General features: G+C 43.0%; 4 protein-coding genes across 4 annotated transcripts; 3 read left to right on the top strand and 1 right to left on the bottom strand.

Moving 5' to 3' along the window:
- Positions 1-235: 235 nt before the first annotated feature.
- On the top strand, positions 236-31,990 carry RFX8 (regulatory factor X8; the record flags this gene model as incomplete). The annotated part of the gene is made up of 13 exons (XM_082492966.1): positions 236-285; positions 4,157-4,280; positions 7,021-7,082; positions 8,593-8,671; positions 15,391-15,483; positions 15,569-15,646; positions 16,165-16,278; positions 16,927-17,077; positions 20,920-20,978; positions 25,179-25,335; positions 26,917-27,011; positions 28,161-28,275; positions 31,728-31,990. 13 exons carry the CDS (start codon positions 236-238, stop codon positions 31,988-31,990), a joined length of 1,440 nt encoding a protein of 479 aa, XP_082349092.1.
- A 7,642-nt stretch (positions 31,991-39,632) lies between these two features.
- CREG2 (cellular repressor of E1A stimulated genes 2) lies at positions 39,633-56,455 on the top strand (the record flags this gene model as incomplete). The annotated part of the gene is made up of 4 exons (XM_082492849.1): positions 39,633-40,076; positions 42,504-42,673; positions 53,982-54,095; positions 56,308-56,455. 4 exons carry the CDS (start codon positions 39,633-39,635, stop codon positions 56,453-56,455), a joined length of 876 nt encoding a protein of 291 aa, XP_082348975.1.
- A 6,254-nt stretch (positions 56,456-62,709) lies between these two features.
- RNF149 (ring finger protein 149) lies at positions 62,710-81,955 on the top strand (the record flags this gene model as incomplete). Its single annotated transcript, XM_082490211.1, has 8 exons — positions 62,710-63,169; positions 70,880-71,130; positions 74,584-74,652; positions 77,542-77,624; positions 78,087-78,183; positions 78,709-78,738; positions 80,908-81,103; positions 81,481-81,955. 8 exons carry the CDS (start codon positions 62,710-62,712, stop codon positions 81,537-81,539), a joined length of 1,245 nt encoding a protein of 414 aa, XP_082346337.1. The 3' UTR covers positions 81,540-81,955.
- A 7,432-nt stretch (positions 81,956-89,387) lies between these two features.
- CNOT11 (CCR4-NOT transcription complex subunit 11) lies at positions 89,388-102,832 on the bottom strand (the record flags this gene model as incomplete). The annotated part of the gene is made up of 7 exons (XM_082496274.1): positions 89,388-89,731; positions 92,478-92,574; positions 95,382-95,584; positions 96,334-96,536; positions 97,115-97,267; positions 101,516-101,680; positions 102,406-102,832. The coding sequence occupies 7 exons, from the start codon at positions 102,830-102,832 to the stop codon at positions 89,534-89,536; spliced, it is 1,446 nt and encodes a 481-aa protein (XP_082352400.1). The 3' UTR covers positions 89,388-89,533.
- Between the last annotated feature and the right edge of the window lie 19,064 nt (positions 102,833-121,896).

Here is a 121,896-nt window from a genome sequence, read left to right as displayed (position 1 = left end):
TTTTCTTCCTCACCTGCAGTTCCTCTAAAATTCGTGTTTGGCCACAGAGGGCTCGGTGCCGGGGAGGGCACCGGGCAGGGCTGTGCGGCGGGGGCGGGGACCGGGATGGGGATGGGGACGGGGACGGGGTCCCGCCGCCGGGAACCGGCTCCGTCCGCGGCGGCGCGCGGCCACCCGCCGCCCCCACCGGCCGGTACCCAACGGCCCCGAACGGCCCCGAACGGCCCCGCCCGGGATGGCCGAGGGCAGCCCCACCTCCCTCCTGCACCTCTCCATCATCCGCTGGTGGGTGCTGGGGACCGAGCCGGCGGGGCGGCGGGGGGGGGCTCCGGCTGAGGATGGAGGGGGGAGCGCGGGGGAGGGGGGAGTATGGGGGTATGGGAAGGGGGGGTGGGGGGTACGGCTGTGGTCTTCTCTCGCCTCTCCCCCCCCCCTTGTCGGGGGGCTTACAGGACCTACCGGGTGGGCTTGCCACAGGGAGGGCAGGAATCTGACTTTTATGGCAATTTTGTAGGACAAGACTCTGGTTTGCTGTAAAGGCCCCACCACAGAGTGAAAGAATCACAGACTGGTTTGGGTTGGAAGGGACCTTGAAGATCATCGGGTTCCAACCCCACTGCCACAGACAGGGACACCTCCCACTAGACCAGGCTGCTCAAAGCCCCATCCAGCCTGGCCTTAAACACCTCCAGGGATGGGGCATCCACAGCTACCCTGGGCAACCTGTTCCACTGTCTCACCACCCTCACAGTAAAGAATTTCTTCCTACTATCTAACCTAAATCTACCCTCTTCCAGGTTAAAGCCATTCCCTCTCGTCCTATCACTACATGCCCTTGTAAAAAGTCCTTCCCCAGCTCTCCTGTAGGCCCCCTTTAGGTACTGGAAGGCTGCAATAAGGTCACCCTGGAGCCTTCTCTTCTCCAGGCTAAGCAACCCCAACTCTCTCAGCCTGTCTTCATAGGAGAGGTGCTCCAGCCCTCTGAACATTGTAGCAGTGCATAAATGATGCCATGAAAGCAGGGACATTTCCATGAAAGTCCATCTCCTGACACAAGTCTTACTGATGTGGAGGTGGTTTTACATGGGGGAAAAGGGGCTTTGTCTCAGCCTTCCCACTCATTGGGATCTGGCCCCTGGGCTGCCATCCACTTGACATGATGCTGCAGTGCAGATTGCGAGGACCATCCCTGGCTGGGCCACTCATGCCTGGTGTGCTTTTACAGCGGCCGGTGGCACACTGGCATTCAGAGCGATGCTGAGTGATTGGCATTCTCCGAGGTTATGTTTCCCTGAGGCAAAGGTAATGGTTGAACTCCCCAGTGAGATACTTTCTGTGGTGGAGTAAGGTTGTCACCATCATTTCCTCGTGCTTTGAGAAGAGCGTCATCTGTGGTGTGACAGCCAAAGAGAAACCAGGGCTGCTTTCCTTCTTTCCCTGAGCACAGCTGAGCCCAGCTAGTATGCAGTGTTGAAGCTTTGTGTGAAACAGCAACAACACATCCAAGAAAACTTTTAACTTGACAGCCAGTAATCTTCAATCTTTCTATTTCCCCCCTCAGTAATACCTGAGCAGCAGGAGTTATTCTGTGCTTTTGCTGTGATATAGACACCACTACTCCCATTTTAAAAGCACTGAAGGAAGAGATTCACCCAAGGTCATCCAACAAGTTTGCGACACTGCATAAAACTGAATCATAAACAGTCCTTGAAAGGATAAACCGATGATTTTTTCATCACAACAACTTTCTGAATCACCTTTTCATGTTTTGAAGATTTTAAAATATTTGGCTTCATTTTACGGTTGGTGCATTGATGATAGCAAACCAGATTTTGGTCCAGGAATGGTTTAAGAGCAGACTTGCAAACCTGTATAATGGCCTGGCTGCCAAAGGTTCACACATAACAGGTGGCAAACCCCAAAACCCTGGAGTCCATGTGAGGTCCTAGAACTGATCAGGTAACAATCCCTAAGGAAACTGTGGGTAGAAGGTCGTAGATAAATGGAGGAGATCTTTCCTCATGTGCTTTTTATTTAACCCCCATCTTCCTCCCTTCCCACTCTTTCCTTTTGCTTTTGTTGTCCTTATTAACAGTTTTGTCTTGATGCGTGCCATAAATGCTCAGCTTTTGAGAACCTCGGGGCTAATAGGCAAGAAGATGAGCACTGTGCTCTTTTCTGTGTGGATTTTTTTTCCTGACAGACAGTATTTTTGTGTTATGTGTCAGCGCTAAGAATGTGTTTGACTTGTTATTTGAAAAAGGCTGGCAGTTTAATAGATGCTAAATTCACAGAATGAAATTCCCAAATATTTTGTCACTAAATAGTTAAATGCTGAGGCGAAACTACTGGCAGAACCCAGCTACTGAAGCATGAATTAATTTCTGCTGCACTTCCAATGACTCTTGTGGTGTTATATTAAGGATGGATTTGGACTTGGGTTTAATCTCCTCTGGGACTGCTCAATTACGAAGGGTTTTGAGATGGTTGCTCTAGAAGAAACAAGCATTTCTGCCTGCTGGGAGGCAGAGCTCAGGCAGGACTCTTATCTAGAGTAAATTTCACTTACCTTTCAGCCCCATGACGGGAAATACCCCATTAGCGCAGCAGATCCCGACCTTAGGTGCGGATCCCTGCTCACGTCTCGCCGTGAAGTCTTTGCCGTTGGGTGGTGGGGCTGGAGGTGGTGAGGAGCTGGCAGGGAGCCCACCACAGCTCAGCCCCAGCGCTTGGCAGCTCCAGCCTCTTGGGTTGGTGGGTGAGAAGATGGGCTCCCAGGAGGTAAAAGTGAAGCATTTCGGGGCCTTTTGCTAGGGAGAGGGAAACCTGGGGGAGGCAGTCAGCCTTCTTCCCTGGAGAAAGGGGAGGAGGCATGAATAAAAGATGAGGTAGACACCACCAGACTGTACAGCCATCACGGTCTTGCCCAGTCTGTTCTAGCCAGCCAGTTTGCGGAAGACCTTATCCACTATCTAATGCCAATACAGGTAATAAAGAAAAATAAACACTGGGTCGCCTGAAATCAGGCTACTAACAAAAGAGAGGATGCTGATTTTAAATCCAACTGGCTTATCTCACCTGGTGATTATGAAAAGTCTGCTTTCCCAACCAGCTCGATTATCAGTAAAGACACAGTAACTGGTACTGCGCTGCACTAGCATTCATCTGATAAATCAATTAAATATGCATAAATCATTTGGTATAACAGAAGCAGAGTCACAGTAAGAAAACACTGTCATACGATCAGTGTGTCATGCTTTGAAAATTAATCTCTCTGCTTCTTTGCTCCAGCTTTGCTCCTGTATTTGTACTGCAGGAGGCTATTATCTTTTGACATTGAAACCATTGGCATTATCTCATAATTAAAGGTCTTTATTTTTCTGGTGAAGGTAATACCTTAGGCTAATAAGTAACTAAGTTTATGTCTTCCTCACCTTATTCATACAATTAGTTGCATTTACTTGACTATGACCGTTCTGAGAAGTAGGATGAGTAAGGGATTTGGCCAAAGCACAAGTATTTAAACGCCTAAACCAGTTTAAGTCCTGGCAGTTCTGTTACATAGTAATGGTAAATTAAAATTCCGTTCTCTTATTAAACTTGTGCTAAAATCAGTGACATTGTATGAGAACAGAATTTGGTCATTCATAGTTTGTGCACTCTCTGTCCCAAAACATCATATTGGACATTTTAGATGGAAAAATGCTCGTCATGCTCATCATCTTTGGTATAGTGGAGACCGCTATAATTAGAAGATTGAAGTTACATCCTATTAGAGAGATACTAATATTTTGTGTATTGGCGTTAATGTTATAATGATAATACTAAGTTGTATTTTTTATATTAAAAACTATGAGATCTAATTAATTTATTAACAGAGTCTTCACATGGCTTCTCTTACACTCTGGAAATGAAGAAAGTGGATTTTTTTTTAATATATGTAATATAAAAAAAAATATATATAAAAGAGGTATCTTTTTTCCCCAGAGTACAGATTAACATAAAAGTAGTAGCTTTTTTTTTTGATTCTACACTTCTATAAAATCAGAGTAACTATTGCAGAGTTCACTGTAAACCCGATGAGCTATTACAATCACAAACTAACAATTCTTTCTTCGAATTCTGACCTAAACCAATTGATGTTTTTGTTTTAAAGGATAGCTGATAATTTCTATTTGTGTGAAGGATGCACTGTGCCCCGTTGGCTGCTATATGAATTGTATATGGAAGGCTGCAGTCCAAATTCCAAGTATCAAGTAAATTCAGCCACCTTTGGAAAGGTACAGAATAGATAGGCTATATAAGATAATAAGCAGAGATACCTAAATGGAAAAGCTGATGATCTGATAAATAACAGAGATGAGTGAACATGTAATGTGTTACGGTTGTGTCTTTTCTAATGTCTTTCTGGTAAGCCCTCATGTAGACACTGTTATACTAGAGAGAAGATGGTGGTGGAGTTTAATTTCTTCAGGGAACTGGTGTATGTTATACTAGCAAAGATTTGTTTTGCCAATAAATTTTAGAAATTTTTGCCAGGGTAAACAGCACAAGGTTAACAAGCTCATCCTGAGGAGCTGATTCTTCTGTCCTTAAAAGACCCCCTTGATTGTTACATAATTTTATACTTTCCTTCTTAAATATACTTACAGAGATTTTGCCCCAAACACAGACTAAAAAAAATGTTATAGAATCATCCAAGCAAAACAAATGCAGATGTAAAACCCAACCTCCTTCAAACAGTTCCACTTTTCTAATACATGGAGGTTGATGCAATCCACAGGGCAGTTATCACGTAGAAATCCCAGTTGCGACAAACACTCATAGCTATTCAACGTTATTTAACAAATTAAGAAAGATAGAATTCCTTGTGATCATTCGTTGCTCAAGACTGTTTGTTCAGAATTTCCTATTTTTACCGCTAATATTATTCTATTAGTGCCCATGGTAGCAACTACTAAGCATTTTTTAACACAAAACCAAAATAATTTAAGTAGAAGTTGTACCTGAAATCAATTTCATTTGTGCAGATAACCTCATTTTATGAATCATTTATCTCAATTCAGTTGAATCTCATTTTTTTACTGGGTAAGTTAAATCACTCTTACTTACAATTAAGATTTGAGTGAGTGATCCAGCATGATTTATTACCGTAGCTTAATGGATCACCACCCATCAGCCAAGCCCATGGGTAGAAGCTGCCTGGCTCAGCGTAGAAGTCTGTTGTGAAGCTAGTCACCTTAAAATATCTTGGTAGTCAATGGAGAGAAATAAGTAGTTATATATGATTCCTCTCACCCTAAATGAGTCATCTCAGGCAGCTCAGAGGAAATGTGCCTCGGATGAAAACTGCCTGTTTTTCTCCATTGACTACAGAGTTTGCAGCAACTAGCTTAGACATCTCTACCTTGTAACCACGTAGGTAAGATTAATCCCATCCTGTCTGTACGCTTTCAGGTGCTCCAGCATGATGGAGTTACCACCTGTAAGCTAAGCCTCCTTGTGGTTTAAGTTAATGCATTTTACTTATAAGTTGGGACAGGCATGGATGAAGCATGAGTCTGGTCACGCAGAAGAGCTTAGCTGATGAGCCATAGCTGCCATCGGTCGGTGCTTGCAACTGTTTGCCCATGACCTTAACCTACCCAGTGCATTGCGGTGCAAGTTAACATCTCCCAAGTGAGCAAGCTGGGGTGCAGCTCCCCAGCGGCTTGACACGGTCTGTCCTTCTGCAGCAGGAGGTAGGACCATGCAGCAAGAGGCTGAGGAGGACAGGAACTGCAGCAACGCTGGTTTAAACTAAAGGTGCAGGTGTCAATGGTGACCACGGCCTAGCTAATAATCCATCGAGCTGCAGTAACCTATAGTAACCTGGCTGCATTACATGCGTGTGGACTGTAAGGACTTCTGCAGTCAAGTCCCATGTGAATCAAACTGTGATGATTTAAGACACCACTCATCTCATCTGCCCTATCCCTCTGCCCAAACCCACCGTTGTCGCTCTAGAAGGGGCAGTGGTATTCTTCCTGTGTCTCGTGCCACAGAATCCCCAGTTTCACAGCCTGTCCTTGTAGGAAAATGAGATTATGCTAAAATACCAGTGTGAGATAGGGAGCAGCTGGGGTGGGCGCACACAGAAACGTGCAAAGAATAGAACCACTCCAACACCGTTACAACTGGAGGCGCATGTCCATGTGAGTTGGGGCAATTTGTCCTTTAGCAGGCCTTTGGACCAGCAAAGTGCACTTTGCACAAAGTCCAAGTTTTGCACTGCTAAGTGGAGGCTGCCCTCACTCCTCGCTGACGTTGAGTACTTGATCCTCTGTTCCTGCTATATCGGGAACGTTAGCTCCAGCTGTCCTGGGTTAGTCTCTGTCTTCACAGAACAGCTCATGCAGAATAATCATAGTGAAGTGGATTACAACCCTGACAGTATCTTATTACTCTGGAGGGCCTAACCTTGACAGATGCTGCGTGACCTCAGTTCACACTTACCGCCGCGGTGGTCAAAAGGTTGCTTTGCAGCTTGATGATTCAGATCCTTTTAAAACAGTTAAGTCAGGCCTTATCCTGTGAGTACTCGTTACAAGAGTGAGTGAGCGGGTGAAGTCCCTCGTCCTGCTTGAATGAGTAAGGCTGGTGGGTCCAGCAGACTGCTGGAGAATCACGGCAGCTTCGAGTTCCTTTAGCTGATGTACCCCACCTGACTGTGGGTGGTCCCCTGGTGCGCGCGCTGACTGCACTTCAGTGCAAGGTGAACCAGACTAGTCTAAAATTTCCTACCTGAGGGAGGTAATCCCTTAAATTACTTAGATTTCAATCCACAAAAGCCCAATTGTGTTCCGTTACCATTTGAGAAGCGTGTAAGAACAGGTATTAGCCTGCAAATGATGGAAGGCAAAATAAGTGAATAAGGAGAAAAAAAATGTAGCAGATATGTTTTTGCATTTTAGAATGAATCTCTACCATCTCTAATTTTCTGTTTTGGTGGTTTTTTGTGTTGTTTTTTTTTTTTCTTAGCTTATTCGGTTAGTTTTCCCAGGTCTGGGGACAAGAAGGCTGGGCACAAGAGGGAGTACCAGGTATCGGTTTTGCTACCTTTGTTTAAAAACGTTATTTATAACTGTTCTAATAAAATTTAAAAATGGCTGGATTTTCAGCTCCAGCACTCTAATACAGCAGCTGAATTGTTGGTTGCAAGTCTGTAACACATTGCAAGATCCAGAGTGATTCGTGATGTCACCAAATACATTGAAATAGAGTTCATTCCATGAAAATCGCCACATCAGAGCTGCTTTGGTAGGGCACGAATTCCAGACCAGACTGTTTTTTAAAAAATCAGCGCTTTGAGTTGTAATAGCTTTTACAACATGGCTCGCATGGAGCATCTGCCAGACATCACAGCCTTACTCAGAGCTCTTGAGACACAGGGTCGGGAAAGCCTGGCTTCGGGATGCACGGGGGTGGCAGCTGTGATTAATGTCTGTGTTGTGCTTTTCATCCTTGCACATATCTGTGAAGTGACCCAGCATGTACTGGCGGTCAATGGAAATGTTGTAAACAGTTTAAAACCATTTAAATCAGAACACGTCAGATCCTCCTCCTACATTTCTTTCCTTTCCCTTCCCTCTCTTCTTCTACAGCACCGAGAGTTTGATGCTCTTTCATTGATCCAATGTCCAAACTTATAATCACACTCTGAACATCCAGAGTGGAAAAAGGGATGTTTTAAGGGCATTGAGACACGGTAATTTTACAAGCATTTTGAGTAGCTGTCACGTACTGGCTTTGAGGCAGACATGCCCTTACTTGATCTGCGACTTTTCTCCACAAGTCTGGACTTGCTATCAGCTTGATCCAGCCAGATCCTTTATTTTGGGAGTGCCTCACCGCAGACACTCCCAGGCTTCTCCTCATAGCTGGCAGGATTTGGGATGGTGCGTGATAGCCCTCAGCCTCCGTGCTCTCTCTTCCCATCAGCAGAAGGTTACCCTCTGCTGGCTGCTGGTGGCCCAAATCTACGGTGCTGCTCCCCTGGCTTCCCAGTGACCCAGCCAGGGAAGAACCAGCTGGGAGCACCTGGGTAGCAGGGATGGCAACTCCACTGTTCATTGAGGGCAGGATAAACCTTAGAGAAGGTCTGTCAGGTTTCTTGGGTTTTAGCTTGCCACGACCACTGATGGGCCATTCAGTTGCTAAGCTACTGTGAGTGGCCGCGGAACAACGACACCAAATCCTCAACTTCCATGGGGATATGGAGACCTCTGTCAGCTGAAACTCTGGTTCCTGACTTCTCTAGCTCTCTTGTACAAACCTGTTGCACCCCCATTCACTGGATTAAATTTTTTTTTGTTTAGAAGAAAGTATCATTGCACGGCAAAAACTGTTAAAAAGAGTTTGTAAAGAGTTTGCATAATTACCTTCTGTTGGGGAAAATAAATTTTCAACAGAATTTAAAAAAAACAAATGTAGCTTTTTTACTTGTTCTTTTCTTTTTTAAATAGGGTGATCATCTGGTTTCAATGGAGGGATACGAATTATTTGCTGACGTTGAAAATCATATGCTTGTCAGTTCGTATTTTTATTTTCTAGGTATCATTACGATGGAATAGCTATCAAGAAGGACTCTTCCTTTTATGCACGTTATTGCTCTCTTCTGTCTGAAAAAAATTATCACAGGTTTGTTTTTTAAATGTTTTAATCATAAAATGTCACATGACAGTCTCTATATTGTCTGTATATAAAAGCCTGTAAATCATCTGTTGAACATTGACAACAGTATTCTATTTTTCTTTTCACTATAAAAGTGCTTTGCCTTAATAGAGATGCTCCATTTTGAAAACATGTCCTGCCTAATTGAACTTCCTTGAATTGGACATTTTAGCCATGTAGATCTTAAGAGCAGGAACTCGTGCCAAACCTAAAAGAGGAGCTTAATATAGTCAGACTGTAAATGGGAGCTCAAATAAACCTATTGGCAATTGCTTCGTGACATTGCAGCACCTTCCTTATTAAACAGTAGGTTGAAGAGACATGTATTAAAGTATAAATGACTGCACTGTTTTGAAGAGTGCTACGCGCAGTCATGTTATCTGGGTTTTTTACTTCTTGAAACAATGAGGCACATTACTTTGAAAGTACTTCCTTCACTTTGTTTTAAAATTTCCGATTTGAAAATCACCTTTTGTAAGGGAACACCAATGAGACAATGTATAAGACAAGTAGAAATTTATTGCAAAAATTAAAAGTCTGAAAATAATTGATGAATGTAAGATACTTTTGCAGAATAAACTGTAGACACGAGCAAGTTGCTGTTGTAGGCAGGCAAAGGAAGAGTTCTCTTGGTTAAGCTCGTGGTTGAGATAAACAAACCTCAGGCTTGCCTTCTCACCAGAAAAAAAAAAAAGAAGGGAAATGCTGCCACCGCTTAGCAGTTTTACACTGCTTTTAAATGCACAGAAGAAAAATATGTGCAGCCAATGGCTTGGACTTTGTACGCCAGGCTCATATCCTCACTCTCTTACTCGCTTGTACGTGACTTTTATGTCTATGCGGATAAATCCTGTATTTTGTTTTCCATTCTTTAATATGGACACACAGCATTTTTCTATAGCATGAATGTTAGAAGGATACAAGTCAGCCTATTAAGTGCCCAGACATTCTGGTGGTGATGAAAGCCATTTCAGTGTCTGTGATATTTTACATGATAGTTACATAATTGAATACATGCTCTGCGAGGAAAAGGAAAAATTATACCTATACGTCTGTTGCTTTCCTCTGTAGGTTTTATGGCAGAGTAATGTTGCAGAAGTCCATAGAGTGACAACGGTAAAGAATGGGATAGGGCAGAGGATCAGGTTCCGCAGATGATCAAGTGGCAATTGGTTGTTGTGAGACCAAACAAATTATTCATTGGCAACTCGAGGCTCATTTCCGATGCGACCCTTACTGAAGCGATATCCCTCGCTACTCATGCACCCAGGATAACCAGAACAGGCCTAAGATTTGATGTCCGAAACAGGCAAGGGTCTTGGCCACTGTTCAAGGAACATTGCAGGTCTGTGACTGGCTCTCTGCTGGTCTGTCTTCTTCATGGAAAGAAAGGTGTTCCCCTGAAGTTTCACTTGAAAACAGTGACCTTGCCCGGGTGTATTAGCGGAGCTGATAGTTCTGGTCATAGAAGAAACGAGAGAGAGAACAGAACAATTTGAATTGTTACTCTTTTTCTTCCCAGCATAGAAACATGCAGAAAAATTACAAAACATAGGAGGAACCAAAGAAGCGATGTTGGCTAAATCCGGGCCAGGTGCAGAAACAAGGCCTTTAGCCACTGCTGGGAGCCAGAAGCACCATGTATGCCAGCACAGCTTCTGTCCTTGGCCCCCTCACAGAAAGAAGCCACGTTCCCTGACCGACTGGGGAACATCATGCTCTAGGCCATTCTGAACCATAGAGGAGCCACTGCACTGGCTGCAGTCCTCCCTCTCCTTCTCCACCAGCTGCCAGAAGTGCCTGCCCAGACATCTCCTAAACAACCATATTTCATTTGGTCAAACCAAGGAAAAGAAGGTCCATTCCAGGGAGAGAGCTGACATGACCAGCCATCTGGTGATCTTGATATAGTTTCTTGGGATAATTTTTTTTTTTTTAGAACAAGAGGTAACGGGCACAAACTTGAGCATAGGATGTTCCATCTTAACATGAGGAGGAACTTCTTTACTTGGAGGGTGGCAGAGCACTGGAACAGGCTGCCCAGAGAGGTGGTGGAGTCTCCCACTCTGGAGACATTCAAAACCCGCCTGGACGCTGTCCTGTGCAACCTGCTGTAGGTGACCCTGCTCTGGCAGGGGGGTTGGACTAGATGATCTCCAGAGGTGCCTTCCAACCCTGACCGTTCTGTGATTCTGTAACTTTTCAGATCTAAAAAAGAAATCAAAATATAAAGGTCATCTTTCGAGTTGCAAGTCTCTTAACTACCAAATTATCTTGTCTGATGCTTCCTTCATTGAAGACAGTCATAAGAAGTCACTAAGTTGATGTGTGAAGCCAGACAGCTGAAATTAGAACAGCTTCCGCTCTAAATGCAGCCAGACATCCCTGTCCTGAGCCAACATGCACACCTGCAACTCAGCTAGGTGTCACAATTACTTCTTGTGTCTGTTAAAGGACAGCAGGAATAAAAAAGAGAGAAAGTAGTAAAAAAGCACAGAACACAACCAGAGATGCATGAATAGCATGATTAAAAAAAAAAAAATTAGGCCACATACAAAATAAGCAGCAGCTTCAACCAAATAAGTGAGTTTGTTTCCATCTGTATTTAGGATTTTGTACATTCTTTGCAAATAAATAGGAACACATCATCTTTACTGTCTTCTCAGTAGAGTTCAGTACTTTTTGAAATCAGAATTTTTCATGATCTAATGAAGTTGATAAAAGCAGGAACAGCAAATTCTGGATTTTGTTTTTAATTAGAAAATTAGAAATTTAGAAAAGGAGTAATGAAAACTTGAAGACTTTTCTACTTGCAACAACTATTGTTCCCTCCCATGCCTGAATAGAGTCCAACATGCAGGTGATTTTTCTGTTGCATCTACCTGAGGGGAAGGTGGAGCCCAGAGCCCAGTTGAAAGACCAAGGCATCCACCCAACTTGCTGGTTGGTGAAGAAAGGGGTGGTTTCAAAACTATGTTCCACTGTCTCTAATTACTGAAAACAATATTTCTTGACCTTATTGAGATGGTCGGCAATTGCCGTGGTGCTGGTAATGAGGAACTAGGTCCCTGAGGGATCTGGCGGTTTGTGACCTTTGCTTGTTGGTATAATAGAAATGGCACTATGATTATAATGGTTTGCCTTTGACTACAAAGAAGGCATTTGCCTTTTGATAGTCAGTGGGGCCTAGGATGTGGCGGCTGGCTGAGTTGGAGTGATGAGGATGTTCTTATATAGCACCTGTGAGTTGGTTCACTTAGAAATCTTGGATTTTTTGAAGATATGTGTACCATGATGCTGCTGATCATGTTATGAAGGAAAGTGTAAATAAGCACAACTGTACCCAATGAGGTCTCCAAATGTATTAAGGAGATTTAAGGGAATATGGTATTTACTGATTTACCGTATCTACTGTTACAGTAGAGTGCCCTCTAGGAATGGGAGCTTTGAGGACGAGCTCTCCCCAAAACGGTACTTGGTCTGGCAGATCAAGGAGGCTTGGAGTATGGCAGTGTTAGAAAATGCCAGCAAATTTTGGCTTCATAAGACTCACTGTAAGATTCTAGTAATAGGGAAGTTTGGGGCTTCTGACTTTCTAGTGAAGCAAACCCACGATTTTTTAATAAAAAAAAATCTGATATCATTCTAGCAAATTAGCTTTTCTAATCTCAGTGTAATCTGACAATCAACAGCACACACATTCACCACCCTCCCTTCTTTCATTTTTCCTTTGTCCCTCCCGTTCACCTCGTCTTTTAGTCTTTTCATCATCCCCACCGTCGTATTTCCCATTTTAGCTCTAGATCCCACCCCATAGCATCATCCAAACCCTGCAAGATACATGCTGAAACTCCTCGTGATTTTGCTGTCACCCCTTCTCCCCTTCTCCCACCCACCTCTTGTTTTGTGTGTCCCGTCTTTACCCAGGCACCGCTCTCCAGGGGAGGCGAGCAGCTCTGCCTGGCAGCCGAGCACCTCCGCGGGCACCGGGTGAGTCTCAACCACCTTTGCTAACAGCGGGAGCACGTAGATGTTAGCTTTCTGTAGCTATTTGCACTTAATGGTCACCGAGCTGCCGGCTGGCTGCTGGGGCGCGGGAGGACCCATGCAGCAGCACCCCTTCCCGCACCTCGCTGTCCCCACAGGGGGGGGGAGCGGGGAGCCAGCCCAGCTAGGGAGCCAGCTCGCTGGAGGAGAGCGATGCTGATATGTGTTGCCATAGCAGCAGCAGCAGAAGATACAGCTGGCCGCCTTCTCCGGGAGAGCAGGAGCTGGAAAACATTCATTAATTTTGTTTCACAGGCTTTAGAAATGGGCAGGAAGGACCTATTTGGAAAAAGCGTTATGAAACATCCTTTCTTAGACATTCTTCCCTCTGTCCAGCCACCAACTCTGAAATGTCTGGGAGAAAGAGTTGATAACGTTACCAAACACACCCAACATGAATGCCGTGCCCTGTCTTGGGCAGCCAGTTTGGTTGTTTCACTGGAGCACTGCCTTCATGGCAGAGGGAAAGGTAATTTTTCAGGTGGCAAGGGGCAGTTCTGGGAACAGCCAAGAAGTGAGAGGAAGCATTTTCAGTGGCTTGAGTTTCCAAGCAGATGAGTTGTTACAGTTTGTCCTCTGTTCCTTCAGGACGTATGGTGGTACCCTGGTTTATAATACATCAGAGCAGTGAAACCCAGCGGCCGGGATCGGATTAGATAGCCTGAGTGTTAGGTCACCAGTGGAAGCACGTTTTCTACAAAGCCCCTGCCTGTCACCCTTCAAAACAGCCGAGTCCAAAAGGACCTTGGAGTTTGAAATGCCTTCACAGACAGCGAGCAGGTGGCAGCAGCAGATGGGGGCTTGACTGGAGGAATCCAACTCTCACAGCATGTCCCTTTTACTAGCAACGTTGCTTCTCCCTCCTGTAGCATCAGCCTCAGCAAAACAGGCAGGGAGAGTGGTAGGAGAGGGAAAAGCAGGAAAGCAGCCTATTCTGCCCGCATCCCTGGCTTTTCAGCCAAAAACCAGCGGTCAAGCCTTTGCAGGTCCAGGTGAATTCTGACCATGTGGAACGTCACGGCGGGCTTGCAAAGTAAATGGGGGACGACTGGAAAAAAAAACAAACAACCCACATTTACACTGATATAGGCTGCAGGAAATGGAAATACTGTGAAATCAAAGCACAAGGATGCTTCTGCTTTCATTATTTGCGTGTTTATAATTATTAGCATTCCAAACGAACTGCAACTGCAAATACAAACCCACAACTTTGCAAGAAGTTGGAAGACTTTGCACTGTAAAAAGTCTAATACCTTGCCATCATTATAATGAATGAATGGTTCGGTTTTACCTTAAAATTAAGAAACTGGTCTTCAGACTTGTTAGAAAATCATAAGGTTGCTGAATGGCAGGAAAGAGAGCAGGGTTTCTTTCCCAACCACAATGCTCCAATCTAGTGCACTCTATCCAGTTTGAGCTCATTTTCTTACTAAATACAGAATTAATTGGTGAGGTTTTTAAAGTTGGTTTGTTTGTTTGTTTTTTCTGTCGTATATTTTACCACAGGGGAAATGCCTGCAGTTATGGACATGCAGCTGGTTACAAGACCAATAGCGAAAAAAAAAGAACGGTGAGTTTCAGATACATCAGACTTATAACAAAATATCGATCTGCGTGTTTAATTAGAATGGCTATATAGTATGTTCTGATGAAACAGTTAACCCACCATCTTCTTCAAAATAATCTTTGCCTGCGTAATCTCAGTAAATGCTTACTTCCCGCACTCCTATTTCACCTGGTAGCTAAATATTTTTCTTTTCTTAATGTCATCTCAAATCATTTTATCTCTGCCGAGAGTGGAAATTGTGGCTGACAGCCCAGGTTTTGAATATCAGGGGAGTTAGTGGGGCACAACCTTCCTTGCCTGAGGCCGGCGGTAACAGATCCTCATGCCGCCGAGCCGGTGTCTTTTCGATGCGCTCAGAGATTATTGGCATGAGAAGCATTTAAATACTAGGAAACGGTTAAGAAAAAAGAGCGCATCCCCCACTCGCCCAAAAGGGCAGAAGCGAGGTAACCCGTGGCACTTCTCCCGCAAGCGTGCTGCCACGGGGTGGCTTGCCACCAGGGTTGCTGGTAGCCAGCCGGCAGAGCGTGAGCAACCAACTTAGGCGGACCAAAGTGAGGGAAAAAAAGGAGAGACTGCATGTCTGTCTTATTTTTACAGAGCACTCGGGTGTGGTAATGAGCGCTCTGAAGTGAATGTAATGACAGCTGATGAGAAGTGCACTGTCACCCTGACAGCAGAGCCGACTATCTGCAGCCTTATTTAGAAGGTTACACCCGTGACATGAGGGCTATAGAAAATATACGTGGAAGATATGTATAGCATTAAATATTCACTGGTTTTGAAAAGAAATTCATGTAATGTTTGGGACTTAAACGTTTAGTTCAGCCATGCTTGTTTCTTTCATCCGCCCCTACTTTCTAAAAAAAAAAGGACAAGTATTCCTCTGAAGAAATACATCTTATTAAAAAATCACGTTACACAATTTCAGGAAAGTACTTAATACCTTTAGCAGAGCTGACAAGATAATTGTGAACTTTTTTATTTTTTTTATTGTTCAAAACAAATTCTGATGCATCGAGAGCAAGGATTTGCACTGTTCTCCACCTGTCATTTATCTGAAGACTGAACAGGAGAGGTTTCACTACCCTTGGCCTGAATTCAGCAGATTCCATCCTTGGGAGCAAGAGTTAGGGAAGAAATATTCCTATGAAATGGTACGTTCAAGTATTCGGTCATCAAGCTAATTAGCTCTTTGCCTCCGTGATCTTTTTGTACCCTCTTTCTGGTCACCTTCTCCAGGTTGGACTGCTTGCCAATGACTACTACAGCTATTGTCAAGATATTTTACATATGGTGAGAGAGAAAGAGCTTGGCAAGGTACGCTTTTGCTTTAATAACACTCATTCTGACAACGGCAAACAACTCCAAGGATAAAATTGTTTCTGTGTAGCTTATCTACTTGATGGTTTGATCTAAGGTAGATGATCTTTTATAGACAAAAGGAGCACTCAGTCAAATTATTCGGGAATTCGTAATTAACACAACATGCTCCGAGAACCTGAGTTTATAGGGCATATCCTGAGCACTCCTGGCACATCAACAGGTCTGAGCCCAGCACAAAACACAAGGCCACAGACACATATCTTTCATTATATCCCCATATCCATGGCACAATCCTTTCTCTCCTCTTTCTTACGCTGCTCTGCGAGGTTCAGCTTGTTGCCCCAGGATGCTTCCACTTACGCTGGAGCCCGGCCAGGATGGGGCCAGGCGAAGAGCCCAGCTCCACGCTCGTTCTTTTGCTTCTGTGCCCATGTGTGTTGTTTTACTGACTTACACTTCGCGTTTCACAAGTGTAGAGTCAGTGAAAATTCATAAAGGATTTTGTGCGACAGGTGGAAGCCTGTATCGTGTCATTCTGGAGGTCTCTGCAGCCTGAAAGAATAGCACTGATGTCCTTGCCAGATGTATGCCAGCTGTTCAAAAGCTATGATAGGCAGCTATTCAAGGTACTGTTTGTTTGTTTGTTGTAATTATGTTATTATATGTTTGTGTCTTTTTGGTAGTTCTACCCGAGGAGAAGGGCTAGCTGCTTCTTATGGGCTGTACAATGGGATTTTCATTGGTACCTCAAGTCTGTTCTCTGGCTTTTTGGGGATTTTTTAAGGAGCCAGTGGAATTTGAGATTACATCCCTTTTGCTGGTATATATTCCTTTGAAAGTCCCTAATATCAATGGATTACACTGTTGTAAATGCAGTCTGTGGTTCTGGCATGAGGTTATGTGACTGAAATTTTGACTGATAACTGTTTTCCAAATTATGAGAGTTATTTTTCCCTTGAGAACACCACCACATTTCTCAGTGACATTCCATGTAGAAATATGCCGTTTTCTGATCAAAATAATTTGCTTCTTATTTACAGCAGGTCATTAAGTATTGTCTAGTACTTAATTCAGGAAACGATGTTTATTGTTAGGATCTTTTTCCTTCTGCTAACAAATGTAGCTTAGCTATTTCTTAATTGGAAGGGGAAAAAATGGGCTTCTTTACGTTTAAACTATCAATAAACTATCAATAAAATTTTCTTTCATGTCGCTGTAAATATCTGTAGTACACCAATCATGTACAGCTATGATTACATGAATTTGTATTCTAGGTAATGGAGAACATCCTACTTCATGATTTCCTGGAGGAGGTGCCCGTGCAACACATGCAATCAATCAGATTGTTCAGTAAAAATGTTGAATTTTGGCTGCTTAATGCTTTGAAAGAGTTTCCATTACCACTCCAAACATCCAAATTTAAAGGTATGTTTGAGTAATAGAGAGATTTTCATAAAAGAATCTTTGCTTAAACTGCAGAGATAATTATGTTACAAGACTCCTAGAGAAATTATTTTTAAAACTTTTTTAGCTGATATAACTGATAGTAATGAGAACTAGAGTCAGTTGGAATACAGTTAAAAATAAATAGTCTCAGATAATGTGTGAGAAAAAATTTAAGCCAAAAATATTCCCAATTCATGGTAAATTAAAGTGTACTCGAATCTTTTAAAAAAATCTATCTCTTGCCATAATTGCTTTGGCTATGTAGATGACTGAATAATATGTAGTCTGCCCTCTGAAATTTAGGTATTGTTCTGCCTCTTCATCTTGCAAGTAGTTTTATGTGGATAAATTAATTAATGGCTATAGTGCAATTCAATATAAAGGGGAATATAAAGGGGAAAAAAACTATAGTCCCATAGGGAAACTATGACTCTGTCATTAGAGGAGGATTTGAAAAAATCTATTATACAAAGGTGTGTGTATCTAAGTGTGTTTGTAAATATGTACGTACATATATACATACAGTTGCATATGATGCTGAAGATTCTGTCTAAAACATAATGTTCCTCAGTTGCTCATTGAGTGAAGACCAGCTCCTCAGTGGCAAAGCAGGGCTCCTGTGTTGACAAAAGATTGTATTATCATTCATATGTTCAAGGAAGACTTGCAGACAGTCTTAATTGTGGCGTTATCATAGAATCACAGAATGATTTGGGTTAGAAGGGACCTTATGAGATTATGTAACTGAAATTTTGACTGATAACTGTTTTCCAAATTATGAGAGTTATTTTTCCCTTGAGATCACCACCGGTCAGTGAGTTCCAACCCCCCTGCCATGGGCAAGGACACCTCCCACTAAACCAGGTTGCTCAAAGCCCCATCCAACCTGGCCTTGAACACTTCCAGGGATGGGGCATCTACAACTTCTCTGGACAATCTGTGCCTCACCACCCTCACAGTAAAGAATTTCTTCATAAGATCTAATCTAAATCTACCTTCTTCCAGTTTAAAACTGTTACCCCTCGTCCTATCACTACACTCTCTGATAAAGAGTCCTCCCCATCTTTCCCGTAGGTCCCCTTTAGGTACTGGAAGGCTGCTATAAGGTCTCCCCGGAGTCTTGTCTTCTCCAGGCTGAACAGCCCCAACTCTCTCAGCCTGTTTTCATAGGAGAGGTGCTCCAGCCCTCTGATCATCTTCGTGGCCCTCCTCTGGACTTGCTCCAACAGGTCCATGTCCTTCTTATGTTGGGGGCTCCAGAGCTGCAGACAGAACTCCAGATGGGGTCTCACCAGAGCAGAGGGGCAGAATCACCTCCCTTGACCTGCTGGCCAAGCTCCTTTTGATGCAGCCCAGGATACGGCTGGCCTTATGGGCTGTGAGCACACATTGCTGGCTCATGTTGAGCTTCTCATCAACCAACACCCCAAGTCCTCCTCAGGGTGGTTCTCAATCCATTCTCTGCCCAGCCTGTATTTGTGCTTGGGATTGTCCCAACCCAAGTGCAGGACCTTGCACTTGGCCTTGTTGAACTTCATGAGGTTGACTTGGGCCCACCTCTCCAGCCTGTCCAGGTCCCTCTGGATGGCATCCCTCCCCTCCAACGCGTTGACATCACCACACAGCTTGGTATCATCAGCAAACTTGCTGAGTGTACACTCAGTCTCACTGTCCATGTCTCCAACAAAGATGTTGAACAGCAGTGGTCCCAATACTGACCCCTGAGGAACACCACTCATCACTGGTTTCCACTTGGACATGGAGCTGTTGACTCTTTGAGTGCAGCTATCCAGCCAATTCCTTATCCACCAAGTGGTCCATCTGTCAAAGCCACATCTCTCCAATTTAGAGACAAGGATGTCGTTCGGGACAGTGTCAAATGCTTTGCACAAATCCAGGTAGATTATGTCAGTTGGTCTTTCCTTATCCAGGAATCCTGGATGTATGTAACCCTGTCACAGAACGCCACCAAATTTTTCAGCCATGACTGGCCTTCAATGAAGACGTTTACTGTTACCGATCACCTCCTTATTTTCCATGTGCCTTAGTCTAGTTTCCAGGAGGATCTGCTCCATGATCTTGTCGAGCACAGAGGTAAGACTGACTGGCCTGTATTTCCCTGGGTCTTCCTTTCTTCCCTTTTTAAAAATGGGGGCTATGTTTCCCCTTTTCCAGTCAGCAGGAACTTCATTGAGTACCTCAGTCTTCTCCATATCCAGGGTGACCAGCTTTTCCATTTCCTTCCAGAGAGGTCCCACATTTTCCCTAGTCTTTCTTTTATCACTGACGTACCTGCAGAAGCTTTTCTTGTTTCCCTTGACATCCCTGGCCAGATTTAATTCCATCTGGGCTTCAGTTTTCCTAACTTGATCCCTGGCTGCTCAGAGGCCAAAGTCAGCTCCAAGGTAGTGAGCTTGCTGTGTGCCCTCCTCACTGCCCTAAGGATCTTGAACTCCACCATCTCATGGTCACTGCAGCCAAGGCTGCCCTTGAGCTCTACATTCCTTACCAGCTCCTCCTTGCTGGTGAGAACAAGGTGCAGCATAGCACCTCTCCTCGTTGGTTCCTCTGTCTCTTGGAGAAAGAAGTTATCATCGACACATTCCAGGAGCCTCCTGGACTGCTTAGGCCCTGCTGTGTTGTCTCTCCAACAGATATCAGGGTGGTTGAAGTCCCCTGTGAGGACCAGGGTTTGTGAATGTGAGGCTGCTCCTATCTGTCTATAGAGACCCTCATCTGCTTGGTCTTCCTGGTCGGGTGGCCTGTAGCAGACCCCCACTGTAATATTACCTGTCCCTGCCCTCCCTTTAATCCTGACCCATAAGCTCTCAGTTGGCTCCTCATCCATCCCCAGGCAGAGCTCCATGTACTCCAGCTGGTACTTGATATAGAGGGTGACACCGCCTCCATGTCTCCCCTGCCTGTCCTTCCTGAAGAGCCTGTGTCCTTCCATTCCAACACTCCAGTCACAGGAGCCATCCCACCATGTCTCCATGATTGCCAATAAGATCGTAGCCCTGGGGGTGTGCGCACGTCGAACTCCTCTTGTTTATTCCCCATGCTACATGCGTTTGCATAGAGGCATTTAATTTTCCTCCACTTGAATACTTGACAGAGCAAACTTAGCAATGTGTTTTTAACACGTGTGTGCATGGAAGTATATGTAATTAATCAGCTGCGACCCTGGTCTTTCTGGTTTGTACAAACTTCAGGGAAACAGAGATTTTCACTTTAAAATCATTGCCTGTCTGCAGAGGTTTGTAAGTTGCTTTATACTTGATTTTCCTGTAACTAAGAATCAGTTATTTTATATGTTATTCTTAAAAAGGATATTATTGGACCATGCTTGTCATAATTACAACTTAATATAAACAGGAGAAAATAGAACCAAATAAACCAGCTCCTGTTAACAGTGCTGTAGAATTATAGATGCATAAAGGTGGAAATGTAAACCCTCTGAACAAAATACAGGAGGTTTAGAATTGATGTTGCTTTCATCCACCTTAAACCATACGTGTAAAAGAGTATGTCTTGATTGAGAAGTATTTAATGTAAAAAAATGTTGGAAGTATTTTTCCGGTGTGTCATGGGTTAACATTTACAGTGAAGGAAGAGTGGCGACAGCTTCTGCTTGCCAGCTTTAAACTGGGAGGGTCCCCAGCCCAGCCCATAATGCTGGCTCAGTGCCCCCACCGTGCCCTTCGTTAGCCTGTTGCTCCCCTAGGGATCTACTTTCTAACTTAAAAGATCTGTCTTCATTAACCTCTTTTAGACTGTAAAATATTAATGATGTGAAACATCTGCCTCTTCTTCTTTAACAGAAGTTACAGTGTTTGTAAAAAGACTAAGGAGAAAGACAGACCTTTCTAACATGGCCAAGGTATGTTCCAGAATCCACGAAACAAAAAAATGGGCATCTCATTCACTCAAGCAGTTTGGACTATTTCTGGGATGTCCCATTGTATGACAACAGCAGCAGCACAGGTGTTCTTATCTGTATACTGACCATGGTCCAAATAATTTTCAGCCTCCTACATATCTCTTCCCACACTGTAAGTATGCTGAGGGGGCCTTTTCCTCCCTCTGGATTCTGTGAAAGCCTCTGAGATATGGCCAATTGTCCCCCAAGAAAAGAACACAGGAGATGGAAGGGTGAGATGACAGTTTCTAGTATCTTCACCCAGCCATGCAAAAGCTGGTCAGATGGCACTTGCGGGAGTTATTCTAAAATTGGTTTTATGTAGCATCCTGACCACTCTCTCTGACGAGTGCTACAGCAGCCTGCACAAGGAAAACCACTAATATGCCAGCTACAGAGAAGCTGTGTGGTCAGGGAGCAGGGTGTGAGGTCTATAAGGGCACAAGACCCTCACCTTCTTCATGGATCCCAGGGATCAGCTGGCAAAATCTTCTCCACCCTCTGACCAAACAGTGTTGGAATGAGTGCTGCAGGGAAGCATTCTCTGAACTTTCCTCCTCAGGGACATCACTCAGACTGGCTTTTCTCCTTGGGAAGAAAGACAAAAATCTCTCAGTTAATATCTCTGCCTGCTTTTTGCTCTACAGTATCATTCTTCTCAGCTACATTGACAAAGAAGATGCACCCAGGAGCTGCGTGTTTACCTCTTTGACCTCTGCAAAGTAAATTGTTTCATTAGCCTGTACTTATTCAGTGCTGCATTATTACAAGGAGCTGTACCCCCTCTGCAGCCTTCCTTCCATTGGTGTCCAAAATCTTGGCTGTTGAGGCGATCTGGGCCACGACAGAACAGATAAGTCACGAATGGGGAAGGAAGCAGAAGAGAACAGGTGGTATATTTTCTCCTCTTCTTCAAAGAGCAAGTACAAGATTTTCCCAACATGCCGCCCGGCTTAAATCACTACACTGTGTCCCCATAATAAAGAGGAGGAAGGAAGGGAACTGTGGCCTCATGAACTGCACAGCAGTATCACATTCTTCCTTAATAACCGTAGCTTCCCTTTATAGGAAAAGTCATCACCAGCAACACACGAGAGGCACCTCACTATAAAAAGTTTTAGAAAATCATAATAATGTACAAACATGCACAGGTGCACTCACACAGGCAAAAGGTTGACTTCTGTGAGGTGCCGAGCACTCGCAGTTCCCATTTACTGCAGCAGCCCTTGGAGATACTAAATACTTGAAAAGCTCAGCTTCACGTGCCTCTAAAACATTGCTTCTTATGCGTCGAAGGACATGATCCAGCCAGAGCGCAAGTGCCAGCTATTCCCAGTCATTTGCTTTTGATTCGTGTACTCAGGCGTTACATCATCCTCCTTGCGCTCGAGCCATGATGCCAAGGGGCTGGCTGCAGCTTTTTGCTTCTTCCCTGCCTGTTCCTAACGTGCGGAAAAGCTGCAGAGAGTCAACACTGAATTTACACCCTCGAGATTTAGGGCAAGAGAAGTTAAGACCAGTCGGGGGGAATTCTCTAGTGGCAGCCTCTGGCTGCTCTGTGTCCCCTTTACACCATTTAACTGGCACAAAGTGAAGCTCATAGACCTGAGAATCGGGTTCAGATCTACGTTTACACTCTGAGCCTGGTTCTCGTTCAGGCTAACGAGCTCTTGGCACTGTTCTTACAAGTAAATGATGTTTGCACCTTCTCTAGAGCCTCTTTAAAATACAAGGGAAAGGCAAAGGAGTTCCAGTGTACCTGATGATTAGTCCCATCAGCAATTTTAAAACAATAGTTCTGATAAGTGAAATTATGTAAGTCTTGTAAATGAGCATCCCTGTAGTCTTTGAGTGGTCACATAGCCTCTATTACACCTTCTGTTAGAGATCTTGCCAAAGCCATGGATACTGGCCTGCAGCAAAACAAGGTAGGAAACAAATACCAGCTAAAAATTCTCCTGCAAATGAGCCCCCTGTCCAACACACACCAGAAAATGGTTACCAGAACACCACAGCTGTTTAAAATTTTCATCTTGTGACAAACATGCAGATGCTTCATGGGGAGGTAGACGTCCCTCAGAAAGGACCGCTGAGTGTTTTAGTCAGACCCAATCCCTTGCTTGCATGGACCCTTATCCCGTTTCCCCTGGTGGCCCTCATCAGATGCTCACGTGAAGTGGGTATGCGTAGAGCAAGTGATAACTCGCTCCTCCTCCATTGTACTCTCCTGGCATCCAGCAACATGAGATGAAGGTTATACCCACATCTTGGTATTTAACAGCTTGATTTTCACATCCACATCTTGAAGTAGCGAGTTCCAAGGTTTGATTGTTTGCTGTATGAAAAAATACTTTCTTTTCTTATTTTAAAATTTCTACCTTTCTTCATGCAATTCTCCCTGCAAGTCTCCATCGCATCCTTCCTCAGTTATTTCTGTCCGAAGCTGGAGTTTATCTTATCTTCTCACGTAGGAGTTATTTGATATTTCTAATCATTCTTCTCGGTTTTCTCTGTCTAAAATGCACCTGGAATTTCAACTAGAGACTGATGGCCAAAGCAGGTGAGAGAGCTCCTAATGAGAAGAACTACGGAGGAGCTGTGCAGCTGCAGCCTGTGAACGGTGTAACCATACTGACCCTTGTACAGTACTTTGCAATAATTTAGCCACCTGGTGAGAAAATAGGAACAATTTTGGCAGGGTCAGCATTGAAAAGAAAAAAAAAAAAAAAAAAAAGTAACTTTCCCATCATGTGTAGATAAAGCAGTCTGACAGCTGCTACTACCTGGACATACAGAAGTAATTAGAGCATAAAAAGGTGCAAATTCCCTGCGAGAAAGGAATGTGAATATGCTGCTTGTCATGTCTTGGGGCTGATTCCTGCCTCTGGCAAGCTGTATTTAAGTGTTGTCAGAGCTGGGTGTCAGTCATTTAGAGAATTATTTTTAGTACAGTGAAGGGCAATGGCTAAAGGGACTAGTCTGAGCATGGAGTTGGGTGCCGGCAGCACGCTGAAGGTGGGCACAATTTGGGTTTTACGTTCTTGTTGGAAGCGGCAGCTCTTCTTCTGACACTGGAAACTCCAAGTAAAATAAAATTTTAAAAAAAAGGCTTTCTTTAAGTTAGCTGAAGGGGACAACTGAGTGAGAACCAGAGCGCTTTTTGTATTTCAGTAAAGCTAGCAGAATGATGAAAAAGCAGAATGGCAGATTGGGAATTATGCTTGCAAAAGGGTAGTTGCATTCACTGCTGTTTGTGGGGTCATGGTAAGCACCTGCTGAATGGGATTTGTTAAAGTGTTTGCAAATCCTGAAGGTTTTTTTAGAAAAAAATATTTTTCCTCTGGAAGGCAACACTGGACATGGATTATTAATATAAAAGCCCAAAATTCAATAAAGGCTTTAGGATCTTACTGATTTCAGCATGGAAGTGAGAGACTAAATGTATGGATTAACAACTTTTAACGGATTCAGGTTTAATTATTTCCTTCACCGTTTTCATCATTTCATCAAGAATCTGAAGCAATACTGTTTGATATTGGCAATTAAATTAAAAAAAGGTGAAGAGATGAGGATCAAATGTTAGGCTGAAAATTGTTTGCAATATCTATGACTAATTCTTTTGGGGACAAATATGAAGCCGTATTCATTCACAAATGATTCATAAGCAAATGAATGGGATGAAATCCCAACCAATATTTTTTTTAACTAACACCGTATTTTTTTATGTTATTTTTACCTTCTTAAAGGTTTGGGCAACTTGAGAAAACTCGCCTTTGAATTTAATTGAAACATGTACTAAGGGCAGGTAACGGCTGCCCTGATACACCATTCCGTGTTTTAGACTGAATACTGTTATTTGGTGTAACTGTAATAACTCCAGGCAAAAGCAATTACCCAGGCAATTGCCCAGATACTTCAAGCATGTTAGCCTTGTCTGCTCTGCCACAGACAGCGACACAGAGTGTCATTGAAAAGAATATCTCCCAGAACAAAAAACTCTTGAAGACAACTTAAGATTTGTCTCCTTTGATTTTTTTTTTTTTTTTTTTTCCAATTTGGAGACTGGTTATATAAAGCCTCGTATCAAATAAGGGAAGCTTTTTGACTAAGTTAAGGACTTGAGAAAATGAAAGGCATTAACTGTTTTCTTATTCTCTATAGACAATGAGAACGGTCTTGAACAGCAACAGCAAAGTCACTGTTCTGCGATCAGACTTGCATGCTGTCATCGATCAGGGATTTCTGGATGTGCCTGGAAACCTCTTTCAAACAAAGTTTAGGAATCTGGACGAGCTGCAGAACGACATAGAACTCAAATGTAATTTTTTTTTTTTTTGCTATATTTTGTCTATCCACTTAAGCCCTTGCTTGCCATTGTTAAAGCTCCAGCATTTCCTCTTGTTTATTCATGGCATCTGCCCTAATGGGAATTACAGTCTTACCATAACCCGAAGTACTGGAAAAGAGCCAATAAAATTGAGAACGGAGCATGTCATATTATCCCTTTAACTCTAAAGGTTAAGAATGAAAGGCTTTCCATTCTGACTCTCTCTTAAAGCTTTCTATGGCAGCAGGAGTGGGGTTTGTGTTACTAAATGCTGTATCTTCTAGCAGAAGGCTGACAAACGGGGATATTAATTTTTTACCTTTTTCTCTGACAAAAAAAGAAGTTTCCATGAGTTGCATTTTGCATTTTCCTCTCTTATTAATCGAAGAACAAAAAATCATTTCTTGTGGCCAGATTTTAAAATATTGTACACTAAACTGGACGAGGACTATTGGCCTTTCAGGTTTCGTGTCCTTTCGCTGTATTGCAGCCTGTGGAATCGATGTGCTGTTGTAAACAATAAAATACGCAGTTTGTATGCAGCCATGACATAATGCATTTGCCAGCTTAATGAAAAGGGATGGCAACATAATGGCAAGCTAATTTTTAGATTAATGGGCTGCTATTTAAATTATTAGCAAGAGACGGGCAAGTTGGACGAGGCTGTGCACGGAACTGTCGGGGGGAAACCTCAGTTCTTTGTTCCTGGCCCGCCATCGCCTCGCTCTCTGACAAGGGATGTGCCACAGCCTTTCCGTGACGGCTTTCAGTGGGAGTAATAATTTGCCTGTTTCACAGAACCAACAGGAGTACCATTTAAATAATATTTATATATGGCTTAAAATCAAAAACACTGCACAGAATGCTTTTATTACTTTTGTTTGTCATATTAACAATGATCTTATTCTTTCCAAGATGCATTCTCTGATTGTATTCTCTGTTTTCATTGCTTTTCCAAATTGCTACTTATAATAAGCAAGGTTTCACAGACACTATCCATATGCCTTCTTGAAGGAAGACGTCTCAGTGAGAAGGTTATAAACTCAGAGAAGTGCCATAGTGATGTAGCTTTTGGCACCGGGTGGTAGGTTCCAATCTTTTGGGTGAGCAGCTGTGCTGATATCTGGCAATATTCTGTATAATTCCGTTGGTCTGCAGAACATTCTGCATTTTCTGTTATTGTTTTAAAACTGTTTTCTCCCCTCAACAGATAAACCAAGATTTTTTTTTTTCCTCAGCCACATAAAATCTCAGATAAGTAAGTTGGTATTGCATATAACCAAACTCCAGCTTTCACGTTGGAAGTGTTTATTCTTGCCACCTTTGCCATGATGACTAGGTCAGCGCAGATACGGTGGAAATGGGCATAAACATGAATTCTGACTGATTTCAAAGTAGGGTACTATTCCTCACTAAAGGAATACTATAATTATATTAATCAAAATGCTATAAACAGATGTCTCAATATATTTTAAACTATAGATAAAAGAAAAAAAGCCCTGAAAACAGCATACACAAACCAAAAGGCAAGCCAATCACTTCAAGTAATGATCTCTCTTCTATATTTCATAGGTTTGAACGACTTAATGTCTTTGCTGGCACCTTCCATAGATATTCGGGTTCTTCTGAACTGTGTGTCTTCAAATCTTCAGGCTTTTGTCATTCAGGTATAAAATCAATTTAATAATTTCAGAAAAGAAAGACTGATCACATAATTTATCCTGCTACATTCTGACTGTCGCTAGTTTGCAGGAGCTCCATTGCACACTAGCAATCTGACCAGACTGCAGATTTGCATAAATACAATTTATGCATGCTGCAGAAAAAGGGGGAATTAATTAGCGTACAAAAATTCCATCTGTGCAAATAACTACAAGCATATTTCTGCACATATATCCACTCGGACGGTTTCAGTATCTGCTCTCATTTTGTAGATACATACTATAACAGTCCCTAATAAACCAAAATTCAATAGACAAATGTTGGTAAAAATGAAGAGGACACTTCACGATTCTCAAAATCATTGATTCGCGAACCTGTTGACTTTTAGGAGGTGGTAGGAGAGTGATGATTTCTAGTACAATGTCTCTAGCTCTTGTGAAAGATTCAAGTATGATCATCCTCGCATATGCACCTTCCCATAGGTTACCAACTCTACCACCCCTGTTCCACTGATTCAGAATTAGCAGTAGCTCGATGGCACCACTGCATTTGGTTGGTTGCCAAACCAACTAATTTGGGTTTGGGCAGTGGTTAAAGTAATTCCATCTGCCCCTTTCTGAAGAAGCCGGGTATGTTGTACTTCTTTAGTTTGATTATTTCCTTTTTTTTTTTTAAATTAAGAATAATACTTTGCAGATCTGTGGTGCCTTCATCTCAGAGAGCCCTCAGCTACTTCATGGGATGGTATAGGGAAGAGGGACTGGGACTTTTCCTGGGGGTTGACAATTGTAGGCCATAAAACAATAGACACAAGTTGCAGCAAAGAAAAGTCTCAATGGATAAAAAGAAAAAAAAAAAATACCGTGAGAGTAGTTAAGCATGGGAAGAGGTTACCCAGAAAGGCTGTGGAAACTCCATCCTGGTATTCAGAGGTACTCAGAACATAGCTGGACAAGGACTGAACTAAGCTGGCCATGCTTTGAACAGGAGATTGGATTAGGTGATGCCTAAAGATCCCTTTCAACCTAAGTTATTTTGGGATTCTAACAAAAAACCCTGCTTGTTCCACCTTTGTATGCAATTTGTACAGGGAAATACTCTGCAACACAATAAGGATTTCTTTATCAGAAAGCAATTTTTTTCTCTATCTGCAGCCAAGCAGGAGTAAAGAGGAGTTCAGAAGAGTGGCATCAGATTTTCAGTTGAGGTGGAACTTCCTACTGACTGCAGTAAGCAAAGCTTTGACCCTCAACTATGCAGACAGTTTTGGTACGTAGGATCTTTGTGACTCTCATTAGATATGCCCCTCTGTGTCCTGAGACGGCAGAGGCATCAGATCATTTTAACTGACATAAATTAAGTCTACAGTCAACAGGAGCATCACTTCTGCCTACTCCGTTCCTTGCACCAAGCGGCGCCATTCACCTGGCGATGAGGCCAGCCAGGTCAGGGAAATGAAACGATTCGTTTTCAGCCAGATTTGTTTTCTGATCCAAACTGTGGGATGAGCAGAAGCGAGCGCGCAGCTGGAGGTGGTGGGAAGGGCAGGACTCCCTCTTTCGGCAGAAGCCGTCATTCGTCTGTGGAAATACGGGGAAGAGCAGCCTGAGCTGCGAGCCTCTGCTCTCCCTCCCTACAAGACCCGCACAGCCCAGCAGAAGGGTGTGATGGAGAGCTGGGGCCAATAATATCCCAAACCGTAAAAATTCCAGATCTCTCAAGTGATAGCTCCCAATTCTTCACGTTCTTTCTGTATAATACAGCCAGAGCAGAGCCACTGTGATAACTACTTGCCAAATAGGCAGATAGTTCTTCTGACAACAACTGTATGCTCCTTTTCCTTATGCCTTACACTGACATAAGTGCTTGCCTGTTTAAGCAAGACTGTTTAAGGCGTTAAACTGACTGAAAACTAGTCACTCCTTTAGCTGGCTTGGTTTTCTCTCTGTTTTAGGGCTCTGAGCTGTCAAGCACCAAATCCATCCCCCAGCAGTGCAAGGCAAGAGAAGCAGAGGGACTGTGCAGTCAGTCACTCGAAGTGGACTGAAGTGGTACAACCACGTCTCGAATCAGTTCAGTCTCTTCCATTGCTATATTTCATCAAGCCTACCCGCCTTTCTCTTCATTTGTGAAACCTTTCAGAGGCTTTCTCTCTATTATTCATTCTGCAGAAATGCACCGTCTCCTGTGAGTAGCATCTGATCCTAAACTGCGTGAACCGCTTTTTAGATTTTCAAAGGAGCACCTTCATATTTTTTCCTCTTCTGTCACATAGAGGCTTCACACAAATAGCCGAAGAAAACCTCATTATCTGCTTTGAAATTCCCCTTCAAAACCATACTTTCATGTGTTTCCTACAAAGACATAACAAAGGGGTATGTTAAGGTTGTTGCCTTTTGTATTCGCCAGTATTCTTCCCCTGCTAATGTCAGTGTATGTGCATGTACGTGTGCACCTCTTTTCTGCATCTAGCTGCTGCCTTTTGCCTTATATTTAGAACGCAAACTCTCTGGAGCGGGATCAGCATTTTGTTCTGGGTCTGCAGGGAGCATAGCACAGTAGGGTCCCTTGCCCATCAGCTGCTACATTACAGTAATAAAAAAAATAATCATTCCTTTCTCTCTCTCCGGAGGAGTTCTGCATAAAACTCTCCAATGTTCCATGCAATATTTTGGGCTATGAGGATATTAGAAATGAATTCCAAGAACAGCACTGGAAGCATAATGTTTATTGAAATTCCCCACGATGATGAAATCCTCTTCCCTCTTTCCACCACAAGAAGACTTTAATGAATTGCCTCCGTGTTCTGCAGTTGCTGGTGCTTAGGGACACAACTGATGGAGAGCATCCCTTCCTCTGCTGAGCCTTCCTTAAACTAGTTACAAATGATATTTTCATCCCACTTATGACTATCTTCCTACTATACTTCAGTAGGACTAAGATTGAATTTATTCCCACATATGAGAGATTTTAAAAATGACTTTTAATCGCTCTCTGTGATGCTTCAATTAATTCAATCATTATTATCTTCTCTCTTAATACCTTTGGTTCTTTAAGATGTTGGGTCATATGACCTAACAACGTCCCTTCTTTCCCAAGTTTCTCTTCTGGCAGGATTTTGAGTTTTAGTGAACAAGGCTGAAGCTGTTACATCAAAAAACCATCTGGTGTAAAAGTTCTGTATTCAGGGTCATTGCTTTTCAGAAATTTCTTAAATCTCAGCTCTTCTTGCAGGAAGGGTGGGCAGCCTGCAAGTTGAAATATGTAGCATGCTCGCTAAGGAAACACTATTACTTAGGGAAATGTGTGAATTTCATGTTAATGAAGTGTGCCTCCCCCCAAAATAAACCATATACCAGTAACCAAACCCAAACTTACTTCTGTCCAGGGTTCTTGCCTTGGAGCTCGGCACACCTGGCACACATAATACACTGGCATACTCACAGCTCTGAATTTAGGATTGACTTTTACCCATTTCCAGCCCAGCCTCCACATGGGTGATGCTCAAGTGTGATGGGAGAAACCGTGCAGTTACCCCCCTGCGAGGCAGCAAGGAGCAGGTGTGCTACAGCAGTCAGGTCTAATGGAACCTCTATAGCTCTTTCAGCTCCACCTCTCCAGCAAATGTGCTCTACACATCTCCATCACAGAACCTCACATCAGCTGGCCCACCTCCATTTCCTTTACTGGTCTCCCTTCCGAGGCATTCAGGGATGTATTGCCGAGCAACGCTGGCTCGACAGCGACCTGTGCATTCCCCTTTTGAAAGCAAGTGGCTTCAACCCATTACCTCTTCAAACCTGTGTTCCTCTCTATTATCCCAAGGGACAACTGGAGCGGTAGCTTTTGTTTCATGCTTACTCTTACAAAATATATTGCAAACACCTGTAAGACTGTTGGAAACACTCATGGACTACTAGTGTCAGGTCTGTATAGTTTGAACTCCAAGTATAAAAGTCCCTTTCCTTGTCCCATATATAAACAAGTACTTCCACTTAACTTTGTTATAGTTTAAAGATGTGCAAAAGGACAAACAGCAGAAGCAGCAGCTTCTCAGACATGTGTAACATGACAAGAGGCAGTATTTTTCATTTTTAAAGCTCTGTAAACCTTGGTTGTTCATATAAATTAGGGTATCCCTTTGTTGATGTCCATGTAAACACGTTTGTGGGACGCAGATATTATGAATTGCTCTGCGGATTTATGGCATGGAAGGAGACCTGCTCTTTACTGTAAGGACTTTCAACCAAGGTACGATTCAAAAGTCAATGGCCTCAGTGAGTCTCTCGTGGCTTTTAGCAGTTATGCCCCAAGCTTCCAAGTAGGCCGTTTAATGTCCTAGATACAAGACATATGTACATCTGGAGCAGAGTTTGCTTGGGAAGAGTTGGAATGGGGATGATGTGTGGTGTTGATAAGCCATGTAGCAGCAGTGAATGTGGGGGAAGAACTTGAACAGGAAAGTGACTAAACACAAGTACGCTTTCCTCTCTAGCTAAAATAAGGGGGAAAGGCTGATGCTTATGTTTAAAATCTCCAGTTGGTGTCTATTTGGCTGTGATATTTGGAAGTACCTAATTTTGTCAGTACTGTTTGTTGAGTGCTAGTCTGCTACTTTGTCTAGCCCATTACTATAATGAAGCCCTTAAAAAAAGAGCACATCAGGAAGATAAGCAAATGAAGAGGATGTTAAAATTGTTTCTGTTTTTCTTTAAACCTAGGATCCTGGCATTTGTTTAATTTGCTACTCATGGATTTTGTGGCTCACATTTTCCTGTCCTATATAGAGGAGGAGGGAGATGAAAGTTTCCTGGTTGCAAAGCAACACGAGTGCCCCCCTGTTCTCTGGATTTACCAGCCCAGCCATCTCTGGGGCTATTTTGCAGAGGAGCAACCTCAAGCCAATGCTCCACAGACAGCTCTTATAACTTTGATGCAGAGCCAGAATAACTTCGGATTAAGCAACGTCTTTCCAGAGTTCTGAATTTCGGTGGACGCAGCCACAGGCAGCTAGGTGAAATAAATATTTACTTTAAAGAAAATCACCAAAAAAAAAAAGTTACAAATTGGGTGACTCAGGAGGGATTGGGAGGGGTGTGGTTGTTTGGGGGGGGTTATGTGTAAAGTAGAACTGAAGAAATCTAGGTTTGCATGGAGCTATGTCCAGTGTCACCTGAACCTCAAGCCACAAAGCATCTTCCACAGCCCCCACCCACCCCACGATCTGATCAAGGGATCATAATCTCCACACTGCTCACCTCCCCAGCACCGCAGTTCCCTGATTCTTTCCTCAGGTTTCCAGCAGACCTCTGGTGCTCCTTTAGATTCCCCAAGCGTTGTCTAAGCAAGAGCATTCTGGTGGGTTGGGAGCAGCCTGGGGACTTGCTGACCAAACAGACTGTGTGTAATTATTGATTGGAAGAGAGAGCAGATGGCATGGTCTTTTCTCACTACTGGAAGTACCAAGAGGCTCTCTTTCCTCCACCTACCTGTTAGTTTTATAAAAACATGCAGGAGTATGAAATCCTTGAGAACTTTCTGCAGTCACTCCACTGGTTTAAACTCACTAGCAATAAGGGATGACATACAGGTAAAAAAAAAGACAGACTCTAAGTCATAGAATCATAGAATGGTTTAGGTTGGAAAGGACCTTGAAGATCATCGAGTTCCAACCCCCCTGCCATAGGCAGGGACACCTCCCGCTAGACCAGGTTGCCCAAGGCCACATCCAGCTTGGCCTTGAACACCTCCAGGGATGGGGCCTCAACGACTTCTCTGGGCAACCTGTGCCAGTGCCTTACCACCCTCACAGTGAAAAATTTCTTCCTAATGTTTAATCTAAACCTGCCCTCTTCCAGTTTAAAGCCATTCCCCCTCGTCCTATCACTACATGCCCTAGTAAAAAGTCTTCCGAGGATGCAAGGCTGTCCTTATATTAGGATATATGGGAACGCAGATCAAGTCTCTGTGCTTAGTACAAGTGACAAATTAGACATTCAGCTGTTTACAGATTTCTCTTGCATGCAATAATCGCACTTGTCTTAAATCTCAGAGAACATTGTGTTTTCCAGAAAACAGTGCTGGACAAATGTTAATGGCACCAAGACTCACAAAGAAAATTACATTTTGAGGGTCATCCTGCTATAGTTATTTTACTGTTTATCCAGCATCTCCCAAGATGTATTCAGCTTCCATAAACTAGGACCAGGACTGGAAATAGACTGTTTTAAAACAAGTTTATTAGTTATAAAGACACTTGGAGGACCCTTGTTTTTAAATATAAGATATGCTAAAACTAGCTCAACAATGAAAATTGGAGGGGAGAAAGAAGGCACAAAGGGGACAAATCAAGAATTATTTATACATGGGACGGACATGTTTGACAGTTGTTCTTATTTTTTAAATGTAATATATTAACCCATCCTCCCATACCAACTTAACCTCAAACACCAAACCGAGCTTGGTGCAGCCTATGAGCAAGGAATCTCTAAACCACTGATGGTCTAAACTTAAGAGGTAAAACAGTAGAGATCTTACTCAGTATCTGCCCTGCTTCCTATGTTCTTTAACCGTGCTGCCTGTACGCACTTTCCTGTGGTCCACTATGGCCAATGCTCTTACGCGTGTGTCGGCAGACAAGGGTTTGACCCAGGTTTTGTCTGTATACATGATGTGCCTATAATTATGTGTAACAGTTTCGCCTGTTTTGTACATAATCTCAAGAACAGAGCAAGGCTGATTAGAGTGAGGGACAAGGGGTGTCAGAGAGGATGGGTATAAAACATGAAATGGGGAGTAGGACGATTTGAGAAAAGGTATGGATGAGGGAAGGAGAAAGTGTAGGATTGGAGAGTGTAGAAAGAGCTTAGAGATGAAAGATCCTGACAGCTGATGGACACTACAGTCTACATGCAAGGTGCTGATCATGGTGATACGAAAAAGAGAGTCTAGTAAGAGCTTGCTGATGCTGTGATTCAAGTGTTTTCAGTCTGTGAGAGAGCTGAAAAACGTTAATCTGCAGCTCAGAAGGGCTTCAGGAGCTGTGACGGGGTGAATGAGCACTTCTGCCTACTTATGTCCTTCAAATGGGTGGTAGCTCCCACCTCAACTGTTGCAGGCTCCTTCTCTGGGTGTCAATACTAATTCCACAGGTTGCTGAAAAACACAGCTGCCAAAAGCATCTCCATCACCCACCGCTTTGTTCGCATTGCCATCTCTGTAGATCCCCTGAACAGATTCCCACTGCACGAGGATTTGTGTTCTGTGACTTTTGATCACCAAAAATCATCGTCATGCTCCCAAGCAACCATCTGTCCCCGCTCCTGACTAATCCCCCTTCAGCCATAACCCGTTCTGCGGGTTACCTAAACCCTCAGCAGCCTTAGCAGCATCCGCCAGCCACGCTGCTGTTTCCTGGACTGCACTTCTGCTGCCTGACATATCGCTCTGTGCATCACAGGTATATTTCATAATTTTTTCCTTTTAACTCCTTTACCTCACGCAGCCTCTGCAGCTCTCTGCAACCCAGTGTCTTTCGGCAGTTCCCATCCTCCACTCCGTCCTCTGCCAACAACACCAACCTCCGTATCTTTTTCATCTTGTCCCACAAGGCATTTCTATGCCTTCTCTACAGCCTGTTATGCTTGGGAAAAAAATCTGTTCATCGCACCTCCACCCTCATCTCATTGAAATTAGTGCAAAACCCTCAGTTTTGCTGTGAAACCCTGTAAAAATGAGAAGGAGGACTGGTAACAGAAATCAGAAAAGAATCTCCCAACCTTGCCCTGATATCAGCAGCATCAATATGTGTCTGTGGCTTAGCAGATCCCTTCATGAACTTTCATTTGTCACCTTCGTTCTTCCTTTTCCTTCCCCATCTGTTTTTGGTCCTCCATTCCTAGTTCATGCTGAATATAAATCACTCTCCTCGGCAGAGAGACCATGTTTTTTCATTTATTTTGAACAGCACATTTCTGATTTATATATATATATATATTTTAATTTGAAACATGAAAATAATTGTTAATAATCTCGAAGATCTAATACATTCCAAGTTGGTGACATCTCCTGAGGAAAACATTCTTTTTATATGACAAAATGTAGGGGGCGGGGAGTGAGGCAATACAAGATTTAAACACACGGGCTAATGCGGAGTGTGGCAGATGAAATGCTCTATAGCCAAACGCACATAGCATGAACTAAGAATTGTTGAAACTGGTGGCAGTAACGAAGATGTTCTGAGTGAGCCATAATCTATAACAGTGCAGCTCAGAGAGCATTGGCCCGATCTTTATTCCTTATCACAGAGCTTGCAGTTGCTTTTTCTCAGCACGAATAGCATTTTTTTCATCTAGAAAATCCAATTCTAGCCTTCCTCTCTTTGTTCACTTGTTACCAAATTAAAATCCTATTAAACTGCACACCTGCAGCGGGTTTATCTGCAGAGCGCCGTGCTGTAGCTTTTAATCCAATTCCACACCTCCGTAACACACAATATACTGCAAATCAGGGCGCAGAGAGACGGAGGTTACGCTGTTCATAGCTTTGTTGGCAGAGAGCAAATCAAACACTCTGATTTGTTAAAAAGGGAGAAAAAATAGGGACATAGTTAACTACTCCACTTAAAGGAATGACAAGTGTTCGTCTGAGTGGTCTGTATAATCCAGGATACAGAGATCAAGTGAAATCGTTAACTAAAATGATCAAAAACTGAGAGTAAAATCTTGACCCTGCTTAAATTCAGTGGAAAACTTCTGTTGATTGTAAGAAAGCCAGGATTTCAGCATGAAAAAGTAGTCCCCATCAGGGGAAGAGACGGGCTGAGACTATTTGTTTTGAAAAATAATAGAAGGGCTAATAGCAGACATATAAAGTGTGAAGGATGTATTAAAAAGTGGACATGGCCTCCTATCAGATCTTTGTCACCCTATGAGGAAACCCAATGTGTAGCTCCTCTTGTTGGGTTAATTGATGTAAAATAAGGTTGGGTATCTGCAAAATACCTCGGGTTCAGCAGGAAAGAAGAGAGATGACTTTTTTATTCAATGACGGTGAAAGAACGATTTGCAGTCCCTACAGTCAAAATGTTGTCATGTTTCTGTTCTAATTTTCAGCTCATCCAGGTCATTTTGGAAGAGAGAATTCTAAGTTAGACCTTCCAGTCAGGAGGGAAGCACTTCTTACTCAAAAAGATGGACAGACATGCTTTATTTTTGCCTCTGATGGACAGCAAACCTTCAGAGAAAACCAACCTAACTTGAAAATTCTTTATGCTAGACCATTCTTACTTTTTGAAACAACTTTAAGAAATAATGTTTCATTCTCTTAAATTTTAAGATCTTTTTTGGGAAAACTGCTAGCAACACAATTATTTTAAGTTGTCACTTGATTCAACTGTTTGTCTTTAGTTGAATAAATCTTTGGAAGAAAAATGTGAAATATTTGTTGTTTGTTTTTATCTATTTCTTGTATTTTTTTCTTGTCGGTAAAACTGAAGCCTTACCTGAAGTGGTAAATTTACTTGGAAGCTACAGAATAGATGAATGACTCTGTGTCAATGGTGCTTTGCGTCTACAGTGCTGTCGTGGTTTAACCCCAGCTGGCAGCTAGGACCACGCAGCTGCTCGTGCAGTTCTTCCCCTTCACCCAGAAGGTCAGGGAGAAGAGGGAGAAAAGGTGGGGAAAGGGAAAGTAAAAAAACTCGTGGGTTGAGATAAAGACAGTTTAATATGTAAAGCAAAAGCCATGCACGCAAGCAAAGCAAACTGAGGAATTCATTCCCTGCTTCCCATGGGCAGGCAGGTGTTCAGCCATCTCCAGGAAAGCAGGGCTCCATCACGCCTAACAGTTACTTGGGAAGACAAATGCCATCACTCTGAACTCTTTCTTCTTCTTCCCTGAGCTTTTATTGCTGAGCACAATGTCATATGGTATGGAATATCCCTTTGCTCAGTTGGGGTCAGCTGTCCCGGCTGTGTCCCCTACCTACTTCTTGTGCACCCCCAGCCTGCTCGCCGGTGGGGTGGGGTGAGGAGCAGAAAAGGCCTTGGCTGCTCAGCAACAACCAAAAACATTAGTGCACTGCCATCACTGTTCCCATCCCAAACCCAAAACATAAGCACCGTACCAGCTGCTACTAAGAAAGTCAGCTCCACCCCAGCATACAGAATTTGGCGCTAATTGCTATGTCTTGAAAAATTCCTGCTTTGTTTCCAATTTCTGCAGGATACAAGACGCGTTATCTCACATACAATTCTATTAACTGAAATACAATAGGTTGCATATAATGTTATTTATTTATGTCAGAAACTGGGTTGTTTGAACTTGCTCTATAAGCGAAGTACAAGCAAAGAGTCTGTAAAGAGAAACCCTGGAATAAATTTGTATGAAATAAGTAAATACAGGGTATGAAATGTGTATCTATCTTGCATGCATCAGATTGCACGAGGAAATTCCCTGAAATATCAGGGAAATTGGGGTTTTAAATATTTTTGAAGAGCACGTCTGCAGGCAGTTGCCTGAGTCTGGTTGTTATTTCAAGAGGGACAACCGCTTCGTTATTGTAGGAAAGGACATTTTCTGAGAGAGAAAAAGCACTTGTCAGGAGCTTATCAAGCTTCACTCATTTTGATTTTGGAAATCTACGTTTATATTCCACTTGCATCTACGTTCTTCTGTCTCAGCGCAAGCACTGAAATGGGAATCAATATTCAAAAGGGTGGTATTATAGCAGGTGTAGACAGGGCCACGTGCTAATGGAAAAGGTAGCCGTGTATTCGATTTTGCCGATAAGATTAAGAGTTTGGTGGCAAAATTACGCACTCTGGGGAAGTATCTTCACAGTCTGAAAAATTCATTTGGGCCTTAAGGCCTATTATACCCATTTTCACCATTCCTTCAGGTTTGTATGGTGAAGATAAAAAACAAAACAAAGGGTCTAGGAAAAAAATAAGCTAAAAATATTCAATATTTCAGTTCACTTCTATTTACAAAAGTTTATTTTCTAGATTAGATATGCAGCATATTCTCATGGAGCAATTAAGCAGAAGTTCTAACAGCAGACCAACCTTGTGATCTGTTCTTCACAGCTATGGAAAGGGAAGATCTATTAGATGTATCCGAGAACCTTGTGAAAGGCAAAGGCTCCTGTGAGAGTCATTCCTACCTGTCTCCTATTGAACTTGTACCCCTTAAATAATTTGCATGAATGCAATGAAAGTTTACACGCATAAATTTAAAAGAATTGTAAGTTTGCATTTCCATACTGAAGAGGTCTACTGCCAAGAACAGAAAAGGAACAGTATGCAAAACTGCCTTTACTAATTAGGGCCATTGATATAAACTCAACTATACATTCAAATCTTTGCCTAATTAAAACATGCCTGGGAAACACATCATTTAATAGCAGCTCTACGTACTTACATGTCAAAACAAATCCCAGAAGCACCAGAACCAATGAGGTCTGCCTTCCTAGGACTTGGGGTCTTGCTGTTGCTCAACCCCAGTGTCCAAATGAAGCTTTCCCAGCAATGGGAGCAGTCACGTGGGCACGCTCCCTTGTGGATTCTCTCTTTTCAAAGAGATCACAGAATCACAGAATGGTCAGGGTTGGAAGGGACCTCTGGAGATCATCTAGTCCAAACCCCCTGCCAGAGCAGGGTCACCTACAGCAGGTTGCACAGGATGGTGTCCAGGCAGGTTTTGAATGTCTCCAGAGTCAGAGGCTCCACCACCTCTCTGGGCAGCCTGTTCCAGTGCTCTGCCACCCTCAAAGTAAAGAAGTTCCTCCTCATGTTAAGATGGAACTTCCTATAGTTCAAGTTTGTGCCCTTTACCTCTTGTCCTATCACTGGGCACCACTGAAAAAAGACTGTTCCCATCCCCCTGGCACCCTCCCTTTAAGTATTTATAAGTATTGATGAGATCCCCCCTCACTCTTCTTTTCTGTAGACTGAAAAGCCCCAAGTCCCACAGCCTTTCCTCATAAGAAAGATGCTCCAATCCCCTAATCATCTTTGTAGCCCTTTGCTGGACCCTCTCCAGCAGTTCCCTGTCCTTCTAGAAGGAAGAGCTGGAAGAGAACCCACTGCTCCTGCTTCGGTCGTTTACATGTGCCTTTTGGTTTTGCAGCAGATGTAGAGAACTGTTTCATGCCATACCTGCCCCAGGCCGCCCACCTGCCCGAGGCCACCCAGCAGCCCCCCGAGTCCCCCTGCAAAGGATGCACAAACCCATGGCAAACCCGCAGTGAACTCCACGTCCTGCGCTCAGCCCTGCGTGGCCGGCGAGCCACGAGAGGGGCCTCCATCCGCCCCAGCTGCTCCCTCTGCGACCCCACGCCGCTGGTGGCTGTCCCACGAGTGTCACGGGCAGCCGTGGGCAGAGCCGACACCGTGGTACCCGAGCATCACGGGGGGGGGGGAGGTGGGATGGAGAGGTGGGTGGGGGATGACACCGACGTGACCGCGTGACGCTCGGCCCAACGAGGGCTGCTGCAAATATTTGGGACAACCCCGGTGGGGTGGGGGGGGGGGGGGGGGGTGCGGGGGTGGTGTTGCGGGGCGGGCGGCGGCCGCAGGAGGGTGCTGCGGGCGCGGCGCGGTGCGGTGCGGGCGCTGCCGCAGAAGATGTCGGCGGGGCGGCGGCTGCCGGCGTGGAGGGGGTGGCGGTGGTGGTGGCTACCGGCATGGTGGTGGTGGCTACCGGCGCTTCTGTGGAGCGGCGCTGGGGGTTACGTGGTGGTCAGCTCGGTGTCCTGGCCGCTGCCCGAAGGGGGGGCGGCGGCGGCGGACGAGCTGCACAGCTCCTCCACCGAGGAGACGCTGCCCGGGTTGCTGGAGGAGGCGGGAGGCCTCTGGAAGCAGAGCTACCCGGCCTCGGCTTACCGGGAGGACGCGGCTCTGGGCTCCGGGGGGCCGGCGGCTCGGCGGCCGGGGCAGGGGGCCGCCCCCTCCAGGATGTTCTCCTACCGACGGGAGGGCGGCGGGGCGGCGGGGCGCGCCGGCACCGCCCGCTCCCTCGCCCGCTACAACACCTGGGGCTTCGTGGCTACGCGGGCCGCGCAAGGAAAGGTACGGTGACCTCACTCCTTCCCCCACCCCCACCCCCCAGCCCTCTCCTGCCCCGGTGCCCACGGCCGCGGGCTGCCGCGGTCACGCGTGACCCGCTAAGGAGCACCGCACGCAACCCCGCCGCCGCCCCGGCGCTGTCACCGCGGGAGCGGCGCGGTGGTCCGTCCGTCCCGCCCATGTCAGCAGCCGCCAAACGCGCGGGGGAAAGAGTAAAAACTCTTTCTGGGAAGAGAAATATCACGGGCGGAGTACTGTAAGGGAGGCACGCTAAAAAAAAAAATAAATAAAAAAAAACAACAACAAGACAACAACAACAACAACAAAAAACCACATTGGAGAGAGACAGAAAAAGCAAAATCTTTAAGGCAGAACCAGAGCGACAGCGTTGTTTTTGGAGAAAGGCTTTTTCACTCCCCGCAGCACCCCCGAGCCCCCTCCCGGCCACGCCGCCGGCCCCGACCCCGCGGGGTGAGCGGGGCCCGGGCCCCCCCTGCCTCCCCCCGGCTCCGGCTGTCACCGGCCTGCGGGAGAGAGGCAGGAGGAGGAGGAGGAGGAGGAGGAGAGCCTGCTGGGCCACCACCAAATCTGTCCGTCCCGCAGCGGTCCAGCTATACCGGCTTAAAGGACGATTTCTCTGGCAGAAGCATTAAGCAAAAATAGCCGGGCTGCACTGGAGAATCGGGGTCATTATTTTTCCCAGTTTTAATTTTTTTTTTCCTTTTTAAAATGAAAGGTTGGGATTAAACACAGCATCCTCTACAACTGAGACAAAAGAAAAAAAAAAGAAAAGAAAAAAAAAAAGTTTAACTTTCTCTTGAAACCATTAACAAATTAATTGACTTACTATTTAAAAAAATAGACAAAGTTAAAAGCACATTCACCTTCAGAAAGCTTGGCTGAGTTAGTGGTAGTTTATGTTATTGTGAAAACAAAGTAACAGCTTAAAAAAAGATACCATTAAATAAATATATATGGACACACACGAGGCCTGTAATTCTACATCAGATTGTCAGAAATCCTATTAAATCATATGATTTTAAATCTTCCGGTTTATGCTCTCGCCAGAAACCCTCGGTGGAATTACAGCTATAATATAGTCTGCAGCTAGCTGTCTCTAGGTACAACACAGAAGCAATACAGAAAAATTGGATTCATAATAAAATTTGGAATTGCTAAGCGGGGTATTGCTGCTCTGAATGTTGAGTTATGCTGCCTGCGATCACAATTCTTTTTGAGAATCCACTGTAACATTAACCATGCGTGACAGACTGAGCATTTTAGGCAATGGAAACATGCCCTGCAATATTACTGACAGCTACTAATTTTTCTTTTTCTTTGTAACTCTTCATAATAAACAAGTATTTTTAGTTTGTAAGTTATGTAGCTTCATTACAGCATTCCTTTTAAGGAATGCTAACAAGGACCATTTATAAGCATTATAAGCATTAAAATTTTAAAGGCATATAAATGTTAAGAATCAGAAACCATGCAATTCAGGTAATGACATCATCCAGAGTTTTCTTATTAACTATTCATACTTGACTTGATTTTGCTGCAAAGGATTTGCCAGTTACATTGAAGTAACATATTGGCTGATAATTTTATCATTTAACATATAATTGACCAGGAGGAAAGAAATATCTGAAGCCATGAAAAAACAGTAATTCATTAAGTATCTGTCATTACGATTTATAAGGGGATGAAAAGCACAGTAGGAGTAGAAATTATTACGAAGAATATTAAAGTGTGTCACAACTGGACATTTTTGCATGTGTTATATCCACTATGTGTACTCGGGTCAGTGTTTGGGAGAAACCTTGGCTCCCTGGTGTCCTTCCTCTGGCATGGGAGGAAGGTTTGCTCTGGCTGGCTTGGTGGCTGAGACACCCCCCCCCCCCCCCCCCCCGCCAAGCTAAGGTTCCTGCCCAGGCAGCTGAGCTGACATCCCCCTTGACTTTAAACACAACTCTAACTAAAACTCTAGCAACCTGATGCAATCACATTGCAAATCAAGGCCAAAAGGGGAGGGAAAATTAACGTAAAAAGCTGCCTGAACCAAGGCTATATTAGGCTCTGTATCCTTTTGGGTTTGAGAAAAGGTTATCAGCACTGTTTTGGAGTAAACATTGCACAATGCTGATGACATTGATTTTAATGCACTTAAACATTTTTAATTTGGTGGAAGAGAAAATGTTCCCTGTAGTGTCACGGACAGGACTGGAAAGAAGAAATAGAGGAGAGGTCTGTTTGTAAAGAAGCGTGACCGAGCTAATTTAGAAGAAGGTCTGTCTCATGATGACAACAGAAAGTGGAAGACTGCACAACTGGGGGTTGCTGTCCTCTCTGCGAGAGCCCTTGAGGCAATCCCTGACAGTGTAAACCATCTGTGTGCAAAGATGTAACCAGTTGCTTATTTGGATTTTGCAGATCCAAGGTATGCCCTATGGGAACTGTTTACTTCTCAGCGACGGTCCCGTCAATAACAGCACTGGCATCCCTTTCTTTTACGTGACACCAAAGGATAACACAGTGGCAGATCTCCTAAAGAATCCCGTGGCTTCTCTGACCCTGCCAGAGGCAGATGGAAATTTCTGCAGGTAAGACAGTTTTATCTGTCTACTACCCCCTTCAGTGAGAAGAGTCCTCAGAAGAAAATGCTGGGTCCCCACCTTCAGTGCCCTGCATTTATTTTTGGCTCTCACCATCAGCTACAAGCTCCTCCTTAGCTTTGTTTTGCAGTAAGTTGCCCCAGTAAAGCATGGTAAAGAAAAGCAGAAGTGTCCTTGAAGTATGTGCAGACTCGACAGCTGCAGTGGCTTTCAGCTCGCACATTAACATACCTCAGTTTTAATCTCTTCTTGGAGGTGCCAGATAAAATCTCAGTGTTCAGGATCCCATTATAGGCCATGATGATCTAGTCAATGAAGTCCACATTGTTTGAAGGGCTATCCAAGCCACGGTAAAGCAGACACCCTGGCTCTGCCGACCAGCTCTGGAAGCACTGCTGATTGCCTTGACAGGGCTTTAGTTCGCCAGGATCTGTAAGTGGATCGCAGGCTCTCAGTTCACATGGTATACACTGAGGACCACGCCACTCAGTCTAATTTCCACTTCTTCAGAGGGTACGGTTGAATATGATATTGTCGCAAATTTTTGGCACCTTGTATGTCACAAACGGTTGGTAAATGCTCCCCCACAGAAAGGAATCCAGGTCTGAGATTGACTGATCTACAGCCTGCCCCAGGTTTGTCTCTCTAGAGATAGCGGTGAGTTGACTTCTTTCCTCCTAATCGTATGTACAACGAATAAGTCCAGATCACTGAAGCTTTACGTGTGTAAAATGTATGTATGTAGACAGGAAGATGATTCAATTTTCCCCTCCATGCTTGTCTCCTTGAAAAAGACAGATCTCTGCCATATGTTTGTTTACAGTCAAACATGTGGCAAACTTGGCTGGGTCACCCTTGTGTGAAGTGTTATTTCCAAAGGCCTCCTTACGTGACGAGGTACATGACATCGAAATTGTGTCAGACAGGACTCTCTTACCAAAGCGGATCTTAGCTGATACTCCAAGGAGAGAGAGGGAGAAGAAATGGAAATTACAGGCTGCTTCAGAAAGAAACAGGACTGAAAGTTTTGACCCCAACTTAAGGTCCTCTTTGGGGGAGGAGAGGTTTATCTTAAGAACTGGATCCCGGATTTCCCCAGCTGAGGATTGCCTTGGGCACCATCCCGCCTCTCAAGCCTGCTAGCGGAGAACAGCACTGGAAAAAGCAGTGAATGTCAAATATGAAGCACATTACTGTTGCACTTGTCTGTATTTGCCTCCAGAACATACTGTCTATTTCTTAAGAGTTATATGGCGGCAAAATGAAATGTTTCTCAGTGCTAAGCAGTACAAGTGATTTCAGGCTGACATCCCATTCCCGAGGAATGGAAATCATTGGCTTCCTCTTGCAATGGCAGACACCTAATAGGAACCTTGTATCGCAACATTTGTTAAGGTAATTCAGTTTTGAATGCTTGAGAAGGTCAACAGAGTGGTGAAGTTAAGACCAGAATGGTTCTGCTTGTTCCTTAAAATTATTTCATTAAATATTTTGAATTAATAATTTCGAATTTAAGTAAATGTATCAGTTATTTTGTAATAGGCTAATGGAACTTATTGCTGCTTTCTAAGTGTTTTCATTCAATCCAATAGTGAACTGAATATCTAGACCAAGTGCTTAAAAATGTAGGTTAAGCTCGATCTCCTAGCACCTACCCAATGCCCAGTTTTCAGAGGCTCAAGACTCAGAGCAGCTTCCACTGAAGATAAATTCTGGTGTTGAGCACTTCTGAAAACGACACACCTATTTAGGCACTTAAGTGTGGCCTTTCATCCCTGACTTTAAACGTCCACTCTTGAAAGTCTTTGCCTTTTATGTTTTAGCAACATCACCACCAGATTTACCTGTTTGGAAAGTGCCAATTCACCAACAAAAGAGAAATGCTGCATGATTTATAGAAATATGAAATTCACATGCATCACAACCCTTCAAGAATATTTATTTGCTCTCTTTCTATTAAATAGCTATTCATTTCCAAACCAAATCACTACCTTTTTGTTTCATGTGCCAGAACGTGCTGCTGTTTGTCTTGCAGCCAGGGCAACCTGGATTCTGCCACCCAACTCTCTCGTCCCCTCCGCAGCCGGAGACTGTGCTCTCTGGCCAGAAGAGCTCTCTGGGCACTGCCAAGGAGCTAAACCCGGATTTCCAAGACAGCTTAGGCCAAACTAATTACCGGTTGCCACGTCCCTACTCTCCCTCCCTACCACCAGTCGTGTGGTGTGCTGTGTCCTCCCCCTCCCACCTCCTCCATCAGCTCTGGGCTTTGCCTGACCCTCCGTTGAAATATAAGTGTGAAGAAAATTAACCCAACAAGGAGAATAGGGTTTTCAGTTGGTCGTTCTTCCTTTCTTCCCGTGGCCTCTGCTGCTCCTGGCCGTGCAATCCCACCCCCTCCCTTCAGCTGACCATATGGTGGGCCTATTTTAGCTCAGCAGAAACCTCCTCCTTTTTTTTTTTATTAGATTTCTACTGGGTTAGTAACTTGAATCGGCTCCCCAAGAGCCAGAGGAGTGGAAAGGAGAGGGGAAAGGAGAAGGTGGAGGAAAATAGGACATCCCCATTTTAGCATGTAATCGTACTCTAAATACTGAGCTTACTACTGGATTGAGTACAAAGATTCAGAGTCTAATCAGTGCTCCTTGCATTATTTATTTTGTTCTTACATTCAGTTTGGTTTTCATTATTTCTGGAGTACTCATCTGGAACAGATGTTGGTTGGCATTAGTGCAAAGAACAAGCGATACGGGGAATGAAAAGCTGGGGCATTTCTTGAGCTGCAGTTTGTGTTTTTGACGATAGGTGGGTGAAGGGGAAGAAGCTTTGGGGCTGTCTCACAGCCAGGACACACGTGGGCACTGGGACTTTAACTTTCTTCTTTCCCTTCCCCCGGTAACCAGGGTTCAGAAATGAATTTCCATTTTAAGCCGTGAGTGATTTTTACATTTTAAACTAGCAGCACTTTAAACCGCAGCCCTGCACGGCGTCCTACCGAGAGAGGGCTTCTGCGGGCAGCGCGACAACAAAGGAAACAACGAGGGTGTCTGGGTCCCGCTGCCGGTGTGTGGGGTTGCCTGTCCCCAGCACCGGGTGTGCTGCTGGTGACAGGGCCGGCTTGCCACCTCTGCCGCCCAAGGGCAGCCCGAGCGTCCCTTGGGGGTGGGCTCTACCTGCCGAGACCGCCAGGCCGGGCTGTGCCACGCAAACAGCGCGTAGCATCCTCCGTGCAGAGCTCTGCGTGGTGGCTCAGGTTCTGTGTCGCAGATTTCTTCCTCTTCTTTACTCAGACTGTACGAGAGGCCAGACCTTGTTCTCTCAAAGACCTCGAGTCCCGCTAGTCTTAAGATGGTATCTGCGGGGTTTCGCTCGCAAAGGAAAGTGTCATTTATAGGCGGTTTTAATACCAAAAGTTCTCTCATCCAAGGGCGTCGTTGTTTTGGTTTCCAAATAATTATACAAAATAGCTAAATGAATAATGCTCTACGTGAGAAAGTTCATGTCCTTGTATGCCAGCAACGTATTTGTAGCTCACGTTCATGTGGAGCTTTATTAGAATTTCATTATTAATCTACTCTGAGTTGAAAGAACTAAAATAAATGTGAAAGCTGGTCGATGCCTGTAGTCGATGCTCCCGGGAGTATTTGGCACTCTCCTGAAAAATGCTTCTGACCTATTGCACGCAAAAGAAATCTCTGGCCTTTGGAAAGAAAACACAGCTGACATTTCAATAGTCTTCTTGTATCTAATGAGTATCAAGTGACTTGTGTGCATGTACATCAGTTTGATATTAAATTTATTTAGTAGCGAATTTCATTTCTTTTGTTTCAGAACAGACTCAAGTTTCAAACCATGACGATAAATATTTTCAACTTTCAGGGATGTGAGGAGTACAGAGTGGCCTTTTTGGTGCTCCAGCCTTAATATTTAATCAGCTGGAGAGAAAATTTGAAGAGCCCAAACTAATAAGAGAAATGGCATTAAATAACGAAAGAAAGAGAGCTGCAAGGCATCTGAATGGGCACTAATTGCAAGACATTATAACGTTGCGGCTACCGTCTGGACTCCTCATCTCTGACCTAGAGACTGCCATTTCCCAGAGGGAGACGGGCTGGACGTCTCTGAGAAGGCTCTCTGATGGCCGGGCTACACACAGCATTCGTTAGTAACTACACTGCATCCTATCTGAAGGCTGATAAATGGATAATAGAGGCAAGAAAAATTAAATGGTTCAGGGCTATAAATAGACTGAGCTGGCATGTCTGTGGCACAGACAAGCTGAAAAGATTGAGTCCCATTCTTATAGCCTTCAGAGGGAGCAAGACCGAGCCCGACATTAAAGAATAGAGCAGCTATTGTTCTAAACGCGTTTCCCAACACACAGGCTGCTCAGAGGATCTCCCTTTCCAAGCAAGCTCCTGGCCTGCCTCATTACAGCTGCGGTCTGGAAAACAGGCAATTAATTTTAAACGTGTGTCGCCTCCTTGACATCAGGTTCGGCGCATTCGTAGGGACCAACTGCAGCTTTCTTAGCGAAGGAGCAGTTACGCGGCTGCCATGAACTGGTTTTCACACAAAAGGAAAAGAAAGAAAAGCAGCAACGGGGTCAGTCCATGCATTTGTTTTCTTTTGCTGTTAGTTTGGAGGATGATGTTTCAAATCCACACTGCAGACTGGGAATGATTTTGAGGGACCCAGGTTCCTCTCCTGGTTTATCACCCGCATCAGGGGTGGCTCCATCAGAGCCATTTTACCCACCATGCTTACCTACTGCTTGAGGCAGCGGATCGCCACAACCGGGCAGATGTCTTCAGTGGATATAAGCTGACTCCGTAGGTTTCCTGAACTCTGCGTTGAAAAGGCTGACGGGAAGCACTGAGCATCTCCAGCGTATCTGGATAGCATGGGACTAGGAGGGTAATTTGGTGGGTTGGGGTCCCTGCTGCGTGGTTGATCGGCAGCGTCCATAAACTGCCAACTTCATTCCTAGGGCAGTCCTGTGTGACGATAAGCTTCCCATGGGTAGCAAGCATAACCTTTGAGATGTCGGTTGGCCATCCAATATTTAGCTACCCCTGGGTTTGCAGAGTCACTGTCTGTCAATACGAGGATGATTATAACAAAGAGATTTGGCACTGCATCTTCACACACAGAGAAATGACGCACGCAGAAGACAAAGGCTGAATCCAGACATCCCTCAATTTCTGAGATCCACCTCCTGGTCCTGTGGCACAGACACATTTCTAGTTGTGGTATTTATATTGGCCCTTTTTAGTCATATGCAAATAATTATGTCAGTAGCTGTTCCTGAAAAATCTGTATTTAAAAAATCAGGATGATACCAATTTAGAAAGTCAAATACAAAACCTACTATCATCATGACCCAATGCACACAATATAGCTCTAAATTACTATTTTTTTCCTGTATTCTTAAATAACCAACTTCCCCAAATCCCTTTCTAGTGAAGTAGTATATGTTTCTCTGACTCTGTTTACAGAAATAGTTGATGCTACGATTCTTTTTTTTTCCCTGTGAATTGTCTATGGTTAAACTATATAAAAGTTTCCTGTCTGGCACACAGAGTTCAGCTAAAGAAGTGAGTAGTTGTTATTGTCCATGAAGACAGACAAACAGATTGACTTCACTTAACAAATTCTAATTAAAGCATTCCAGCAAGGATTATCTTCTAGGAAGAGTGAATTATTTAAAATGTGAAAACAGATATACTATGGAATACAGGCTTACTCGGATGCAGAAGAGCCATTGTACCAGCACCCTTCAGCTCCCAAGCCTGACTTCAGATTCAGAACAGAAGACTGCTCTTGCAAAAGCAAAAGCAAAGAGGTCTTTTAACTATCTTTGCCGGCTCTCAAACACGGCTGATAAAGAAATTCTTGTCAAAATCAGAGCAGGGCATGGCGAAACTGCCCAGCCGTATCCAGCTGAAGGCCAGCAGCAGCTTTTCAGATTATGAAATTGCTTTCAGCAGAGATTTTGTTTGACGTTCATGCCACACAGATTAGCAGCACCAATACATTCTTTCTGCTTCAGAGGCTCCAGTAGTGAGTGGTGAGCAAATGAGATGTAAGAGGAGGATAGCTTGCTTTTCAAAACTAATCGCATTTATGAATCAAAATTATAAGCACTTTACAATAATTCTCTGAGGACACAGCATTTCCTCTCTTCCTTTCTGTAGATTTTAGGGGACAAAAATTTCTATGATGTATTGTACATACTAGAAAATAACTCAGTCTTCCCCTCGTGCCCAGTTTGGGACCAGGAGAAGTGGAGCCCTGTGCAGGGTGACAGGGTGCCTACCTTGCGTCCGTGGGAGGTGGCAGGGATGAGCTGTTCCAGCAGCCAGTCACCACCTCCTCATTGCATGGCTTTGTATGGCTGCTGCCGCCGCCACTATAGGAAGGTCAGGATGTGTGGAGATAGTCATTATTGCCCTTATGCCACACGTGAGCTGCGTGCTCTGAAGTAGAAAAAAAAAAAGGTAGAAAGCCTGTTCTCTGGAGCTTTCTTCTTGGCTCTCTGGCTCTCCTTTTCTGCAATAGGAGAAAGCTCTTTCCCAATTTCTTGTCTCTTCCATTCTGCTCAAGAAATAGAGGGGTAAAAGCAGTGCTTTCTCACAGGGCAGGGAGACCTGCGTCCAGGGGAGACGGGGAGGATTTATGGATCCTGACAGCGAGGATGGAAGGTTCTGTCTCCTCAGGCAAGTGGAGGAGAAGGATGGCAGCTTCTCTGTGGGGGAAGGAGGCTAGGGAAGAAGAAAAAGAGAGATTCCCCTCCACAGACCCCTGCTTCCTCCCCCAGTCCTTGGAGCATTACTGAACCCTCCTGCCTTCCTCCTACCGATTCCTTCTCAGGGACACCTAGCTCTCCTCCCAAGTGCCTCCCAAACTCCTGTTTTGCCTTTACTGCTGATCTGTGCCAGATCTGTCTCACCTCACTAATGGACTGCAGAGGCTGAGAATTAAGATGATACCCTAGGGGCAGTTTTGGTCGGAAACCAGGAGACAGAGCATCGTCAGTCAAAGCAGAGATCTCACTTGCAAAAGGGAATCCTAACAAAATCCCAACATCATCCCCAATATAACCACATCAGCCTGAACTATGGGTTCATCAGATCTGGACTTGGCTAGTAGTTGTATAGGAACCTTCTAATTAAAATCCAAGAGAAGGATAGCATAGTAAACAATTTAATGAGTAGGTGGAACTCTTTACTCTGAACCACTCTTGAACCATGACCCAGAAAGTGCGGATGTGGTACGCAGTAAAATAAGTGGGACGTGTTCATCAGCGGTGCGCTTCATGGCATTGCATCGTTGTTGGGAAACGTATCTCACTTGGACACAGACTTCTCCTTAGGCTCAATAATCTCACACCTTTTTAAGTGAATGCAGCTCATGCATTCACCTCACACGCTTGGAGGAGACAACTGCCTGGACCGGGTCAAATTCTGCATACCTAGTTTGCTCACTGTAAGCAGACGAATGGAGACAGTCAATTCTTCTCTCTTCACAAATCAGATGAATAATTAAGATAATCTCTCCTAATGCACTGTGTTCTTATAAAATGCATAAACTGAATCTTCTTCCATTTTAATCTGGCTTCCCTCAATTTCTGCAACAAGGTGTATGTATTTTACATAAGCATGAAAAAATAAATGTGTTCGCTATCACTTGGTCTCCTTCCACAGTTCCCTGCTTTCTCTTCCCCTCAGTTCATATTTTATCATAGCCTTCATGAAATCCTCTCCAGGGAGACAGAGGACCCGATTCTGGTGAAGACAGGGCCTGAGAAGCCACCTTAGGTTTCCTGGACAGAGAGACAGTGTCACCATCTCTTCCCCTGGCTCTGCCTCCCCCTCGCCCCCAGTCAGCAGCGCAAAAATGTTACACAAAGCCGCTTCTCCGCACCTACTTGTTCTTGTTCCAACAGAGATAAAAGGAACCCAAGGACTGAGAGCTAAGTATGTGTTTATTTACAAAGAAGGCAAGAAATGACTAGTGCTAGACGTCTACAGATGTGAGGGAGGAATATTTTAGTACATATAACTATTTATCCCTAGTATCCTTTTATGATCTTTAGCAAAAATATGAGATGTATCCCTGGCTATATCCCTTTACCCCTAGGAAGCAAAGCCTGCATTTACATTAGTTGTGCTGGTAACACCGCTGAAAATTCAAGACCCGTTGTTCACAATGGAGTCAGAAGTCGTAGCTGTAAGTTTAGTCATTTTTGATGGCTTAAAAAGTATAAAGGTAACCATACATTATTAGGGAAATACTATGACAAAAACGATGCTGAAACAGATTTACTTCAGAATATGAAGGGCTCCTTTGATAAAGAAAATACTAATGCTAATGTAAGATTAGAATACAAAGTTCCTATTCTGAAACAAAAAACCTATGATAAGAGGCAGCTCTAAAAGCAAAGCCAACAGAGTTAATAACGCAGCGTACTGAACTCAAATGTATCATTGTCCTGTTCAGCTCTTCCAAAACTTCATCTAACATAATCTCAACAAATAATTTGTTTGCCTCATTTCCCAGAAAAACAAACTGACCCTCCGGAATGTTATTCCAATATGCAAAATTCGGTTTGAATAACTTTTACCGGGAAGACGGTATTGTGTGTGTCTATCAGTGTAACACCCTGACTCACAACTACGTAGAGAAAACTGCAAACAGAAGAAGGAACCAGGGAACAAGAAAACAGAAATAGAAACATTCCAGATATGGATGTACAGTGTGTGGGGTTTTTTTGTCAGCCAAATATGTGGAGAGCAGTTTTGCCTATAAATTGGGGAAGAGTCACATCTGGCACTAGTCCTATCAGGCAAAAACATCTCGGCAAAGGCAGGCAGGATTCATTGCTTAACCACAGCAACGTCAGGTCTATTGCCTACTCAGAATCAATGAGTACGCTTTTAGAATAAACATGTACTCGCACAAAAAGATCAAATAATTGTAATTTGAGAAGGCGTCAGACCAAAATCTCCCACTGCTCCTGATCATGCCCAAATCTATCACTTTGATCCACTCTGTGAAACGCAGACATCCTTTAACAACAATCCCTTTCTAATTCCCCTCTGAAAGCAATTAACAACATCTTACCGAGGAGCTATGCCCGAGAAAGGCACTTGCGAATCCTCCTGCTTTTCCCGACTCTTCAGCTGTTTTACGATGCTGTTGGGCTGCGAAGGAAATGGTTTCATACACACAGATACACAGTTATCAGTTTAAAGCAATCTTCAGAACTGAAATGTTGCTAGTGAGAACTCCCTTCCCTTCTGTGTTTTTAAGAATCATCAAGTTAAAGATATAAGCATATGTAGAGGGTGTTGATACAGTACTAAGATTGAGCACAAAAGATAACAATAGACCAGGAGATCACTTCAAAGGGACTTTGGGACACTGCTATCCAGGGCCAACAGCTGCAAGAATGTGAATCTTCACTGCCCTCGGCTGTCACCCTTTGTCTGTGGGATTCCGCTCCTCTCTCTACAGCTGTACACGCTGTATTCACCTATATTTATTTGTGTTTTGGCGGGTGAGCTTCTCATTGGAGCATGGACGCTGAATGGCCAACACAACACCCAAAGCCAAATGCCAGGAGCTACGGGTGTCCCCGGGACATGGAGCTGCTTAGGGACGGGATGCTCTCAGGCCACTGATATGTGAGCCAGATGGAAACCACATCTTCAACATGCCATAGGAGTTAGCGCTGAAGATCTACAGTGTGCCAAGGTGACCATGTGGACAAGTTTGTACTCTGAATACACACGGATGGAAATAAACCCAGTGCCAGGGTAGGGAATGCAGATTTTCAGGTACTCAGAACACCATTCATTCATTACTTCATAATAAAAAGAAATGTGCTAGAGAAAATTACACCATTATTTATTTATTTATATGAACAGAAAGTTTGAGTTTGATCCTTACCCAGCCGCCCATCCTCCCCTGCAGAAAGCGTGGCAGAATGAAGAGAGTATGAGGGGAGTTTGTCCAGGGGTCGTTAAGCTGAACACCCCCTTCAGACAACTGCTGCTCCAGACTGAACAGGACGCGGGAAAAACATCCCAGAGATGATGTGACTGCAAATGGCTCTTTGGAGCTCAGGCTACAGATGGTGCCGAGTGCTTACTGAGCATAGCTGAGTATCAATCAGTCCCCCATACTTCCTTGCATATCTCCGTTCATGGCCCTATCTATAAAAGCAGATACTTCATCCAGTGAGCTACACAGTCTTTCATAACCATCTGTGGGGAATCTGCAGGTGTTAAATTAGCTGCAGGAGGATGCCCATATGTTTCCTGCATGCACCAGACACATATTGAGAATTATAACGGAAAAAAAAAAAAAAAAAAAAAGCCATTGCAGATTGCGCACAGTTAAGGCTAAAGGGCTCAAGCCAAGATCTTTAAGTAAAATCACACACAGATGAGATGTAATTTACTGTGATTTGCTGCTTCAGATTAAAACACAGAGAAGAAGAAATGCGGTCTTTGTTTCCTAAAGTAGTTTTTCGGGCTTATGTTCTTACGTGAGGAGACAGTCCCGTGAGATGCTGAGCAGTCTCAAACCGCTGGCAATGGAACTTGGGGCTGCTCAGCGTTTGCCAGGATCAGGCCCTTGCAATCATTTCATACAACTTTTTTCTGCGACTGGTCAATTTACTTATGATTTATATCCTTGTATTGTATATGCTGGAGTCAGCAATTGCCCCACAGCTACTAATGGGAGTTATTTATTATTACTGTACAGAAAGAGCCAAAAAGCAACAAGTACCTTCCTTGTCTGAAGGATGAAGGCAGTTGGAGAATATTTTTTTAATAGACCTTACTTGTCTCATTGGTGTAAAGCAGTTGAAAAATGGGTAAAAATGAACAAGGATTGAGTTTCTAGGATAGGCACAAGGTTTCACATGCAAATACACAATTGCACGCTTATTTTGCAGGCATAGACACAGACTAACCATCTCACCCTTTCTCTTCAGAATCCTGAATTGAGGTCTCTACATATGTCTGGAAAAACTTCCATTTTCACAATCTAAAATATATTGATCCGGTTTTTAAAAGCATAAATTAAGGTTAAGCAGAGATGTGTTTCAGGTGAGTATTCCTTCAAGAGCCCCCTCCCCCCTAGTGTTATAGCTGCGCGTAGAAACGACCTGCGAGGCTTGACAAAATACTGCGTCTTTTTATGTGCAAGCAGGAATTCGTATATCTCCAAAACCCTTAACAAAGAAACCAAGCTATTACACATGAGCGTTTTTCTCTGTGCACAGAAAAAACGTAATTGATCCGGAGGATCCGAGGTGCGTCAGGCTGACTCTCATGGGACAGATGGTCACTGTGCCTCCGGAGGAAGTGGAATTTGCCAAGCAAGCAATGTTTTCCAGGTCTGTATGTAATAGGCGCGTAGTAGAGTGCAACCTGCGGGTTTGAGACAAGTATGTGGCCGTTTGGTATGGAAAAATCTCAGAAGTAACAAGCCTGATCTTAACTTTGGAGCCATGGAGCATGTTGGCTCCTGCGTGGTTTGGAATGACGGGCAGAGCTGTGCGACCTCCTTTTAACTCTGGAGGTAATGAAGTATGGAAATGCAATTAGTCAGTGTTGGACTCTGGTAAGGCACGTGGTTTATAATCTGAGGATTATGAAAATATTTCACCTGGCTCCGAGGAGGGATTCCCTAAATCCTTGGTGTATTTGTTACCTTTAATGATTCCTCCCCACCTAGGAGGGGTAGTGCTCTTCAGCCACAGCCCCCTACTTGGAGACACAGCAGAGCTCTGCTGCCTTTGGGCTTACACCAGTTTGCAGGGTGGAGCTTATGGGTTTTATTACCCCTCCTTGACGTACCACGAAAACTGCTTCCAACGCCGTAATACTTACGGAACAGCCTCCTTTGAGCATAGGTAAACACAATGCTGACACACAGGCACGCACCCAGGGTGTGCCCCCGTGCCCTCCAGTGGGTCTTCAGAATAACAGGCGTGAAAAGCCCAAACATTACGTAGCTGGGTCACTCGCCTCCCACACTGGCTGCCGGGGATGGTCCTCCAGGCTCACCCTGCCTGGTCAATCAAATACTGCTGGGAAACTGGGATGAGCTGGGATCCAAAACAACCCAGAGGTGACATTCTCTCTGGCCTGCTGGAAGGGGTTATGGTGGGACTCTGTCAGCGGGCATCCCATCAATAGCAAAAATGGGACCAGGGACAGATAGGGGGTATATGGGCACACGAGCTTTATTTACAGACTTTGCAGAAATCAGATTCCTACGCAAGCCAGAGTCCACCAGCACCTCGGCAGCGGATGCTCCACTGTCAGGGAGCAAAATCCAGACCGACACGGTGAGGGCTGCTGGGGCTCACCCCATCCAACGCCCGCAGCAGATGGAGCTGCGTCCCAACGCTACAGTCATGGGTGCTCAAAGGGACAACTCAGAAAATGGTGGGAAACCCCAGCTCAAGCCAGAGGTTGCCAAACCAACCACCTCCTCTGCAAGGTCTGCCCCTGACTTGCACCGCGCTTCCCTGGAGACTGCGGCTCGAGCTGCTGTATCCCTGCACTGTTGCCAAGCATCTCACAGCATCCTCTGCAGATGCACTCGCTGTAGCTTGGGGACCAGCCATCTGCCCCCAGCATTGCTGGCAGGGAGGATCTCTTTGAGCGAGCTGTAAGGGCAGGCCCAAGAAATGAGACAGAAATACAGGACGGGAAGGCTGTAGCAGGCGACAGCTCAAAGAGGCTGCGCTCTGCCTGCCAGCCAGTTCTGTTAGCTCTCCTGCCGTACTGCAACAATGGCTACCAAAGAGGTAGTATTCTCAGAACACCCTTTCCCTTGAACAGGTATAAGCACAACCCTGACACCCGTTCAGAGAATCTCCTCTAGCTTTTTTGACTTAGAGAACAAGCAACATCTGCCTCTAGAGATGGGGTTCTGCAACGGGGGAAGGTGGTGTTTGCTGGTTGCCTTCGTAGAATCATAGCATCACAGAATGGTTTGGGTTGGAAGGGACCTTGAAGATCATCGAGTTCCAACCCCCCTGCCATGGGCAGGGACACCTCCCACTAGACCAGGTTGCTCAAAGCCCCATCCAGCCTGGCCTTGAACACCTCCAGGGGTGGGGCCTTCACAACTTCCCTGGGCAACCTGTTCCACTGTCTCACCACCCTCACAGTGAAAAACTTCTTCCTACTATCTAATCTAAATCTACCCTCTTCCAGTTTGAAGACATTCCCCCTCGTCCTATCGCTACACGCCCTAGTAAAAAGTCCTTCCCCAGCTCTCCTGTAGGCCCCCTTTAGGTACTGGAAGGCCGCAATAAAGTCTCCCTGGAGACTTCTATTCTCCAGGCTGAACAGCCCCAACTCTCTCAGCCTCTCCTCATAGGAGAGGTGCTCTGTTGCAGTTCTCGCCAGACTGAGGCGTGGAAGATCATACACCTTACTGCAAGGGATGGCAAAAAAGATGAACGGCGGTGGTTCTCAGATCTCAGGTTTCACCCTGGCTGAGCACACTAGGCTGACAAAAAAAAGCAGACCATGCATATGCTTTGGCACATCTTTTAATTTCTTTTTTTTCTCTTGTCTTTGTACTTCCAGGCACCCAGTGGTAAGAAAGTGGCCTCGCAGCTATGAGTGGTTCTTCATGAAAATGAACATTGAGCACATCTGGCTTCAAAGCTGGTATGGAGAAGTTTCTACCATTGCAGTAGAAGAGTATTTAAAAGCAGTTCCAAGTAAAGTATGATTGAATGGGTTTCAAGATAGAGATCTTCTGAGTTTCCTTTCCAAACACTTTAAAGATTTCATGCTGAAGGGTTACTTTACAGTGATTTTTTTTCCTCCAAAGGCTTCAAAATAGCCCTGTCTTACATGGAGCAGAGTGAAAATAGACCAACACAGACTTTCAAATTATAAAGGAGAGGTGGATACTAGCCCTACCCTGCAATGTACAAACGTGTCATTTCAAATAAGCAATGCATCATCTTGAATGCTGCTTAAAAATGCTTTGTATCTGTTTGTTTTGACTTTTATTGCTGTGCACCCACAGGGAAACTACAGTATGTGCTAAATATAATGATCTGATTTACAGAAAAAGCAAATTGCCTATTCGGAGCCCTCTATGTATTGTGGAGCTATTACTGCTGCTTGGTCTCTCTTGGTTTGTAAATACTCTAAGATAAACTTAATAGCTGCAACTTTAGATATTTAAGTTTTTAAAAAAATATTTTGCTAAAGCTGTCCTCATTTGCTAAATTATATTTGCTACATGTGTTTTTCCCTAATTATCTAATTTCATATTTCACTTGGAAATTGCGTAGAAATTATCTCTTTTAGTAGGAAAAAAATGCAAGCAGCTCGAACAACACGCCTCCCATATAACTTGTCTCTTACTAACACAAAGCTGGTTAAATGCGTTAAGGGCCCAAACCAAATCAGCCCCACAAGGATTATCCCAATGCAAGGATAAACATTCTCATAGGAAGAATTTAAGTAAATGTTCTGCGCTAGCCTATTCCTGTTATGAGACAGGAAAAGTATTTTTAATAGCCTGTAGTCCCTATTTTTTTTGCATCCTTTCTCCAGCCACTGCTTTATTTTTAACGCATTTGTGCAATTGATTTTTGTAAACCATCGCTAACTCATCCAGGGGTGGAGCCCCTTAACTCTGTTTCCTCACCAAGTTTTAAAGGGCCTGTTCGTGCATTTAGTTTTTAAGGAAGGCTAAAGATAGGCAGATATTTCAGGCCATGAAAAACTAATTTTCCCAGTGTGGAAAGTGCAAACTTTGTTGCAAACACATTACGGCATCTCATGTGATAATACCAAAGAAGTTCAAAGCTATTTTTTTCACCTTCAGCCCTTTCTCGAGATGTCCTGGTAAACGTATTCTGCAGTTCCTAAGGGTATGACAGTAAGACCAGTCCCATGGCTAACCTGCCAAGTCCGTACGCAGTTTGCAAATTATACGGCTGTTCTCCCTGTTACATGAAGAAAAAGAGACATTGAGATGGGGTTTCTGCGCCTGTGGGGAAGGTCTTCCAGCATCCCTGGGAGGGCACCTGAGCTCTGGACACCAGCCCACACCACAGCCGGGCTGAGGAGGAGCCTGGGTCCCGGGCAAGTGACCTGAGCTTGTACAGGTTAATCCCCGGGCAGAGCTCAGAGGCAGTGACATGAGCTCTGACCAGCTGGAAGCCAATTAAGTGTAGCTGAGCTTATTTTGGTTCAGGCACGGAGGAAGGGAGTCATTCCCAGAGCGGAGCTGGGCACCATGCTGGTTTAACTACCAGGGGCCACTTAGCCCTTGGACCAGTTTAGGGCTCCGAGCATCACGACCGTTCCTGATATTCTGTTAGAACCGAAGACAAACGTGGGAGGAAAATTTTATTTCGACACTTATAAGCGGTTTTTTTTTCTTGTCTTGTTGCCAGAGACTCTGTTAGCAGTGCAGATCTTTTGAAGAGGTAATTATGCCAAAGGAGGAAGTATCCCGCCTGAATCCATTTCCCTTTTTTTTTTTTTTCCTCCTTGGCAGATGAGCAGTATTTTCCCATTTGAATTTGCCCCCGAATCTTGCACTGTGTAATACTGAAGCAAAACGGCCCGTCCTGTACAGGTTTGTAGAATACCATCAAGTGAAATCCTCCTCAATTCATATAATTTTGCCATGGAGATCTTTGTGCACTATGGATTTGATACTTTGCCCATTAGGATTAATGAGATTTTTAAAACCGAGTTCAACAGGCGGAGCACTAGACCCTGTAAGGGAATCTCCACAGGTCTGACACTTCTGTGCAACTTTAATTACATGTTTCGTTATCCCGGTTCACTACTATTCCCAGAGAAACCTGAACTGCCTATTCTCTCCCCCGTCCCTCAACACGCACACATTAAGCAAGTCCAGCGTACAAGCTTAATGTTTAAACAACCTGAAGGAGAGGGGAAGAATTTTAGAAATGCTGCTGATACTGTGCTCTCAATTACACTTACATCCTTAGACAGCCTGGTACCAGTGACACGGTCCTGTGTCCTGTCCCTTAACTTATTAACACTCTTGCCTTAAAGCAGTAAGGGATTGTGTCAACAATGCTCAGTAGAGCTTAAACTCTTTAAGGAGTTCGTGTGCACTGAGAAAGGTTTTGGAATTTACAATACCCTGCTTGCTGTCGGCTGTCTCCCTGCACGCCTAGATTAATTGGAGTAGCTTCTGTATTGTCAATGGACACATTCATCAAGAAGCTTTTCTATATGGACCTGCCATGAGGCTCTTGACAGAAGCTCAAAACATGAAACGGCGAGGGCACGTAAAGTGACAAAAGGGGCTTCATGAAGAAATGCCGTCTTAAATCGCCTGTTCTCATTTCATGCTTCCTTCGCCCAAGGTATAGCTGCGATAAAAGTCCTTGAAAGCCTGTAGAAATTCATCAAAAATATGACCTGCAGGTTTTGAATGGAACTTTCTGGAGGAAAAAAGAAAAGGGGGGAGCAGGTAGTTTGCTTAATTGGGTTTTACATTATTAATTATATACTACTTCCAATTTTTCTTCAAACTGACAAATATCTCAAGTGATATTGGACATCACGTGGTCAGTGCTGTTTGTTAAAGCTTTTAACCCAAAGAATGTTATCGAGATATCATAATAAAATCATAGTTCCTGGAGACTGTAAATAGTCTGATCTTGCTTCACTTCGAGTCAATAGCAAAAATCCTATTTACCCGTTGTGCTTTAATTATTGAATCAAATAAGCATTTTTATAAAAGGTCCTGATAAGCCCTTATGAATTTATTAAGCATTTCAACTAGCTGATGTCTAATTTATTTCCATGTGTTCTGTATTTTAGCTATTTCTGTAGCTTCCCCCCAAAAGGCTGTTGTGCAACATGTGTTATTTAAAACTTTAACTGTGGTTTTGCAATATTTAAGAGAGCCATTTAGTCATGGCCATATACTTGCTGAAAAAAAAAAAAGGAAGACAAAGTTCTAAACTTGGGTTCTCACTTTTTGCTAATTTGTGCAAACATAATGCATGTGCTGGATCTTAGCACAGCTAGTTTGAACTGCTGTTCTTATTTCACCAAAGAATGCTCCGTTTCTGATGACATTTTCATCACTTGGCTGGATGAAATGCTACCTGTCTCGTTTCTGGCTGTGTATTGCAGTTTGCAATGTATTTTGATTTCTAAAGACACTGAACGTTGTTAACAAAATGCCTATCGAGAAGAAATGCAAATAAAGCAAATTTCAAAGTGGAAACTGCAGTTAGAATACTCTGTAGTCTTCAGTACAGCACCAGCCAGAGAAACTGACCTTTTGCTGACAGCCATTACAATTTCTATCTGATCTGAATAGCTGCTCCTTTTTTTTTTTTTTTTCTTTTTTTTTCCAGTTTTCCGGAACCAAGCTAATTTCTCTCAAAATCCTTCTGGGAATTGAGACTCAGATCTGCCTCGGTACAGCCACGCTTTTCTCTGGGGAAGGAAAGTCTAGCCAAGCACCTTTTATCTTTCCTTCGGCTTCTCATTACCGTCAGATTTGCTTTCCCCGTGGCAGTTAAATGTCAGTCTTAACAACATTCCCTCTTCTTTTCTGCACGTGGGGAGAGGAGCACTCACCTCTCAGGTGCGCATTAATGGTGTTTTGGAAGTTTCCTCGGTGTTGTTTCTTCCCTCGCTAGCCTTGCTCTTACAAGTTCTTGTTACAGCTTGTTCGCCGCTGCCGGCTTTCCTCTGGTGCGTTTCCCTGAGCCAAGGCTGACAAGTTACCTCTGCTTCTTGCTTTGCCGCACCATCTCCTCTCGACAAAATTCAAGCTCTCCCACTAAGATTCCCACTCCGTATCCGATAAAGGTTATAGGAAACAGCCTGTGTTTCCTATTTACACCTCACAGCCTTTGTCTCGCCACTGGTTGGACTGCGTTCGCTGTGAGGGCCGTGACAACAGTTTCCTAACCTGTACAAATCACAGTCAACATCAGTTTCCTATTTCCAGTGACTCCATATTCTCAAAAGAACATTTCCTGCAGCTGTTCTTTTCTTTTGTACTGACCCTTTTTACTTTTATCCCGTTTCCGGAATGGTGTCTGTGCTGATTACACTAAGTGTCTTTCACTTCTTTTACCAAAAAATTCTCATCTGAACAACATTTTTTGATTCACTGAAGTACTATCACTTTTTTTGATCTGCTTTTTGCCAAACACCAAATTTGTGCTCCTTCTGAATTGCCTGTCACAGGCCATCCTTCAACACAACTCACCTTTCACCTGCCCCTACTCTGCCACCACCTCCACATGCCCTCTCCCATCCAACATTCTCCTGCTCCTCTGTTGCCTTACCCTCTTTTTCCTAATTTTTTCTTCATTAACTCTAGTTTTTCTGCGTACTTCCCTCAGCTTCTCCCATTCCTTCTCCACAGCCTCTTCCGTGTTACTTTGTCTGCTCCGTCTTGGCTGTCTTCTTGATTTTGCTGCTTTAATCTTGTTCTCACAATGCTCAGTGCCTTTGGAGAGAGTCCTAACACTGCCGGGTACTTTGGGAGAATGCTAAAGACTTACTTTAAAGAATACTTTGGGTTTGAAATAAATAAACAAATAAGCGTATTTATTTATTTATTTCATAAAATCATAGAATCGTGGAATGGTTTACATTGGAAGGGACCTTAAAGATCATTAAGTTCCAACCCCCCTGCCATAGGCAGGGACACCTCCCACTAGACCAGGTTGCTCAGAGCCCCATCCAGCCTGGCCTTGAACACTTCCAGGGATGGGGCATCCACAACTTCTCTGGGCAACCTGTGGCAGTGCCTCACCACTCTTAAAGTGAAAAATTTCTTCCTAATCTAAATCTGCCCTCTTCCAGTTTGAAGCCATTCCCCCTCATCCTATCGCTACATGCCCTTGTAAGAAGTCACTCCCCATCTTTCCTGTAGGCACCCTTTAGGTACTGGAAGCCGGCTATCTATCTATCTATCTATCTATCTACTTATTTATTTATTTGAACACCAACTGTGGAACAGAAATGGGAACTACTGGCCTTGGTGGCAGCAGAGGGTAGGGCAGTTGACCGAGCTCACGGCTTTTGTCTGATGACATCTTCTGCAAAAACCATCCCAGGCTCTACTAGACCCATCTGTGTCCGTGGCCACAGCATATAGTCGTGATTAGGAAGGAAAGGGCGGTACCAAAATTTGGCAATGGCGTAGGTTAACACGGTACGACTGCACAGCTGTTCACGATTTGTGAAGGAAAAGTGGGCTTCCGGCCCATGCCAGAAAGGCCGGCAGCTGGTGAAAACTGACGATCCGTTTCAGCAGCTGGAAAAAGGCACGGAGGTCGTGTATGAAAAAAATATGTAAGACTTTAAACGTGTTTATTGAAGAAGAGGTACGTGACAAATAATTCTATTGAACAGGAAACGCACTCATGAAACAACCATGTTTATTTGGTGCCTTTATCTCTCATGCCAATACATTTTTCTCCAGTATATTTATTTTTGGCACTCTCCCCACCCTCTCACCGTTCCCCATCCTTCCCCAACCGGCTTCCCACGGGGCGGGGCCGCCAGCGAAGGGGGCGGGGCTATTAGCACCCCGCCCCTCGTCCCAGCCCCGCCCCCTTCCTCCCTTCCGCCCCGCCCCCTTCCTCTCTTCCGCCCCGCCCCCTTCCTCCCTCCGGCTCCGCCCCCTCCCTCCCGCCGTCCCCCGAGGGGTGGGTGGGCGGTGATTCCCCCTCCGCCGGGGCGGGGCCCGCGCGTGCGCGTGCGGCCGGGCGGGGCGGGGCGGCCCGGCCTCCGCCTCGCCATTAGTCCGCGGCAGCGGGACGGCTCCGCCCGGGGCGGGCGGTGGTGGCGGCGGCGGTGCTGGCGGTGGGGGAAGTGGGGGGGGTTACCTGAGCGGCGCGGCCGCGGGGCAGAGCTGAGGCACGGCGGCGGAGCGGCCTCATCCTCCTCCTCCCGCTTCCTACTGTGGGCGGCGGGCCGCGTGGCGGCAGCGGCGGTGGGGCCATGGTGCGTCGCGCCCGGCTGGCGCTGGTGGCGGCGGCGCTGGTGGCGCTGGGGGCTCCGGTGTGCGAAGGGGCGCGGGCCCTGGAGTGGTACACGGCGTGGGTGAGCACGGCCTACGTGGAGCCCCTCAGCAACCGCACGGTGCGGGGCAACACGGAGAGCGGCCGCTACGGGGACAGCTCGCCCAAGGAGAGCGCCCAGGGCCTGGTGGGCATCCCCCGCGGCGCCTCGCCCCGCCACATGGAAGGCTGCGCCACCGACACCGACTACGACGTGCCGCTGCCCCCCGGCGGCCGCGGGACCCCCGAGGGTGACCCGCCGCCCTGGATCGCCCTGGTGGCCCGCGGCGGCTGCACCTTCAAGGACAAGGTCACCAACGCGGCGCGGAAGCGGGCGGCCGCCGTGGTCATTTACAACGAGGCCCGCTTCGGCAACAGCACCGTCTCCATGTCCCACCTGGGTGGGTGAGCGGGGTCCGGGGTGTGGGGAAGGGGAGGCGGGGGGGGTGGTGGTGATGGTGGTGTGGCTTTGTCTGGCGCCGGTCCGCCTCGGTGGGGCGGGGGCGGTGAGGGATGGGGTTGGGGCGGGGGGGGGAGAAGGCAGAAATCCCCGTAAAAATGGTACAAAGAGCGGTTTTGGGGGGGTTTCCTCTTTTAAACCGCGCTGGGCGAATGCTGGGACCGTCTTCTGCCTTCCAAGTTGCAGCCCGGGTGTCGGGGAGAAGATGTGGCGAAGCCACCGGAGCGGGCGGCTGTGTGACAGGCTGCGGCCGGAGGCTGTGTGGTGGTGGTGGTGATGATGATGGTGGTGGTGGGGTTTATGGTTTCATTTCCAGCTGCCTTTTTTGCTTTGTACAACACCAACCCCCCCCCCCCCCTCCGGCAGCATGGCTGCAGCGGTGACAGGTAGGCCGCTTTCCGCAGGCTGTGTGGATCCGTGCCAGGTATCCCTGAAGATGCCGTCTGGTGCCTGCGAAGGCATTGCCGTAAGACGATTTTGAAGGTAGCTTTTTGGTAGGGTTTTTTTTTGTTTTTTTTTTTTTTTTTTTTTTGTAACAGCTTCATCGTCCTCTCCTGTGCAGGTCTGTCAAGGATGGGAGAGAGGGAGGTAGAAGCATCAGGTAATTCTTAAGCGCTGGCGAATGCGGTAGGAAGGCGGAAGCCTAGAGAAGGATGTCGACTTGTCTGAGCGTGCGGATGATCTGTAGCCTGCAGAAGGGATCTCTGATTTTTTTGGCGAGATAAGAACCAAGATGTTCAGTTGCTGCAGTCTCTGCTTGGGCTATGACACTAAAGTCTTGCTGGATTTTTATGACCGTGACTGCATCAAATACTTAAAGGGGAGGGGAAAAAAAAAACCCTCAAAACTCTGCTATAAAATCTGTTTGCATTTGTAGACTTCCAAGGAACTGGCAGATCTTCAGAGGGAGGATACAGAGACAAAGCAAACTAAGTAAAAATTGCTGCAAATGTGTGTTTCACATGTTCCTGCTACAATGAGTTTGTTAATGCCCAGGCTGTCAAGGAAAGGTGTAGACCAGGGACTTGGTTGAAGTCAAACGGTAATGTGTTTCTAAAGAAAACAAATTTACCTTCTTTAATATAGTGAGCTGAAAATCTCAGTTAGGGAGCTGTTGCTTCTTAGCACGTATGATATACTGGGCAGAAAACAAATCTCTCTTCTTGGAATACCAAGTGGCACCAACTTGGAGGCTGGAAATGTGATTGCTGTTCCTCTTAGCCTGCTGCTTGCTTGGCTAGATCAGCCCAGCCCATCTCTTGTGTTCTGAATCCACTGTAAAAGTGGAGGTGGGATTCTAGGTAAGGCGTACCTTTGATTCTGATCCCATGTGGTAATTAAGGTACTTGGGTAATAATTCTTTCCTCTTTACCAGCTATCAGGTTTTTTTTCTTGCTGTCACTCTGTATTGACCAATCAGTACAATTTTTTTTCCTCCCTGTGGGCATTTTCCCTCATTCCTCTCCATGCCCTGTCATAGCCTCTCATAAATACTATTTGCTCTTTTGTGGAATCTCTTCCCCCTTTTCTCATTTTGCTTATTATGTAATTTTTTTTAGATTTTCACTTTTCTGATGTCATTTCTGTGCTGCAGAAGACCACCTTGGGCTTATGCTCAGGTTTGGACTTGCTAGTAGAGTTACATCTGTCAGTGATTTTATATAAAGAGAAGTGCTCTGTGGCTGCTGGTTGGCTTTTTTTCTTTTGAAACTGGCAGACTGTTGCTGATAAAAGCTCTGTGTATGTAAAGAGTGATTTAGTACAGTATATGTAAAAGAATACATTTGTACTTATTTATACTAACTTTGCAAATGCGGGTGAGACCTCAGGATGATTTGGATGGGGCAGGAATGTAATAATATATCACAACATAATCACTCATTCTGCTGGAGTCACAAATCTTTGTTTCATGGTCAAAACATTCAAAACATGTAAATGTTTAAATTTTTCAGTGCACTTTGGGAATACATAGGGAAGAATTACTGTTATTGTTTTAAATCTTGAATTTTTTGAAGGGGGGGGGGGGAAGTCTGGAAGACAGGCAAGGAAGAACATGAAAGATAAAGCTATATTTTACAGGATCCAGGTTTGGTATTCCTGTGATGGATTTTGTGAACTGACACATGAGGAAGCAAATCCTGCTTCTAGGAGGAGCGCTGAGAATAAATACTCTGGGAAATCTGCAGTACTGTAACTAAGCAGTGGAGTTACATGCATAAGGAACATCCACTTAATGGATTTGTAATTAGTGGCACTGAAAATGATGTGAGATGGAACAATGGTTATGGCTGATAGAGGTGCAGCCTGAATTACGTAAGGGTGATAAATGGGTAACTTTTCTGATCTCAAAGTTTCATCTTTTCATTCTTCTTCTGAAAAACCTGATCTTTGAACTTTCTGATGTGTGACGCGTGTGTGCTATTGCTGATGGGGGTTTTGGTGTTTTTAGACATACTCCAGTTTAAGTAAAAAAAGAGTCTTGATTAGGCGAAGAAGTTATTTGCTCCAACTGGTGTCAAGGCATTTGATAAAGGACGTATTCCAAATACTCTGAAGTTTAGTTGCTTTTAATGGGTACCTTGTGAGCTTCATGAGTGCAGTGAGTAGGGATTTTAATTAAGGTTTTGGAACAGGAGAGTTGAGAGTCTGAATATGTAGCCTTGCAATCCTGTCCCTTCTTCCGAAAAAAGGTTCTTCCAAGATGACCCTTCTGATGTCTCATGTTTTTCAGGGCTTTGCCCTCTGCCCGAATTATGTTGTTCAGAATGCTGGATGACTTCCCTTTTTGAGGGAAGAAATAGTGAAACAACTTCACGTGTGGCTGAGGAGGTTTTTTCCAGTGGAAGGTACTCATTTTACTCAAATGACTCAAGGAGTTGTACTTCAGTTTTTGAATCTGAACAGTATAAACACAAACTTCAGTTTTACAGGAGTATAGACTTTGCAGGCAGTCTTAACTCTGTTCATTTTTGATGGTGGTGGTGAACTTAATATAATAGAAAGGCTTCGAATTCCTCTCCAAAACCAAAATAAGTATTGTATGTAAATATTAGCTCGGAGTGGGTTGGAGAGGAGTCTGGAGAATCTGGAGAGGCAAGGTGTGGACTGTTGTGGAGACCAGACTAAGGAGAGTTAGAGGCTCATATGGGGAGGGGGAGGTATATTGCAGTGGAAAGAAAAAAAGGGTCTTCTGGTTCTCTGTATTTCTTGTTCTACTTCATGCTGGGCATCCGGCCATCTCTGAATCCCCTCTCAAGCTAGGGTTTGGTGATCCTGATAAGAACATAAGTTTGATACGTTGAAGACTATGGAATAAAATATGATTGTGCTTGACACAGAGAGGGAAGGGAGGAAGGATGACTGGCTACAATAGTTTGAGATAGGTCTGGAGTGGAGATTTGGTGCATGGCTTATGGATTTAAGGGAAGCTTGGGACTTTGGCTGCGTAAAGAAAACGGCCTTTCATTTGGTGCAGCTTTGCCAAAATACACCTAACTAGTTCTTTCCTTCATTGTCATGGGTTTTTTTATGCAGGTATATTGAGCAAAACAGATGTAAATGACTTTGTAGTCCTGATTTTTATAAGCTCTTACCAGCTCCAAAGCAGCAGAGTTAGCGTTATTTTGGCATGTAGTTCAACTCTTACCTACATTGGTTTTAGCACTGCTTAAGATTCTCAAGTGGTGCCTTAATGTCTGTATTGCTGATTACGAAAGCTTCTGGTACCGTACTACTGAAAGTACAGAACTGAAATCAGTGGCTTGCTTAACTCGGTGACTTCATGATGTTAAGCTGCTATGTTGTTCTGAAGAAGCAGGAGTAACTGCAAAATGCTTATACCTATTTTATACATGAGTGTGTACGTGTTGGAAGCCCATGTGGAAAGAGGAATGTGTACCAGTGTTGATTGCTTGACTGCTTGGCTCTTTTGGATACGCATCCTTCTTCTCAAGGCAGGTGAAAACACAACACACACCAGGGATTTGGTGAGATGGGGTGGGGTTACGTGGTGCAGACAAAGCTTGTCATTGGATTGTTAGTGTACTGTTACGCATTACGTAAAGATCAGAAGTGTTTGTTTGGACCAGGAGCTAAAGAGAGCTTCCACTGTTAATTGTGGCAAAATCAGTAGGGTGCCTATGCCTAAATAGATCTAAGGACTGACCTCAAACATTTTTTACCAATGCACTCAAACTTTGGGAGCTTTCTGGTGTTTCTCATGAGGATGAAAACTAGACTATGTTTGCAGTTGGTTTCCAGATGATAGAAAATTCTTTATCTGTAGGCATGAATGGGATTAATGTGATAGTTTGGGATGCTTGGATTCAAGATCTGTATCTGGGCTACTTTTTCCTCATCAGGAGAGTGTTGGTTTCCTTTCGCAAGAGAAGGCTAGCAGTGCTAGCAGTAAAACAGACCTTGGCACACTGACAGGAAACATACCTTCATCTTCAGAGTTCCAAATTTGCCCTCCTTTCCAGGTATCCTAAGGATCTGCCAGCTCTCACTGCATTATTTAGATGATGATGATTTTTTTTTTTAAAAAAAGCACATAGCAGATTTCAAATCTACCTGATTCCACTGAAGCATCAATCAAGTGTAGAAAAGAAAACAATTTAGCAGAGTGAATATGTAGTTGTTTATTGCAAAATTGGAAAGTCATAGAAAGGTGAAGCCGACAAAACATGTTCTCAGTAGATACCTGTATGTGACACTTGGAGTTCTTCTCTAAGTGTGATTTGAGGTCTCCGAGTTGTGTTGCAGTTAAAGAAGCTGGTGGAATGATTCAACAGCATTTCAGTTTCTGAATAATGTGTTTCAGAGCAGAAGTCTAAAATTAGTGAGGAATGAGTTAAAGCCCTTAGCCTTACAGGCTGCTCAAGGCAACCACTTTTCTGAGACTGCTCTTGTTCCTTTTGTAATAAAGGATGGCAATAATTTTTTCTTCTTCCCCTTCTTCTGTCTCTTGACCTTCAAGGCCATTGTGTTTGGTTGCATGTATGAATGGCAGGTTCATCACCGAGTCTTTAAAACTGTTAAAATGCTTTTAATGGGCATTTATTTAAGAATGTACGGCATACTTATGTCGGTTCTAAAACTAGAAGGTGTCACAGTGTCTAGCAGCCATTGCACAAAAGCATCTTGACTTCCATTTCAAGGAACTAACTGGCTGAGAGTTGGACATGCTAGTGAGAAAACAGAGAAAGACATTACTAATTATTGTGGGGGTTTTAAATACTTTGTTAGAAATCATGCACAGAACTAGATAGCAGGGTTAAACTGACTCGGATTTCGGGACTAAGGAGGAAACCTTTATTGACTGAAAAAATCTAGGCTGCCTCTAATCTTGAAACTTTTTCTTCCCCAAGCCTGAATGAAAGCACATAAATCTTTACAGCACTCCTGTACAGTTCACTAGCCACCCTTAGGCACCCCTCCTGTTATTTGTAACTCTTACAGTTGATTAAGGACATAGAACCTAATCTCCTGATTTAGGTATGTGGATAACATTTCTTAGCAACGTGAGATGAATTTCTACCTTTGTACGTTCTTTTCTTGTTAATTCCCTGTGGGGTTGTGCTGGGGCAGAAAGCAAGGAGTGTTTCACACACTCTCTTCCCTGAGATACCCGAGTCTCTCTGGTAATGCTTTCATGCTGGGTCAGAGAGGAGAATAATATTAATTAACCAGTTGTCAGTATGCTTGGACTTGTGGTATTATGTGGATCGGTGCGTTGTTGGTGAGTAGAACTAATTAGCGGAGCCTGGTTGTTTGTGGATTTGTCCTGTTGGTCTTCAGCTTCGCTGCTTCGTGTCTCCTAATGTACTCACCAGGTGAGGCAACCCGTGCCGGGATCTGGGTGGGTGCTGCTGGTGAGCCGAGTAGCATCTTTTTTTTTTGTCTCTCCGCACCACCCTCAAAACTTGCAGAAACATAGCCCCATTTGGAAAATCTGCTCTCTTGGTGGGTCTGGATCTGGCTGACAGGTATAATGGTTCTTACAGTAGCTGACCCAAAGCGGGGAATGGTTGCGTAAGGTGAAGCTGAAAAAGGGTAACAGGCATTGAGATAGGAGGGTTATTCCACTAACAACTGGAACCTTTAGAGTTTCATTCACAGCAGAATGTCTGTGCTTATGGAGGGAGGAGCTGCTACGTACAGAAGTGAAGCTTCTGCAAATTCCCCTCGGCATGGTAGTGGAGTGGCCAGCCTGATGAGGTGTCACAGCCAGAACTGTCTCAACTAAAAGAGTTTGTTTTAAATATTTCAGGAAAATAACTCTTTCTCTTAGTAGGCGGAGAGGTGGGTGCGTCTACAGTGCTGCTTTGAGTTTTGAAAATCCTCACTTGATGTAATGTTATAAATTAGGCAGCCATTTCTTTTGACATAGCTTCTCAGCAATGAATCTAACACAGCCGGGAGGGGGAAAAAGGCTTTAAGTCTTCAGTGGGAGGTCTTGTTGCAGGTGGGTAATCTTGTGAATCTGAAAGGTAGCTGTGATGTTACAGCTTCAGCCTTCCAGCTAGGAAAACCCCTCTCTTCTTTCTTCTTCTGCTACTTTCTCTCTGAATCAAGCTTAGTTTCGCTTTTTCTTTTTCACTTTTTAATTTCTCTTTTTTCGGTTTATGTAGGAGTGCAAAGTAAGCTATAAAGCCGTGACTTATCAAGGGTGTATAGCAGTGTTGGTATGCACAAAGTAAGAACTATTCCAATAAAAATAGCATATACCAGTGAAAAGGTGACATTTTCAACAAGTACAATTGTTTAATTTTTTTGGTAATACTTAGGTTAGATGTTTCTCAGACAATACTGGAGATGCTCCCAGACAAAATGGAGTAAAACTCTAGTCACAGAGGATCTTTAGTTTCTGCTAGTTATATTGACAGTATCTTATCATTGTTGTTGGCAGTGTGGTGCTTAAAGGGTTTTTTGGGGGGATTAGGTGCTTTTTCATATGGATTGAGTGCTTTTGAGTTCTAATATAATAGAAAAATCCTTTGGTTCCTTGCTCACAAAAGAGTCCCAAAGTATTTTTTAACAAGTCTTTGTCATGAAGTCCCCTTATGTTTTGAATATTTAGTATTGAAGAATCTTTAGGTATTTCAATGTTTAATATAGTATTAAATATCTGTATCTTTTTTTCTCTTTTTGTTCAGATATGCAGTGTAATTGTGCTATGGATGCAGATTCAAACTGAAATGAATGTATCTCTGTGGTATTCACGTACTGTCTCCAGCTGCAGCTAAAATACCCACACTAACAAATAAAAGGCCAGCTGTTCTTGAGTTGCATGTTAGAACTTAAGCAACTTCAAGATGAGATATGTATAACTTGCCTGTGGTTTTTTTTTTTTTTTTGCATGGCATCCACATCCCATCTCACTGTGTGGAATGAATATAAGCCCTTGAACAGTGAAGGTGCATCTGTTGAAGTTTGTCTTGTGTTTGAGAGTTTCGTTAAGTAAAAAAAGGGTTCTTTGCTAGTAAACTTGCTATCGAGTCTGCTATGCCAGGAAAAAACCTTAGAGGCCTTCCTGTAAGTTTGCTCACTGATCTTAACTGAAGAGGCCCAAATTACCATCAAGCCAGAATGTGTAAATTTTTGCTCTGATGATACTGACTTTTTTTTTTTCTTTTTCCTCCTCCAACAGGAACTGGAAATACAGTGGTGATAATGGTTGGCTATCCAAAAGGAATAGAGATATTGGAGCCGGTACGAAGAGGAATTCCAGTAAAAATGACTATTGTTGTTGGCACACGACATGTGCAGGAATATATTAGTGGTCAGTCGGTTGTGTTTGTAGCCATCGCCTTCATCACCATGATGATTATATCGCTCGCTTGGCTCATATTTTATTATATACAACGCTTCCTGTATACAGGGTCACAGTTTGGAAACCAGGTAATTGGAGATGATGATGCTTCAAAGTATTTACCATCTTCTCGTGTCAAATCAGTTGCCTAACTTTGCTTGTTTATTGAAGCATTCTCAAAGATCTGTGCCTTCTTGCTGCTTACTATCTGTGAACCTTACTCAGTAATGGTTAGCGAGGCTAATAAGTACTGTACTAATTGGCAGCACAAGTTTGGCTGGTTGTAATTATTAGATACCTGTGTGAAGTTGTGGGAAATACATTTAGCCACTTGTCAACAACTGACTAAAAGCAGCTTTTTGTGTGACTTGTCACCTAACTTAGCTGCCTTCCTTTTGACATTAAAAATTATTTTCATTCTTCAGTAATTTTTGTTCTGAAAGTACTAATTTCCCTAACCAGATTTTTTTTTCTAATGGAGAGGGACCATGGTAATTTTTTTTTAAAACGCACAAGTAATTAGGGTTAAAATTTTACATCTAAAGCTTTATAAAAACTGCTTTTGATACTTGTAATCCTACTACTCCACTGCAGAGTACTGAATGGCAGCAGAATAGAGGGAGTATGTGTGGCGAGATTCAGCTCTTTTGGACTATGTAAAGTGCTGAGAGTGGTGGGAGTACTGGGAAGATCAGGAAGGAATAACTTTCCTCCTTAATTTGCCCCTTCCAAATCCCTGTTCTTCTTTGATAGGTTAAAAAAAAAAAAGTCAGCTTTACTTTTTTCCTGAGGGGAAGTATTTCATTGTAGAATAATTTAGGTTGGAAGGGACCTCTGGAGGCTCTCCAGTTCAAAGCGCCACGCTTGAGAGAGCAACTTACATGGAGTTGTTGAGGACCTAGTCCAGATGAGTTTTTAAAATATCTTAAAATGGCACTTCCCTGTGCTTTTCAACTCTTGCAGATAGGTTAGGTTTCTTTCATGGTGTTGTGGTTTAACCCCAGCTGGCAACTAAACATCACCCAGCTGCACTCTTACTCCCTCCTAGTTGCATGGGGGAGAGAATCAGAAGAGAGAAAGTGAGGAAAAGCTCATGGGTTGAAATAATGACTGTTTAATAGGAAAAGCAAAAGCCACGCATGCAAGCAAAGCAAACCAAGGAATTCATTCCCTGCTTCCCATGGGCAGGCAGGTGTTCAGCCATCTCCAGGAAAGCCGAACTCCATCATGGTTACTTGGGAAGACAAACGCCATCACTCCGAATGTGCCCCCTGCTTCCTTCTTCCCCCAGCTTTATATACTGAGCATGACATCATATGGCATCTAATATCCCTCTGGTCAGTTGGGGTCAGCTGTCCCAGCTGTATCTACTCCCAACTTCTTGTGCACCCCCAGCCTGCTCGTTGGTGGGGTGGGGTGAGGAGCAGAAAAGTCCTTGATGAAAACATCCCTGTATTATCAACACTGTTTCCAGCACAAATCCAAAGCATAGCCCCATATTAGCTACTATGAAGAAAATGAGCTCTGCCCGAGCCAAAACCAGCACACATGGTTATCAGGAGCTCTACCATGGTTCTCTACTAACAGTGAAAAAGTTGCACTTGTTTTTCTTTGGAAGCAATTCTGTGGGTCTTTTTTATGCTCAGTTCAAAAAAAAAAAAAAAAAAAATTTCTAATGGCTGCTTATCATGTGGACTTCCCCTGCCTTCTGTTTGAGCATGTAGATTCTAGGTTTGAGGGAGGAAGGAAGGGATGGGATTTTTTTGTTTGCTTTCAGGAGTCTGAGCTCTGATTAGGACTTACAGGACTCTTCTAGGAAAATAACTTGCTCATCTGCTTGAAATCTTGGTTCCCTACAACCTACGCTTGAACCAACCTAAGCTTTAAGTCTTAGAACTTACATTCTCAGAATACTTTCAGGAAAACAAAATTTTTGAGAAGTATTTCTAGGAAAAAGGGGTGTGTTTTTGTATTGTAACAGTTGTTTGATGAAGAAAGTTGCTTCTTCCTGTTATGTTGGCTTTATGTTGGCTTTGTTCATGCTAAGGGAAGTTCAAATGCTTTAGTAGTTTTAAAAGCATTTTTTAGGTTGAATGTGATGTGTCCCAGAAGTATGTACCACAAACTCTTAATAGATTTTTGCCATTTGGCTTGTCATCTAAGTGCTTCTTAAGTGGAATTGTGTAGCATTAGACAGTTGTACCTCTTTCCTCAATTCTCCTTCTTTTAAAATGGCCATTGAAAATGAAAATTCATAAAACTATGCAAAGTTTGAAGATGTGGTGAATATCTCAGTCCAGAGACCTCATTTGAAGTCTTAAAAGAATTTTGGAAACAATAAGCCACTTCACTACCCCAAATGTTACTTTGCTTGGCTTATTGACTGCAGTGTAATTAAAACTTGGGAGTTAAGTGTGCCGTGCTTTAAAGCAAGTTACAGTGTAGCTGCTAAGTGAAGGTGAAAACAGGTATCGTGAGATTTATTCTAACATCAGTTTAGTGGTAAATCTTTGGAAGATCTCCTTGCTACTGAAGATGAAAGCACTGTGCAGAAAAACCTGGGCCGATCAGAAGGTGGAATAGACTACTGCTGCTGGTTGTCCATTTCAGAGACAACTTTCAGACTTAGTTCTTTTTAACACCATTAAAAAAAAAAAATCCCAATTTTCAATACTATAAGTTTGTAAAATGACTTGTCTTGTAGTTGGCATTACAGAGAAAAGCTGCCGTTACGTGTTTGGTTTTTTTTTTTTTATTCCTTTGTGGTATTTGATCAGTGAGGGCTGCTGCTAGGCAGATCAACATCTGTTAATTGGGAGTGTTTCTCAGTTTCTATCAGTAGCTAGCACTTTGTCTTGGAACACAGTACTGCTTTCTTTCCCTGCTTCCCCTCTAAGCATAATTAGGACTGTTACTGTATAGAAGTCCAGTATGATGTCTCATGTCTGTTAAGCCTTTCTTGTCATCTCCTTTGCATAATGTGTCCTTTCAGTGCGAAGCTTTGTATAACGTGTGAGACAGTGTTTAACTGAGGGGGGAGCATTAATAGCTACAAGCAGCCTTTTGACCTGGTGGCCAGCTGTAGGCTGCTCGGCAGGATTCCACCTTCTCTCAAGCTTGTGCAGAACGTACCGTGTGCTTGCTCACGGGCTTGCCTAACTAGAACGTCTGGTTATATGGCTGTTGTTTCATCTCTGATGCCTTTAAAGCCTAAATTAGTGTCAATTTTCCTGTGCGGGAAGGCCCTTAATGCAGGCAGTTACCGTACGAGAGCAGCTTGGTCCGTGTAGTTCTGCGGTGGTTGAGTGTTGTAGGAGCATTACGCTTATAGATAATGTCTGCTGCTGCGCCCTGAGAATGCAAAACTTGCAGTTCTTCAACATCTGCTGGCTGGAAGTATTTTGTAAACAAATGAGTTAGCCAGAGATGAATCCTTAAATGTGTTCAGAAGGTTTACTAATCCACAGGGAAAGTATTTAAAAGCTTTGAAATGTAACTCCTAAAACTAACCTGTGTACTAATACTTACAATCTTTATTCAAGGGACATAGGAAAGAAACGAAGAAAGCAATCAGCCAGCTTCAGCTGCATACCGTGAAACGAGGAGAAAAGGTAATTCGGGGGCTCTGGTTATTGCTGTATGATTTAAAAACTGTTGTAATGTCTTTATAAAATTTAAACTGAAATTCTCATAATGTAATTGCAGTGTGACTCTTACAATTTTAGGCTCATTTTAGCAGCTCTGGTTAAAAGGCCAAGTTTAAAATTGAAGAGTCAAATTTGAACTAGTTATGAAGTGGAAGGCTGTTTTGTTGCAAATAGTACCTGGTTGTACAGAATGTTGCAGGAGACTATAGGGCTGATACTGTAAAGATGAGGAAACACTAATATCTTATCAGCACTTGAAAACATCAACAAGTGGATTGCAAAATACTTCCTAGGACCTATTGATTGCACAGTTCTTACAGCTGATGTAATGTTTTGTTTTCTTAAAAGAACATCCATCTTTTTATTGATCAGAAGGCCTTAGAAATCTAAAAAGCTTTGAAAAATGAAACATTTGTTTCATCTTTTGACATGCAATACATTAAGGAGCTGTATAGACTTACTTGAAGCGTAAATTTTTTAGAAGTACATTTCAATGTATTAAAGTAAAGCTATTCTAAAAATTAAAACAGCTTTCAAAAAGTTAGCTTTGACAGCATACGGCCTAGACTTAAAGCTGTATTAGAATACCTGAAGCCAAGGTTTCGAAAGAAAATACTGTTTTAGTCAGAGTTTCGGGCAGCTCTGATCTAGTTGCTAAATTAGTTTGACTAGAATTCTGGTACTACACAGACATTTTCCCCACCCTTATTGTCTTATTTGATTAGTTTTTACTTAAGGATTTGTATGCTGAGAGATGAAAAAAAAGTGTTTGTTTTTTAATCCATGAATAAAATGAAGGTGAGAAAGCACACTTATGAACTTTAAAAGCCGTGGTTCAACAGAAGTTGTTCAGCTGTAGTCACACACTACAGAGAATGTCCTTCATTCGGCAAATCAGCTTTGAAATGAGAAAAACCCAACTGTCTTTGAACTTGCCTCTTTTCCTCTTACTCGGTCAGCATGTTTAAGTAGCATTTTATGAGTATTTATTACTTTTAATTATATTCTAAATTCCATCCAAAAGTAATCTATTTCAAGCTGTGAACACAGGGACGTTCATGCTTCTGTTCGTACAATGGTGAGATCAGAGATCGAGAAAGATGGAATTGAACCAAAACTTGTGTAAAGCAGTATCAAAGCATAACATCAGCATAGGAAGAAATGAATGTGAAAGGGTCATGATGAAACCTATGGTGAGAACCACAAGGAAGCTGTTAACTGCATTTAAGTTGATGTTCAGTAAACCTCTAAAAAGGATTTGTATTATGAGAGTTTTGCAGTGTAGCAGGTAGTTTCTTTCTGTCAGTATACCCTTGACTAAAATAAATAAATAAAATGAGGGAAGTTAACTAAGTTATGTAGTATGCTGGTTGTAACTATGAATGCCGTGTTAGTTAACCAAAGTAGAATGAGATTAGATTAAAATCCCTCTATTAAAATGGAGATTTTCTGCTTGGTAGATCATGTCTCCTAATTTGATTTGAATCAGCCTAATATGAGCAAATTTATATAACTTAATGATGCAGATGTACTCTCATGAACTATTGTAAATTTATGTGGAAATACAGTCCTGTCTACTCTGTAAACATGTGTTTTCTTTACATATTTCCTTTCAGCCGTTATGACTAAAAGAGTATATTTCTTTTATTGTGACACACTACAGTCTGTCATTATCACTTCATTTGGGTTTGAGGTATTTAACTAAAAATAGGTCAGTATTTTTAAAGTGTATTTGCTATCATGTAGATCTTTCCTGAGAAGCTTACGGGATTATTGTAAAATGGACACTAATTTGAGTATGTGCTACATATGGTATGCTTGGACTTTGCTTCTTGTATAGAAAAAAAAAAAATTGTTATAGAATAAATACTTGTCTTAACTTTGCTTATGTAAAAAAACAGTCTTAATTTGATTTACTTGGGATTTTAAGGTATTAATTATGTAAACTGATAGCATGCAAAGGAGGGTAAAACTTGCCTTGAACTTGAAAGTTTGCTTGCAGTACTAATTCATTTGAGTGTTTGTGGTAATGAAATTGAAGTGCTTCAGTAAGCAGTAAACACAAAATACTTATTTTGTGGGGGATGAAAAGGAAGAAGTTGGCCCATTGTCTATTCTTCTAATACTTAATGTTTTATACAACCCAATTAACGTTGAATTATTTCTCTTGTGTCTGGAGATATCCATCGTATTTGCACTGCAACTATAAGCATGGGTTCTGGAAGGCAGTAAGACCTGTTAGGAAAGATATTTAACCCTTAGAAAGAAACAAATTGAGGTGGGGAAATACTGTGTTTTGACTCTTGCTAGTGTGAGCTTGGAGAGAAGTTTTAAAAACCATCACAAATCGCATACTTCACTTCTAGCTTCCAAGGGTTACCTGCTAGGATGTGGTAGAAAAAAAAAAAAGTGGGGAAAAAGAGGTTTGTAGTATTCAACCCCAAAAATCCCATCCTACTTAAACACTTGCCACTCCTTGGGACCATCAGTTAAAAATTAGATTGTGTGCTTTCATCTAAGCTGACCTCTTTTAACATGTCTTCATTTTATAGTTACTTTTAAACTGAAATTTTACTGTGCTCTCATGAACAAAGCCAGTATTTGAGACTTAACAAATTACTTTAAATAGCTATACATGGCACTTTAATTAGAAAATATGAGTTTGGCTGCTTTTAATATTTGGTATTACTTGGTCAAATCACCTCTTGATGGAATCTTCAATTAAATGAGGGAGATGTTTTTATTTGCTAAACCTTTTTGTACATCTTACATTCTATGACGCTAGCTATTACACAAAGCTTGTTCTGTAATGAAATATAGATGTAATGCATTTAAATGTGTTGTCATCTTCAGGGTTTAGATGTTGATGTGGAAAACTGTGCTGTGTGCATTGAGAACTATAAACTGAAAGACACCGTCCGAATTCTGCCATGCAAGTAAGTTGCCATCATTATTCTTTCCTCTTTAGCATGTTTTCCCTAAGATATGTGTTGGAAACTCTTCTGAAACTCTGTTGGCAGAGCTGAAGCTGTGCCATTTGTGTGGCCTGTTACATGTTGGAGGGTGCTGGGAGATCACGTAGCACTTCATATCTGTGCAGGAAAAAGGAGCAATTAGGAGAACTGTAGGAGTGAAGTAGCACTTTCTGAGTATTAATTTAAATGTACACTGTTGAACTGGGAGCTCTGCGGTGTCCTTGTGGTTAGTGACATCTCTTATTTCAGAAAGCTAGCATGAAAGGAGGTGCTTCCAGAACTGTCTGTGCTAGTAAATTAAGCAGTACCTAATTGTCAAGGTTATAAAGGAATGGGTTTATTTTTTAATGTAGTAGTTCTCATGCTTGAAGGAAAGGCATGTGGCTTTCATGATAAGTTCTAAAGGGCATTTCTTTTCTTTAGGCACATCTTCCATAGAACGTGCATTGACCCTTGGCTTTTGGACCACCGAACTTGTCCAATGTGTAAACTAGACGTTATCAAAGCTTTGGGATACTGGGTATGTTGTACACTTACTTTAATCTTCCAGGTAGAAGTACAGTGCAGGAGGCAAGACTTCATGTAACTGTTCAGAAGGAGAACATCTGTTACTTGATGAAATTGAGGAAGCGGGGCAAAGATGCAAGGGTAATTGAGTGAGAACCGGAAAAATAAGGGAATTTTATGGGTAAGAGCTTAAACAGTGTATCAAGCAGTTTATGAAGCTTCTGTGTACTCTTCTGTGATAACCAATTTTTTGTTTCCAGCTGATGGTAGTAAGGAAGTTGAAGCAGTGGTGAGGCAATTTGCCCAAGCTGCAAAAATATAACTTAATTCAGTAGATCTAGAGCGTATATTTGATCTTACTGAGAACGGTGATTCAAAGGAAGTGATTATAGTTTTTCTAATTTGAGTGTTTGTGTACTTCCACATACGCCCAGTGTGTTATCCCTGTACGTAAGCCAGTACTTAGAACCTTCCTAAAGACATTCACCAGAAATTGGTTAAGTAGAGAAAATGATGTGCTCTCATTTCTTTCTGACAGCACCAGAAAAGAGAGATGAAGACACATGCGGTAGGTTACTTGGTCACTGTTGATAAATAGTCTTGAGTTCCACTAAAATGCCATAGGCATGAATGTACTTCTCCTCTCTTCTACTGATATACAGAGATCTTCAGAAAATAGGGGTGTTCCTTGGTTTCAGGGACCTTCCTTTCTTCAACTAGGTCTGCATTTTGACTAGCTTTCCTCTTATTTCATCACAGACTTAGCAGATCTGTGGAAGACTTTTTACGAGTTACTCTTCTGTTTTGTCAAAGGTGACAATACTCTTGCTATGGAATATATATACCAGACTGAGGCGCTTCTGTGTGTTAAGTCAGACTTTACCCAAGAGTTGCAATCTTTTTGTTGTGTGAAATAGCTATTATTACTGTAGTATTGCTATGTTAGCAGCTTATCTTTTTTGCTCACTTTTCAACTCTTGGAGTTGATGTAACTTGTGTTATATGCGACAGGATATGTCCTTTTGTATACAGTCTGAAAACTGAAATGCCAGAACCTTCTGAACACTTTTATTCCCGGACTTCATGCTGTTGCAGGGGATGCTGTTACCAAGCCTAACCAGGAGGAGTAATACCTCCTCTGCCTGTTAGGCCAAATGAACGTTGGAAAGCAGGTTGAATGGGATTATATTAAACGCAGAAGCCCAGTTCGTTTTTTCTGATGGAATGGAGAATATGTGTCTTGCTTGTGCATCAGTCATTCAAGTCCCACTGAAGCTAGTAATGTGGGAAATCATTCAGTATTTTTTTCCTAGCTTAGTTTTCAGCCTGATCCATATTGCCCAACCTAGTTTGTAGAGTCACTGCAGGAACTTTTTACTGATGGGGGGGAGGGGGAGAATGCAAAGAGCAAGGCAGCTTCTTTCAGCAGTGTGCTTGCTGAGTGACATAACTGCAGACAAGAATGTGCAGCCTTATTATAGAAATCCACAAAACCTTCTGTAAGGAGGCTGAAGGCTCAATTCAGTTTTATGGAAAACAAGTACTTCAGATGCGCCAACATTTTTCAAGGCTCAAAGTAGAAAGAAGGCACAAAGTCCTATTACCTGGCTTTTCTTTTGTAAAGAGCGGGCTTCAGTGGTCTGGGTCTGCATTACACTATTTCTTATGAGAAAAACAACTGCATTCCAGCGTGTTGGACTGATTTAGTAGAGCATTGTTGAATCTTGTCGTTTCAGTGCTTATTTAACTACCTAAGTTTTGGAAACCAAAATTGCTAATGCCCCCCGCCCACACAGTAGAGATTGGTGTTACGTGTGTTTCACCTTGTGTTCAATTGTAGCAGTTCTATAGCTTATTAATATTCAGTACGTTTTAAAATCTGCTGCTTTGGTGCTAAAGAAAGAATCAGCCTATAATTTCTTAAATCTTAAGATGGGCCGTTGCTAACTGAGGAGGGGGAAAATACTCATTATGAAGCCCACAGAACAGCTACTTGTACCGCAGTATACTTGCTTATGTGTAAATAATGTCAGTATATCAATAGCAGTGGCTTAGTGAAGGTAGTCTGTTTAATTTTAGGAACAGAATTGTGCATGTAGGACTTCAAATTAGCTTTCAGAATGGATCAGAAATAGCTTATGCTATACAATAGGTGACATAAATTCCTTTGCCTGTGCTGCAGGTGTTTTGTTCCTGCAAAGTGACAAGCCAGCATATTTGCATTTTTGGAACAGATTTAAAGTTAGACTGGAGACAGAGGAGGAGGGAAGTTTTGTTCTCATGTCAAATGTTTGCTCACCCCAGTAAAAAAAAAAAAAAAGTCTAAGCTTGCCCAACTACTCTCAGGTTTCCACAAACTCACAAAGGATCGATAGGTTTACTCAGTGAAGACTTTGTATGCGCTGAGCCTGCTCTTAACCAGACTGCAGCAATACTGTGGCTGAAGAGTTGAAATACTCCATCCAAAATGCTGGCTGGGTTGACTCCTCCTGTTGCTGCTCTTGGCTTTGGGGTGGCTTTGAGAAAGTGGCTTTTCTTTTGCTTGGCTTTGTTTCTTTGCAGTCAGACTATAACTTTGGAAGTAGACACTGCTTGACACTGTACACATAAGTGCATAGATAATAGGCAAAAGAATGGTCTTTTCTCCAATAAGGTGAGGTTACAAAGCGGTAACATGGAGGAATATTGATTCCTAATGGTAGACAAAAGTGTCAGTTAAATGTATTTAATTTTGAAGGGTGACCCTGAAGATGTACTTGAAGTTCCAATACCTGAATCAATAAGTGGCAGTGTTTCAGTCGGAAGTCTGAGTATTGCTTTACAAGATGATGACAGAAACGAAGTAAGCGAATTGTCGGCTTCTTCCACTAATGAATCTGTATTGCAATGTACCAGTTTAAAAGAGGATGCAGGTGAAACCACAGCGTTACTTGGTAAGTCATAATTTAGTTTATCACTTGACAATCCTTAACGCCGTTTATGGCATTAGAAGAAGCCATTCCCTAACTGATGTCAGTAGCATTAGTGTTGCACTGCGGACCAGGCTGAGTGTTGTCACTTAATACTGATGTTCAGAAAATACAAGCAGGTAGATTTTGAAAGAATACTATGGAGCTGGAGAAAATTGGTCTTGAGGGAGGGGGGGAAGATGTAAACACTGTTTTAGGAGGATTACTTACACAGAGAATCTTCAGAACCTTAGGTATATATGAATATTAATTTTGTTGCCAGAATTTGGATTAATGTAATGGAGAAAATGCATTAAAATTGTAAATCAACAAACAGTTTTTCTTCTATTCCTGGCTTCTAGATGTGGATGTCAGTAATAACCGTCATGGAGAACATCTATCTAATGGAAATTCCCACTGAACTGCTTCGTGGAAGATATCTTGAATAGACTGTTGAAGAACTATTATTTTTTATTTAATTAGTATGGACTTTTGTCTAGTTAACAGAAAAAATAACAATGTAAATTATTTTACTTTTCAAACTTTTCTAGCTGGTGTTCCAAAAGGGCTAATAACTAAGAATTTTGTACACAGGAGGATTTTATAAAATCTCCTCTGGATGTCTCATCCTAAAAGAAGATGCAATAACCCTTTTTTCTGTAAGCATTGTACAATGTCGTTGTGTTCCAGAGGGCTGTAACAAAGATGAAGACTAGGCAGTGAAAACAATGTAGAATGTCTTAACGGAGAAATATTTTAGATGCACTGTTTACATTCAGTATGTACTACATGGAGAACACTTACAAGACTGTAACTATTAAAATGTTCTGAAAGTTCTGATCTGTTGTAACTGGAGATGGATATTCTTAGGAAAGATATAATTTAACCTTGAAGGAATCAAATAACTTCATGGATATGTTGCATATCCTTTTTTGTGATGAAAAAAAAAAATTGCTAGTTGCAACTTTCCTTACATGTAACAAATGCTAATTTGATCTTGTAATGTGTTCTACTCAGAGTGGATGCTGAGAGAAATGGAGACTTTCTCCATCTTGCTAGCTTTTTATACCGAATTCGGCAGTAATAGGTTGTGCTAGGTGGTCTTCACGTGCTGAGCATGTAGACTTATTTAGGTATATGCACACTGGTAACCTCTTTCAATCTTAAACTCAGTAGAACAGAGGTAAAGGGCTAATTATGGCTAAAATATATTTATTAGTCTATTTATAAGAATTTACTTAATTGCTTCTGACTCCTGCTCCCATCCTGTCCCACTTTGTTATGTACAAATTGAAACTGTTTCTTAGGACCTGCAAAGTTTGATTTTTGGTTTGTTATTTTTTTTTTTTTCTATTCCTTTGCATAGAGATGCTGGAATTCTTTTCTTGGATATTCCACACTAGGAGTTTTGACTAGGTTTGCCATTAGCTTTTATTCTTTTCTTTTAGATTAGCAGTATTGTGCCTTATAGTAAAACACTTTGGAAACCTGAAGCATCTGAGAGTAAATATAAACCCTGGCATCTCCCATTATGACCTCTTACCCAAATATTTATATACTGTAAGTGGTATAAGGAATCGCTAAACTGTTTTGTAAAGAAATATGTATATTTAAAACACTACTTATTGAGAGTGTTAAGTGAATTGTTTAGGATTTTAGCATTGTCATGTTATAAATAATATGCTACATTCCTCAATTTTCTTTTGTAAAGCTGTTACTACAGGTTGCTTAAAACAGTGTCTTTTACTAGACATTTGTTTCAGAGTGCGTTTTGTTTTTAAAATGTATATTTGGGATGTTTTTAAGAAAATATGCAATTCTTTTTCTAACTTATATTGAGCTTCGATAGAAGCAATAACTTTTTAATTTTAGAATGAATGTTCCAGAAATGACAGAGGTTTCAGCTGGGGAAATATAATCTGAACTTCTACTTTGCAGAGCAGATGTTTCACCCTAAATTTCTTCCAAAATATTCCTATTAATGCCTACTTAAAAAAAAAAAAATCTGCCTCTTCCCTGTAGGAGTGTGACTTTTAGGTTTACTGGAAAATTGTCAGGTTATAGTTCTGATGTCACCAGCAGGTGCAAGCTTTTGTGATGCCTTTATCTTACAAGAAGCACATGAGAATGGAATATGACTGACCAACCATCTCCAAAACGGAACAAATAAAGAAACAACCCACAACTAAACCAAACAATGTATAGGGACATTTATATCTCCAAAAGAAGCTTATCAACGCTTCCAGAACTGCCTTTAAACTATCTCTTCAGTACTAAAATAGAAGTCTTCTCCCTCTTCCTTAACACAAAACTGAACATTGATGTAGTAAATGTTGAGAGGGTTTAAACTCTAGCTCAAGGAGGAACCAAAAGGCGTTATCAAGAGAAGTCTTGTCAGTCTGTGGATTGTGTCTTGCTGATACCTGCAGCGCAGTATTCATGCTGGAGGGGAGAAATGTGGTGAGTACTTCAGCTTTTATGTAATACCTATAAAACCAGAAGCTTTTCTTAAGAATCAAAGCTGAGACCCAGCAGAAAGCTGGAAGAAAAGCTGAAGAACCTGCAAATTGAAGAGTGTGCTTATAAAATCTGAAGTGTAAGTAGAAAAATATCGGAGTATGAAGATTCCTGGAGTATGTTTCTAATGCTGTGGCACTATACCGGTTTCGTTTCAGCCTTTCACAAGCGTAGTTACAGTTGTTTCAGTCAAATTGGTTTGCGCACAGTTCATCTTTGATATAGGTAGGTCTCGTAAGGCCAGCTGTGCTGCTGAGGAATGATGACAATAAAAGGCCGAATTGCAGTGCCTCCAGCAAGCAGTTTGCTCTCTTCGGAAGCACGATGACAAAAATCTTCCGAAGCGAATCATTAGTCTGACCTCAGTCAAAAAGCTGACACTCACTAGCAACGAGGGGTAGGTGAAAAAGTACAGGACAGGAAAGAGACAGCCTATGGAGCTTAAAACAGTAGCAAGAGAGGATTAGAAATGTGGAGCTTCTCACCTGCTGTTGTAACTCAAACTGATTACTTGTAGAGTAAATGGGTGTGAGCAGCTATAGGTAAGTACAGGTTCTCAGATTTTGTTGATCTGGATCAAACCGGTATTTCTAGTTTCTAGCACTAGGCTCCCTTCCTTATCACTTGGAGAATTTTTAATCTGCCTCTTCTGCTTAGGCTATGGCCTGCCTAGTGTGGCAGCTGATGCTGTATGTGTTGTGGGTTCTTTCCGCCCTGTCCCCCCTCCCCTCCCCGGGCCGAATCTTTTTGTGTTCCTAGCTGTGCATTTTTTATAAAACATGCAGAAACTTGCCTGAGACCTCTCTCTTTGTCAGATTTTGCTGAAATCATGCGGTGTGGTTATACAAAGCTAAAGCAGGGTGCCCACATGAACCCTCTCAGTGGAGATGTTGAATAAATCAGTTGGGGAAAATCTCTAGGCAGGACTGGGGGCGGGGGGTGGTGGCGGTTGTAGAATGAGTTTTGTTAGTATCGTGTTCATCAGTATGGTTTCATTAGTTCTGGTGTTACTGTTAGGGAGAAAACTTGTAAAGTTCAAGTGATATTTTGTTTGTTTGTTTGTTTTTTTTTTTTTTAAAAAGAAGCTGTGGACATGTCAAAATGGACTGGTGCTCGAAGTGAGACTAGAGGCCCTCTCTGTTTAGAAATCTTAGTTTATTAATAATAGTCTACAAATGCCAAATTTCAGAATAAATTTGATAGTAAATAACTGTATAAACTAGCTTCAGCCTTCAGACTTGATAGCAAGCAGAAATGAACCATAGACACTTCAGATCTAAATGCATGTTAATAGTGAGTTTAATTAGCTGCAGTACCAATTTAACTAGAAAATTTTGAATTATTTTTTTTTTACTAATGGCCCCTAGACTGGATTCTTCTTTGGCTCTAAGTAGTGCTTGGAGAAGATTCTTTGCGTGTACTAGGGAAGTTTGATTAGACAGCTGTAACTCCTTCCCCCTGCCCCTCACCCTCCTGAGTAAGTGAATGTAGTCTGGTAACCTGTTGCCAGTAATTAGTGCTAGATTCCAGAGGTATGCCAGAGGAGTTGTAGGATAATTTAACTGCAGTGAGAATGCTTTTAATCCATGCCGACATAATAAATCGGGCACTGGTATATTTCTGCCAAAGCTGGGCTGTTGCGCTCTGGGAATTCCGGTCTGGTGCCAGGGTGTAACTGGCACGGAGAAACACCATTGCAGCAACTTCGTCAAATGTGCAAAGGCTTTTTTTTTTTTTTTTTTTTTTTTTTTTATCACTTCTTGATCCAGGAGTGGTTGTCCTGGTTTTCTGCTGAGCTTTCTCTAAGGCCGGGCCAGCAGTAGTTGTGCAGAGGGGAGCCCAGCAAGCGGGTGTCGATGGTTACCCCACTTTCTGCGCCCTGTGTGGTTGAGAGGATGTCCGAGGCAGAGGCGGTACCTACGCTTGCAGGTTTCAATGAGCTCGATCAGAGGTGAAAAGTGGTGGTTTTGCGTTATGACGGCAACAGATAGGACACAACAGGTTGGGCTGATTGTTTTGCTGCCCCATAAAAGCAGAGTTCTCCTGTCTAGACGAGTTTAGACATACAACTACCGTTAGTAATACCAACTGTACTTTGAAGTATGCACCAGTTGGTTAAGAGTGGCATTCTGAATGTGTGGAGTATTTTTTTTCAGTTGTTGGCACAAAGTGTAATAAAAACATGTTTTTGTTGCACGTCAAATACCAAGTGTTGGTAAAATGGGGAACTCCTGCTCAACACAGCCTTTAGCACCCTGAATCGAGCCAGTGATGATGATGTGGTGATGGTTAGGTGGGTGTTTGGGGTTTTTGTTTGCTTTTTGAGTGTTTTTTTTGTTGGTGGGTTATTTGGTTTTGTTTTCCGTTTGGTTGGGGATTTTTTTTGAGTGGAGAGGTTGCATGTGCAGTTTTCATTGGTTTGATTTTCAGCATTTGGCATTGAACGCAGTGTTTCTGTGCTGGGTGAAGATACTGAGGTCAATAAGAATGTACCGACTCTGCAGCTCTACAAAGAGAGGTGGAACCAAAATCTAGTAGAGTCAGCTGGCAATATCTCAGGGGGTTACCCTGGAGGGAATGGAGTTCTTGGTGTTAGCTGCTGGGTGAATCAAATTGTGTTGGCAGCTTGACAAGGGACCGTTCTCTTCTGTATGTCTCCCTTCAGCCACCAGGCTGGGTGAGACTTCACACAACGGCTCGGATTGCTTTAATAGCTTGCTGTTACAAGAAGAGATAGAGTGGTCCTTTCTGGTTTTCCTTTTCTGCTCTATTTGCTCTGTCTTGCATTCAGATTACGAGTATGTGATGAACTAATTCAGCTTAAGTGGCAGAAACTTAAATCTATCAAAGCTGTATTTTGACAAGCTAGGAAACTAATTATCCTTACTGTGCAAATGAACAGAGTTTTTACTGCTGGGCTAAAGGGATGAGGAGTTGGGGTGGAGGAGGGAAGAGCAAGACTCTCCCCTTGGGTAAGTTGAAGAGATGCAGTTCTATAATAGGGGCACGGTGAATTACAATTCCTGAAATGGAAGATGGCAGCAGTGTATTTATTTATCTCTTTTTAACCAGGATGGCTGTAGAAATTGTACATGATTTCAGTCCTTGAGACTGATAGATGTGTTCTTTTATCTCATAGGTGATACGTGAAGATTTGGGAATTGGAATTGTAGATTAAACATGCACAAATCAAGCTGAAGGCTTTCGTTTTTGTTCAGTATGAGTCCTGATCTCCCTCCTTGGATATCCTGCTGTATTGCAAAACTTGATTTGAGAAAGTTTTAAAAGTAGAATGTCTCTATAATTGCATGTGTTTGTGTGAAGAATGCATTGCCTGGAAAATGTCCGCTATACTTCCATTGGACCTGGAGCTACTTTTCACCATCTGAAACATGGTAATGATACTGCATTTTTAAATGAGCATATCCTACTTCATTCAGAAGAGCAAAATAATTTGAGTTTCCATCGTTTTGTTAGTCTGAAGCTTAAGTCCAAAATTTGAAGCCAATTACTTTTACTATAAACATAACTGCAGAGAACCGTTTGAACTTGCTGATCTGTCAACAACTAGTCACAACTGACTGCCTTCTATGGTAACCTTGTACTAACTCGGTTGCATTGTTTGGATTAAGCACTGGGCTATGTCTTTTCCATTGTGTATGTACAACTGTAAGAATGTCAAGTTATGCATTGTTGTAACTTAATGGCTGAAAGCTCAAATTCCATAATAAATTATACAGACCTTTTAAAAAGCAATGTCTGAGAAGCTTGAGGGTTTTGTTTTCTTTGCTGCGCTTATGTAAATGGATCTGAGCCATTCAAGTAGCACAGTAGCAACTTCATGCTTATAAAAAGAGGGTTAACTTTCTGCATGGTGCAGAGGGAAACCTATGTAACCACTACCGGGTGGGTTAACTTTGGTTGCTAAATGCCTGCCCAGCTTCTCTTACTCCTCTTCAATAGGGCAGGGGATGACAATAAGATGGGAAAACAATTACCATCACAGACTTAACTTGATAAAGATTTGTTTTAATTTATTGCCATTTAAAAATAGAGTAGGATAGTGAGAAACAAGGATGAAACTAAAACCATCTTTCTTTCGCCCTTGTCTTCCTAGGCTCACCTTGACTCCTTCACTCCTGCCTGCCCTACCTCTCCCCTGTGAGTGGTGGGAGGGGGCTGGGGAAGGAGGGTTGGGGTCAGTGCATAACACTTGGATGTGCTGTTCCTTCCTCATGATGTTCCCCTGCTCCGGGGGGATGTCTCCCCTGTGGGCTGCAGTTCTTAAAGAACTGCCCCAATGTGGATTCTCTCTGTGGGGTACATGGAGTTATCCCAGAGGTGCCACCAGCCTGGCTGAGGGCTCACCTGTGCCAGCTTGTAGGGGCTGGGTCTGGTGCAGGGCAGCCCCAGCCTCTCCTCACAGAGGCCACCCTGCAGTGCCTAGCGCAGCCTTGCCAGGTAAACCCAGTACACTAGGGAATGTGGGAAAGTTCCCTCCTAACAAGCAAAACGATGCAGGAGCATACAGCAAATCCAGTAACAAGTTTGAATGTTTTCATCAATGTACAGGGCTCTGAAATTAATAGGCTGTGCCTATTTCCTAAGTAGAGGAATATGTTACAAAAGAGCCTGTGCTAAAAATCTTAAATACTTTCTTGATAATTTTTATATTTACAGGACAAATCCAGGGACTGGGGATTTATATGTCAGCACAACTCAAGCAAATACTGTGAAGAGACAGAACAGCAGGCATGCTGTAATATCATAGTAGCAACCCACTTTTTTTTTTTTTTGCAAGGCTTAAATTCTTTTAAAGTAATTCTGTAAATCATAAGGCAGATTGCAATTCCTTGAAGCAACAGTAATCAGTTTTTTGATGGAGCCTATTACTTTGGTATAAGCTGCAGTACTAAGTTCCAAACAAAAGCCGAAAGTCTATATAAAGTGTTTTTTTAACCATGTTTTTGAAGAGGGGTACTAGTACATAGAAGATAGTCAAATTGTACTTCAACTTTAGTAGATGTAAAGCATTAAGGTATAAGTTTAGATAAAGCACAAGGTAGGTTAACTGTTGCTGCTAACAATGGCTTATAGCAAATGTGTTTTAGAAGGAATGTCTAGAATCAGAACAGACCTAAAATATATTAGGCCAACTAAAGTAGCATTTATTTAAACTCTGGGAAGCTATACAAGTATAAACCCTAATGACTGGAGAACACTTCTTAAAGGACTTCTTACCAAAAGATTATGCTGCATGAAATGCGAGATCAATGGGACTTTCAATCCAAGCAATTTAGCAACTTAAATTACTTTGAAAGAGAAAGCCAAAAGACAGTCTTGACCTTGCATTATTGATTTTGTACTTCATAAAAATTGGAGAAGCAGATGCAGATTTAAAACAGCTTTCATTTATCAAGCAGCAGACTTTCCCTTACTCACTGAAAACAGCATGCTGCATCCTTAGAAGTTGTAACCAAATTCCAGGAGGTCTTACACAGTTCAAGGAGGACAAACAGGAAGTGAGGTTACTTACCTTCACACAAGTTCACTTATTCACAAACAGTTTTGGACAGTGAGTGCCAGATTAAAGCTTAAATTTGCTGTGAAGTGGCAAGTATCATTTATATTCTTTCTGGAGTTGGAGCCTGTAGGTCAGGATATGCATATGACATACAGAGTTTAACCCATTGTCACAAATAGCACAAGTGTAAGGCCTAACACATTTCACAAACTCAAGCATGTGTATCAGAAAAAGCATTATTTATTGTTTAAATGCATAAAATACTATTTATAATGTATTACATCATTAATCCAGTGATTTAAGTTTAAAATATACAGTTAATTGGTATAGAACGCTGGCAAGGTGGGTTTTTTTTTGCCAAAAACACAGTGGTTTTATTTTGATGTTTTTGTCTCCGATGGATTTTCCCCAGTGTCTAGTGTCTTCAGCAACCTGAAAAGGCCAGCTGCTTCTCGTATCCGACTGAACTCGATACAGAACGCTTGCACTTCTATAAACAAGTCCTGTACATTAATAATTTTGTTTCTGATTAAAGACTGAAGAAAGACACAGACAAGGCGTACCAGGCGGTTCTGAAACAGAAGAGATACAGTTTCACAATCCAAAATAAATGCTTGCAACCAAGTCGGTTAAAGGACAGTTGACCCTCGGCAGTACAACTGATACATTTCAGGAGGAATTTAGCTTCAGCAGTAATCTTATTCTCAAGCCTTGTACGTGCTGCCCCTACTCTCCCATACTACTACTCCATTTAAAAAATTGACTCCTCTGCTTTATAGTACTGTACTTCTGGATACAGGAGCTTTCTCAAAATGAATCCCAGACACAAAGCACCAGATCTATCCGTGTACTGTACTTAATTTCTTTATTATGTAATCTCTAAATAAAATCAGAGAGAATGGATTGTAGCTTAAGATGATGTCATCACTGGAGTCTTGCTTAGTCTTATTTTCTACAATTAACACCATAAAGAAAAATGAACAAGCTTCACATCTCAAAATTCCCCAGTCACCACATGATTAAGGCACTTCAGATGGGAAGTGACAGCAACAGAACTGATCCCAAACTTGCCTTGTGGGAAGTGCTCTATTGCTGAATTAGCACATGACCCTCTTGCTCTATCCGTAAGGAGAGACCCTACCAGGGACACCTAATCCAAGAACATGACTCTGAGCTCATGGGTCACCTCCTGCCTGCTCCAGTGAAAAGAGGGGACCTCAGAAGTGTTCCTCCTTCCTAAGGGCTGCGTAGGTAACACCTTGAAGAGCACACTGGGAGTTGGGAAGTGGAGACCTCAGAACTCGCACCTACAATTTGTCACACGCAGATCCAGTCACTAACCATCTGCTTTATACAAAACATTACATTATACACTATAGAGTCTATACTATAGAGTGTGTATATATATAGTATATAGTACTGTATATGTACATGCACTATAGGGTGTGTATATACTATATAGAGTACATTCTTCCTCAAGGACAAAAAGCAGATCTTACTTTATCATTAAAGTCTCATAGTTCACATTGTGAGAAAGGGTCGAACCCAAGCCTTTCTCTAAAAGCAACTATATACATGAAAGATTATCAGACAGAAGTGAGGGGACTTGATAGATTAAGTGTGCAAAGTATATTAGATTATTAATTAGATTATTTAAAATAAGATATCAACTATTTTTACAGGAACTGCTGCAAAATTTGCTACCTATATCAAGAGAATTCAGAAACTGAGCCAAGTTATTTCCTTCACTGCAATCAAGAGCCATCACGTTTTCTCTGCCACAAGTTTGTTACAAGAGTAATTTTAATAATCAAGGAACATGAAACTCGGAACAAAAGTACAAATGCAAGATGCTGTCCGACTCCCAATCTCAAGCCTCTTTTACTTCCAATAGGAGTGGTTTTGTACTGCGCTTTTCAAACAAAACATCTTGTGTCTCAGTTGCTATGAGGCCTCATATGCAGTATTAACAAATGTTAGATCTCACAAGCTTTGCATGCTACTTGATGATCAGTATGTGTTCCTTGACACTGTTCTTTTTTGTCCCCAGTGTGCCTGAAGTACAGCTGCTATATGCTCTCAGCAGCCCCTTTGAGCAGTGGCCCGGTCTGTGGGCTTACTCTCAGCTGCAGCCCAGCTCTGCTGGTATTTTCCTATTCTGCTACCAAGCACAATAGGCACAGCTATTCAGCAGGTCATAGATCAAGCCACCCGTGTATATCTGGCAGAGTCCCAAAGCAGAGAAACATCAACAGCCACCGAAAGATAACAAATGGTTAGTCATCATCTGTATTGGGAACAAGACAGAGGGGATTTTGCTGCTATCTAAAACCACATTGCACCCATATCCTGTGTACTGCACACAATTTTTGTCTCTGCAGCTGAAGGATGTAGCAGAGCTAGAGGAGGCATTAGAGAAGGACAAAAAAAAAAAAGCTTAAGAGAAAGGAACAGCTGCCTTCCTACAAGAGACTAAAGAGGTTGCAGTCCCTCAGTATTGAGAGGAAAAAGCTGAGGCGGGACTTGGTCAAGATTCACAAAGTCCTGGGTAAACTGAACACTGGACTGTTTTTCACCAATGACATATCCAAGAAAACAAGATCTACTGGGCAGCTGGTGAAACCAACAGATCAGTTTAGGATAGAAGGAAGTACCTTGCACAGCACGTAGACAACCTTGCGTGCCAGAGGTGTGGAAACCTCCCCAGGGGGTAAAGATCCTTGAAGTGGCTATAACTTGCGTGCTGGTACTGAGGAAGTATGACAGGCTTGGGAAGTGGAGAGTATGGTGTTAGGAAGAAAAGAGAAGGTTTTTAGGTCTTTGAGGAGATCTGGAAGCTGTTGTAGGTTGGCAATAGTCCTGCTTGAAGGGCAAGCCTTCTGTATGTTTTGTAACGTCACCTCAAAGGTTTGGAAGTGGGGGGTACACTTGTACAGAAAAGAAACTTGAAGCTTAAAACTAAGCAGAAGGCAAACAACTAATACTGGGGATGAAGAAAAAGCACACTGAGCGACAGACAAACCTTTTGCAGGTAAGGACCTGAGTCACAGACAACTGCAGTTTTGCCAGGGAGAAGTGTATTATGTCTACAGAGTAACAGGGAACAGTAATTACCTGTGAAGTCTTGTAAAAAGGTGAAGAACTATCTGTTAAACACTATAAAGAACTATATAGTGTGTTAGCAAAAAAATACGTACCTTTGAAATAAAGAAGCAGTAAGACAGAGTAACTTAATGCTATCAGTCTTATAAAATCTCAACACATCGCACAGAGCAATACATGGGATCCTTTTCCTAAGCAGTTTACTAAAGTACTCACCTGCATATATTTGTCTTTAATCTGTTCACAGGTGGAGATACAGTTGGAGATATAAAGATGAATAAATTCAGGCGGGAGATCAACTGCAGTAGTAAGCCTGTTCAAATTAAAAACATCCTGTGGTTTATGAAGCCATAAATCTAGTGATTCCATTGCAAAACAGATGAGTTAGACCTGTGATATTAGTTTATTCCCAGTTGGGTCAACAGGGCTGATTTCTGACAGTTTCCACAGATATATTTATGAACATTTCAAATGTCTTCATTAGAAGTCCAATACTTTTTTATACTCTGACACAGTATAGAAGCTGAGTTAGATTGGTTTGTAGCATATAACACACCTACAAAAATTTGCTATATACTACACAATTGAGTCAATGATACTAGTTTCCAATGTACAATGGATCCCCCAAGCCGAGTACCGAGATTCTTCTGCAATAAACACCGCAATACAATTTTGCTTATTCATATTTGCCTTTCAGGTACTGAATCTAGATGCTAAACTCCTTCCTTAAGCATACAACCAGAATAACTCCTTTGTTGCATCAAAAGATCCGTTCCCTTAGTTCCTTCGGATCAAAATTTTATTCCTAAGAACGAACTGAGTATCTGGAGCTCAAATACAGGAGACCCTGACTAGATGAAAGTGTTAACTAGAGAGTAATAATGTACAACAATCTCAGAAGCTTCTTACTACAGAAGAAATGGAGAACTATACTAATGGCATTAGTGTATTTTTACGGGTTAGCAGCAAAGCACACCTATTTGTGGTTTAATACTGGCTACTAAAGTATTTGAGCTGCCACTGTTTCTTACCTGAAAATGCAATACAGCTCTCAAGTGTTAGATAACAATATACATTAAATGTAGAACTGCCATAAAGTTTCAACAGAATTTGACCAAAGTAACTCTAACCACAGTCCTATCTCAAGTAGTGAAGAGGGGGGCAATGGGGAAAACAGTGCATGTTTCAGACATTTTAGTTTCAAGTTTTTGTCTTACTTCACTTAAAATTTCAGGGTCTCCCTGTTTGCACTGACAGTCATTTTGCAATGATTTCAGAGTTCACATTCAGTAATTACCAAGAATCGGAAGACAGTAAGTAGGAGATGTACTTTTGTAGTTTGTGGGGATTAGCTGTCTGAGAATCATAGAATGGTTTAGGTTGGAAGGGACCTTGAAGATCATTAAGTTCCAACCCCCCTGCCATGGGCAAGGACACCTCCCACTAGACCAGGTTGCTCTAAGCCCCATCCAGCCTGGCCTTATGTACCTCCAGGGGTGGGGCATCCACAACTTCTCTGGGCAACAGAAGTCCTCCCGTTGAAGGGGCTGGCATTCTGTTAAGAAAATGGGTTATACCTATATGTAGAAGTTATTCCCAATGAGGGAATAACAATACCACCTTTTGTTTACTTAAGCCACATCAAGAATGCAAGTTGCATTTAAGCAGATTATCTGTGTGGCATTCACTTTGTGTTGAGGATTCTCACAATAACTGCCCTTCGTCCCACTGTAGTCCTCTATCTTCCACACAAGCATACCTCAAGATGGATCAAAATTAACATTTCCAGATGTCCTAATGAAACAAAACTGCTACCTCAGTTGAAAGAGAAGGTAGAAGCTAGCAATGAGGCTAATTTTTAAGATATAAGAAAAGAATGTAAATTCTTCATCAGGAATGACTGGATTGTGACCCATTGGAGTGACAGTCACAAAACCATACACATCCAGTAAGGGGTCATTTTGCAAGTCAGTAACTAAACTTGCAGCTTCCTGGGACATAGGACATATACTTGCTAGTGCAATTTATACATTAACCAGGAACATGGTGTGTGAAGAAAACTTTAGGCATACTATAGATTGTAGTGAGAGACTCCCCTAAGTGATAACCATTTTAAATACTGTTTTGAGCTGAATGTATCAGACAGTTGGATAAAATGATTTTCTAGTAATTATGAACTCTGGTTGTAGTTATCCACCACACAGTATGTGTTCTTTTCAAAGTAGAAACACTTTGCTAATATTAAAGAGTAATGCAGTGTTTTCTTTAAATAAGCCTCTCTGCTCTTGGAGCAGGGACTGAAAGATTAGCTAGCATAGCACCTGTGCAAGAAATGTGCTTTTTACCACACCCAATATGGTAAAATATGGTATGTTATAAATAATTAATATAAAATTGTAGTAATTTTGATTAAAACAAAATATTTAATTGTTACATAAATTATTTATAATTAATATGAACGAAATAAATATGCCTCCACCATCACATCTTTCTGCTGGGAAATTGTGGAATTTTTTCCTGTTAAGTTGCAGGTTCACTACTGCTAATAGGAAGCTGTTAACATTACAGTAATATTTTAAAATAGCATTGCTGTAAAAAAGAACTTAAAAATTGGCAGCATTCTCTGAACTTCACACTGAAGATGTTCAAGAGGCTCAATTCTTTATTACCAACTCAGAGCTAACTTTACAAACTTAGTCTGGACTAAAATAAGAGGGTTTTTTTAACTACAGGCACCACCAACAAGGAAATACGTAGAAAGCAAATAAAGCCTTTGTGAAAGAAACAGACAGTCCAGTAGTCACTAGAAAGCAACAAATCCACACCACTCTCTTCTTCTGCAGGATTAATCAGAGCACACTAAGTCTTATTATTAAAGAGTATTAAAAAATACAAACCAACACAAACAACATCGAGAAATTGAGAAGGGAATGATAGTTTGATACTCTTTTCCTTCACTGTAATCTGACTAGTAATTTCTTCACTGCCTGTTACTTTTGGTAGTCTTTGGAATGCATCCCAATACAGCCCTGCAGCCAAGCATCACAATCACTTAGTAACTGTTCCTTTATTTGTTTTACATACTTAAGGAAACCTTCTTAAATTTGAGATAGTACTCACCTATTTACAACTTCCATTGAATGTAAGGACATGTCCATGTTCACCAAAACAGAAAAATACTCTGTTATCTGACTAGACTGCATCAGTTTCAGCAACATTTCTATAGCTACTAAAGGATTGTTTTCAACCAGGTCTGGCAACTTGGCAGGAGTGAGACCAATATGGTAAACAAGCTTGGGGTCCTTTTCTAGTTCTCCAAGGAGCTGTAAAGAGTGGAAAAAAAAAAAAAGACTTTTTTTTTTTTCTTAACTATTCGTATTACTGCTTGAAGAAACTGCTATAATACATCTAAGCTAAGGAGAATGATAACGCTTTAGACTTAGGAACCTCTATTGAAAGACACTGGAGGCATATATTAAAATTTCTATGTAAAGGCAACTATGCCCATAAAACCTTTAATAAGACATTTAGTAGTCTTTCATCAGTGGGTGGCAAGGAAGAGTGGAAAAAAACATGAAAAGTTTCAGCCTTTAGTTTCCTGTCCAGCAGAAAGAAACCTCGATTTTGAGCTCATTGTTGTCAGAAAAAGTTATGCAAATAAAGGATACCTTATAGAACTAGCATGAGTAATCACAAAAAGCCCACTGAAATCAGGGGTAATACTATCAAATTGAGGGGAAAAAAATGGTGTTGGCATTTCTGAAATAATTACTTATCAAACATTTTCACAGAAGCACGAGCAACTTCGTTATACAAAGATTTTTCCATGCAGAAAATTACTGGTGCCACTTACTGATCAACCGTAACTATGTCAGTCAATGCTATGAAATTTAAAGATTTCTTCCTTATTCATAAAAACCCAAGTCAAACCTCTTAGGTTTTTACAATTTAAAGTCCTTGGAGTTTCCTACATTCAAACACAGATTGAGTGATCCAAGTTTTCTAAAATAAATGAGTTACTAGATAGCGTGTTAGGAAAGCATTTTAGGCAGAAAAAGTGCACGATACTTACCTGTGTTTGCTGTGGGGAAGTTAAGGGACTTTTAAAAGCTTTTGCCATGATTCTTTTTATCTCCACTCCAGTGCTGTTCTTAACACACATTGACTTATCCCACTGAATTGTGTGATCTGGCTCTATTGGATTTAGCCATGCCAATTCATCCTCACATATATGGAGCGGAGGTGGTGGTCGAATAAACTCTGGTCGAAAGTGACCTAAAACAGCAACAATGTGAAACTTTTTTTTTTAAGCTTCAGGTATTCAGTCTTACATCAGTGCAAAAAGACAACCCCAAAGCCCTGATTTTTTTAAGCTATAATAACACTGAGAACAGCATTATGATCTTATTTGGCTCCCAGAAAAACATTTATTTCTGAATTTTAGTGAGGCTGTTACATCAGCCTGTTTTTCCTCTTGATTGAGATCATTAAGTTACTGGTTCTATGGTCTTTTTTCCTTCCACAGTAACTGCTTCCTTGGAAGGTGTTAACAGTCAATGCAGATCTTAGTGTAGGGGACTAAGACCTGAGGGGCATCAGACCCAGTGTTTTAGCCAACAGATGATACGAGTAACAGCTTGAAGACAGGCTCTAGATTTTTAGAAGTCTGGAAATGTGAACACTGTGGAGTCTGATCTGGAGGCAGCCTGATACAGTTTTGCACTGTTTCATTCCTCTTCGTTCCCATTTCATATCTTGAAAATACTTCTGAATGACATTACATTTCATCTGGAGAAGTATAACAACATAGCGTGTCATGAGTTACAGAAACAGAGATGTGAAAATGCACATACTTTCTATAGGAGGTTTTGGTCCACTCACTAAGGCTTCCGTGATCTGGGAGGCAACGGAGCTGTCAAAACCAGAGTTGGAAGAATCTGGGTCAGGATCGCTGAGAATGCTGGGGAAGCTGGCCTTGCTCTGTGTTGGCAACTCGGACTGACGTTCTGAAAGAAGGCCAGTCCATAATATTAAAGCATAAAATTGAAACAGAGATGCCTGGAATACTAAAAGTGGTGAGAAACAATCAGCTTCAGAGAAGAACTAGCTTAAAAAAACCCCACAGATATCATCAACATGAAATTTAGTACTGTGTCAGGCAGCTAGCACTCAGAGTGCCAGCTGACAGGCGAGGGACAGAGGCATGTAGCAAGGACAAAGAAGAAATAGAAATGAATCTGAAACAGTCTTGACTTTAGAAAAGTTAACTGATGTAATCTGCACCTAAAAGCACATTAGTAGATTCACATGAAGAGTTCACGTGCTATATCCAGTTTTGCAATCACTTCTCAGAGAAAGGAAGTGAAAAATCTACACAGATACATTTACAGACTCTGCAACGATAGTGGCCATACTCGACCTGAAGTCAGCTATTCAAATTTATCCAACACATTGCAGTGGCGTTGTGTAAGCTACTTTTGCATTCGCTGTCAAGCTACAAGCAAGTGCTTATGTGGAAGAAGATTAGTTGTTACATGATTCTACGTACATTGTCATTAAAGTGAACCTCAGAGGAGCTGAAACTCCCTTTAAAGGCCAGATTACAGAACATAAATAAGTTACATAAAAATAATATTAAATTTAGTATAGACAACTGAAGACTTGGAAGAAACTGGCCAAAAAGAAACTATGGGGCTTAATACTTGCATTGTCAGGTTTTTAGATGTTCTTCTGTCACAACCTATCACTCTTCTGTATCTGAAGACTTAACGTCTGGTCTTCTGTATTATTTTGAGAGATCATGTTTTCCGTTGCTTTGGCAAAAAAAACTCAAAGCAAACCCTAACAGACAAAAACTAGAAAGAACCCACTACAGACCACCGCCTTACACTTCTCCCACCCCTCTACAGAGAATATTAAGCAGCAGATTAAACCTTAAGTAATCTGACGTCCAAAATTGTTAGTACCACATAAGGAACCCCTTGAAAAAGTTCCACGTGAAATTAAACACCACTCCTTTTCCTGACTAATTAAGTGTAGTGCCCCTATTACTTCTAAGCAAAGCATGCTTGCTCCTTTTTGTGCAGCCATGTGACCCTTCCCAGCTTCCCATGCATATGAACTCTATTTCACATGACTCCAACCAAATCCACCAGAGATGTCGAAACTGACAAAAGGGTCATCTAAACAAAGCACCACCCCTTGCTAATTTTTTTTTTAACTTTCTGTCTTATTTTATCCCATTATTTCAGATCATGCAATCATCTGCATATATGCTCACTGAAGCAGCACGGCAGGGTATGTTCTTCTGTTAAAGGCAACAACTGACATACTTTTCAGTTGTTTTCAGAAAAACTCAATTTTAAAGTCAAAGTCCAAATGAGCTGTTTTATAAAACATGTCTTTGACTTTATAAACTGTTTCAAACCCCAGCTTCTATTTAGCCACTGAACAGAAGAGTTCATTTAACAAATTAAGTTCTATGTAAAAAAAAAAAAAAATTGGGTGTCTTTTTCAGTCTTTTTATTTATAGTCTAGAACTTTATCAGTTGGTAGAAGTAAATCACTGATTTTTTTGTATCACCATAATCTCAAATGACTGAAGACATATGAGAGTTTAAAAGACAGTCCTTCAATTCACTGATATTAGAAGGCTGCATGAGCACTTAGTTATATGCATTGAAGCTGAAAAGCTCACCCTTACTGCTTTAAGAATTAGGGCCTGATCAACAGTTTCAGGTAAGCAGAAGTGAGAATTAGAACATGCTGATTTAACAGCAAGGAACACAGCATCTTGAACCAAGACATTTAAATTAAAAAAAAAATAATCTGAAAACAATCACTTCGGTTCCCTTATGCAGCTTTTTTATTTTCTTTTTACAGGTAAAAAGAGACTTAGTTTGATCCCTAAAGGAAAGCTCTATGGTGTATTACAAACTTAACTTTAATACAGGTCAATTACTCTTAGATCAAGTAAGAGTGGACAAACAGTTCCAAGCACTTCTCCAGAAGGCCCATCCCTGCAACTAGGACAAAGTGACATTTTTGATACATAACACACCAGATTAACAAAACCAACTTATGGGGAGAGACTGAGGCTTGAATGAGCATTCTGTAGACAAAAGGGAGAAGAGAACAAAGCAAATTTTAATACTCATTCCCAAGATGCTTTATTCCAACACTCTACTTTGGGTGGTGGGGGAGGAACCAAAACAAACAAACAAAGAAAACCACACCCCAAAAAACAGCATACAGTTGCAAGTGGATTGTCAAAATGAGCTCAAGTTCAGGAGACATACCAAGTATTTTTTCCTTCCTTTACAAAAAGGGATTGGTATAGATACAGTGATTGAAAAAATGTAATGCTTTCTAAATTATTTAAGTTGATTTTGCAGGTACATTCTAAAGCAAGTAAAAATCATCGTGCTCTAAGTAGCCTTGAATTCATCTCAGGGACCACAATTTTGAAGGGCCACCGAGTCTTACAACTGTTATGTTCTATGAAATGTGGGGGGAGAGTGTAAATGCAAGCCCTTAAACATTGGATCTAAGCACCACAATACAAGTGTTTATGCACTGTCAGCAGCACAGCTTCATCCTGCATTTTGAGTCTTTAGGAAAAACATACTGAAAACTTCCAAAAAAATCACAGACCTTCTGAAACACGACAAATAAACAGTCGAGAAACATCACAATATTAAAATATGCAAGGGATTTACCTTCTAAAAGTGAATAGAAAGCAGACATTTATTCTACAGAGCTACAGCAAGAAGTCTGAGAAAGATATCATGAAGCTTTTTCAGATGCAACTTGTTTTGTTACATAACTTCCACAACTGCTCGTAAGCAATTAATTATGCATGTTTACTGGATTATGTAAATAATGATACAAGCACATCTTACAGGGCTTAATTTTTCAAAGCCCCATTAATGACTTTGTAGGGCACTTTAAGCCACCAGCATCTTCTATTTAAAAAAAAAAAAAAAGGACAAATTAAAATGCATGGCCTAGAGTACCCATCCATACAACTTTAGTTTTGAGGTTTTCTACATGTTTTATTTTTAATGAGAACAAACTGTTCAGAAGGCAAACACAGTACCAAGGGGAAAACAAATAAAAATAAATGAAAAAAAAAAAACAAACCAAACAACAGGTTTCTTGAAGGCATCACATATCCCTTGTGCTAAAAATCACAAGTTACCTGAAGTTTCACAAACTCTGAATTCACAAAAGTATTCTAGAAAACACAGACAGGATGAACAGAACAAGAACCAGAATGATTTGTTTCCCTGTTGAAAGTGCATTAGGGTGTTCAACTTGCATTTTCGAAAGATCCCGCAGTCTGAAAATAGTAGCTAAGGAGGACAGCAGAGGACATTTATACACTGTGAATAAGGGACAGTGTACCACAGCATAACAAACTAGTGACAGATTCTACAGGGAAAAAAAAAAAAAAAAAAAAAAAGAAAAAATAAAAAATGATGATACCAAGATACAACTGCAGGACGGAGAAAGCCTAGTTAATGCCTGACCTCAGAGCAGTAAACCACATTGTACAGATAGAGAAGTGGTATGGTCAGTTTTCAAGTGAGTATGTTCATTTGCACGTATCTAGGGAAAAAAAACACTGGTTTTTGGTGTTCAAGCTAGCTCCTTGCTCCCAACAATATTTTTTTATTTCAGATTAGCTCCAGATGTGACTCATCAGTCAATGTGATCAGAACAATCATGTTCTTGCTCCTTTTCTCCTGTCAAAGGATAAGCTTGACATTGCTTTTCTTTTCAATCTAGTAAAAGTAGACCACCTTCCCACGCTTGAGCTAACACTGTAAGATCTGACTTTATTTTATAAAACTGAAGATATAATTGTAATAGCCAATTTGCCAGGTGCAGCTGAAGTACCAGTACATGACAGCGCAACAGTTATGCTTGTTCTCTCATAATAGAAATACTGCAAAGATTGAAAAGGGATAAAAATACACACACACAAAAAAATAACGAAAGCTTGAGATGAAAAATCTTCCTATACTTGCAAAATGTTCTCGTGTTTAAGGCAGTGACATATATGCTTGAAAAGCTGCTTGTTAAGTAGGATGCAAAAGTTAAGACATAATCTCTGCTTGAAGTTTCTCTACGTGCTCAAAGACCCTAAACCATAGCTCAACCTTTTTCACATTTAGGATAGACAAGAGTGTTTCTCCAGTAACTCACAGCCACACATTCATAAGTGAACGACAGTCGTGAATCTTCCTTACCCGCTAATGCCAGCTGAAGCCCACTTATATCCACTGACTGGGCCATGTTCCCCACGTCCATTGAAGCAATCTGCCGAGGAGTCTTTTTGAACAGTTCTCTAGGGGGGGCCAACATCAGTTGAGAAAGAAAGAATTTTTCTGGAGGAGTTATGGGAGGTAAGAAGCCTGTGGAGACACAATGAAAATCAAGCCCTGAGTTTTAAGGCAGTAGCAGTAATACTTTCCACATTCTTTGTGTAGCATAAGCAAAAATAAATCGCAAACTAACATGTTATTTAAGGCAAGATCAGTGCAACTGAAGAGTCTTCAAGAATACATACAAAACTGCTACCTACTTAGCTGCTAAGGTGATGTAAAATATAGCGTTATACTGATGGGCGTCATGCACCTCAACATGCAATATCTGATGCTAAGCCTGATCATAATGGTTTCTTAACTGGTTTTCTAGTTTAGGCAGCTAGTGAGCTATTAAATATGACACGATATTGCGATTCATATTGCAAGTTATAATTTTTTAGAAACCGATTTACCCATGGCTGTCATGCTTGTATTTTCTGAAGTGGGATAAAGTGTTTCACATATTTAAGACGTTTGTTTCACAGCTTTAAAGCGGTCAAAAGCCTCCTATTACCTCCAGGCTTTTTTTTTAAACGGCTTTCTCGCGAAAATTCCATGTTACGGTACAACCAAGTGGCCCATCTGACATCGAGCCTGGCCGTGCTTGCCGGGAAAAATTCCCACAGCTTTTTCCAAAGGTGGAAAGCGAAAGCGGCCGGCGGGAAGCCGAGACCGGGCAGCGGTAACAGGGTCCCGTCCCCCCCGCCAGGAGGCCTCCTCTGTCTGTCTGTCCGTCCGTCCCCGCCCCCCCGCGGCCTGGCGGCGGGACGCACCTGAGAGCGGGGTGCGCTCCGCCTCGTCGCCGCCGCGCTCGGGCGCGGGGTTGAGGAGGTGGGCGAAGACGGCGGCGAAGGGGTTGGCGGCGAGGGGCTCGGTGCGGTACATCTCCCAGAGGAGATAGAGGGCGGTGAGGCGCTGGGCGGGGCTGGGCAGCAGGTCGGGCTGCTGCAGCAGGAGGACGAGGACGGAGCCCAGGCGGAAGTGCTCGGCCTTGCCGAAGTAGTGGTGGAAGGCGCTGGAGAGGCCCTCGAAGGTGCTGCCGCCCGCCTCCTCCGACACGATGCTCAGCAGGCTCGACAGCTCCTTCGGCGACAGGCTCATCCTGCCGCCCGCCGGCCCGCCGGCCGCCGCGCCCCCAGACTCGCCCGCCTCCGCTCCCACCTGAGTGCCGGGCGCCGGGCTCCCCCCGCCCCCGGGCATCCGCCCGCCGCCCGCTCCGGCTCGGCCCCGCCGCTGCCCGCTGCCGTAACGCCGCGCGCGCGCGCGGGCTGTCGCGCCGACCCCGCTTTACGGCGGCGGCCGTAAGGCGCCGAGGAGCCGGCGGGGCGTTCCGGCTCGGCGCCGGGGCGACGAGGAGGCGCGCAGGTGATTGGGCGGGCGGCGGGGAGCGGCGGGCCGCGGCCCCGCCCCCGCATTGCGGAACGGGATTGGCCCGATCCGGCCGGCGGGGGCAGGGCGGGCTCAGGGGATTGGCCGGGCCGGGGCGCGGGGGCCGTTGGGGCCGGCAGGGGGCGCATGGCGACGCTGAGGCCCCGCCTCCAGGCCCCGTCACGGCCGGTGGTCCCTGCCCGGCTGTGGGACCAGCCATCTTCTACTGGCAGAGGAACACCTCACCGGCGTTTCGTTGAACTACAGAACGGTTGCACGTTTGATTAGAGAGTTGGGGAGAGGAACCTGATGAAGTTCAACAAGGGCAAGTGTAGAGTTCTGCACCTGCGGAGGAATAACCCTATGCGTCGGTACACTTTAGGGATTGACCTGCTGGAGAGCAGCTCTGCAGGGAGGGACCTAGGAGTCCTGGTGGGCAACAGGGTGACCATGAGCCAGCAATGTGCCCTGGTGGCCAAGAGGGCCAATGGCATCCTGGGGTGTATTAAAAAGAGTGTGGCCAGCAGGTCAAAGGAGGTCATCCTCCTCCTCTACTCTGCCCTGGTGAGGCTGCGTCTGGAGTGCTGTGTCTAGTTCTGGGCTCCCCGGTTCAAGAAAAACAAGGAACTATTGGAGAGAGTCCAGCAGAGAGCTACAAAGATGATCAAGGGAATGGAGCATCTCTCTTATGAGGAAAGGCTGAGAGACCTGGGGCTGTTTAGCCTGGAGAAGACTAAGAGGGGATCTTATCAATCCTTATAAATATCTAAAGGGCGGGTGTCAAGAGGATGGGGCCTGACTCTTTTCAGTGGTGTCCAGCAACAGGACAAGAGGCAACGGGCACAAACTGGAAATCAGCATGATGAAAAACTTTACTTTGAGGGTGACAGAGAGGTTGTGAAGTCTTCCTTTTCTGGAGGTATTCAAAACTTTGTCTTGCTGACCTGTAGAGAAAATGTAGTTTTCTGTTCCTGTCAGAGAAAGAATTTTGGTTCTGTTGGGTTGAAGACCCGTTGCAATAGATTGAGAAGTTGAAACCATGTCAGTGGTCTGCAGAGTGAAAGAGGCCCAAGCGGCTGTTTCTGGGTCTCTCAGAGACTGGGAGATACAGTTTCATACAAGAGTATAAAAGACTTGGGAGAGTGATAGCTTATTACAGCAAAACTAAGTTTTCCTGATAGGGTGTTGCTGGTCTAAATGAAAGAAACTCCTGTGGAGTAGCTGTGGCTGTAAATGTCCATAACTCTACACAAAACCATCGGATGCTGTTATCTAACCCAGCATCTTGTCTATGACTGCTAACAGAAGCATCTAGTGGGGAAAGCATGGAGTGCGTACACTTGGCTTCTGGTGGTCTGCTGTTTAGGTGCTTTCCAAGTCAAAGGTTGAATGCTCATCACTGTGATTTCCAGCCCCAAGGAAACTTTCTTCCTTGAGCTCCTCTTAAGTGCTCTGTGAACCCATTTCTATTTTTGGCATGCATAAAACTCTGTGGCAATGAGTTCTGCAGTTTAAGAACCATGCTGTGCAAACCAGTACTTCCTTCTCCACTCTGCTCATTGCTTGTCATTCTGTGCATCTCTTATGTATTACCTCGGTTGTTCCACTCTAAGATCATGTCCCCTTCTGTGGGATCCTTGATCTGCCACCCTTGTTGCCCCTCTCATGTCTTTTCTACTTCTGTGGTATCCTTTTTGAGAAGGGGGACCAAACTTGCATCTAGTATGCATGCTGTGAGTGTCCTGTAGATTTATACACCTTTATTGTATGAGTCCTGTTTATTTCTCTTTTCCTTTTTCATGTTTGCTCTTTAGACCCATGAACCTGATGCTAGAAAATAATTGTCCTCAATGTCCTCAGCAGGAACAGAGCTGAGCACCCACCACTACAAAAGGGAAAGTGCCTTTCCACCCCGCCCTCATTGCAGTATTTTACTTTGCATTTGTCACATATTTGATATCACTGCCATTTGTTTCAGTCATGCAATATTACAAAAATCTCCGGCAGCACCTTCCTGCCAGTTTTTGTTCTTACAGTCCTGAATGATTTTGTCTTGCAGGGAAACTCAGCATGTACATGGGAAGAATGCATCATCCGTCCCTTTACGCACACACAGGAAGGTTACTCCTAAGTCTTACCTTTATGCACACAAGTTCTGGTCATTGCTGTAGTTTCATGCAATTTGCTTAGTACAGAAATTGGACTTGGTGGTTTATAGTTTGTTGGATTACTCCCACGGCCTTTTAAAGATTGGTATCAGACTTGCCACCATTATTTCTTTGATACTGAGACCATTTTTATGAGCAGGTTGCACATTGCAGTTCATCGTTTAGCATCTTCATTCTCCAGCTGATACAAACCTCTTGAGTGAATCCCATCCGATCCTGGTGATGATAGTGACTCATTTTATGCATTTCATTTCACATCTTTTACTAACACTTCACTGTGAGACAGTTATCTTGACTTGTACCCCATCAGTAAAGGTTCTTGTCTGGGAATATCTCCAAGATCCCGTGTAGACATGCAAAGAATTAATTTTTCTTCTTTCCTATAGCCTCTTTCCCTCAATGCTTTTGTACACTGTGCTTATCTGTTCACCTCAGACTGACCAGCAGATTTTCAACTTCTGGTGTGATGACAAAAGTTATTTTTATTCATTTTTGGGATTAAGTTTATGGTTAGAAGTATTCACACCTAAAATTGTGCCTTAAATTGAGGGACAGTTTGCTGGGTACTAATCCACAGTCAAATAGACCGGTGGTGCTTCTATCCAGCTGGCCTTTTTTGTACAGCCTGCTCCTGATAACAAACTCTGCTGAAGATAGCAGAGCAAAGGATTTGTTGCAAAAAAAGAAACATGTTTATAAAGAGAAAGCTGTCTCTTCTTTTCCTATAAATTTCAGAAATGTAATCCACTATTGGATAATGTACTTGCTGGAATAATGGATGCAGAATTACAGAAATGGACTTCAGAGAAATAGAAAGTTTCCTCAGTGACAGAGATATAGCAAAAAAACTGTGTGACTCATATGTGGCTAATGCAGCCAGCTGAAATTATTCTATGCAAATTAAAAGGTTTCTGGTCAGAGCAGGAAAGCTAACAGTTTAGCAGATGGAATACTTTATAGGAAGTGGGGTGGGCACAAGCATCAGCTGACAAAGGGAATTTGGAAGTCATGATGATTTTAAAACATATTGCCATTTCAGGGTAGCAAAAATCTTAATCTAAGAAAAAGATGGGACACTTCCTTGGGGCAGGAAATGTAGTAAATGTGCTGCAAAAGAGGGTTTCTGTATCTGCACAGGGTGCTATATTTTGTAGGCATGTGCGTTGGATATTCTGGGGCTCAAAACTTGTGTAATGAAGAAGCAAGAATATGTGATACTAGTGCAGACTCAAATACATGAGTTCTCAGCCAGATTTGATTTCTGAAATAGATCACATTACACTCAAGGAGGAAGGTCGGGGCCCCAGCTACTTCAGTGGGTCTGGGGGGGGTCAGATTCCGCAGGAGATACATCACCGCAGCACAGTCTCATGGTGTAAAGGGAATGGTTCAGTTTTCTGCCTTTGCAGAACAGCTCCTCTGGGAGCAGGCTGAGCATATTCCATTTCTTCTAGATGGCTTATAGAATAGCTGTTAAATGGTCAATAAAAGCATAAAATATACCCATCATTCTTTATGTTTGGGTTTGAGTAAGAACCTCAGTAAAAATCATGCTTTGAGTTCCTAAAGAAGGATAAAGGGGTTGGGGCTATATGTAAATTACTGACACTCAGTCTCCTTGTCTAACTCTGTCCTGTTGGCTCATAAATGCTAATACAGATGCACAGATTCCAAACTAAAAGTGACACAGACATTCTAGCTTGGCGGGCAACACCTTGCAAATACAAATAAACCTTTACAAATTATTTGAGCATTAGTATGCAATTGTTTTCATATTTAAATGAACACCAGCCTTTGATAAATTGTAATTGTTACTGGAAAATTAGATCCACGACCAAAGGAGCACATTCAGGTTGATTTGATTTGATTTCCTGGGCTCAGGGAAAGGCCATGTAATTGAACTGTAGGAGTTGGTTTTCCTTCTTTCCTTATTAAAATTGATTATGTCATTGTTTGCTATTGTATTTTAGATGACAGCCAAGGAATACGAACTGCATTGTGGGCACTAGGAAAAAACACTACTAATGAAGGAGCAATAGAAAAAGACAGCATTTGGAAGGAGAAAGAAAAAGTGGCAAAGAAGATGTATTAAATTGACTTGTTCTGCAGCAAGTATTTGAGTTTCTTCTATTAAAGAGGCTGAATACTTAGGAAACAACTCTCACCAGCATATCTTTTATCCCACATTTCATCTGGGAAGGACACAGTGGGAAGGAATTAAATCACACCTTAAAGTCAAAGGGGAAATTAAAGCACTTCCAGATTGTTCTGTTTATTCTCATGAGTCTTCTTTCTTGTACACAAATGCCTTTCTACAACAATTTAAGTGACCCATCCCATCTATGGTGCATTTTAAATAGCAACATACCAGAAAGAGGAAGGAGTAGGTATGTTTTGTATGCATCTCTTCACATGTATCTTTCTAGCAGCCACTGCATGTTTTTCTTCCTAGTTCATCTCTTCAATTCAAAACACAAGATGGGACCACCAATGCAGTAATAGATTTTATTATTCTTGGAGCAATCAACAATATTGGCATGCTAACAATGCCTTAAAAGCCTTCCTGAGTAACTATGAGCAAGCATCTTCAGTTGTTAGTCAGACCTCAAAGATGCCAAGGGATTCTTGGATACTGCTTGAAGAGCACTTAAGAAGCACCAAAAAATATCATAGCATGAATGGCTTCATAAGTGCTGAGCATGGGATGTCTTAGAAAGAAACATGTTTGTTGCTGAATTCTTTAACTACTCTGAATTTTAGTGATAGCTCTGCATTTTAAGCCAGTTTCAAATGGTGACTGCTCACACATGTACATTAATTAGTCCACTCTCTTGGTTTCTTGAGTGTTAGACACTTCCAGAAGAGATGGTGCTTGGGCCCCAATTAAAATCAATGGTCATACTCCAGCAGGGTCACATTGGCATGTAAAAGCAGCATATAGTATTGATATTGCATATATATCTTTGCCTAGACCCTTCTTCTGACTAGGAAACCCTTCCCTGATACCTCAGAAACATTTTTTCCTCAAAATGATTTGAAGCAAAATGATAATTTCATTTGTCCTTTTTTCTTACCATTTAATCAGACAAGGATTTTTTTAAACCCATCTGTAATTCTAAAATAGCTGAGCATGTGGTTGCGTGAAAACATTCAGTATATGCATTGCTGGGGAACTCTTCACCGTGAACTTTAATTTGAGCACTCAGCATTTATAATTCGAGCTATGCGGTTGCACATCTGACTCAAATGGGACTATTTCCGTTCCCTGGCTCGATGACTTGATTTATGCTTTATCCAAAATCAATTTCTGTTGAATCTTTACCTATGCAGCTAAAATTGTGGGAGGAAGGACTTTGTGCTTATGCTACAAACTTGAAATCCACCTTCTGAAAGAGTATTCAATAATTCAGAGCTGATTAGAGAGCTTTTGTCCAGGAAGTGGGAAATTCAGGTTCTCTTTGTTCCTCTGCCTGTAGGGTTTTAAGCTCCAGCCCAGGCTATGGCTCTTAGGAGCAGAGGAGTGTTTATCTCCTCTGGCTGAAGTTACTTTGCTTTGTTTACAGGGATTGAAGATTCAGCGTGAGGGAAAGGGAGCAAAAGCAGGGTCTGATGGTTTTAGTGAGAGTGCGCTTGGTGAGAAGCAGGACAGTGGTCTGTGTTCTAGTCCTGCTCTGGGAACAAGGCAAGCACGTGCTCAATGGCAATCAGGTATAAAAGCATAAAAAACCATATGTGTAGGGACTGGAAATCTGTTGTCCCTCTTGCCCATTTAAAGTCCCAGCCATTGAGAGAGTCACTCCTTCCCGTTCTTTCCCTTTAGAAAGAAAACTTCAGAAATTTAGTATGGATACTGTCTTTCATATGTGTATAATCATATGTGTATGTACTTATTCATGTATAAACATACGCGCACACATATTTAAGTATTAAACCAAAAGTTTTTCATTGGAAATCATTTCATTGGAAATTTCAGGTAGGGAAGAAGTAAATTAGCGTATCTGATCATGTGACACTTTTCCACATGACATTTGACCAGAAAGATGCTTGGAAAAGCTAATTTTTAAATGCGCTTTTAGGACCTGATACAATCCTTTTGTGCAAGAAGGCAAAATGTCAGTAGTATTTTTAGGGGCATTACTGAGCATTGTGGCATGGTGATATATATATAGACCAGGCAGAGAGAGAACCTCAAACTGCTAAGACCCATTTATAAAAGTATCTTTAAAATTATTTGATGATTTCATTTTCCTCCAGCGGTGGTACAGCTCCACTGATTTGTATCCTCATAGTTCTGCGTTATTCGTTTTCTCATGTTCCCATATGTTTCAAACACTGTGAGCTCTTTGCTTTCCAGCTGTCTGCAAAGTTTCTCTTGTGCCTGACTCTTCATTGCCTTCCAAGTATGCTGCACATCCTCAAAGCATCTTGTTATTCGTCCCATCTTCTATTTTATGCTGAAAGCTTTTAAATACATTTTAATGATGCATAACAGCAATATAATGAGCCTAATAGCATGCTATTGATTTTCATTTGAAACACTGACATTTGAACATTTCAGTAGGCTTTTAACAGTGTGTATATTTAATGTGATTCAAAGACAGGGCAAATGCAACACAATATCTCTCTACTAAAAAAAAAATCCACAATCTCTGTCTACTGAATGTCTCTCCACCTTGCCCGCAATATGTTTGTTGCAATCAGCTGATTAGAAGCATATGATTTTCAGTGTCGTGAAACAAGCAAGCTGTAATCCTTGGTACAAGGAAATAAAAGGGAAAAACACAAAATCACTGTACCCAGACACAGCTTTGCTTATCTTCTCTGGTCACGACAAAAGATATTAACGATCCACATCCAGTCAGTGCTGTCAGAGAATGCAGCATGTTAGCTCCATGGCGAAGTAAACTGCCCAAGGATGCCCTCTAGATTGGAGATAGCTGATTTATGGGACAGCCTCATTCACACTAAGTGGGTGGACTAAGAAACACACACAGAAAAAAATGAAATCAGCAAACATACACATCATAAGACAAGAGAGCAGTTCCCTTTTGATGAATAACTCAGTAGTTACATCCTATGGAGAGTCTTGTTTTCAGGAGCGGTTTCTGAGAAGTCAATGAGCAAGATGTGAAGCAGCCGTACAGTGCCCTGACTAGCCTGCGTGTGTGGCTACTTGGACATACAACCAACAGCAGCGTTGCCAGGCTGCACCGGCCATATATTTTCCTCGTTTTACAAGCAAAGACCTTCTTTTTCCAGTGCTGTGACATGTTTTTTCAGGGAGTGTTTATAAAAAATGAATGTAAGCCAAGTTTACATCAAGTATTAACCCTACCCTTCTGGCTTTTCACAGCATCGCTCATATTCTTTACACATCAATTAGCTGTATGGCAACATAAACATGCATTATACTATCAAGATATTAGGAAATACAGCTTCTGCCCTATGGGTTGGTTGAACATAAGGTAATACAGAGAGAGAGAGAAAAGTAAAGGCCCAGGGAAACAAGGAAGACATGCTTATGTAAGCTCTTCATTTTGCTTGCTTTCCCAGTGTGCGGCTGTTGGTTTGTAACCCCATCAACCAAGAGGATCATCTGACAAGTCATGACTCAAGCTTTATTGCAGTTGAGTATAATTAGACAGGATTTTTGCTTTTGAGCTTAAAAAAAAATCAGCTGCTTTGTTTACCATTTTGTTCACATTTTTTTCTGATCTCTGCGCTTTACTTTCAAGATTATGAGAATATTTCTGAGAATACGTAAGTGATTTTGAAGTTTAAGATGCTTTTTGAATTAGTAGTAGTTTCCAGGGTGCAAGTTAGGCTGAAATGAAGATGCAAGATTCTCAGAGGTAAGCTAAGAAATTCAAAGCTATTTAACAAACAAGGTACCTAAGACAGGCACAGGCACATGTTTTGGGACTAAAATGTAAATAAAGTTCTATTTCTTCCTGTACCAGAGACACTGGCGTCTAACTAGTGACAGAGATGATCAAGAAGACCATCTTCATTTGGTTGACATATTTGGAAATGGAAAAAATAATCTGTCTTGAATAGATGGTGGTAGTAATGAGTAACTCTGCTGAAAGCAGTAGAGTGGCGCATGGGTTTTAAACCAGTGCGAGAAGAAATCTCAGATGCATGTAATTAGACAGAAGAAATGTGTGTTACCATTTTACTTAAGATAGGACACCTGAACAGTCTCCTGGAAGTACCGAATTCTCTTGGCTGACTGTAGAGGGACTGTAGAATGATCAGCTCAGATCTTTAATTTTTGACCTCTAAGTTAGGACAGATCAGTCTTGCACCCTCAGCAAGTTTGCTGATGATACTAAGCTGTGTGGCAAGGTAGACACGCTGGAGTGGAGGGATGTCATCCAGAGGGACCTAGACAGGCTGGAGAGCTGGGCCCAAGCCAACTTCACGAAGTTCAACAAGGCCAAGTGCAAGGTCCTACATCTGGGTCAGGAAAATCCCAAGCACAAATACAGGCTCGGCGGAGAATGGATCGAGACCAGCCCTGAGGAGAAGGACCCAGGGGTGCTGATTGATAAGAAATTCAACATGAGCCAGCAGTGTGTGATCTCAGCCCAGAAAGCCAGCCATATCCTGGGCTGCATCAGAAGTGTGGCCAGCAGGTCAAGGGAGGTGGTTCTTGCCCTCTACTCTGCTCTGGTGAGACCCCACCTGGAGTACTGCGTCCAGCTCTGGAGCCCCCAGAATAGGAAAGACATGGACTTGTTGAAGCAGGTCCAGAGAAGGGCCACAAAGGTGATCAGAGGGCTGGAGCACCTCTGCTATGAGGACAGGCTGAGAGGGTTGGGGTTGTTCAGCCTGGAGAAGAGAAGACTCTGGGGAGACCTTATTGCGGCCTTCCAGTACCTAAAGGGGGCCTACAGGAGAGCTGGGGAAGGACTTTTTACTAGGGCATGTAGTGATAGGACGAGGGATAACGGTTCTAAAGTGGAAGAGGGTAGATTAAGATTAGATATTAGGAAGAAATTTTTCACTGTGAGGGTGGTGAGGCACTGGCACAGGTTGCCCAGAGAAGTTGTGGAAGCCCCATCCCTGGAGGTGTCCAAGGCCAGGCTGGATGGGGCTTTGAGCTACCTGGTCTAGTGGGAGGTGTCCCTGCCTATGACAGGGGGATTGGAACTAGATGGTCTTTAAGGTCCCTTCCAACCTAAACCATTCTATGATTCTATGAATCCCATCCCTAAAGTTGCGCTGAATCCCCTGGGAAAGCAAGATCAAGTCTTGAAGCTGAGCTGAGGCGAAGTCCTGTTAAGAGCCCCAGTTATACCTGCAGGCAAAGATATATGTTCCTATTCTTATCTTCCAAGGGTGTATTGCATCCCCTGTACTCAGACTGCGCTGGTCTTTCATATTTTAAACCTAAATTCTTCAGGACAAGGACTGTCACTAGTGACAGTCTTCAGTACAGCATTTGCTGGGACTGCAAAGTATCCCTGTAATGGAAATTCTAGCATGTCTCAGGAAGAAGGGCCTTCTGTGCATAGGCCATTGAAGCAAAAACCAAAAGGTAATGCAAAAGCAAAGGAGGTGGACAATACAACGGCTTCTGTGCTGCCAACCCACTATGAGGGAAGTCCCCCTCAGCTCCTACTGTACAAATCGTTCCCTTTTTTTGGTGTTATGTCGGCACTCATGTCTCGCAACAATCAGAAGTTTCTAGAGGATGTGGAAATACTTTGTTCCCTATCTGTTAAGTATGACTATGAAAGCCCAAGTCTACCATGCTGCCAGTTCAATGAAACAGAAAGGTAGTAAATTCAAATCTTGTAAACAAAAAGCATTATACATATAGCATGCATAAAAAGAACTTACTGCCACAGACTATTGCTGAGGACAAGGTTGTAAGGAGGCATCTGACATTTTCAAAGATAACAAAAATATCTAGCGTTAATACAGGAAAGGAGAAATTGAGAAGGCCTGTAAGATCATCTTCAGCTTACACAATCTGTTAATGATGGATGAGACCTTTTTGGGGAGTATTTCCTCTGGAGTAGCTAGTCTTGGTCCCCGTCAGACAGGAATCTCTAGACCATAAATCTGGTCAAATATAGCAATTTCCGTGTTGCTCGCTTATACCTGTGAGAGTCTGCTGACTTCAAAGTCCACGAAGGATTTGATCTAAAGCACATCATCCATCATCGGTGCAGAAAAAGCGCATTCATTCTCTGGTGGTGTGAAAAATTGCCCAACGGGCAGTTGGTTTGCAGGCCAACAATTTATACACCTGGGTAACGTGGCGTTGGTGTACAAGACCCTGCATTTGTTGCTGTGCTGTCGTGTGTCTAAAAGGATCCCAGGTTTTGAAATTCATGAACCTCCTGCTCTTCCTTTTAATTCTCTGCTCAAAATCCAGTGCAAACTTCCTCTCCCATCCCGACTATTTATAAGTATACATAGAAACAAATGTTTTGTAAAGATGTGAGAGACATTCTGCTTAATTCCCAGGGGCAAATAAAGCCTTTTATTTTTAGCCCAGTTTCCTAAGGAAATGAGACTGATGCAATCACATTGTCTATTGGTCTGTCTATCAGATCAGCCCCCTTCCCCTCTTCCCTCCCCCCATCAACTTCTGACCATTAATCTTTCCAGCCAGATCTGACAGAGAGGCGAAATTCTTTCAAAAGGTGTTAAATGCACATAAGTTTTATGAAAATCAGTGGCTGGGCCAGACGAAAGAGCTCATTGGTTCCCTCACTGGAGAAGAAAGTACTGGTTGAATTCAGCGGGTAGGCAGCGACACACTGGGGGTCAACTTGTGCGTGGCTGGAACACTGCCATGATGCGTGTTGCCTCCTGAGGGAGGAAGAATGAGAGGGACAGGGGTGGCAATTCAGAGGTACTTCTGGAGGGGGTCTCCTGGGTGCTTGGCAGTATTGCAGGGGTGGGGAGAGAGAGGTGGCACAGGGGAAGGGAAGGAGCCGGGGTTGTTGGACGTGGGTGGTAGGGGTCAGAGCACGCTTGGGTTTTTTCTTTATATCCCAAAGGGACTTGATGTTAAGGTCATGTTCTGGGGAGCTGCTCAGTGGTGGCTCAAGGAACATGGTGGAAAAGAAATGCAAAGCCAGTGCTAGAGAGGTGGTCATCACTGTCTTTGCCGTTACCTGACAAGTGTTTCCCAGGTAATTGCTGTCATGGAGAGTAATATACACTGGAGAAATAGGGACAGGTTCACATCTAACCAGTCAGTTGATACCCCCATTGCAAGTGCACGTGCTGCCTCAGATGAAGAGTGCAGATTTGCCCATAGATTAAGTTGTGTGCAGCCTCTGATTTTTTCCAGTGTCGCTGTTAGGAGACTTCTTCCTACCGAACATACCAAGTATATTCAGACCAAGGCAGAAGCCCAGCCTGTCCCCTGGCTGCCTGACCACCTGCCTCTTCCACTGTAAGATAGGGTCCTGAGCAGTGTGTGTGTGTTTCTGTGTCGGAGGGAAGTATGTAGCATAATTATTTATTTACTCTACCTGTGTTTGCAGTGATATATGGAAAATATTCCAGATGCCTGGGAAATGCTCTGAAGATAAAGCTAAGATCATAAGCCTAGTGAACGTGAGTTCATATTTCTATTGTGACATATATATATTCTCTTATATTTCAGCATCACAGCATTGTCCCCAGTGACCTGTATTTTAAGTCTAAGTGTCAATGGAAGTGCGTAAACACCTTGGAGATATGTAGCATGATGCCACATTATGGGAGAAGGGCACACAGGCAAAAGGAAAAGCAGCTTTGGTTTTCAGACAGCTTCTCCAACTTAGTCTGACATCTGCTAATGCCTTCCTAACATCCTTATTGTGATGTTTGAGATTTTTTTTTAATGGAGAAATTTATAAGATCATTTAAGAAACTAAGCTTCCTTTAGTTCATCCCTATTCACTAATATGGTGGTCAGCAGATAATGTTTAAACATTTTTAGCAAGGAGATAGGGTCTCTTGTCACAGCTCTGGGAAGCAGCTTCTTCTGTTACGGAATTCCAACAAGTCAGTACCCTAAAAAGGTATTTAAACCAGTGTTGGTGACATGCCTTTTCTTCAGTTGCCCTACCCTTCCTCACTAAACCCAAGCTACTTGTTTCCCAAATTCCTTCAAGCTTAAATCTGAACTGAGTGTCTGGAAACTACTGTCTTGCAAGGGATTCAGAACAGGCTAACGGGTAGAGATGAGATAAGAGAGAGACTAAAAAATCAGTGCCCTTGTTGTGATGAACAATGTAAATAAGAAAAGTCTCTTCTCCCCTTCCCCACTGACAAAAAAAAGAATACAGTTTTCTCCTTAGAAAAGGCGGGGGGGGGGGAGGGGGGTGTGTGGGGAATAAAGGTTCCCTGTTCTTCTGCAAGTGCTTAGTGATTTTGGACACAGATCCAAATTTTTTTAAACATGGTTGGCCTTGGAATGCATGGGAAAGGAAGAAGAATCAAGAAGCACCTACAGCATGAAAGTCTTCCTCTCACATACATAAATTGTGATGCACAAAAGCACACAAGCGTGCCACTTGCAGCACAGATACGTGAGACCCTGTGGGATCCCTGATTTCTCTTGCTGTCCCTGCCTATCACAGAAGACTGACGTCCTTAACTGACACCCTCACGGAATCACGGAGTTTCAGAGTTGGAAGGGACCTCTAGAGATCATCTAGTCCAACTCCCTGTTGGGAAGCTGTGAAGGTGCAGAGTGCTGTGTAAACACAAATGGCACGGAGCACACTGGCATCCAAACAAGGTTGAAGGCTGAGCCATTTTGCCTTCAGCAAGTGAAACCATTCTGCAAGTGTTTAGTATATAATTAAACCTTCTTTTCCCATCAGGTGATCTGACCTCAGCATATAACTTCACATGCCAGGACAGAAGATAGTGAGGTGGGTCACATAATTTAATAATGGGCAGAAACATTCTATATGTAAGTATATTACTGGAAATAAACTGAGTCCCTTCTCCAAAGGGGAAACCCTAGCTTTCCTCGGGATCCTTGTTTCATGCACTATGCGTCCTGTGCTTGTGTCCGTAAATGTTTCCCTGTGATCAGCCACCATCTGCAGATCTCTGTCCCTGGCCGCCAATCATTCCTGCGTTTCTTGCAGAGATCACGCCAAGGACAGACACATGCCATCCGTGCAGTCGGAAAAGCACACCCTCCCTCAGCCAGCTACTATTTCACATGTATTAGCCACCGGAGCCTGTGGTTTGGCATCAGCAACCACAGCACAAACATCTTACTGTCACAGCATTAGAAGTTGTCTAATCAACCTGAAAATGGTCACCTAAGCCTGGTGCAGCCATCCCCAGGTTAGTAGCAATGACCTATTCCTGCACTGTCCCCGCTCCTTGGTTTATTGTAGCACCTGTGGGTCGGAGCACCACAGGGCTCCATGAAGGCAGCTTTCCCTACGCAATTTACTCTGTAGCTGCTGCTCTTCACCCCTACTCTAGATCTTGACGCAATTTCACAACCCCGTGGCACCAGAGACCTCAGCTGGTGAGGGCTGAGGCAAACAACAGCTGTCTCCCTTCTGCTACGTCAGCAGCACCACGTCTTTGCCAGGAACTGTCACCATCAAGTAAGGGTTAAAAAAAACACCACCGAAATGCCCTTCATGGCCAGAGCTGTCTGTGTGCATCCTTCTGAAATAACATCACAGTCCAAAACAGGAACAGCTCGTTCGCTGGTGCAGGATCCATGCCTGGGCAGCAGCTGGAGAGGACACAAAGGAGAAAATGCTGAATCAGAAGTATTTTATTTTTGGTAATTTAATAATGGACTGGGAACGTCTGTGAGCAGGAGTTGAGGAAAGACAAACACGTCTTCCCGCAGCGCGCGGTGAAACAGTTCCTCAGGTAGTTCATAGCAGTGATGCTTTGAAGTCCTAGCCACCCTCCCAAAACTCCTCGCGTGGACTTGCACATAGACCTGTGAATCAAATGTGTGCTTTCAGGCACATTTGGTTTGTCTGGGTATCCACACCCACGCATGTAAGTCAGGGCAAAGCCTACAGCGAGAAGCGGGCAGGGGTATAACTTGCCAGAGCCGTGAACATGTGGCAGAACTGAAAGAATCAGGTCTCCCGAGTCCCAGGGCTGCTTCTCAGCCCAAAAAGGGCAAAGAGCTCACACGACTAGCTTAATTTTGGTTCCCCCGTTAGCTCACTGCATTCTCCGTGTAGGTATACAAAGTGCCTGTACGGATGTACACGTTCCTGTATTTTTTCAGATGTGTTCTTTGTCTTTAGAAGATGGCATGCCCCAGCAGGCTCCTGGGCTTACAACATCCTTCTTCTGGCCCAAAGGAGTTACTGCAGCTTCCACAGGCCATGCCAGCGCAAGAATAAATTTTACGTCGCATTGGCACAAGGTAACTGGGCTGAGGGCTACTACAAGATAGTTTGATAGGATGAAAATGCTTCTGAAAATGCTTTTTTGTTAAGGTCCTGAGTCTGGTTCCTGGAGAATGTAAGCACTTCTGAGACAAAAAACTGTGTCCTTAGAAGACTTAATCTGTACCGCGAATGCATCAACTCACATACAACCACCACTGTGAGTACAACCTTGTAAAAAGCAGCAGAGAAATGTCAATACTGTACTTAGATAAATGGCTTGAACAGGAAAAAGTGAGTTTGCTCAGTGCGGTTTATTTACGATCTGAACATTGAGAACATTTCAAGCATTTACTTGATCAAGAAAGGAAGAAATCAACTCTGTATTTACACAGTCTTGTACCAGCCTCCTCATTCCCAGTAACTCTTAAACCTATGGCTAATTTCAGCCAAAGCAGAGAGAGGGGCGGAGAGATGGAGCTTTACAAGCTCCGTCAGAATGAAGATTGGTGAAGAAGGGCTCTGCTGTGGAGTCTGCCCTCATTTTTGCTCTTCAGTCTCTCAAGTCCAACCAATTTTCATGCTCCCACTTCTTGGCCGTTCTGCTGATGTGCTGGACCAGCCGGCCTCCACACGGAGGCCCTGGAAGGGAGTCCTGGACCACGCCGCAAGGAGGGGAGACAGGAGGCACAGCAGGAAGGGGGGATTGAGATGTAAAGGCAAAGTAGGGGGCTGGGGAGGGGGGTACAGGGAGACTGTTGCAGTGAGGGAAGGCAGACGGGAGAGTGGAGGCTGTTACAGGTTTTGCTGGTTCTGCTGCCCACAAAATCCTCTTCTTTGACATGTGAAAGGAATGTGAAGGTGCAAGACAACAGGAATTAATAAATAATCAGTAATACTCACTGCTTTTCAATTCCGAGCATTTTATAAACATTAATGAACCTTCATGAGCTGTTGGAGAGGTATTTAAGCCATATTCCATTTTCATAGATAAGGAGATGAAAGCTCTGGCTTAAGTCCAAGGTTTTCAAAAGCAGAAACTACTTTTAAGAGCTCTCCTTGACACTCAGCACCAGAACGCCAAAGGGACTGATTTCACAGTTACTATCATTGTCAACTATATGCTGATTACTTCTGCAGAGGTAGGTCTAAACCTGCACACTCAAAAGCAGCAGTAAACTTCCGAAAATTCAGGTTCTGTTGACTTGTTGCGTTCTCCCCAAGTATATAAGCAGAGACTGGTTTATGAGAGAAATAGATACGTAAAAACATTTAACTTGTTACTATTGCACCATGACAGGAATGGAAGCAAAGGCGTTGCGGGCTTAAGACACTTACGAAAAGGGCAAAGTAAAACAAAGATTAAAAGAAAAGACTTCCAAGTAAACCTGTTCATCTGTGCAAATGGGAAGGCAAGCAGAGCATGTTTTCAAATCTTTCTACTTCTCCTGTAAAGACTAGGCAGATGATTTTCGTGCCTTTCTGTAAGTGCGTGATGAATATTTTATTCCTGAAAGGAACAGAAAACATGAATGCGTATATAGTCACCAGCTGCATAGAAGTGAGGGAGAAACAACTCAGGACTTCACTGGAAACCATGTGAATTGGTAGTCCAGGAAAGAAAAAAAAATTGTTTATAGCAATATCATAAAAAATGGAAGAGAGAGTTATAGTTATTTTCTTTGGAATGATGCATTCCCAATTTTAATTGTTCTGTGGCCATGTTTGTTTCAAAGACAAACGTCTTGTTTGCTGACCTGCAAAAACATGGGTGGTGGAAAAGCCTCCAAATTCTGTTGGAATGGTTGGTGTCACATTTAAATTAGCCAGCAGCCAAAACTGGAGGAAATCACAGAGCTTCACCCAGAATACAGCAGTCAGGTAGAAGCAGAAATGCAGTACTGATCAAAGAGAGCAGGTTCAAACCCAGTCCTGGGCACGTGCAGCACGGTTCCTACCCAACAGTATCAGCGATGTGCCGAGTACAGTCTCAGCATAACCTTGAGTGTCACAGCAGATCAGTAGGAAGATGTAGGAATCACAACAGAAATGCTCCTTTGGGGATCCCCAGTGCACAAACACGAGTAAAAAATTGCCAGAAAACATTATCTTAAAGGGTACTTCAAAGGCACTCACATCCACATTTTAAAACTTGTCTCAAAGCGCTGACACTTCTGTGGCCACCAGGTTTGTGCTGTGACACAGTTTTGCCATTCTCGCAGCCGCAGCTCCCCACGGGTGGTTCAAAATCCTGAGGAGGTAAGGAGAAGCGGTGGTTCCTCCCTACGCCTCCTGCCACACCACCATGCCTGGCCCTGGTGGCCCCAGTGACCCCGGCAGCCCCGGCAGCCCTGGCACGCTCACCCCAACGCTGCTCAGGTGGTAATGCGGCATCAAGCTCTATGGTGGGAGATGCTGACTCCTCCACAGTTGCCAAACGGGCAGGCAGGATTCACAAAAATGGAAAGCAGCAGAGTTTTATGCGGCTTCAAGCTGGTCGTAGGGTCCCTGTGTGTGCAGGGCTATGAGAAATCCCATGGAATGGGAGCATGGCATTAGACCCTGCTGCATATAGGCAGGACGGGGGACCATAATAACTTTAATGAGACAGTATACTTTCACGTCTTTCTGTTGTGCGACTCTTGTGTGCATTGAGTCATCTCTGACTGAGAAAAAGGCACGGTTATGTCACTATATCAAAAAGGTTTTACTGTCTACACAGATGATATTCCGAGGGATGGTTGTTCAAAGGAAGACCAGGGTAAGCACCTAAAGGAAATCTTTAAAACAACAAGAACCTCTGGCTCCAAGTGCAGCAAAGCAAAGTGGAAATTCTGCCAGCTTTCTGGGCCCTACTTTTAGCTAAGGTGGATTGTACCCAGGCAAAAGACAGCTATGGTAGACAGCTGTACAGCCGGAAGACAGAAGTACAAAAGACAGCTGTGGTAGAAAGTTGGGGTTGTTCAGCCTGGAGAAGAGAAGGCTCCGGGGAGACCTTATTGCAGCCTTCCAGTACCTAAAGGGGGCCTACAGGAGAGCTGGAGAAGGACACTTTACTAGGGCGTGTAGTGATAGGACGAGGGGGAATGGCTTTAAACTGGAAGAGGGCAGGTTCAGATTAAACATTAGGAAGAATTTTTTCACTTTGAGGGTGGTAAGGCACTGGCACAGGTTGCCCAGAGAGGTTGTGGAGGCCCCATCCCTGGAGGTGTCCAAGGCCAGGCTGGATGTGGCCTTGGGCAACCTGGTCTAGTGGGAGGTGCCTCTGCTTATGACAGCGGGGTTGGAACTTGATGATCTTCAGGGTCCCTTCCAACCCAAACCATTCTATGATTCTGTAAATACCACTGCCCATCTTCATACAGAAACAAGATGGGGCACTATAAAAAATGCTGGCATACTTTTGGAGTTAGTTTGGGTTTTGTTTTGTTTTGTTTTGGTTTGGTTTGGTTTGGTTTGGTTTGGTTTGTTTTTTCCCCCAAATCACCTAACTGTTGCTGAACTCCTGAAGATGAATTAGTAGGGGGATTTTCGGATCAGGAAACAGCCCTGGAGGAAGTCACTGTGAACACTGGCCACTCCACTTCAGGCTTCCTTTGAGACTGCCTAGCACGACTGAATGCCAGCGGCTACGCTTTCAGTAGCGTGTTAAGGCAGCAATACCTTTTTCCTATCAAGGTCATTTGCTTTCACTGCTGGAACGCCACAGCTCTACAGAAAACTGCAATTAGAAAATGGGCAGGTCAGAACCTCCGTTTTGGAAGTTTTGTCCTCTCTGCTCTGGGCTTTTCACCTCGTCACAGGTTACGGGGCCTTTGCACCTTTACCTCTGATTCTGCCGCCTTTGTTCTTGGCACTGCTAATTTGCTCTGTTGTTCAAAATCCCATATCGCCAAGTTTAATTCATTACATCCCAAAAGGCACGGAAACCACTGTCTGCTTGTTTCATTCTCCTTAAAGATTGCCAATGCATTTTAGGAGGCCAGCTCTTCCATTCCCACTACACTATAGTGACTATGCCATGCCAAAAATAAATGGTATTCTTGGAATGCGGTTTCTTCTATAGGGCTGGGCATTCCTCTCCTGTTGTACCAGAATAATTTCAGTGTCTTATTTCAATGTCAAACTGGGTAATATATAAAAGTCCTGAGAGGATGGGGTCTATCTACAGCTCTGTGTTTGAGAATGAAAATGCCTCTGAGATGAGGGGTCAGGGCCCTGGAGGATGGGCAGGGAGGGTATCCTGGGTGGTGACATGAGAAGTACCTTCTTGTTTCCATCATACCAGAAGTCATCAACAGGCTTCCTGGGGGCATTACCAATGGGCTTTGGAACTCTGATGAAGAGGCATCTTCTTCACCTACTGAAGGCGGAGAGGAAAGCA

This window comes from Vanellus vanellus (genome assembly GCF_965231255.1).
Source record: "Vanellus vanellus genome assembly, chromosome: 1".
NCBI lineage: Eukaryota > Metazoa > Chordata > Aves > Charadriiformes > Charadriidae > Vanellus > Vanellus vanellus.
Note: the sequence above shows the minus strand (reverse complement) of the source record. Positions and strands in the feature narration are given on the sequence as shown.